The 143,606-nt window shown below is 40.8% G+C and overlaps 5 protein-coding genes across 6 annotated transcripts; 2 read left to right on the top strand and 3 right to left on the bottom strand.

Annotated features, from left to right (window-relative positions):
• Positions 1-36,319: 36,319 nt before the first annotated feature.
• On the bottom strand, positions 36,320-40,888 carry LOC118563452 (ovocleidin-17-like). Its single transcript, XM_036138367.1, has 4 exons — positions 40,722-40,888; positions 40,224-40,577; positions 38,056-38,156; positions 36,320-37,236 (listed from the first exon to the last, which is right to left on the bottom strand). The coding sequence occupies exons 1-4, from the start codon at positions 40,849-40,851 to the stop codon at positions 37,123-37,125; spliced, it is 699 nt and encodes a 232-aa protein (XP_035994260.1). The 5' UTR covers positions 40,852-40,888; the 3' UTR covers positions 36,320-37,122.
• Positions 40,889-57,403: 16,515 nt separating this feature from the next.
• Positions 57,404-78,745, bottom strand: clcn6 (chloride channel 6). The gene is made up of 23 exons (XM_036142877.1): positions 78,655-78,745; positions 78,029-78,088; positions 77,401-77,466; positions 77,163-77,228; positions 77,021-77,087; positions 76,823-76,929; positions 76,430-76,556; positions 73,732-73,799; positions 73,448-73,506; positions 73,218-73,350; positions 72,735-72,848; positions 71,532-71,698; positions 71,336-71,447; positions 69,556-69,685; positions 67,287-67,440; positions 65,786-65,942; positions 64,241-64,347; positions 63,692-63,878; positions 61,452-61,612; positions 58,491-58,647; positions 58,296-58,403; positions 58,072-58,197; positions 57,404-57,970 (listed from the first exon to the last, which is right to left on the bottom strand). Exons 1-23 carry the CDS (start codon positions 78,727-78,729, stop codon positions 57,890-57,892), a joined length of 2,589 nt encoding a protein of 862 aa, XP_035998770.1. The 5' UTR covers positions 78,730-78,745; the 3' UTR covers positions 57,404-57,889.
• A 3,110-nt stretch (positions 78,746-81,855) lies between these two features.
• Positions 81,856-109,377, bottom strand: LOC105923079. Its single transcript, XM_036151620.1, has 20 exons — positions 109,203-109,377; positions 108,502-108,592; positions 108,027-108,110; positions 103,719-103,751; positions 103,304-103,402; positions 100,296-100,431; positions 96,944-97,053; positions 96,821-96,865; positions 96,589-96,721; positions 96,389-96,492; positions 93,134-93,267; positions 89,751-89,829; positions 88,632-88,664; positions 88,228-88,326; positions 86,596-86,731; positions 83,207-83,316; positions 83,082-83,126; positions 82,847-82,979; positions 82,647-82,750; positions 81,856-82,148 (listed from the first exon to the last, which is right to left on the bottom strand). The coding sequence occupies exons 3-20, from the start codon at positions 108,055-108,057 to the stop codon at positions 82,123-82,125; spliced, it is 1,590 nt and encodes a 529-aa protein (XP_036007513.1). The 5' UTR covers positions 108,058-108,110; positions 108,502-108,592; positions 109,203-109,377; the 3' UTR covers positions 81,856-82,122.
• A 6,515-nt stretch (positions 109,378-115,892) lies between these two features.
• On the top strand, positions 115,893-132,203 carry LOC105923773 (galactose-specific lectin nattectin). 2 transcript variants are annotated; one of them, XM_036142854.1, is made up of 7 exons: positions 115,893-116,027; positions 116,243-116,299; positions 116,549-116,570; positions 117,010-117,104; positions 117,323-117,457; positions 129,492-129,603; positions 131,995-132,203. In XM_036142854.1, the coding sequence occupies exons 2-7, from the start codon at positions 116,243-116,245 to the stop codon at positions 132,066-132,068; spliced, it is 495 nt and encodes a 164-aa protein (XP_035998747.1). In that variant the 5' UTR covers positions 115,893-116,027; the 3' UTR covers positions 132,069-132,203. The 2 variants fall into 2 exon arrangements, with proteins under 2 accessions (XP_035998747.1, XP_012715168.2); XM_012859714.3 differs by lacking the exons at positions 129,492-129,603; positions 131,995-132,203 and adding exons at positions 117,899-118,010; positions 118,311-118,517 and having other exon boundaries at positions 115,908-116,027.
• LOC105923132 (galactose-specific lectin nattectin) lies at positions 125,247-127,301 on the top strand. Its single transcript, XM_036142870.1, has 5 exons — positions 125,247-125,642; positions 125,895-125,951; positions 126,192-126,213; positions 126,655-126,749; positions 126,961-127,301. Exons 2-5 carry the CDS (start codon positions 125,895-125,897, stop codon positions 127,105-127,107), a joined length of 321 nt encoding a protein of 106 aa, XP_035998763.1. The 5' UTR covers positions 125,247-125,642; the 3' UTR covers positions 127,108-127,301.
• Positions 132,204-143,606: the final 11,403 nt, after the last annotated feature.

Below are 143,606 nucleotides of genomic sequence, written 5' to 3'. Positions count from 1 at the left end.
GTAGGGGTGCTTGGTGGGTCTGACTCCAGGGTCTGTTGCCCCCATCTGGGAGGGGCTTGGGAGGCCTACGGGTGGCCTACAGTAGCCGCTTGCGGCGCTCTTGGGGAGCTGCGTGGTGACGGACGTGGGTCACTGACCTGGTAGCTGTGCTGTCGCTGGGTTGGTCCGGGGTGGGTCTGGGGGCCTGGGGTGCCTGGGGCGAGCCGCCCTCTGGCGGGGGCCCCGGCGGGGCCTCGGGGGTTCTGGTTCCGGGGGGGGGGGGGGGCCGCTTGGGGTCTGGGCCGGTGCGCACCCGGGTGTCTCCCCCTGCACGGGGCCTCTGGTGCGCTGAGGGCCTCGGGGCCTGTTGAGCTGGTAGGGGGGCATGGTCATTAACATCTCAGGGCTGATGCTCTTCCCCTTCATTGGATAGGCACTCTGCTGATGGGGGGAGGGGAAGGAGGGGGAGTAGTGACTAACCCAGCCTGGATGTCTACTGTTGTTTGTATGTTGAGTTGTTTGAATATCAGTGTTGGGGAGGGATCAAATCTACAGGGGGGTGGACGTTCTGGTGGGCTTGTGTCTGGCCCCCTGTCCCGGTCCTGGTCCGTTTATTCTCCCGGTGCGGGTTTCGCCTGCGGGGTGGGGTTTGCGATGGCTCGTGCAGGCTGGCTGGCCAGGGTCCCCCCTCTTATTTATTTATTTATTTATGGGGGGGGGTAAAGCCAGCAGGCTTGGTGGGTGGGCTGGGAGGGGGGGGTGGGTGGAGGTGTTGGTCCTGGTGGGTGGTTGGCTCGCGGGCCCTTAGGCCTCTCCCTGGCCCCCGGGCTATGGTGGTGCCGCTGGCGGGGCCCCATTCTCCGGGTGGAGCTTTCGGGGAGCGGGGGTGCCTATTGGAGTCAGTAGGGAAGCTGGCTCCCTGGGACTGCTGTAGGCTCCCTAGTCCTTTTCTCCCCATCCCAGGACTGCTCCCGCTGCCTGCTCCATCACGCTGCCACACATGTAGGACCTTGGGGAGGGGGGCGTTACTGGAGGTTGCCACTTTCTGATGACGTCCCTCTCCCCAATTTTATCATGCATCTTAGACACTTTCACTCCAAACATTTTTACAACGCACATTCATGTAGGCCAGTGCTTCTTAAATGGTGGGGCGCGCCCCCTAGGGGGGGCGCGGTGCAATACCTGGGGGGGCGCGTGTGACCCTGGGAAACAGGCTTTTTTTTTTTTTTTTTTTTTTTTTTTTGGCCGTACTAGTATAAAGTGTAATTGCGCATCCACTACAGTAGGGGCAGTGGCGCTCTCGTCACGTTTGCGACAGTGCAACATTTTACGACTTACAGGTTTGCCTTGGTTACCAGTGTTGAGTCAACAGAAAGCTCCGTCTGCGTTCTGTCTACAGCCTCCGTTATTCAACATAACAACCCCCAACATGAAAAAGTTTTTTAACAGGGATGAAAAGGAAAGCGGAGAGAGACAAAGATAATGAGACAAAAGAAAGTCACCCGAAAGCTAAGACGAGGAATTTTGACGAAGCGTATTTAGCGCTTGGCTTCACGGTGACTACAGTTGGAGAAGAGGAAAGACCGCTGTGTTTGGTGTCTAAAAATGCTCGCAGCGGACAGCATGAAGCCAAATAAATTAACGCGTCACCTAAATACGTTACACCCCAATCACGCCAATAAGCCGCTAGAGTTTTTTCAGCGAAAACGTGCTGAATATTGCCAACAGTCATCCCGCTTTGTGAAGGCTACTTCAGTAAACCACCGAGCGCTGTTAGCATCATATAAGGTGGCGTACCAAATTGCACAGTGCAAAAAGCCCCACACCATAGCAGAGGAGCTGATACTGCCTCCTCATTTTGATCAAAAAAAAGAAAGAAAAAATGAGCACAAATTGTTTAATTCATTTTGGTTTTGTAGGTTCAAGTGTTTTATATATTGTGCTCCTGAGTTAATGTTGCTGAACCGAATATATATTAGTTAATATTTTTATAGTTTATAGTATATAGTATATACTATATATTGTGTATATATATAGTATATAGTTTTTGTAGTTTATTAGTTATTATAATAATTAAATATTTATTGATCTGATTTAATTTTGCAATGGTGCAATTAGTTGGTCAAACATGTTTACAGTTTAAACAAGGATTTATTTATTTTTAATTTCTTAAAACACGATTTAATAAAGTTATTCTTTGTAAGTTTGACCATATGTCTTTCTTTTTTTCTTTAATGTTAATAAGGATAAAATGTTATGCAGGGATGGATAGTCACAGTGGGGAGTGGGGGGCGCGAACAGTTTTCTTCTTGCTAGGGGGGGCGTAACAGAAAATAATTGAGAAGCACTGATGTAGGCCAAGGTATGGGGGGGTGGGGGTGATGTCGTCTGGGGGGGGGCTTATGTTGTGTGAGCCTCGCTTCGGAAGGCTCCCTTCACCCCCTCTCGCATTTAGACATTGAGGGTTCTGGGCAGTTGCTTGGAGGGGGGCGCTGGCACCAGCTTTCTTCGGAGGGGGGGTGGGCTGTGCCGTGCACCCTCTTCAGCGCTCCCAGTTTTAAACACACTTGAGAACAACATGCAACAACAGAACATCTGAGCGGGCGTAGGGAGGATCGGGGTCTTTTGCACACCCCCGATCCCCGATTATGGCACGGAGTCTGGGGCCTGGAGGATAAGCGGGCCACCGGTGTTACTCGATTGTATCTGTTGCTTTATGTCTGTTGGTTGTGCTGTTCCTTTTACATCTCTCTTTTCAGGAGATGGACCCCACGGAGGACGTTTTATCATTCTCTCCCTTTTATCTCTTCTTTCTTTCACCTCTTCTCTTTCTTTTTTTTCTCTTCTTGTTCTTCCTTTACTCTACTACTTTCCCATTGTAGTGTCCATATAATTTGAAAGTTTCCCTGCAGGAATCACAATAAAACTATTTACATGCATGCTGATGGGGTGGGGCTGGGCTGCATGCTCGGCTCTGCTACCCATTTTTTTTTTTTTTACAAAATGCTTGCCTATTTTCTGTGAGAAAATGAACTGAGCTGTTTTAATGTCAGCTTGAAGGGTGATATCAGAACAGATGAGAGAAGGAGGGAGGGACAGTTGATCAGGTAACAGAGATAAATATATAAAGTGTCCATGTAAACATTTTTTTACTACACTCTTACTTAAGGCTGTATTTATTGAATGTGTTGTCATTTTTCCCAACCAAATCACAGTGCACCATGTAAATAAATACACCTGGAAAATCGAATAATTTTGGTATGCCATCAAAATACAGTCTACAAATACAAAATGTTTAGCTACTGTTACTGCATCTGGGTGCTTTGCTGGAAACAGTTCTATCCATTTAGAAAAGGCATCTATTATCACTAGACAATACTTTTTCCCTTCACTCTGATTTAATTCAATGAAGTCCATGTGAATTATTTGAAATAGGTAGCTGGGATATGGAAACTTGCCTCAGTTCACAGTGTGAACTGTTGAAAACGTATACTGACTGTCTTTGTAAATAGTGGCTCATTTTCTTTCATTAATTTGCAAGCCTCTGTGAGTGTCATGTTTTTGTCACGGTGAACCCGAACTCAGACCACACACACGGAGCACAGTTCAGTAATGTTTATTGCAAGGATGACAGGAAGGACTGAACTGCTGGAGGTTGCTGGGACGCTGCGGTTGCTGCGCCGTAGAAACGGGTACCCCCAGAGCAGGCTGAGAATCCTGGCACAGGGGAGACAGGATTAGTCCAACAGAGGAAGATGGACTTACTTGATGCTGGAGGGAGCGGGCAGATACGGAGGACTCGGGAGCCAAACGAGGAACAGAAGGTGACATCCAGGAAGACGTGGTAATAATCTCTTTCTGAACATCAGGTGATTGAAGGATGAGAGAAGACGAACCAGCGAGAAACTGAAGGTAGAGTGAGGCTTAAATAGAGAAACTAACAGGTGGAGTGGATTCTGTCTGATTGCAGACCTAACAGGTGTAACTGATTACTGGAGGGTAAGCAACGTGAGGGGAACTGAACTCAGACAACAAGAAACAAAACTCAACCCTGACATCACCCCCCCCTCAAGGCCGGTCACCGGACGGCCAAAAAACAAAACAACCCAAACAGGGTGGGCGGAGGGAGGCTCAGGATGGGGGGCTAGAATCAACACCAGCTTACCCAACCATCAAAACACAAACTAAGCCAACCAGGATGGGTGGAGGGCGGCTCAGGATAGAGGGCTAGGGTCAAACAAAACTCTACCCAACCAGGTAGAACAAAGAGAGATCACCGGGGATCTTTGGAAACTAGGGAACGCTTGGAAGACTAGAAGGCGTTAGAGAACGCTAACAAGTTGAAAAAATAAAAAATAAAAATAAAAAAAATAAACGCTAGCAGTCCAATAAACGCTAGCAGATGAGCAGAGAGTGTAGGCAAAGGCCTAGGACTAAACAGGCGTATTTAACACACCTGGGACTAGAGGGCGTCTTAACATGCCAAGGAACTGAGAAACACTCAAAACGCCAGGGAAAAAAGGTGGAACTAGGAGGCCTCTGGAGAACTAGAACCAACAGGGTATCTAGGGATGCCCAGAACAAAACGGAAACCACAAGGAACTAGAATAGAAACCAAGGAACCAGACAAGACTAGGGAACGCAGAAACCTATAGAACTTAGGGGGCTAAATCACGAGATTACAACTGGAGAACTAAGACAAGAACAAAAAACTAAGGCGGAGACTAGAGAACATTGAAACTAAAACGCTCTAGAAAATAACTAGAGAACACCGGGAACCACTCAGGAACTGGTTTCACACTAAGATAGCTCGGGAGCTAGTGAACACGAGAACTCAGGAACTAGAATAACTCAAAAACTAGGGGCTCAAGAACAACTTAGACACTAGGAGGCAACTCGAAAACTAGGGAGCTCCAAGATAACTAGAAGAACACACAAAGCTAAACTGACTTAAACAACTGAGCGCTGGGACCTCTGAGAGCGCTGGGACCTCTGAGAGCGCTGGGACCTCTGAGAGCGCAGGCGTCCTTTAAAGCGCAGGCGTCCTTTAACGCGCAGGCGTCCTTTAAAGCGCAGGCGTCCCTTTCCAGCTAACCAACCAGATGGAGTTGGTGGTGGACGGCCAGGACGTGGTAGGAGGCGGAGCAGCATCGCCCCATTGAAGCCTCGAGGAGGGCGGCCCCGACGAGGCAGAGTCTGGAGCGAGTGTCGCAGAGGGCGACCCCGACGGCGAAGCGGCAAGGTCTCAGGTGGCCGGCACTGGAGCTTCATCTGGGTCTTTCTGATGAGGAACTCCAGCGCAGAACTCTCAAATAACCTTGAAGCTGAGACGAGAGGTGGGTCTCCCTGGACCCCCTCTCGGGGCTTGAATGGAGGTGGATCCCCCTGGCTATTGAGTCCAGGAGACGTCTGGCTGCAGCGTTCAGGAGGCGGGTCCTCCTCGCCCCCCTCGCGGGACCTTGAAACTTGGGGAGGCGGGTCCTCCTCGCCCCCCTCGCGGGACCTTGAAACTTGGGGAGGCGGGTCCTCCTCGCCCCCCTCGCGGGACCTTGAAACTTGGGGAGGCGGGTCCTCCTCGCCCCCCTCGCGGGACCTTGAAACCTGGGGAGGCGGGTCCTCCTCGACCCCCTCGCGGGACCTTGAAACCTGGGGAGGCGGGTCCTCCTCGACCCCCTCGCGGGACCTTGAAACCTGGGGAGGCGGGTCCTCCTCGACCCCCTCGCGGGACCTTGAAACCTGGGGAGGCGGGTCCTCCTCGACCCCCTCGCGGGACCTTGAAACCTGGGGAGGCGGGTCCTCCTCGACCCCCTCGCGGGACCTTGAAACCTGGGGAGGCGGGTCCTCCTCGACCCCCTCGCGGGACCTTGAAACCTGGGGAGGCGGGTCCTCCTCGACCCCCTCGCGGGACCTTGAAACCTGGGGAGGCGGGTCCTCCTCGACCCCCTCGCGGGATTTGGAAACTTCAGCAAAGGCCGGCGGCGGCGGGACGTCAGCAAAGGCCGGCGGGACGTCAGCAAAGGCCGGCGGGACGTCAGCAAAGGCCGGCGGCGGCGGGACGTCAGCAAAGGCCGGCGAGACGTCAGCAAAGGCCGGCGGCGGCGAGACGTCAGCAAAGGCCGGCGGCGGCGAGACGTCAGCAAAGGCCGGCGGCGGCGACATGTCAGCAAAGGCCGGCGGCGACACGTCAGCAAAGGCCGGCGGCGGCGACACGTCAGCAAAGGCCGGCGGCGGCGACACGTCAGCAAAGGCCGGCGGCGGCGAGATGTGCGCACCCACGCAGACCTTGGCCGTGGCGTGCGCAGCAGGAGCAGAAGTCTCTGGTCCGGCCGGTAAAGGTAGGGGCGAACCCACGCAGACTTTGGCTGTAGCGTGTGCAGCAGAACCCTTTGCAGCAGCCGGTGAAGGGACATGCGCACCCACGCAGACCTTGGGTGTGGCGTGCACAGCAGGAGCCTCTGATCCAGCCGGTGTTGGTAAGAGCGCACCCACGCAAACTTTGGCCATGGCGTGCTTGGCAGAGGCAGGGGCATCTGATCCGGTCGGTAAGGGTACGGGCGCACCCACGCAGACTTTGGCTGTGGCGTGCGCGGCGGAACCCTTTGGAGCAGCCGGTGAAGGGACGTGCGCACCCACGCAGACCTTGGCCATGGCGTGCGCAGCAGGAGCCTCTGGTCCGGCTGGTAAGGGTACGGGCGCACCCACGCAGACTTTGGCTGTGGCGTGCACAGCAGAACCCTTTGGAGCAGCCGGTGAAGGGACGTGCGCACCCACGCAGACCTTGGCCATGGCGTGCGCAGCAGGAGCCTCTGGTCCGGCTGGTAAGGGTACGGGCGCACCCACGCAGACTTTGGCTGTGGCGTGCACGGCAGAACCCTTTGGAGCAGCCGGTGAAGGGACGTGCGCACCCACCCAGACCTTGGCCGTGGCGTGCGCAGCAGGAACCTTAGAGACAGGCTCTTCAATGTGCACCACACCCACGCAGGCTTGGGCCGTAACGTGCGGTGCACCAACCCCTGCAGGGACAGACCAGCTGGGGAACAAGTCATCCCTCTCCCCATAGAAGAAGTCCCATAACTGGGACTCCTCTATGTGTGGCACTCTGGTCTGTGGTGGCTCCTTGATACGGTGAGGGATTAATGGCGGAAGAACATCCCATCCATCAATTTCAACATAGCTAGTCGGGGGCCGCTGCAGGGGCCTGGGCACCATCCTGGGATCCTTGTGGTGCGCCCCTGCTTTCCCCGCAGACTGGTGGATGTGAGGCTGCTGCTTGTCGGGAGGAGGAGGTGCGGTCGAGCGCCTTGGAGCCGGTGTGGAGGTTGTTGGGCGGAGATGGACGGAAGCCAAGAGCAGCGGAGTAGGCGGTGGTGATTGACCCTCACGGGAGGAATGTGGGGCGTCAACCAGGTACGACGCTGCGTTTCTACGGCGTCCTCCACGCTTGTTCCGTGCCGGTGGCTGACCCTGGCGAGATGCATGCGAGGCGTCAGGCCAGATCGGCACGGTCTCCCTCTGACTCCAGAGCCGGTTACACCGCTCAATAATCTCCAGTCCCGTTAGCTGACCGGCTCCTGCACGATCGCTTCGTGTGGGTCTCGGGTTCACCTTTTGGCTGGTTCGTGCTGTCATGTTTTTGTCACGGTGAACCCAAACTCAGACCACACACACGGAGCACAGTTCAGTAATGTTTATTGCAAGGATGACAGGAAGGACTGAACTGCTGGAGGTTGCTGGGACGCTGCGGTTGCTGCGCCGTAGAAACGGGTACCCCCAGAGCAGGCTGAGAATCCTGGCACAGGGGAGACAGGATTAGTCCAACAGAGGAAGATGGACTTACTTGATGCTGGAGGGAGCGGGCAGATACGGAGGACTCGGGAGCCAAACGAGGAACAGAAGGTGACATCCAGGAAGACGTGGTAATAATCTCTTTCTGAACATCAGGTGATTGAAGGATGAGAGAAGACGAACCAGCGAGAAACTGAAGGTAGAGTGAGGCTTAAATAGAGAAACTAACAGGTGGAGTGGATTCTGTCTGATTGCAGACCTAACAGGTGTAACTGATTACTGGAGGGTAAGCAACGTGAGGGGAACTGAACTCAGACAACAAGAAACAAAACTCAACCCTGACAGTGAGGGCTACTAGTTCTGCATCTTGAGCAGAGTAGTCATTTCTTTATGAGCCATCTACGGAAAGAGTTTGTCCCTCGGTTAAGGGTTGATCTTTTAGATCTGGTCTGGATTTAGTCAACTGTTCAGCTACTTATTGACAGTCATGCTTGCTGCCGTCTTCCAGGAGCAGCATAAGTGTTGTAGTATCTATTCCTGATGTTTGAGTGCTCTGTCTTATCATCTGAGCTAAAGGCTCGATATAGAGGGCAAAGAGTACAGGGCTGAGGCAGCAGCCCTGCCTAGTTTCCCTCTCAAGCGTGAACCCCTCTGTAAGGGAACCATTGATTTTAGGTCTAGCCACAGGTTTATGATAAAGGGATTTGATACATTGAACTGATCTATCATTGAATCCAAATTTTTGTAATGCTGAATATAAAAATTCCTAGTTAACTCTATCAAATGCTTTTTCGGCTTCTAAATTTACTAAGGTTGTGGGTGATTTGTTTTTCTGGATCTTGTGTATAATGTGTATTGTCCTCCTTATATTGTTGAGTGTTTGTTTACCTTTAACAAACCCAGTCTGGTCTTCCTCTGTCAGATCTGCTATGAAAGTGAGGCGTCTGTTTGAAATTATAGAGGTGTAAATTTTGCACACAATATTTAAAATAGAAAATGGTCTGTGATTCTTGCAGAATTCCTTGTCCTTTTGTGGTTTAGGGAGCACTGTAATGACAGCTTCCTTCCAGGAGGGGGGAGTATGTTTGTTTTCCAAAATCCAATTGAATGTAGAGCGAAGCAGTATGGGTCACTGAGCTATATAATACACTGGAGTGCTGATTTTGCCGAAAAACTGAAGTCAGTGGCCGCCATCTTGCTACTCCCTACTCTCACAGAATCCTACAGGATTTGGTTGCAACAACAAGCAGTTTTCTGGCTGTGTGAAAACGTTTCTTAGATAATTCTACAGTCAGTGGATGTACTAACTCTATCAACTACTAGGAAATTAGGTTCTGAAATATTTCAAATGTTATTCATATCAAATATATATATATATATATATATATATATATATATATATATATATATATATATATATATATATATATATATATATATGTTTTTGTATATTGTTATTTATATATTTATAAATGAGATATATATATATATATATATATATATATATATATATATATATATATATATATATATATATATATGTATATGTTTTTGTATATTGTTATTTATATATTTAAATAAATACATGAATACACATGACTTTCTCAGTACTTGATAGTTTTAGAACATAACATAAAAGTATATGGCATTTGACATTTTAAAAGTTTTAAGTCCCCCCTGAACATGAGAAAATCCTCGTTTTTCGATGTTGTAGCGCTCATATTCCCTAGTTACTGGGGGAAAATAGGGAGTACCATTATGGCGTCTGGTGGCTTCAAAGTGACTCGTTCTAACAGTGGGCGATTAGCACTCCAGTGTATTATATAGCTCAGTGGTATGGGTAAGTTCTTTGATAAATTTCTCACACCAATATGAAGGGTACTTTATTAGATTTCAGTTTATTAATTGCTATTTTAATTTCATCTGTATAAATCCTCAATGTTATATATTATTTTGTTTTTGTGCCTATCAAGGGTAGATCTAATGGGTATAATGATTCTTTAATTTCTTCTTGGTTTGGGAGCATTGATTGAGTATATAAATCCTTATAGTAGTCTCGAAAAAATACTTTGAATTTCTTTTGGGTTGTATTTAATTTGATTTGTTTTCAGATCTTGTAATTTATGAACAGTTATTTCAGCATGTTGTTTTCAGATTTGTCAGGCTAACAGCCTGTTAGAAAAATATAAATGTGATCATTTTATTTTCATTAAGTTACAGGCATTTGGTCGTTTTCATTGGCTTGCAGGAATGTTCTGCTGTTTTAACTTCAAACAGGGTGGATTGTTCTGCTAGATAAGGAAATATCTGGCCTTGTCCAGCTGTGCGGTTGCAGGTGACTGATCACCATAGAGATAACGCTGTATCCCCCATCCTTGTCTGCCGAACCACATGTTGTAAATTTCTGACCCCTCCTTGTATTGACTCCTGACCCTTCTTTGAAAGACCGATAATAAAAAGCAGAAGACAGACATGTCCCAGTGGAGTTGAGATCAGACTTTCAGGGAGTATGATTCTTCGTCTGGCTCCTCTCTCCTTCTCTGCAGAAAAGTCTAACTTGTGTTGTGTTGGTTCTTTCTAGGACAATAAGGGGTTAATATTATAACTCTGTCACAGCCTTGTGGCTTTAGGGCCCGATTCATAGTGTTCATCTGTTGCCTTGTTGCTTGGTCAGCTTGGTTTTTTTCTTTCTTTTAGTTTAATTCCAATTGGAATTAAAGTACCTCATATTACAGCTTTTAATGCATCCCAAAGAATAGATGGGTTTGTCTCACTATTATCGTTTACTTCCAAATAATTCTAAACCTTAATCTGTTTGACCACTGTTTCAGTGTTTAAGATCCCAGCGTTCAACCTCCATATTGTATTCCTCTGTCTGCACTTAAGTTCAATTTTCAAAAATAATAGATAGTGTTACGATCTGAGACATCAACAACACTACATAGCAGTCTTGTTTTATGCTCCTATGCTCCTTCTGCATAACAAAATTGTCAGAGGTAATTTCTTGGACCTACGCCTTTCATTTGATGTTTATTTTGCCTGTTGAGCATAAAGTGTTTTGGCAATAGATGCAAAAATGTGACAAGTGGGTTGGCATGTAATTATTCATTTAGCCCTTGTTAGAGATTGCTTGGGGCTTGTAAAAGTGGATCATATGGCCTTGTATAACAGTTTTTTTCTGTTGAATTTAACCGTAACATTTGTCAAGAAAGTATAACACACAGGCATTAGTCATCTGTCAGGTGAGTGTATGTGAACACATTTGCTGGTGATTGTAAATGACTAATTAAAGTTACTGACTGAAAAACAATTTCAAAGCTGGAGTTCAAAGAAAAGAAGAATCATAAAGCCATTCTTTCACTCGCAGACACGCGTCATTTGGATTCAAATCCTTTTTTCACCTTTTTTGTTGAAGATGTGTATCCATATAGTTTGTTTTTAGAAGGATTCTTAGCTGAAACGTGTCTTAACTTCAAGCTTAGCAAAACACCTGATGTTTTTGATATAGAATAATCTGTCAGTTGTTTTCAAATGTGAAATGTTGATACCGTCATAAACAAGCTTAGTTGTTCAGGACCCTGTCCTGTCTGATCATTTTTTAATAACATTTGAGTTTAATCTAACTGAATTCTCCACCCCCAAAAGAGGGTTCCATTATAGTAGATTTTTATCGGATAATGCTGTATCAAAACTTAAAGAGTCTGTCCCCTTTTTAATATCCTCAGTATTGCAGAAATGCCCTGTAGATGGCAGCATTGCTGTTTCTTCCCATTCACAAATCGATACCTTTGCTAACAATGTGACTTCCTCATTGCGTTCTGCATTAGACAATGTAGCTCCCTTGAAAAAGAAGGTGATTATTCACAGGAAGCTGGCTCCTTGGTTTAATTCAGAGCTGCGTTCCTTGAAGCACAATGTTAGGAAATTGGAGAGAAAATGGCGCTCTACACACCAAGAGGAATCCTACTTAATCTGGAGGGACAGACTATTGTTGTATAACAAGACCCTCCGCAGAGTTAGAGCAGCATATTTTTCATCATTAATTGAAGAGAATAAAAATAATCCTAGATTTCTCTTTAGTACAGTTGCCAAACTTACCCAGAGCCACAGCTCTGTTGATCCATCCATTCCCTTAGCTCTTAGTAGTAATGATTTTATGGGATTCTTCATAAATAAAATTGATGCCATTAAAAATAAAATAATTGGCATCCTCCCAAACATGATTACCTCGTCCTCAGTAAGTGAGGCAGCATTGGAGGAATCTTTAGAATCTGTGCAGTGTTTGAACTGTTTAGAAGCAGTAGAGCTTTCTGAGCTATCTAAAATTTTAGCTTCATCTAAACCTTCTACCTGTATGTTAGACCCAATCCCAACCAAGTTGTTTAAGGACATATTCCCTTTGATCAGTGGCACTATTTTAGACATGATTAATCTATCCTTGGTAAATGGATATGTACCACAGGTTTTGAAAGTAGCTGTTATTAAACCTTTACTTAAGAAACCTTCTCTTGATCAAGATGAGTTAGTAAATTACAGACCTATATCTAATCTTCTTTTCTTATCTAAAATTCTTGAGAAAGTAGTTGCTAATCAACTTTGTGAACATTTACAAAGTAATGACCTACTTGAGGAGTTTCAGTCAGGCTTCAGAGCTCATCATAGCACTGAAACAGCTCTGGTGAAGGTCACTAATGATATTCTCATGGCCTCAGATAATGGACTTGTGTCTATACTTGTCCTGTTAGATCTCAGTGCTGCGTTTGATACAGTTGATCACAATATTCTCCTACAAAGACTTGAACATACTGTAGGGATTAAGGGGAAAGCATTAGGCTGGTTTAAATCTTATCTGTCAGACAGATTCCAATTTGTTCATGTTAATAATAAATCTTCCTCAAACTCTAGGGTCACCTGTGGAGTACCACAGGGTTCAGTCCTTGGACCAATTCTCTTTACTATATATATGCTTCCGATAGGCAAAATTATCAGACAGCATGGGATTAATTTCCACTGTTATGCTGATGATACTCAGCTATATTTATCCATAAATCCTGATGAATCCAATCAATTACTTCGACTGCAGTCATGTCTTGATGACATCAAAAGCTGGATGACTTTAAATTTCCTGCATCTAAATTCTGACAAGACCGAAGTTTTAATCTTTGGGCCAGAGTCCTCAAAAAATAAACTTCTTAACCAATCACTTAATCTGGGTGGCATTAATCTGGCCTCTGGTAATAAAGTAAAAAATCTTGGTGTTATTTTTGACCAAGACATGTCATTTAAATCCCATATTAAACAGGTTTCCAAAGTTTCCTTTTTTCACCTCCGGAATATCGCCAAAATTAGAAACATTCTGTCCAGGAGTGATGCTGAAAAACTGGTCCATGCATTTGTTACTTCAAGGCTGGACTATTGTAATTCTTTACTATCAGGAAGTCCACAAAATGCAGTTCAAAGCCTTCAGCTGATCCAAAATGCTGCAGCAAGAGTTCTGATGAAAATCAACAAGAGGGATCATATTTCTCCAATTTTAGCTTCCCTTCATTGGCTTCCTGTTAAATCAAGAATAGAATTTAAAATTCTTCTTCTAACGTATAAAGCCCTTAATAATCAAGCTCCATCATATATCAGAGCTCTGATTACCCCGTATGTTCCTAACAGAGCACTTCGCTCTCAGACCGCAGGTCTGCTGGTGGTTCCTAGAGTCTCTAAAAGTAGAATGGGAGGCAGATCCTTTAGCTATCAGGCTCCTCTCCTGTGGAACCAACTCCCAGTTTTGGTCCGTGAGGCAGACACCCTGTCTACTTTTAAGACTAGGCTTAAAACTTTTCTTTTTGACAAAAATTATAACTAGTGACTCATGTTACTCTCAGCTACCTTTATAGTTTTACTGCTATAGGCTTAGGTTACTGGAGTATATCAGGATCTAATTTTCTCACTATATTGAGTTCTACTGTTCTTCAATTATGCATTATGTGTTGTCATTTCTGCTTTAACTTTCTGTTCTCTCTCTTTTCTCTTCATAGTAGGTACACCTGGTCTGGCGTTCTGTTAACTGTGACATCATCCAGAGAAGACGGCTCACCCGCTACTACCATCTAATGTAGAACAGATTACTAGATCAATGTGTGCTTCTGTGCTTTTTTGTTTCTCTTGTTGTGTCTCTGCTCTGTCTTCTGTAACCCCAGTCGGTCGAGGCAGATGACCGTTCATACTGAGCCCGGTTCTGCCGGAGGTTTTTTTTTTCCCGTTAATGGGTGGTTTTTCTTCCCACTGTCGCTTCATGCTTGCTCAGTATGAGGGATTGCAGCAAAGCCATGTACAATGCAGATGACTCTTCCTGTGGCTCTACGGTTCCCCAGGAGTGAATGCTGCTTGTCGGGACTTTGATGCAATCAACTGGTTTCCTTATATAGGACATTTTTGACCAATCTGTATAATCTGACCCAATCTGTATAATATGATTGAACTTGACTTTGTAAAGTGCCTTGAGATGACATGTTTCATGATTTGGCGCTATATAAATAAAATTGAATTGAATTGAATTGAATAGTTGATGAGCTGAAAGGTTTCCCAAAATGCAAATACTCACCAGCTAAAAAACACCACCCATGAAGATAGTCATCATCCTTTTAAACCAATAAAGAAACATTTCTATGCTCCATCCACCATTTTTATGCAATCTGCCATTTTTTTGAGGATTCTTACATCATGCATGTCATCTGTTGTTGCCAGATCTGGATTTTGTTTCCAGCTAAATCTCTGAGTTTCCATTAAGTTTTTATACTCGTAAACAAAATGAAACCGATCCGTAGTTCTGTAGAAACAGTCCATCTTTATTTATATAGCACTATTACACATAACAGAAGGACCAAAGGGCTTCACAGTGAAATAACATAACAAAATGGTAAAAGCAATAAGCTATAAAACAAAATGTGACAGATAAAATAGATAAATCAATATAAGCAAAAACAATACAATAATACCTTAATCTTCCCGGAATTAAAAGCTATGGAAAACAATGAGTTTTTAAAAGTGATTTAAAATCCTCCAAGGCTCTGGCAGACTGGATTGTGTGAGAAACTGAATATGACGGAGAAGGCCTGGATGATCCCATTATAGATGGAGTTACAAAAGTCCAGTGGTAATAAAAGCATGTTGACCTTTTCAAGAGCCTTCTGAGGAAGACACAGAATAATTTTAATCTTCAACCTCAAAAGATCAAACTTAACAAATATAATAATGTCATTGTTATTTTTATTTAGACACTAAAAGTTCTGCTTCAGCCATGTTTCTATGTCTTTTAAGCATTTTTACACATTCTCAACAGACTACTGCTGGCCTTTAGAGGGAGATAAATCTGGATATCATCTGTGAAACAGTGAAATGAACATTTTGTATAAAAGATCATATTAATACCAACAGACACTAAAATTAAATCATTTATTGTGTTAAGTATTTATTGGAAAAGTGATGATTAACAGTTAATGACTATATCAGATAGAATTATTTTTACTATTTACAATTTTTATTATTTTCTATTTTACTATTTTACTATTATTTACTATGTTAGTAATGAAACTTATGTTCATTGCATTTCTCATGTATATACTCTTTACTACGAAGAAGTTTTAAGGTTTTGGTTATTCAGAAATTAAAGTGTATTTTATATGACTGATCTCTCACTACTTTAGTTTATTGTTCATTAGATTATTGTGTTAATCATATATTTGCTGGAATATATAGACCAGTGATTACCATTTTATATTACCACGTATGTGTATTGATTTACTCTCTCTCTCTTATCGTTGCAGAAGGCCTGCAGAAAGCAGAGAAATTTGTTGTCACGATAATAAGTGTTTTTCTAAATATGCCTGAAACTGTTATGAACTGTATTCAGCCATCTGGAATGCTTAAGTATACCTGTACTGTGTGGACTGCTTGGTATTATCTCGAAGGTCACAAAGTGTTTTGCTTATCCCTACCCCTTAGCTTGACAAATGTAACCAGGGTTCCCTAAATAAAAGAGAGGAGGCGACAGAGTGGCTTCAGATTGAATTTGGAGATCTGTATTAAGCATCTCTGTTCGCTCTCCTTGCAAGACTATTTGAAAACTAACCTCATTGTTGTCTCTCCTTCTTGTGTTGTTAATGAATGTTTTAGGTGTTTGAACCTGACAGTATAATTTATTAAACTTTTATTTAACCAGGAAAGTCACCTTTGAGATTAGCAATCTCTTTTTAAAGGGAGACCTGGCAAAATAAATAGAAAAAAATAAAACAGAAAACATTACATCTAAAATGCTGGTGAAGATTCTCAGTCATCCAGGTCACTGTCATTCAAAAAAAGTAAAAAACAAAACAAAAAAACTGGATTTTTTTCTGAATAGGAAGCGAAACATCTTCAAAAAGTCCAGTTTTTTTTTTTTTGTTTTTTTTTACTTTTTTGGAATTACATTTAAAACATCTTATGTAAAGACCATCCACAAATACCTTTTAAAACGTATTAAAACTGTAAAATGTTACGTCAAACAAAATTAGAAACACAAGGGGAGATGAGCGGCTGAGATCTCGCGAGAGCTGTGCGTAAGTATAATGGAGACGTTCATGTAATTCAAATCAAACAAGCTAAGGTAAGAACGAACCAATAACTAAAAATAATACAAAGTTAAAGCCCAAACATTTACAACTGTCTTATTTTCTACGAGGGAACAAACTGGACGAAGAGACCGTGACGAGCCTGGAGTGCTACCTGGACGAGTGTTTTGATAGCATCGTGATGGGGAAGGCCCAGAAGCCTACAGCTGCTAGCACACCGTCACTTAAGCGCACTCGTTCTAATTCCACCAGTGCTTCTTCTTCCACTTTGTCCCCAGACAGGAACTTCAGCGACATCTTGGAATCCATCGACAAGAAGCTTACCAGCCTTGATGCGCGTCTCGCCTTGGTAGAGGTTCTACACAAGGAGTTTCAGTCTCTAAGGGAGTCGGTGGAGTTTAGCCAAGCCCAGCTAACAGCTATGGCCGCCGAGAACGATGTACTGAGGGGGAAGGTTACGGAGCTGACCGAAGGGATTATCCAGCTTTCCGGCGAAAATAAGAAAATGAAGGAATCCATTCTGGACATACAGTCGCGAAGTATGAGAGATAATCTCGTCTTTGCAGGCATTCAGGAGCAGCAGGGAGAGATAGCAGAAGAAACGGTCCGGAACTTTCTCCAGCAAAAGCTAAAAATCCCGGCGGATCAGGTAAAAAACATCACTTTTCATCGAGTCCACCGGCTCGGAGGTAAGAAACCCGACAAAACCCGTCCTCGCCCGATCATAGCTAAATTTGAGCATTATAAACAAAAAGAATTCGTTAGAAGTTGCGGCAGGGAACTGAGAGGGACAGACTTTAGTGTTAATGATCAGTTTCCTAAGGAAATCCTAGATCGCAGGCGAGTGCTGTTCCCAATCAGGAAGAAATACATGATGGACGGCGTTAAAGCCACCATATCGGTTGACAGACTTTATATTAATGGACAGTTGTTCAGGGATCAGAAGATCACCCCTTGGCTTTATTAGTTACACCACAGGTGGACTTAAAGCATGTTTCAATGATTTAAAATAAATAAATAAAATAAATAAATAAATAAGACGCACAGATCGGTACACGGTGATAAATTAAATACACGCACAGCTAAAGAGTACGTTGGTATGGTTGGTGTTCACGGTTGGGTACAGAAGGCACGGGCTATGGTTTATCCCTTTACACACTCTCTTACTCTTTGCACTTTTTTATTTTTTTGTGTATTTCTATCTTATCTGTCTGCTTCTTTCCTGAACATCAGTCAATCGCAAGCACATCATATGATGCTACCTGGGTCTATGTATGACTATTTTATCAAGGGCATGCACCTTCTAACTTCTCACTCACATCTATGGCGAATGTAAAGTTTGTGACATGGAATGTGCATGGGGCTGGCACCAGAGAGAAAACAATGAAGATCATTAACCAGCTTACTAGATTAAAGGCAGATGTTGTATTATTGCAAGAAACCCACAAATCAGCTACAAATGCAAGTGAGCTTAATTCACCTGAGTTCCCTAATGTGTTTGCGGCCTGCTATAACTCTAGACAGAGAGGTGTAGCAATCTTAATCCACAAAAGCGTTAGTTTTAAAATATTAGATAAAACTATAGATCCTGAAGGTAGATACATAATAATTAAAATAGCTATCCATAACCAGAAGCTATGTATTGTCAGTATATATGGTCCAAATGTTGATGACCCCTCTTTTTTCCACCAATTCTTCCTTGCACTTTCAAAACACGGGGATTGTTCACTAATTATAGGAGGTGACTTCAACTTTGGTTTAAATAACGATATAGACAGGTTGAATAAAACAGGGACTCAGCGTAGTTGGCAGTCAGTAAATGTAGTCAAACAATACATGAGTGATTTTGGTCTTTGCGATGCATGGCGTTCTCTTCATCCTATTAGTAAAGAATACACTTTTTTCTCAAATGTTCACCATTCGTACTCTCGTCTGGACTACTTTCTTATAAGTAGCTCACTGCTGTCGGTCGTTTCAGAGACGGTAATTCATCCTATTGCTATCAGTGATCACGCTCCTGTTACTCTCACCTTGATTAATAAAAAAATAACCACACAAAACAAAAGCTGGAGATTTAATACATCACTGCTTAAAGATGAAGAATTTATAAAATTCATTAAAGAACAGTGGGCTTCATACTTAGAATACAATGATCAACCAGGTACATCGGCATCGATATTGTGGGAAGCTGGAAAAGCAGTGATGAGAGGTAAAATAATTTCTTTCTCATCTCATAAAAAGAAAAAAGAAAACAAAAAGATTCAGGAATTAGAAGAAAAACTTAAGTTACTAGATTTATCTCAAGAAGAAGGGAAGTTAGGTAAAATCCGTGAAGTAAAATTAGAACTAAACCACTATATTGAAAAGCAAAATAGATTTCTAATACAAAGGCTCCGAATAGAAAATTTTGAACATGGCAATAAGTCAGGAAGCTTTCTAGCTAATCAGCTTAAAATAAATAAGGAGAAAACTACTATATTTGCAGTTACAGATTCAACTGGTAATACAGTAAGTGAACCAGAGTGTATAAATAATACCTTCCGCGATTTCTACAAATCTTTATACACACAACAGATAAATCCATCAGAGAAGGATATTAAGCAATTTCTGGATAAAATTACACTTCCTAAATTATCAGATAACCAAAGAATGACACTGGATTCCCCGCTGACAACAGCTGAAACCCAGGAAGCTCTTAAAAGCATGCCTAATAAAAAGGCTCCAGATCCAGATGGATTCCCCACTGAGTTTTATAAAGAGTTCTGGAATATTCTAGCCCCAACGTTCCACAGAATGTTGCAGGAAATACAGGAAAAAGGTAGATTTCCAGCTAATATGAACTCTGCCACCATCAGCCTTCTGCTCAAGCCAGACAAAGATCCTGTGTTGCCCACTAGTTATCGTCCCATATCCTTAATTAATGTGGATATTAAGATAATCTGTAAAGCTTTAGCAAAAAGATTAGACAAAGTAACTCCTCTCATAATACATCCAGATCAAACTGGTTTCATCAGAGGAAGGCAGTCATCCACAAATACACGCCGATTACTTAATTTAATTGATTATTCCTACAGTAAAAACATTAAAACCAATATATTGTCTTTAGACGCAGAAAAAGCATTTGATAGAGTAAATTGGAAATTTTTATTCGCTACTCTTCATAAATTCGGTTTTGGCGATTTATTCATAAACTGGTTAAAAATTCTATACAATTCTCCAACAGCCTGTGTCAGGACAAATAATCAAATATCTTCCAGTTTTTGTCTACAGAGGGGCACCAGGCAAGGATGCCCTCTTTCTCCATCACTTTTTGCCATCTTTATAGAACCTCTAGCAGCAACAATCAGACAAACAAAAGCTGTAAAAGGTATAAAATGCATGAAAATAGAGCACAAGATTAGTCTGTACGCGGATGATGTATTACTTTATCTCCAGCATTCAAATAATTCTCTTTTACAAGTAATTAGAATACTAGAATCTTTCTCCAAAGTATCAGATTACTCGTTAAACTGGTCTAAATCTACGGTACTGTCAATTAATTGCTCTCTCGAAAACTCCCTAAATTTACAAATGCAATCAGGAAATATTAAATATTTAGGTATTACTGTGTCGAATAAATTAACAGATTTACTTAAACTTAACCATGCCCCACTTTTAAACAGGATAGAAGAGGACCTTGAAAGATGGAAATCGCTTTCAATCACACTTATGGGTAGGGTAGCTTCAATAAAAATGATGGTCCTACCTAGAATTAATTATTTATTTTCAATGGTCCCCAATAAACCATCATCTGACTGGTTTAAATCTCTAGACTCTGCCATTTCTAGATTTCTTTGGAAAGATAAACCCCCACGTATTAGCTTAAAGACAATACAGAAGACTAAAGACAGGGGAGGATTAGATCTGCCTAACTTCCATAACTATTACTTAGCAAATAGGCTACAATACATCTCTAAATGGATAAAAAATAGTCTTTTAGATGAGCCTTGGTTAGATATAGAACAGGAAATGTGCAATAATATCATGATTTCAGATCTGCCGTTTATAAGCTCAAATATAAAACGGCATACATGCTTCAAATATATCAACATTAGTTCTACTCTGACAGCATGGTGGGAGTTCCTCAAAATGACAAAGTCATCCCTTATCCCATGCAGTCGTACACCTATCTGGAATAACCCTGATATCCTACAAAATAATAAAATGATAAACTTTACATACTGGAAGAATAAAGGTATTAAATATCTGGAACATCTACTTGACGGAACCGAGTTCATCAATTTTGCAAAACTAAATATGCAATATGGCATTAGTAAAAATAAATTCTTGGAATATGAACAACTTAAATCTATAATTAAAAATAAATATAAGCATATTAATGGTGGTTTACAAGTCCCAACTAATATAATAGAGTTCTTAGATTTAACCCCCCCCAAACTACTGTCTAAATCATACAGGACACTGACTAAAATAGATGATTCGATATCTCTTCCTATAATGAAGTGGGAAAAAGATTTATCAGGCACCTTTGAACAAAATTTCTGGGCTCAGACATGTCTAAGAACTTTCAAATTGACTAGAAACACCAACTTACAACTAATACAATACAAAATCCTTCACAGAGTACATTACACAGGACAAAGATTATTCAAGATGGGTCTGGCACAATCTAATATCTGCCCACACTGCATAGGCAATCATCCTGATAATTACTTTCATGCGTTATGGTTATGCACACCAGTCCAGAGGTTCTGGACACAGATATGTAAGGACTTTTCAAGGTGCTTGAGCTGTAAGATTACACCATCCCCATCAGTTTGCCTGCTCGGTAATTTTGAGGAAAGTCCTCTGAAAAAAGAAATAGTTTACATGGTTTTTACTGCTTTATGCATCGCAAAGAAAACTATCCTCATGAATTGGAAAAGTAAACAAAATCTCAGTATCAATCAGTATAGAGATCTTTTGTTGGATCATATTAATCTAGAGACAGCATCTGCTTCCACATCTGATTGGTCTTTTTGGGCTCCTCTGATCAACACCATCACTTAGTGGAATAGGGGGCGGTGGGTTGCTTCCTGCAGGGCGCAGTGGCTGGATGGAGGGGTTCCTGGGGCCCTGGGGGCACTTGGAGTAGGGCGCCTGGTGGATCCGGCTCCGGGGTCTGTTGCCCCCATCTGGGAGGAGTTTGGGAGGCCTACGGGTGGCCTACAGCAGCCGCTTGCGGCGCTCTTTGGGAGCTGCGTGTTGACGGACGTGGGTTACTGACCTGGTAGCTGTGCTGCCGCTGGGTGGGTCTGGGGTGGGTCTGGGGGTCTGGGGTCCCTGGGGCGCGCCGCCCTCGGGCGCGGGCCCCGGCGGGGCCTCGGGGGTTCCGGTTCCGGGGGGTGTGGCGCTTTTGGTGTGGGCCGGCGCGCGCCCGGGTGTCCGCCCCTGCACGGGGCCTCTGGTGCGCTGGGGGGCCTCGGGGCCCGTTGGGCTGGTAGGGGGGCATGGTCATTAACACCTCTGGGCAGATGCTCTTCTCCTTTATTGGAAGGGCACTCTGCCAGTGGGGGGAGGGGGAAAGGAGGGGGAGTAGGGATCTACCCAGCCTGGATGTCTACTGTCGAATGTATGGTGAGTTGTTTGAACGTTAATGTTGGGGAGGGATTAAATCCACGGGTGGGGGGGGGGGGGGGTTGGGGGGGGTTGACGTTCTGGTGGGCTTGTGTCCGGCCCCCTGTCCCGGTCCTGGTCCGTGTCGTCTTCCGGTGCGGGTTTCACCTGGGGGGTGGGGTTGGGGTGGCTCGTGCGGGCCGGCTGGCCAGGGTCCCCCCCTATTATTATTATTATTATTATTATTATTATTATTATTATTATTATTATTATTATTTATTTATTTATGTATTTATTTATTTATTTAGTTTAAGTAGGCTTGGTGGGTGGGCTGGGGGGGGCTTAGGTGTTGGTCCTGGTGGGTGGTTGGCTGGCGGGCCCTGCGGCCTCTCCCTGGCCCCCGGGCTACGGTGGTGCCGCTGGCGAGGCCCCCTTCTCTAGGTGGGGCTTTCGGGAAGCGGGGGTGCCTATTGGAGTCAGTAGGGGAGCTGGCTCCCTGGGTTGGCTTCCCAGTCATTTGCTCCCCATCCCCGGACTCCTCCCTCTGCCTTCTCCATCACGCCGCCACACATGTAGGTCATGAGGGAGGGGGCGTTACTGGAGGTTGCCACTTTCTGGTGACGCCCCTCTCCCCAATTTTATTTTGCATCTTAGACACTTTCACTTCAAACATTTTTCACATCACACACTCATATAGGCCATGGTAGGGGGGGGGGTGGGGGGAAGACGTCTGGGAGGGGGCTTATGTTGTGTGGGCCTCACCTCGGACGGCTCCCTTCACCTCCTCTCCCACTTAGACATTGAGGGTTCTGGGCAGACACACGGAGGGGGTGCGCTGGCAACAGCTACCTTCCGAAAGGGGGGTGGGCTGTGCCGTGCATCCCCTTCGGCGCTCCCAGTTTTTAAACGCACTTGAGAACAACATGCAACAACACAACATTTGAGCAGGCGTAGGGAGGGTCGGGGTCTTCTGCACACCCCCGTTCTCCGATGGAGGCAAGGAGTCTGGGGCCTGGAGGAGGTGCGGGCCACTGTGTCCGGGGTCTTGGCGGGGGGCTGCGGTGTGCAGTCAGCGGCCTACCAGGTCTGGGGCTGATGCCTCCGCTCCCCCCAGGGGACGGGGGGCAGGGATGGCAAGGGTAAGGTGGGGGGAGGGAGTGGGTTTATTAGGTATTTAGGGGGAGGGGGGGGCTCTGGCCGGGTGGCTCGTGCGGGTCGTGTTGGCCCGCCCTCTTGGGGGGGCCCGGTCCGGGGGGCGTCTGGTCGGGGGCCGGGGGTCGGGCACAAGCAATCGTATAGTCGATTTGGGGTGACCCCCCCCCTTTTGGTCAGTGTTGGATGTGAGTGTTATGTGGGAATGTGTGTACAGCGTCTTTTTTTTTTTTCTGTGTGTGGCGAGTGGGGCACAAGGGAGGGATGGGGTGAATGAGTTTTTTTTTTTTTTCAGGTATGGGTGTGGTCCGCTCCCTCTCCCAAGAACATCTCAAGTCTCCGATAGGTGCGGAGCCCATCCCCCCACGTCCTGCCCTCCTCCACTTCGTTGGCGGGCGCCTTGGCCCCCTGGCGCATTAGTTGGCTTCGGGTTTGGGGCGGGTTCCCGGGCGTGCGCCGGCCCGCTCCTGGCGGCCTCTTCGCGGGGCCTGGCCCCCCGGGGGGCGGCCGGGGCCCTCGTCGCGGGGGCGGGGGCGCCCCTGGGGCCTCTGGCCCTCAGGGCCCATGGCCGGGACTACTTCAGCGGGGCTGGCTGCCGGCGGAGCCCACGGGCTCGTCTCCGCGGCTCTTGAGGGCGTCGGCATTGCGGTGGCTGGGGGATTTCCTCGGGGTCGTCTCTGCTCCTTTCTTGGGGGGGGGGGGGGTTGCAGATATCCTGTGTCGGCCCCTCCTGGGCGACCTGCTTTAGGGACCCCTTCGGGAGTCCGGGACTACGGGTCCCCTGACGCCTGCCTCTGTGCTCGGGGAAGGTGGGTCTTTGGTTCTCCACAATCACTATCAAGCTATTTCTGGATAATCTTCACCTAAACTAGTGCACTTTCACTTCTCCCACAGGTGCTGGGTCCCAGGTATTAAGTGTTCACTTATATACAGTAATCTTATAATTTATTTATTTATTTATTTATTTATTTATGTTGTGTCACTTTCTTTTTTCAAATATCACATTACACATGTCAGCTTACATAATAATATATATGATTTAGCAATGGCATCTAGGTGTTACTCGAGTGTATCTGTTGCTTTATGTCTGTTGGTTGTGCTGTTCTTTTTGTGTCTCTTTCCAGGTGACGGAGCAGACAGAGGACATTTTATCATTCTCTTCCTTTTATCTCCTCTTTCTTTCACCTCTACTCTTTTTTTTTCTTTTCTTTCACTTTTTGTTCTTCCTTTACTCTCCCATTGTCATGTCCATATAATTTGAAATTCTCCTTGCAGGAATTATAATAAAGCTATTTACAAGCATAAATCAAGTGGAGCACTATGGCGAAAGCTGTTTGCTCCACTTGTAAAAGCAAAATCTGTCGAGCTCCATCTGGCATTGAGATATCAATTCCTATTGCCATAGTGCTAGACAGGACACTGGGGAAAAAAAAGAAAAAAAAAAAAAAAAAAAGAAACACAATTTAAAAAAGTCCTCCCTGCGACTATCAATCTATCTTTAAAATCAAGATCAAGCTGTCAAGCTGCAAGACATTTTGCAGAGAGCTCCATGTTGTGGGTGTGCGGTAGGCAAAAGCCTTTTTCCCCAAGGAATCCTTTCAGTAACAGTTAGCAAGAGGTTACATGATGAAGCATGATGATGATGCACAGAAAAAAATTTCCATCTTGGTAGGTTTATGGCCCTGATCCGTCAGTTTGTGAAGGTGCATGTTTAGCTAATGCAAAACAAATAATTTGCATTTCTGACAAATGACTTCCTGCTTTCCTGGCAAGTCAAATGGATTCAAAACTGCTGGATTTACATAAGCAATGTCAGGTATTGTACAAGCCCAGGTCTGTTTTACCTAGAAGCATGACAAGATAAGAAAAATTGTACCAAATGATCAACACTTTAACAGCAAACACTTGAGTTGGACCTTTTATATCGTATTTAAAGGCCTGCTTGCTGTGCAGCAAAGGGGGAACGGGCTTTGCTGTCTCCCCCGCTTTGCAATGATTGTCCTCCAGGGTCAGATTAATTTGCTCTCCGTTGTTTTGTGTAATTTAACACTCAACATTTACAGTCAACGTTGAAACCCAGTTACATTGACTTGACTGATTTGACTTTGTTCTCTCAACTCTATTTTCCTTAAAAACATGTTTGTAACTGAATAAAAATATCAGTTCTTTGTTCCTATAATTGCAAACAAAGAACAAGTTTCAAAATTGGACATTTGACAAACATATCAATCAAGAAAAACATATTTGAGACAAACTGTAGTGTATAAAAAAGTTTAACCTAAATGTTTTACTTTTAGAGACTCTAGGAACCACCAGCAGACCTGCAGTCTGAGAGCGAAGTGCTCTGTTAGGAACATACGGGGTAATCAGAGCTCTGATATATGATGGAGCTTGATTATTAAGGACTTTATACCTTAGAAGAAGAATTTTAAATTCTATTCTTGATTTAACAGGAAGCCAGTGAAGGGACGTTAAAATAGGAGAAATATGATCCCGCTTGTTGATTTTCATCAGAACTCTTGCTGCAGCATTTTGGATCAGCTGAAGACTTTGAACTGCATTTTGTGGACTTCCTGATAGTAAAGAATTACAATAGTCCAGCCTTGAAGTAACAAATGCATGGACTAGTTTTTCAGCATCACTCCTGGACAGAATGTCTCTAATTTTGGCGATATTCCTGAGGTGAAAAAAGGAAACTCTGGAAACCTGTTTAATATGGGATTTAAATGACATGTCTTGGTCAAAAATAACACCAAGATTTTTCACTTTATTACCAGAGGTCCAGTTAATGCCATCCAGATTAAGTGATTAAGAAGTTTATTTTCTGAGGAACTCTGTTCCATGGAATAAAACTTCCGTCTTGTTAGAATTTAAAAGCAGGAGATTTAAAGTCATTGAGGTTTTGATGTCCACAAGACATGTGTAGTCAAAGTAATTGAATAGAGTTGTTGGGATTTATGGATAAATATAGCTGAGTGTCACGAGCATAACAGTGGAAATTAATACTATGCTGTCAGAAAATTTTTATCTCAACAGATTTCCTGCTATCTGCCTTTATCAGGATATAGATTTGGAAGTTGAAAAAAATTTCCATCCTGGTAGGTTTATGCCCTGATCCATCAGTTTGTGAAGGTGCATGTTTAGCTGATGCAAAACAAATAATTTGCATTTCTGACATATGACATCCTCTTTTCCTGGCAAGTCAAATGGATTCAAAACAGTTAGATTTACATTGGTAATGTCAGGTATTGTACAAGCCCAGCTCTGTTTTACCTAGAAGCATACTAAGATAAGAAAAATTGTACCAAATGATTAACACTTTCACAGCAAATGTCTGGTAGTTAAGCTTCAAGACCACTACACTATTGTGGACAGGTGTGAAGACCCTGCTGGTTAAAAGTCTGAGCTGTTGCAGGAAGGCAAACTGATTAAGAACACCTGAGTTAGACCATCATGCTGTTTATAAAGGCTTAGTTGCTGTGCAGCAAAGGGGGAATGGGCTTGTCTCCAGGGTCAGATTGATTTGCTCTTTGTTGCTTTTCTTAATTTAACACTCAACATTTACATTCAACGTTGTCACTCTGTCACTGGGCTTTGACGGATTAGACTTTCTTCACTCGACAGTTTTATTTTCTTTGAAGAAAATATTTGTAACTGTGTAAAAATATGAGTTCTTTGCCTTTTTGTCATAACCCATGGGATTGAGACAAAATGAGGGCTTTTCAGTTTAGAGTTTGTTTGTGATATTTTGCTGATTTGATATTTGAGTTTATTGTTTGAGACAATTATTTTGTCTATTTCAAATGTGGTCATTTAAATTCTTAGTAAACATGATAAACGTTTCTTCAGTGGCCTGTTTCTGTTAAACCTGTCGACCGAAGAGATGAAGTAAACTAAAGCTCAATGCCTGTTGCGATTCATGTGCAATTTGGAGTTTGTTGGAGCACCTCTGTGCCTTTTATGTAGAGAAATTTGTTCCTATAATTGCACACAAAGAACAAGTTTCAAAATAGGAACTTTGAAAAATTTCTCAATCATAAAGTTTTTGAGACAAATTTTAAAGTATATGCAAAAGTTGAACGTACATTTTTCTGGTTAGCTGTTGTTTTTAAGACCGAGTTTTACAAATTACATTATTTTCAAAGTGCTTCACATTCTCTGTTGTAACTGCAAAACATTATATTTATATGCTACTGTGAGGATGAGCTTTTTATGGAAAAGAGGCAAGGGCCCTTTAGTAAGCACCTCACTTACAGTTGGGTGACCGGGGCCTGGTGGAGTTGAAGCTGTCGCCCTTGGTTCCTGGGGGGCCTCTGATCCAGACTCTGCTCTGCTGCCCACTGGATAGATGAATAACGTCCCTGTGAGTGGCTCCCTGGTCTCTTTGTTGTGTGGGGCTGCTGCTTTCCATGGTCTTTTCTAATCCCTGGTAAGGACTGGAGGTGACACCTTACCATCCATCACTGAGCACAATTCATGTAAAACCTACATGACATGTTTTGCATCTTTACACACACGCTTACTGTATGTTCTCAAATTAAAGCAGCTGTGTTATATTGTACTTCGCTCCATCAGTGTTAGGGCTGGATAATTCAATAACGATATTGATATCGATCGATAGACGTATATCGATGATATTTTCTATCATCGATAGAAATAGAATAACAATTTTCCTTCCTTTTGCATTCTAACCAATCATGTCGGTCAGGGATTCCCAAAGTGTGGTGCACGCACCCTTGGGGGTGCGCCAGCTGCCACTAGGGGGTGGCAACTGGCGAGATGGAAAATGTGATGGCGGTCTGACTGTTTTTTTCCCCACTCCATAAAGATGTGTAAATAAATACTTCCTTTGTAAAGATTAAAATCAAAAACTGTAAATTTAATCAATAAATAAAAATGTATTGTAATGATCCGTATTAGACTTTATTGCTAAGTGCTGTTGCACACTTACTGTTTCTTTAAGTTAGATTGTTTCGGGTTTGTACCGAAAGATGTGTGGAGCTTTATTTTGAATTTCACAAAGAATGAGACTGAGGTACACAGGGGATTTATTATAATTATTATTGAATTAGAAAAAATATTAAGATCTAAATGCGGCTTAGAAATAAAATGGTAAAATCATATTTGGGTTTGTGGTGATTTAATCAATGTAAATATTCGTTTTAGATCCGCAGATCGATCGCATCAATAAGAAATCATAACACACTTGTCATCTGAACAAATCTATATAAAAACATATTGTGATAAAGCTGGTGATTTACACCCCTACCACACCAACTTTAGTTCTTTAAATTAAAAGAATTTAAAGTGTTAGCTGCCAAACTCTGGTTGTGTTGACAACATTACCCTCCGACATCTAAAAGGTAAGAATCCAGATGAATAAAGTGCCAAATGAAAACACTGAACATTAGATTTTGGTAAACAAAAAACAAAAAAACATTAATATAAGCTAATTATCACTTACTTACTTCATGATTTGGAATGGGAGTGAAGAGGTGACAAGGTTATCAGCCACAAAATATAATTTATTAACATGAACATAGAAGTGACATAACACTAAACAAATCCGCATTTCAATTGAATGTGCAAAAACAATCAAAATAAAGAAAAATAGTGGGAGATATTCCTGCTTCCTTTAAGAATCTCAATTATGCAGGAGTCAAATAATGTCTGAAAATACAAATAAATAAATCAAAACTCCATTTCTTGCTTTGTAGGTTGTTGCTGACTGTCAGTCCTGCTGCCTGATCTCTGTCCTGACACATGGCCTTCTCCTCGGGCTAACTCCTACAAGAATCAAGAAAAAAATTCTCTTTGACCACTCCTGTTTACAGCAAACATAATCAGTCATAGTCATATAAACTGACAAACAGGCAATAAACCAGGGTTACATTTATTTTTAGCATTCAGGAAAGTCACAGATAACAAATACTTATGTAATAAGGTGCTTATTAAACAATGATGATTTGAGGCTTTGTTCACAGCAATGTGCATTTAGATATTCTGACATGATAGTGTGCAGCAGGCAGTTACATTAACGTAATTGTAACTTATGAGGGGCTAGTAACAGTGGGGTGATTTAGAAGTGTTGGACTACAGTCTCCCATCAGGGAGTGATCACCTGGGTGGGTGGGATGTTTGGAGATGTGTCTGGGCCTTTTTTGACCCATTCTGCATAAATTAAGAGTCTAGATCCTGCAGACGGCATCCCATAATCCCCAGCGCTGTTCTCACCACCCGTGCTACTTTCATTCTCTCCTGTACCATGGAGCTCCCATGTCACACAGTTGTGCTGATCCATAAAATACTTTCTATGGTAGCAATGTAAAGTTCTTTAGCACCTTGTTGTGAAGTCCTTTTCAGTTTGCTGAGAAAAAAAGAGCCATTTCTGCTTCTTCTTCACCATGTGGGACGTGTTCGCAGTCCAAGAGAGGTTAGAGATGTGAATGCCCAGGAACCTAATGCTGTCCACCTGCTCTACCACCTCCCCTTGTATTTAGAGAGGAGCCTGTTCAGTCCTCCTGGACCTACTGTAGTCTATTATTACTTCCTTGGTCTGACTGGTGTTCCTGGAGCTCCACTGTGTGAGATTGCTGACCTCATCAGTGTAGTGGGACTCATTCATTGGTGGAGATCAGACCCATTACAGTGGTGTCATCCACAAACTTTACCACTGTTTTTATGGGGTGGACAGCAGTACAGTCCTGGGTGAAGAGAGTTGGGCTGAGGACACAGCCCTGTTGAGTTCCTGTGTTGAGGATCAGTGGAGCAGATGTTCCCTATCCTCACCACCTGGGGTCTGTTGGTTAGAAAGTCTCTGATCCAGGAGCAGAGACGTATGGACAGTCCATGTTGTGGAGCTTCAGAACCAGCATGTCTGGTAGCATGGTGTTGAATGCTGAGCTGAAGTTCGTGACCTAACATGGTGTTGGGCTGCTGGGGGTGAGTCAGAGCTGACCGCTAACGAGACAGCATCCTCTGGGGAGCGATTCTCCCTGTAGGAGAACTGCAGGCTGTCCAGGCCAGCAGGGATGGCATCATTGATGTACTTTAGGAGGATCCTCTGGAAGCCCTTCATGATGACAGGGGTGAGAGTGAATGGATGATAGTCATTGAGGAAGGTGAGGATTGGGACCGTGGAAAGCTCCAGGGAGAGGTTGAAGATGTCCAGAAAGACACCTGCTAGCTGGTCTGCACACAATTTAAGTGTCCAGGATGATACCATGTCTTGGCCTGCAGACTTGTTGGTGTTAACCTTCTTCAAGGACGAGGAGAATGTTCAGGTTTCCTGCTCCCTGGAGAGTCAAAGCTAAGAATCTGTTTAAGGTGTCAGGGAGAGCCGGGTCATTGCTGAGCCACTGGTCACTGCGCTTGTTGTCCTTCCAGACAGCTATATTTTACACAGCAAGTCGTAGCTTCTACTTACCTGTGCAGACTTAGCTTCATCATCCACTGCTTCTAGTTCCTGCCCTCCCTACTTCTGCTCTTTCAATTGTGACAATAAAGATTTAGTTAACAATGTGGAAACCCACAAAGAGTTCTTTTACACAGATTCTTTTACACAGATTTCTTTTACACAGAAATCAAAGAGGTTTGTGTTTATTCTTGCCATGAACCAACATATGTAACCCAAAGGTGACAATTGGATTCTTTTCAGCTTAACATGATATACTGCCATGTATTAATGAGTTGTGGAGGAGTGAGAATTACAACACAGGAGCTAGGTTTGATCACTTTGTGTCCTTGACTCCAATTCAACTGAGTACTGCTAAGCTGTGATAATAAGCACCAACAAAACACATATTTCTTAAATCAAAACATTCCATCATCTGGGTGTGAGTGGAGCAACCTAGTGGTCCGCTACATGCTCTTCAACCCCACCAACACTCAGTAGGGTCAATAATTAGTCCAGGGCACTGGATTTTAGCAAACAACCAGAACAGCTGAACTTCGATAATGTAGAACATGCCCAAAACATCCTGTGCCTTGGGCGAGGTAGAGAGCAAAAAGGAGGAGTGGAAAAGGGGTTGTGCTCCGATAGGTGAGGATCTCTGGTGGGAGGACAGTGGTCCATTAATACATATATGAATGGAGGTCTTCTTCTGGGAGGAGTCTGAGCCGTTATCACCTGATCATCCGCCAGGACATGCGCGCCTTTGAGCCTGTCCATACAGATTGTCTCTTTACAGGAGATCTGTGAAACCTTGTAATGGAGACAGAGAACCCACCACATCTATGTGCACATGGTCAAATCATTGACTTAGAATGGAAAACAGTTCCAAGGGTGCTTTAGTGTGCCTATAGACTTTGGCATGCTGCAGCTCATTCCCTAACTGTTTTTGTAGTCCAGTCCAAACAAACTTAAAACTGACCAGTTTCACGGAAACTGTGATACCGGGTAGTGAAAGGCAATGTAAAGAGTCAAAAACCCAGTGATGCCACAAAACAGGAACCGAAGGGCGGGGACAGCCAGTAGAAACATCACAGAGTAGAAGGGGACCACCTTACTACACCTGTCTTTCCTCCAACTGGAGGCCCGTGGACCCAGACTGTAGCGCGAGAATGTCTGAATCACTACGCTAGTCCACAGCCATAGAAGAAAAATCATTGCCAACAAATTGGGGAGATCAGTGCACATGACAGACACTCTGCTACCAATTTGGACTTGTCATCTACATGTTGAATGTCAGTTGTAAATTCAGAAATGGCAGCAAGTTGGTATTGTTGTCAGAGTCAGAAATTATGGACATTGCAAAGATAAGGGGCTTGTGTTCCTAATAAGCAGTAAATAAGTGGCCCAGCAAAAATCTGAACTGGGATGTAGCCAGATACAGAGCATGCAACTCTCTATCAACAACACAGAATTTAGCTCATTGTCCTGCAATGTACTGCTGCAAAAGGCAAGCAGTTGCCAAACCCCGAAGACACACTTCTCTACCACTGCCCCCGCTGCTATGTGAGTTACATCAGTTGTCAAAGCAATTTGTGCTGATGGGGATGAACCACCAAATGCCTGGAGGCAGAAGTTGTGATGCCCTAGGGAGGAAACAGGTTGTAAAAATTAACCATGTCCAAGAACTCCTGCAGGGACTTAACTGTGTGTGGCCACTAGTTGGGGGATGGGAGGAGCAGTGTGTGGTGTTATATCGTAGTGTGTGGTGTTGGAGTTGTTAGTGTTGGGTGGTTTTAATTTAATTTATCTTTCCTCCGTGGAGGGGGGGGGGGTGGATGGGGGATTTTTGGAGGGCTCCATGTCCAGCTCCTTGTCTCGGTCCTGGTTCATGGCGGCTCCCGATGCTGAGTCGATCTGGGGAACAGGGGTCTGCATTGTTCGAGCAGGCTGGGTGATGAGACTTTTTTACTCTTTGTCCCGGATGGTCTGGAGGGTGGGTGGGTGGTTTGGGGTGATGGTTTTGATCTTGGTTGGGTCTCGGACCTTACAGCCTAACTCTGGCCCAGTGGACTATGGTGGTGCAGCTAGTGGAGCCTCTCTCTCCGGGTAGGTTTTCGGAGAACTGAGTGCCTATTTTTAGTCAGTGGGGGGAGCTGGCTTCCAGTGAGAGTATTTGGCTCCCCTGTCATTCCTCCCCATCCCTAGACACCTCCCCCTGTCTGCTCCATCATGCTGCCACACATGTAGGACTTTGGGGGGTAGGGGCGTCGCTGACGAGAGGGGAGGATTTTCCAGCCCCGCTGGAACGTCCAAGGATTGGACGTCCATGACTCAAATTTTATTATACAACTTAGACACTTTCATTTATAACATTCTCACAATACACATATATGTAGGGCATTAATTGGGGGTGGGGGTAATACATTTGGGGAGTTATTGTGTAGGTTTCATCGGAAGGGATCATCGGGGCTCCTCTTCCCTCTATAAGAGACATTTCATCTCAGCGCTGCGTGTCCCGAGCCCGTAACATCATCAGGGACCCCTTACACCCCCACCATGGACTGTTCTCCCTGCTGCCGTTTGCATGAATTCCATTTGCATAATCAATTCTGTACATACAAATGGTTTTAAAAATACTCACCTATACACTGGGACTTCTCCTACATTGTTTACATTTATATTGTTTACTTTTAAATCGCTGCTCCACCTTATACTGTAATTTATGTCGCTGTATGCAACAAAATTTCGTTCTGTACGCACTCTGTGCATACAAAATGACAAATATAGTTGTCTAAGTCTAAGGTTTCACCCAGGGTGGCTTCCTCTACCTCCACTTGCATTTAGACAGTGAGGGTACTGGGTAGAGTCCTTGGGGGGGATGGGGGGCGTGGCGCGCTTGCACTTGCTACCTTCTAGAGGGGGAGTGGACTGTGCCAGGGAACCCCTTTTTGGTCCTCTCAGTTTTTTAAAAAAAACTCTAGCACAACATGCAATAACATTACATTTGAGCAGGCAGGTAGGCGTGGGGTCTTTTTCACACCCCTGTTCTCTAATTGCCACCCCGAGTCCGGGCCTTGGAGGAGGAGTGGGCCACCTGGTTGGGTCTTGAATGGGGGTGGACGCTGGGTGCTGGGGAAAGGCTGGGGCTCCCGCTTTTGCTCTTACCTGGAATATGAGGGGGGGCTCAGGTATGTAGGGTAGGGTGTGATGGAGGTAGAACCTCAGGGGTTGTGGGATGGATTCTGATTGATTTGCCTGGTCAGTTTATGTTGGCCCCATGTCAGGGTGAATGGGCCTGTGGGTCGTCTGGTGTGGTATCTGGGTGGGGCATTAGGACCCGAGTCAGGTTGTGGTGCCCCCCCCCCCCCCATCTTGATGTTGGGGATCACCTTTCAGGTCTGGAGGCTAGATTCCTCTCCGGGATGCCGCTCCCTGGTCGTGGGGATATAGGATGTGTGTGGTGAGTGTGAGTGTGTGTACTGCGGCCAGAGTCCGAAATTAACACTCACCAGACGCCAAATGCGAGGAAATTTTCCGTTTGGTAAGTGAATTTCAGAGGGCTAGCTGCCACAAATTTCATAAAAATAACAAAACCCATCTGGACTCACAGCTCTGTCCATCCAGAGCTCAGTCTAAACCTGCCTTCTGCGGAGGCGGTTCAGCTTCTTTCACACCTTGTTTCTGGGGAGAGCATCTCCCAGATTAAGCCTTCATTAAGAACCAGTCATGGCTGCACGCTGGATCAGAAAATAATTCTTCTAACCAGATGCAGTCTAAAATGTCAGTCTGTTTATAAGTTTTGTTTTTATTATTTTCTGCATTTTTTAACTACGTGTGCTGCGTTTCTGCTGCTCCTCCTTCCTCCCTTCCCTCGGACCCAGGTGCTTTTATCAGCGGCCAGCCTTCAAAACGTGAATCACTACGTTTAATGTCCTTCTACCCGTACAAAAATGTCCCAATTAAAATCATTAGGAGAGTAAGTAGCTGTGTTTCATGCTCTTTTGTTTTTAACAACACAGAACCAGTGGTGCTTCGGTGGGCGTGGTGCCTTGCGCTTTACTTCAGGTGTGCAAAATTACGTTACATGTAATTTAGGTGCACACTTTTAAGGGTCATTTTAAGGAACTTGTTGTCATGATGCAGCCTTCAGGCTGCATTCTGAAAATTTCTTGCTCCTTCCCCAGTGCAGCCCTGATTGGGAACACCTGTCAGGCTGCAATCAACCTTGGACTCATTCCACCTGCTCACACCACTATAAAGACTCACCTCAGTTTGTCCATGGTCACTGGTTCGTCTGCAGTCTCCTGAACAACATGCCTGTCCTGTTCCTGCTCATCTCCTTGTCCTGTTCCCGTCTGTTCCCGTCTGCCAGTTCCTGTACCCCTGCAGGCTCCGTCTGGTAAAATGACTCTGGCTTTCATCGTCCACTTCCTTCTGCTTCAATAAACTCAGGAAACCAGCTCTGTGTGTGTGTGTGCTGTGTTCTGGGTTCATCAAAGTCAAATCATGATTTTTTGTGGGAGTTATCACATGTTCGCAGGGGCACAAGGGTGGCAACGTCTAAATGTGACAGTGTACGCCATTTTCTGTTTGTCTGTTTTTCAGGTTGGGTTGGACTGCCCCCTCTCAGATCTCCATTAAGTGTGGATCCTATCCCTCCTTTCCTGTTTCCCTCCTTTGGCTGGCTCCTTGGCCTGCTGGTGTGTTGGTGGTCCTTGGTGTCCAGGGCTGGATTACCATGCAGTGGCCGGCTCGCTTTGTCAGGCCTGGGCCCCTGTGGCTATGTCGGGGGCCCCGCAAAAGGATGATGTGCCCCTGGGCCTCAGGATCCGCTACGGTGTACTTGGCAGACCGCAGGGCCCATAGGTTTGTCCCTGCGGCTCCCAGGGGCTTTGCTGTGGTGGCTTTTGGGGCCCATTTCTGCTCTTCCCTTAGATAAGGGAGAACACTTTCTCTGTGTTGGCCCCTCTTGGTTACCTTTGCTCTGAGGGTCCCTTCGGGCATCTGGGATAATCTGGGGGGCGGGTTTTTGGCTCCTCACAACCATTATTGAGCATTTTTCTTATGGAAAATCCTTACATGCACACCTGTGTTCTCACAAACACCTAAAGGTGCTTGGATTCGGGAGTGACCTCTATAGAGAAAATCCCTAATATTATTTTAAGCTGTCACTTTGTACGTTTCATATTAAATAATACTATATATTGTATATTCTTCATTGATGGTATCAAGGTGTTGGTTGTTTTTACCTGTAATACTTTATCGGCTGGTTTTGCTGTTCTTTTTATATCTCTCTTTGCAGGCGCAGAAACAGACTCAGAGGATGTTATATTGCTCTCTCCCTTTTTCTCTCCTCTTTTTCTTTCACCTTTTCTCCCTTTTAGCATTTTGTCTCAACTGTTTCTCTTCTTTTTTTCCTCTTCTACCTTCCCATTTCAGTGTCCATTGAAGATGAAATAGTTCCTGCATAAAATCTAATAAAGCTTCTTGCATATATAATTCAAGCAGAGCACTATGGCGAAACAGTGTGGCTTCACTTGTGAAAGTAAAATCTTTTGGGCTGTTTTTGGCATTAAGACAATAATTCTTATTGCCACATTTACAGACAGCACACAAAAAACTGACCTTGCTTCCCTCCTTTTTCTCCTCACAGATACAGAACACAGTCCCTCTCAAAGCAACTTGAGATACACACAGAGAAAGAGATGTTCTGTATTTTTGTATTATAAATCCCTCTGGAATAAAAGTCATACCAAACTATAAATTGTGTTTATTTATACGTTTATTTCATACAATTCAAAATTAAAATCTGACATTTAATCTGAAATGTATTTACTTACACAGCTGCATCCACGACCAGCTGAATAACACAACATACTGGGAGGTTGAACGGGGTAAATTAGCATAACAAGCCACCAACTCATACCAGGAAAGTTCTCGTCAGCACATTTCAGCACAACAGCCCGTCAACCTGAAAGTTGTCAAAACTACGCTGCAATTAGACCATGAGTATAGCAGTAAAAGAGTGTATTTTACAATGATGTCAAATTTCAGGAAATAAAGTAAAATTTGTAAAAAAGAATATGACCATGTGAATATTGACACTATGCAAAGTAGATTAAAGAGAAGACAGGCCTCAAAGTTTCTTTAGAATCACTAGACAGACAGCTGGGTGCTAAAAAAAGCTGTTAATTTGAATAACTTTGCATACCTCACAGCTTCACCTTCCCTCAGCAATGTGTGTTATGATTTCTGTGTGCATCCTAAACCTGTGTCTCAAACAACTCTATGGTGACAGTAAAGATTCTTTATTCTTGAGAAAGAAATCAAACAACAACTGAAAATTCAGGTACAAAGCAAAACACACTAGATCTACTTTGAGTAATATTTTCACTTCTGCTTGCTGGGATGCAACAGAAAAACCTTTGACATTTTTTTTGTCCACAATGTGTTGTTGTAAGTCAAAACGTGACTTAAGCTGCAATAAAAGAAAAACTATTTTTTACCCCTAAACCAAAACATTTTGCTGTTTCCTTGACATTACATTTAGCGTGTGTTTATATGACTTCAAAGAATCTAAAAATAACCGAAACAGCTTCTCATCAAAATGTCTTTGAGTCACTTTTGGTCCTCCTCCTTTTTCTCCTTGTAGAAGACGTTTCCATCCTGTTGTTTCTTCCAGCTCAGTTTGATTTCTGTATCCACGCCCTGCTCCTTCATCTTCTGTTTGAGCTGGAACACAAAATTTGCTGATGCTGAGTATAAAGCACAAACCACTGATTCTACTGGATTTGTTTAAAACCAGCTAGATGTGCCAGAAGATCTATAGGGGTGTCCCGATACCAGTTTTTCCAGACCGAGTACAAGTACGAGTACTCCAGTTTGAATCTTCCCGATTCCAAGTACTGATACTTTACTTAATAACTTGGTACTTATAGATCACAAAGGACTTAACAATATCATTGACCACCTAAAACGACTGAAAGGTCAGCAAAACAACCTTTTGGTGTATTAGTACCACTACCTGGTATAGAGTGGTGTCTAGCCTTTTAGTTGCAGCGTAGCCAAGCCCTGGAGAAAAACTGTTCAGAGTATCTAGTTGCTTTTACAAGTACGAGTACCTGATGTTAGTATCAGGCCCAATACCATTATCGGTATCGGGACACAGCTAATTTGAAGATTTCAACAAGCCACTTCTACGTCCGTCCAGATTCAAAAGGCAAGACAAGGTAAGGAATATTTATTTGTATAGCACATTTCAGTACAAAGACAATGCAAAGTGCTTTACACAATTAAAACATAATATATATATATACAAAGAATAAAAGCATGTTGGAATAAAATGTAGAAAAATTTAAACAAAATAAAATATGGGAAAATGGGAACTAAAAGCAAATATTAAAAACAGCTGGACTACAAACTACTACAAGATATTTCAGTTCAAATACTAAAAGTTTGGAATAATTAAGAAAACAGTCATCTAATCTACAAAGTCTAAACATTCTAGGTTTATTTAAATGAACATGGATGTGATTTCCTTATGTAATTTACCTCCTTCAGCAGGTTTTCCAGGACAGCAGGGTCATTCAGATCCAGATTTGAGTTTCCCACCAGCTTCACTTTCACCACTTGCTTTGTGGAAGGCACAGGGTCTTTAACACAAACATTCACAGCATTTTATTAGCCCCTCTTTCCCCCATATGGATATCAGTGTCACCTCCTTAAATTTTTACTTTCGGACTAGGCCTGCAGCGTATTAAGAAAATGTATAGTTATGTATTGTTTCAAAATATTTAGGCGTGCTTCTTAGCTCCTTCCATTACCCCAATATGCTGCTACCACAAACAACCCCAATAAGGAACTTTTATTCTAAAATGTAGGGGACAACTCACATTATTACATAATGACGGGCCCAAAATGCCTATAAAGACCACCTCTCCAATGCTCAGGTGCTCATAAAAGACCATCCACCTTTAAACGTATTTTTCTATTTCTAGCATAGTTTCAATTGTGTGATGAGCCTAAACAAAGAAATCCTTACCTGTTTCTTGATTTAACTTGTGTCTGCATGCAATAAAATCTTTTAATATGTTCTAGTGTTCTGGTTGCTCTTCAACATCACAACGCCCTCCTTATTCTTTGTGCTTTCGCAGTAAAATGAGTGAAATATTGTTCATTTGTAGACATAGACCACAGTAAATGTTCGTCCAACAGGACAGATAGATTTTTAGCATCCAAAATACACATGCAGAGCACTGTAATTATAATATATATTATCAAATATTGGATTTAAGCAGTCCTTTGTAACATTGTTTTTTAAATTGAGATCAGATTTTGATTACAATTTGATATATTATGCAGCTGTATTTCGAACTAATAGTAGGAAAGGGTTTCATGATCACTGCTGCAGAAGCAGGTTTAAGTAAAGGAAATTTTATTTTACTAAGAAAAGCTTATACATAGGTATTTTCACAGCACATTCAAAAGAATGAAAGGTTAGTGAAACTTTATCAGACTTTTAAAATTATGGTTATTTGGTAAAACCATATATATAATGGGGTGGATAAATGTGAAGAAGCTAAATTATACAAATATGTAGTTAAAACAAATAAATCATAAATAATTGAATACGTTCTAAATTAACTACCCCTGGACTTTCCTTTAGATTATGTTTTATTTCAGTTAAGAAATAGAAATAGACAAACATCTCTTAAAAAATTAAGAGAATGCAATCAATAGAAATATCTCCATTAGCATCACAGCATGACAACCCTTAAATACCATCCTGTGATGTTTTGGTTTCTGTTTTTATTTCTGTGTTTTGACTTTTTCCCTTGCTGTTTATTATCTGTAACAGTGGTACAGTAGTTGGGAGTTCTGTTTGATTCCCTGCTCTGACCATCTCAGTTGTTGTGTCCTTGGACAAGACACATCATCCTTTACTGTCTGCTGATGGTAGTCAGAGGGTCTGGTGACAGCCTCACTTCTGTCAGCCTGCCAATGTAGCGTATCACTATAAACGTGTGAGTGTGTCTGAATAAGTGAATGTAGGGTAAAGCACTTTGTGGCCGTCACACTTCATAAAACACTCTACAAGTTCAGGTCTTCTCCTCAAAGGTCTTGATTAGTTTCCCTCAGTTTCCCTGTTACCATTCTACCTTAGCTGCTTCATGTAATCCCCTGATTGACTTATATGTGTTCTACGTTATTCTCCACTCTTTAAGTACTTAGGCTCTCTTGTTGTCACTGTTCTTAGGTGGATATTCCTCCACACATTTTTTTAAATTAGATTCAAGTTAGTTGTCTGTCTAAGCATGTCCAGTACATTTAGAACACTTCCAGTCAGAGAAAATGCATTGTTAAAATAAAAAAAATATTTTCACCCCCCTACTTTAAATTCCCTGATCAACAGCCACACTGGCTCTTGAGGGAGCCACCATGCATATCCAAGCTCCTATCAAGACCTTGATGTGCTTCCACCACAACCATGAATCACCAAAACACCACTAATGGGTTGTTACAAGCATACTGAAAACATAATGGTGAGGCTGCAGTACCTCACAAGATCACCTTTCCAAGACTCTGTAAAGATAATCTACCTTCTAACAGATTTTAAGAATATTCTACCTGAGCTTGATGCATCCGGACTCTTAGTTTTAATTTTTTTTTTCTGTTATGATTTACATTTGTTTGCAAAATTATACATAATAATAACTTACCATGATGGCAGATGAACGGTTTCCTTGAATCACATGGCCAGGCTCCCCAGTTACCATTGTAATTGGAAGTAGAACTATAGCGATTATCAAATACTGTAGCTGTGCATTTCTCCCCCACTTCATCAGGTTCGCCTGATAACCAACGATTCCAAATATACATGTCTCCATCCGACCACTTCCAGGTATCTCTGTAAAGACCAATCCAACTGTAACCTGCAGGGATCAGTGCCCTTATCTTCTCGTTCTCTGACAGGTTTCTGGGAATGGCCAGGTCTGTAAGGTGCTCTCTGCAGTAACTCTGAGCCTCCTTCCAGTTCATTGGAATGTTGATGAAGACGAATGAAACATGCTGTCCTGAAAACAGTAAAAGAGAGATGGGACTATACTTGGAAGTAAGTGTTTATGCTCTGTGCATCTTTTATTTTTGTGTTTACTGATAGTTACACAAAAACTAAAAAGTAAATAGAAACAGAAATACAGAAGTAAACAAATACTTACCCGTCACATTGGAGCAGACCGGTTTATAGGAATAGCCACAATATTGCAGGAGCCACTTTCCAGAACTGGTCATCAAGACACATCCTGGCATCTTCTCGTTAGTGCCTGGATATCCAGAGTCCCAGTTCATGAAGTTTGACTCATCATATTGGTAAAAATCTTTATCTACCAATGACCAGTTCCAGCTGACTCCATTGTAGTACAAACCATTCCAGAACTGTTGAAAAGAGTTAACAGTTACTAGTGAACTAGTTTAATCATATTTAACCTCCTGCTGCTTTACATTATCACCTGCTCCCATAAAGACTTGTAAAGTCTGCATTTTAGTTTTTGTAGGACATATAACATAGCTGTCATCAAAACATGGCTGACTGTCACCTGACAGTTTCACTGTGAGTTTGTACATCTCTGTGAAAGCGTTATAAGCATGCATATCTAATAGTATGCTGATTTTTCAGACATTTAGAAAGCATTTAGGTTTATCAGATGTGTTTCTACATAACTGAGTGTTTGCTTGATTTTACCAGCTTTATGGTGGTTATGCTTTAAACCTTTTCTGGTTTAGGCAGAAAGTTTACAAGCATCATTTAAAAAATCAGCGTTCTCTGAGTGGCTTGCCTGTTGCTGTCTCAGTTTTGTCTGTTGTCTTTCTACGTCATTCATATTCTCCAGTCAGAGCACATTATCAAGTAAACAGTCTTCCCCCTCCCCTCCTGCATCAACTGATGCACAGGCTGTAAATTGCGCTAGCATGTCTGACTGCTCCACTTTAGAGGAGGAAGGCAGAGCCCCCTCCCTGCATCGGCTTGAAAGGGAGGCAGTCACACGAAGCTGGGGAGCATGAATATCCAATATTGAACCTCAAACTAACTTCACAACGGTTACTAAAAAGGGGAGCTGATATGTCTGAGGGTGGTCTAAAATGCATGAAATTTCCACTTACTCACTAAGGACGAGGGAATCACAGCAGAGTGGCTGCAGTGCATTTACGGGGACTTTACTGATACAGTTTCCTGTGCGGGAATTCATGGCTGGGCTTTCAAAACAAATAAGTAAACAAAACTACTGTACCAAGTTGGTACAGAAACTTACGTCCCAGGTTGCGACCACAACATATAAGTCGCATATATAAGTCACAGCGGACTATACGCATTTATTTAGACATTTATGTCACACAACCCAAGACTATAAACTGACATTTAATCTGGCATGATTTATTAAATTGCACAGCTACAACAACAACTGGCTGAATAACATGAAGCACATGAGGATGAATGGGGTAAATTAGTAACTCCAACCAGCAAGGTTTAACCCAGCGCATTAACACATAACCGTGCTATGACACGGATGTTTGAGAGCAACATAAAGCTCACGTACATCAAAGAAGTTATAACCCGCCTGGACAACAGACCTTTAAGCTAGCGCTAGCTGTTATTAGCTTCACAGACAGCCCAGTAACAGGGTTCTGTCACGGTCTGGAACCTTCAAGCTGCACCATGCAACTCTCCGCTGTGTGAATGCAGACTGAAACAGTGAAACAACATACAAACATGTGTTCAGACTTTGTTGTCAATAAGTTAATGTTTTAATTATTTGGTGCAGGAGCAGGATAGTTTTCACAAGCCTAGCTAGCCCTCTCCACCGTTGTTCTCTATCTCATTGTTCAGTTGATGACATCACAACGTGGTGGCTGGATTTTCCAGGACTGCGGAGCTATTTTAAACATCTAATATCTGCCTGACAATGAGCCTTTTTGACTTCTAACCGCACAAAACCCCACAGTTTGACTTGCTGTATTATTGTGTTGTAAACTGCATGAAGTTAAATGGTGTCATAAACTCTTTAAAGCATTCACCAAAAGTGACGCAATTGTGACGTCCCCACCCCGTGCACGGGCCCCTAAGCGCTGTCACGGCACAACATCGAGCACATCTGACTTTTTGTAACTTGTTGCAAACTGCGTCCGCAACTTTTATTCAAAATGGGGAATGCAAAAGAATGCAAAAGAGCACTTGCAGGTAAGTGGACATTCACACAAGCTGGGCAAGAAGAACCTTATTCAAATAAACAACCAAAAGGCCAGGGACAACTCTGGAGGAGCTGCAAAGATTGAAAAGGTGTAAGTGAAAAAGCAAACAATAAGAAATCCTAGTTTCAGTTTGCCCCAAGTCATCTGCATGGCACGGTTAGCATGTAGAGGCAGAGCTGGGGTAAGATGAGACCAAGATTTTTTTTTTTTTGCTGAATGCAAAACACTACATGTGGATGAACACTAACATGCACATTATGTTAATTCACTTTCTCAAAAGTGAAACACAGTGTTGGCAGAATCATGCTGTTGGAATGCCTTTTTTTCAGCAGTGATGGGGACGTGGGTCAGAGTTGATGGGAACATGGATGGAACTAAATTGATGTCAATCCTGGAAGAAAACCCATTAGAGGCTGCAGAAGACCTCAGACTGGGGTGGAGTTAAACCCTCCAGCAGGAGAACCACGGCAAACACACCACCAGAGGTAAAATAAGAAATAAAATGCATTGCCAAGGTTTGTAGAACACCTTATTTTAATGTGTTTTTCTACCAATCACCATTTAAAGGTTTTAGCTTTACCCAGGCTTCATTTTGCACTTAGCATGGAGGGTGAATAAATTCCAATTAGTTGTTAGGAGTTGCCAGTACTGCAGAAATCTGCAGATATGGAGACCATAGAGTCATTAACATTGCAAATGTGATACAAATAATTTTGAATGGCTGAGAAAAAGAGAGACAAATCTGATCCAAGGAAAGTAGGAATACACAAAATCACATTGCAGAGGGGTTGATATATTTAGATTTTATGACCATGGAATTGTAAGAAAATATTGCAAAAAGAGCATGCATCTACTCCTTTTTTACATTATAACTTCCCTGCAGTATCTGACAGTTATGTGTTGTTTTGCATTTTAGGCTGCACAAAGAAAGTTTAAATGGCGAAATTAAAAGCTCCCGGTTGTTCAAGAGGGTTAAAAGGAAGCTAAAGCTCTCTCTTTTTTCTTCATAGTAGGTACACCTGGTCTGACGTTCTGTTGACTGTGAAATCATCCAGGGAGGACAGATCACCGACTACTACCATCTAATGTAGAACAGATTACTAGATCAATGTGTGCTTCTGTGCTTTTTGTCTGTCTTGTTGTGTCTCTGCTCTGTCTTCTGTAACCCCCAGTCGGTCGAGGCAGATGACCGTTCATACTGAGCCTGGTTCTGCCGGAGGTTTTTCCTTCCCGCTAACGGGTGTTTTTTCTTTCCACTGTCGCTTCATGCTTGCTCAGTATGAGGGATTGCAGCAAAGCCATGTACAATGCAGATGACTCTTCCTGTGGCTCTACGGTTCCCCAGGAGTGAATGCTGCTTGTCGGGACTTTGATGCAATCAACTGGTTTTCTTATATAGGACATTTTTGACCAATCTGTATAATATGATTGAACTTAACTTTGTAAAGTGCCTTGAGATGACATGTTTCATGAATTGGCGCTATATAAATAAAACTGAATTGAATTGAATTGAATTAAAGCTACTTGACATCACCTGCCTAGCAGTTCACTGCTGCTACTTTCCTTCATGCTTCCTGTTATTTCTGCTCAGCCATCATCCCTCTGTCCGCTAAGGGTGGAGACTTAAAATGCATTGAGATTTTCAGATGTCTCTCTGATATAAATATATTGATATACATTATTAAGCTAAAAGATTTGCGCAATCTCTTCAAATACTTGCATTCAAATGTTTCACCACAGATATATAAACGCAAGCATTAAGGCGAGTAAACAGCTCCTAGGTTGGAGATTACATGTTGTTCACTTGTGAGATTCTGACATCACAAATGTTCTTCTGAAATAAAAAAAAACACCCTCCTAAATCATTTTTAATGCCTACCCAGAATAGTTAAAGTTGTTATAGCTACAAGGTAGGATATGTGAAAAAGCGAGCAACCCGATGCTTTCGGTGGTATAGTGTCTTGGTCTTGATTTGTTAAGCAAAATGCTGAGCAATAAAATAACACGTTTATGTAAAATAAATGTTGAAGTGTTCTGAATTATAGCAAAGAAATATCAAAAATATCAACAAGAAAGAAAGGAGGGTTAAACAATCCACAACATTTATAAGCATGATCTTATCTTCAATGAAACAGAAAGAAACAGTGACTTTACAGGTGTTGAAGAGCTGATGTTTCTCTGAATAGCCATATTGTTGAGGATGATGCTGACATCTGGGTCAACGGTAACCAGGTCTGTGTAGTGTTCTCTGCAGTACCTCTGAGCTTCAGTCCAGTTTTTTGGGTCATCAATGAAATGGTATTGTCGTTCAGAGAGAGAGGAGACGGTGCACAGAACTGCACGAACAGAGATGGGAACATCATTTGAAATGTCTTTCTGCAAAATTTTCCATTTCAGGAATAAAATCTATGAAACTATGTAAACCTGATTTAACATCATAAAGAAGAGAAAAACTGTACTTGTTCAATAATAGCTTTTTTGTCAAGCAAATGTTTAAATTTGAATTAAATCAAGAAATATGATATATTAAAAGATCTAAAATTAAAAACTAATGCACTTGCCTGATGCCGCAGTGATATACCAAAGAATGTTCTCCATTTCTTCACATTCACTGGTCTCTAATGACTGCAATAACCTGTGACTGCAGAAATCTGACTGCAGAAATCCAGCTTCTTGTTTTTAACCTCAAGATGCAAAACCTTAGACAAGGTATTTGCATTTTACACAGCAGGAAATTCTAAAAAGACATCCTAACTCTGCCACCTCCCAACTTTGTGACATGCATTTTCGATTTTAGTCTTTGGTTTTAAATTCTCATTGAACTTTAAAGTAATTCAATGTTGCAATATTTCAAAGCATTACAACTATTTTCATCTTATTTTTTCTTTCAAACCCTTATCAATGTGTTATGAACGTGAATCAGGCAAACCCAGTATTCAAACCAAATGGTATAAGGAAACACAGGATTTAATGAACATGCAGGGACAGGCAGGCTCAATGGTCAAAATGGCAGTCCAAAATCCGGTACACGGAAATCAGTCCAAAACAGGCAGAAGTACAGACCAGGATAAGGCAAACTCAGAAGATCTCAAGACAGGTCCAGGTCGGAAAAACAGGTAAGCAGTCATACAGGGCAGGAAGAATCAGGTTCAGGGATCAGGCTGGCTTAGAAGTCAAAAAGGAAATCAGGGTAAGATCTACAGGTCAGTCAAAAAGAGAATGCTGGACAAAACTCACTGAAGGCTTGTTAATGATCTGGCTGATTGGAGAGGTTTGTAGCAGGACTATATAGGGGAGTGGAGTGAGCAGGTGAACGGGAGTGAAGACTAATCACATGTGACAGGTGGAAATAATCAAAGGAAAGGTGGTAACTGAAATGAACTGAACTGATTTTTTAGTGACTGGAGGTTGACAAGTGAGCAGATCTGATTGGCTGGTAACTGGTGTTCGGGGAGTGACAGATAAACAGATTGAGTGAGCTGGCAGATTGCTGGGAGGAGACAGAACTGAACTGGAAACATAAATAAAATCAAACTACAATAAAATCTAACCTATTCCATAAACCAAAACTAATACAGAACCTAAACCTAAGACTAAACAAAACCCAAATCCTGACACAATGTTGACGTTGTTACCATACCATATTATCCACGCATTTAAACTATTACTTAAAGAATAGATTTCAATTCTGCTCCATATGAACATCTGCTAATTGCCTTATGAATAACTCATGATCACTTTGTGGCCATTATCTGTTTGAAATTCTTACTCTTAAGTTATTTTGTTTTCTATAATTAAATGTTGCTATAATTAGAAATAATAGCACTATTTTCATATTTAACCTGTACATATAAATGAATAGGATTTCCTTCAAGCTGTTATTGATGTTCCCACACCATGTAAATTAACAGTTTCAAATTCAGGCAAATGTTACTTTTTCCATAACATTTTATGTCCCCTGTTGTATCTCCTCCAGGTGATCACAAACATTGTTTCTTAATTAAGATAATACACAGTGTCAATGAGACACTGATAAATGTAGCTTTCCCAAGGAAAGAGATGAGATTTTTATTAGACTATTCAGTTTTATTACGAATCATGCAGACTCTCTCTCTCTCTCTCTCTCTCTCTCTCTCTCTCTCTCTCTCTCTCTCTCTCTCTCACACACACACACACACACACACACACATGTATTCTTTACAAAATAGACTAAGGTTAATGGTATTTCTTTAATATCAGATGAATAGAACATTTGTTGAATCGTTGAAACAGAAGGACGATATTACAAATTGTGTAACTTCACGGTCCAGTAGAATAACATTCTCAGTGTTTATGATTTTCTGTGCTTAATTAGAAATAAAACACAATGATCATTTATTCTACAATGCTCTTTCAAAGAAATGGTTATGCGACACACTGATCTATTGAATCTATCTATCTATTTTACAACCCGTGCATTAGTTATAAACAGACCTCAACTTTTATGGACAGTTAAGAGTGTGATCATGTTAATTTTCATGCCGAGTGCCTCAAGGGTCCATGCTTGGGCTCTTCCTCTTCTCTCTTTACCCTGTCCTTATGCAGTCAGTTATAGGAAACCAGTATATAACCTTGTTTTTAGACAGAAGAGTCAGACTTTTATGACACTAAAAAAGGAAAATAGTTGCTCAAAAACTAAACTTCTGAAAGGCTTTGCAGAAATCATGGATGTCACCAAAGTTTATGTTGTTTGGACCCATTGATGTCTCTAACATCAGTGTTGACCTAGGACCTTAAAGTCAGTATCTGACACTGACTGCTACAGACCTGAGTATAAAACTTGAGAATAATCTTAACTTTGATGCACAGTTAAAATCTGTGGTCCAGTCCAGATTTTTCAAACTGAGACAGCTGACTAAAGATTTTAATCTATGCTTTAAATACAACTCGCTTAGATCACTGCACTGCACTTTACTCTGGGCTTAACAAAACTCTTGTTGCTTGACTGTAGCTGGTCCAAAATGCTGCTGCTCTTCTTTTAACTGCTAGCAGAAAATGATACACATTTCTCCAGTTTTAGCAGCAATTCATTGGCTACTGCTTCACATTCGGATTGATTTTCAAATTATTTTATTTGTTTTGAAATACCTTCATAGCCTTGCCTTCCAGTACGTGTTAGACCTGGTTCATCTGCACGCTCCCTCCCATTGGTTCAGGTCTGCAGATCAGTTTTTATTAGTCATCCGAAAAACAAAGAGTGCAAAGAGGTAACCGCACTTCCTCTGTCGTTGCACAAAACTTTGGATTCAAGTAGTTTTACATATCAGGCAGAACGTTTCACTTTCTGTGTTTAATGTTCTCTTAAAACAGATTTTTTTTCCCAGTTTGAGATGTTAGCTTTTGAAGTTTTTGTTGTTTGTTTTTGTAGATCTGAATTTCATTTTACATTTTGCTGGGTGTTATTGGATTATTATCCTAACGTCACTGTGACCTGATGCCACTTCGGAAATGTGTACACTGGAGACACGAGAACTGCACATCAGCTCTACTATCGGCTGATTGTCCAGGCCAATGCTTGTGTATTTTACTGCGCAGGATGATGCATGTCCAGGATATGACTGTCTTTGTTTTGTCTCATGGCAAGGCTGCTGTCAGGTATTACTAAGATATGTCCCATTATCATTTTTATGCGTGAGAAATGCCATGTGAGGCATGTGTGCGTGTGAAGTCAGGGAAATGCATGTGTCACACAGTCATTGCATGAGAGTTGAGACCTCTGGTTATACAACTGTTGGAATTAATGTTTATACTTCATTAACCGATTTATCTTGTTATGATGTAGTAATGTAAGCTTCTGATATAATCATATTACTCACATGATAGCTTAATCATGTCTGTGCAAAGAAACAGAAGACACTCTGTTTCTTCCCATCCTGAAACAAGAAGACTCAGCTACAAGATTATGTGCTGACTGGACGTGATTGCTCAGCTGTGTATCTTTGTTGACAACTGAGGCTGTAACTATCTGTTCCCCCACCCTTCAGTACGGCCTCAGTACTGTAACTAGGTAAACGGCCCAAACTTAATAAAACCGAGGAGAACGCTGAGACCGGCAGAGTGGGTTGGAGATTGTAACTGTACGGTCTCTTCCTACTCTCCTCGCGAGCCAAACCAAACTAATTGACTTTTTGCCTTTCTTTCCCTGTGTTGTATGATGTTTTAGGTAATTAGACCTGACAACAACTTTATAAAAGTATGGAAAAAACATGAATCTCATGAGCGTAACAAATTCTAAATTCAACAGAAACTGTTTCTGGCTGTCTGAAACTCTTTTTTGAGAGGCACCTGGTTGTAGACCTCCACTGTTAGGCCTGGAAGTTAGAATGTTTGTGCATGGTTTCTTGTGTTTTTCGTAAATATAGGTGGCGCTGTGAAGGTAGCGTTAAGTCATTAATGGCGCAAATTACAGAATGTTACATATTGATTAGTGTTGTCGTTTTAAAGCTAAGTTAGGTGACTCCAAAGTTTACTTTGACCAATAGTTAGCATAAACACCTAATGATTCTTAACTTTTTAGTGAATAACATAAAGTAACTGGATTTGTTTATATGTAACAATATGAAATATTTTTGTAAAGTCTGCAGTCGTGCATTAGTTGGGCATAATCACAAAATTGTAAACATCTCTATGTCACATACATTTGCTGACTTCAGGTTTTCTATGTGTCAGGATGTATTTTCTTCATGTTTTAAATTTCTTAACCCATACGAACACACAATGGCACCACCAAATGCACTTTAGATGTCCCAGACTCTTCCCTATAAAGCTAAGTGTCTGACATATGTAATGTAAATTCAAATAAAAGGGAATTTTTGTGTAACCCAGCAGTAAAAACTGTCAGGTTTACTTATTGTCAAATAAGGAATGTTTACCACTAATTCCTTTACATGGTGCAACATAAGTGTACTTGTAGTTTTTATGCATCAAATCATGGTTACAGATGTTATGAGTTTTACAGATTTAGCATGATGCCCTATTAATATTTCATACAACTGGCACCACAAAAAGCCCGTGGAAATGATGTCCATGAAAATACCCCATATTGATCATTTTAATAACTATTATCTTTATTGCAACTGTCCTTTAGAAAACTTTCCCAGTCACTAAATCCTGGCACATGGATAGAGAAAACTGGATTACAAGTTCAGGTAAGAGTATAAAGTACGTCTAATACATGTATTCATATTAATAGTTGAATACTTTAATACTTTAAAATAACTACATAACTGACATTTCTGATATCTAGAGTTTTCCAGCATAACCATACGGGACCTACTGTGGCATCTTCATGTTGATGGTAGTAGACATCATTTGTTATAGATTAATTATTTGTGTAATTCTGTGTGCATTAAAGATATCTGTATTAAAATGTATATGTTTATTCTTAGAGTACCCTTTACACCACACTGGATGCTCCCTATGACATATCTGTTGAAAGTTGATTCATGCAATCAAAATAAACTTATTACAACAACAAAACATTTATTATGACACAGTGTGAGTTTTATTTTGTGTGTGTGTTCATTTTCCAGATAGACATGCCACTTTTGCGACTGGGTTGGCGTATCACCCTTATGAAAAATTTGACCTTGGAAGAGGAGACAGCAAAGATTCTGTTATTTGACTTGAAGTTGTTACAATAAATAATTCTGTTTGCAGCTTGTGTTTTAGATATTACAGCTGATCATTTTGCTTATCTATATTTTCAGGAAGAGGTGCAGCAAGCAGAGTGGACACTTGTGTGGACACTCCAGTGGAAGATGTGAGCTTTTTCACAGTATCCGTCAGTGTGAAAACTTTGGTGCAGATATCTTTCTTCCTGTCTTTTCTATAGGATGCAGTTGAAGATTGCATTCCATATTTATCCTATATTGTTAATGGAGAATTATTCTGAAGACACTAGGCCTCACGAGACTCAGACATAGGAGGCTTGGAGACATGATGGCTGGGTATGAGATCCACTGTTTGCTGATTGAAAGGTCAATGCTTGTGTGTTAATATGCAGAATACTGATAGGATAGACTGGGTCTGTTTTGTCTAACAGTCTGTCTAACTGTTAACTGTTTTGTCTTTTGTAATTTCCCTCTGGGATTATTAAAGTATGTCTGATTCTGATTCTGATAACTGCAGGGCTGCTGTTGGGTTTTAGGGAGAGCCAAAAGTGAGGAGGGGCAGAGAGGGCAGACGCAGACTGCAGCGGGACTGTGGGGTGCGATTACTTTCCAGCTATGTGATCTCGGCTCTGTTTCTCAATAAAAGTGCTGGAACTTCATCACCGCCGTCTCCTTATTCAGTAACTCTGGGAAGTCCGTTATTATTGTCTAGAATTCCATCCACACATATTCTTGCTGCTTGTTTTTCCTCTTCCTCTGTCATGTTTGGAATCACGTTGTACATAATACCCTAACAGTAATAAAGTAAATCATCACGGGTTAGGTGTCGATGGAGCTTTTGTATGTATAAAGCAGGGCTTAACGATAATTCAATAACAATGTATATTGATCGATAGACGTACATCGATCATAGAAAAAAAAGGTAAATAAAAAGTTCAATAGAACAACAGTTTTCCTTCCTGTTGCATTCTAGCCAATCATGTAGGTTAATATTACAGTCATTACATCCTCCCAACCAATCACAAGCGCAGACCCAGGAACATTCCATTACTAAGCTCCGTCCCATCAAAGAGTTCACCCAGCACATATTCTATTTTCTTTTATAAAAACTTTTAGATTTGGTTAAGAGTTGGTTGAATAAAGGGTTGAGTTTTAATTGTTTGTGTGTCCTGTATGTAAAAATCAGTCGCTACGCAACAGGATAAAATGTCCAGGGCTGCACTTAAACTATGTTTTGAATTTGTTGATAATTATCGATATCAATCAGTATGATTTTTATTTCATCTATATGCTTTTTTTTCTATATCGTCTTTAGCCTTTTTTGGTGAAGCACATTTGTTTGGCATAACTACAGCAGGCAAAGCACCATTCTATCTGCCATTAAACCGGACATGACATGGAGGCAAATGTATTGATTTATCTTTTTATTACCTAGTTGTTTAGAATTTCTCTCTATACTCCATTTTGTGTTATTCTGAAGCACCTTTGATATACATTTACCAAGCAAATAAGTGTCCCATAACATTGCTGAGCCTCAGTCTTACCAAACTAAGCAACTGAATATTACAGTATTGGCTCAACTGAGATAAAAAGCAGGTGAACCCATAGGAAAAAATTAGGGTTATTTTTTACCAGAAAAGGTTACAAAATATGAATACTGAGCTCATAAAGGAGGTCTAAGAATCTAAATTTAATGCCAGCAAACACAGGGAACTTAACAAACCAATTGACTCCTCAAACAGAACAAAACCAACCCAATAAAGAAATGACAGCCAATAATATAAATATAGCCTGATTAGACCATTAAAACACAATAAAGGTAACAAAATCCAATAAACCACTAACTACAAGGAAACTACAGTTAAGTGTGTTAATGAACTAAACACCATGATTTAAAAACAAAAACGTACTTCAACTGAAGGAAAAACTACAAATCCCCCTCTCCAGCAGGAGCTGGTGGTCCAGTTACCACCTCAATCTATTTAGCTGCTCTACCCACCAAAACTTGCAGGGGAAGTAATAAACTAATAAAAGAAACAAGATTTGATCAGAATCTCAGTGAAAATTTGTTTATGGAAATACATGAGTAAACTGAATATAGGTGCCTGCAAACTGAAGCCTCAGTGCCTCACTTATGTCTCAATGTGATTCTCTAGAGTCCCAAAGCCTTAAAAATGGGTTGCAACTATTTTGAGACGATATATTTCACATCTGTTTAACGGAACAATAAGTAATATATTTACTGCAAAATCAACCTAAATCATAATTGTTTATAAGGAAGTAACATCCCCTATAAACAAGCGATCCTCTCCATCAACAATATCTTAGTCAAGTTTATCTCCTTTATAAATTAGAGGTACGGAAATAGAACAAAATAAAATATCATAGACATATTCTGTGGATTTAAAATTCAGTGGGGCTGTCAGGCTGTGTGTATTTGTTCCAATTGGAAACATTAGGTGTCATATTTATTGCTCCTTTAAGCTTCATGGTTGTACATGTCTGGCAGATGAGCAAACCCTTTTTCACATGGGACCAGGTTGGCTACAATAGCTTTTTTCGCTTAATAAATTGAACACTTCTTTTTATAATCACTCAGGTAATTTTTAAATTAACATTTATTTTATGATTTGAAACATTTATGGGACAAAAAAGCAAAAACTAAAGAAATCTAAGGGGGGTAAATATTGTCTTTTACAGATCGACTTTGACATCATTTGTTCTAATAAAGTAATCCGACCATGTCTTACTCAAAGAAAAAAAAAAAAAACACAGACACTTCATGTGGTGGACAAAAAGGAGCTTTATTTGAGCAACAATGAAGGCACAAAACACATTTCTCATCCAGCTTTATTCCACAGAGACAAGTTTGTTTCCTTATTTTTTGTGCCAGTTATGTAGATTTGGGCAGAAACCAAACACCAAAGCAAACCAGTTGAAGTATTTTAATGTCATAAATTGCAAAATAACTACCTTTGCAGGACCAGGATCATAAATATGCTTTGAAAAACTCACAATGTTCACAAAATAGTATAACTAAATTCTTACAAGTTTAGGCAACAAAACTCAAAAATAATTCATATTAAAAATGCTTTAAAGACCAATATTTGAGGTACAGATAGAAATATGTGCCTTTAAGGCAAATAAGCCATCACTCGTAAATGTCATAAATTGATCTGATTAAAAATAAAAAATAAAACTTTATTGTCATTCTGGAATGAGAGTGAAATGTACCGGAATGAGATCAGAAAACCCAACATGAACACCAGAACTATAAAATCTGCAATCCTTTATATCCCTAAAACATAATGAGATTCTGGTTTTTACCACCTGAGACTCAAAGACATGATCCTCTTCGCTCCTCTAACACTGACCATGAAAGGAATTATACATTAAATTAGTGCAAAATGACGCCTACTGACCGACAGGCTGCTGAAGCGGTTTGTAACATTTCCGCAGCTTCGAATGAAGGAAACATGTTGGAAGAGTTACTGAGGTTCTGTTACGCTGCGGAACCTAACAAACCAGTCCAGTGTGCTTTTAGTGCATATTTCCCAGTCAGTCTCACAGTAAATTAAAACATAAAGACAAAAATGGAAAGTGCAACAGTGACAAGAATAACACAACATAAAACAGAATGAAAAAGGAATGGTCTGTTACGAACCGTCTGCAGGAGAGATTACACCCTGGTGGTTTGTTGGTGATACAAAGTTTACACCTTTCACAGTTTATGTCAGAATGAATTTTCTTCAGACATTAGTGCTGTCACCTCAGGCGATAAAAGCTGTGGTACAAATGTATGTTTTTAACAGTCTCTGCATAAGGACCTAAATACTAATGCCCATTAAAATTATTGTTGTTTGTCATTTCAGGCTGCAGATAAAAATCTGCAGCGTCAACAACAACGTGGCTCCTACCACCTTGTGGCCGAACTGAGACTCAACTATTATTTTGGGATACTTTTGGAAGTGAACTTTAACACAGGGTTTTGTTTTCCTGTTTATTCCTTGCCAAACTGGAGCATATACGCATCTGAAATCAGGACTTTAATCTAATTTAATAATAATAATAATAATTATAATAATTGAACTTTATTGATCTCACAATGGAGAAATTCACTTCTGCATTTAACCCATCCTCTTGGGGAGCAATGGGCTGGCACTGTGCGGCGCCCGGGGAGCAATCTTGGGTTAAGGGTCTTGCTTAGCGACCAAGAGTGAAAGTCTATAGGAGTTGAACTGAGAATCTCTGGGACCCAAGTGCAATGCTCTAACCACTAGGCCACCACACCCCATTAGGTGCAACGTAATGTAATTACGCATGTTAGGGTTAGGGTTATCTAACCGTAATATGCGTATTATGCATCTAGTGTAAATTTATTAACTGATTAAAAGGAAGGCTTCACAATTCCAATTTGAATCAACTTCGTAATACGTCCCTAAGATCGAACAACACCTCTTCCTTTTCTCAGAGACTTGGCATTAACTCGCATCCTGGCTGATTAAGATAAAAGCCTGATCGATCACTGAAGGATCTGATTTTATAAGACTAAGCACATTTCCACACGTAAGCTGAGCTGCAACCAGGACATCAACATGTCTGCAGATGTAATTTCATCTATCTCATGTTACAGAAACATCAGCAGACGAATGACATTATTTACACATGAAAAGGTTCGAGGCTTCTCTGGGTTGTAATTTTTGGACTTATTTCTCCTACAATATCTTTGTGCACTTAATTCTGTATCTTAGGAGGAGTGTTATGATGGAAGGAGAAATATGAAAGTTTGGATGGACAGAGCCGAGGGTCAGCGCACAGGCACTAAAGATTTTGACTGTGGGATCCAAATCTATCGCAGCATTAGCAGCCCCAACTTTATCACATGCAGAGCACTGCGTTAGTACGTGAATAAACATGTGACGTTGCTTCAGAAATGTTTCTATGCAACTGACTGCGGACATTTTAAACTGGTTAACACATCGGGATGAACCAGCTCTAAAAACAGAACCAAGAACAGGTGATATGCACCTTAGATGAAATGAAGTGTTTTAAAATCAGTCTTCAGTCTCTTTGGCGATACAACACTACATACAGCAAGAGCCTGAAACTTAAATACTGCCCTAAAAGTAATCCTCATCTATTATTAAAAAAAAAGGTGCTGCAATACACCAGTTACATTAAGTAGCTAAACAGCACAAAACCTTTTCAAATACATTAAAAATCTTATCTAATTGGAATTAAAATGAAAAATTCCAACTATGCTTCGGTTTTCTGGTTTATCAACTTAATAACTTAGAGATTATTTTTGTTGTGATAGCTTCTACATATTGATAAATTGTGTTAATAGCCCATTCCCAGTGAAAAAACAAGCACTGGAGAGGAAATTCACCCAGAGCAGATCCTATAATCTACTGATCTCTATGATCCCAAGTTATAATGCCTTTCTACCAAAAGCAAATCTTGTTTTTTGAATATTCCCTCATGTGATTGTTTAATCATTTTAAATCATGCCGGTAACAGATCTGCTGCTTGCATTCAGACTGCTAAGCTAATGTAGATACTAGTGTCTCAGACCACCTATGAAGGTTGACAGATGTGTTTGGGGCCGTCTGTATGCGACTAGGTAGCGCTGGATGAACGATGGCGTCAGGTGTGATTGTTCCACCGTTTTCAAGCTTTACATGGTTAAAAAGTTAGGTAGACCGTTATGTGAAACCATAGTTTCTTCTACTGACAAAGCTTGGACTGGTCTTAGCTGACTGGCAGATGTATGAAAGGTAAGTCAGTAAATAACTATCAGAACTCACCAATGAACAGGTAGTATTATTCATTAAAAAAAACAAGAAAGTAACAAACCATTGGACACCTAGAAGGATTGGTCTGATTTGGTCACAACCTTGGACTACACAACCAGTCAGAAGTTTGGACTCACCTCCACATTCAGTGGTTTGTCTTTACTTTAATACTACTAGTAGCCAGTTGGAAAACCATTTCAGATGATTAACCTCATGAAGCTCATCGAGAGAAGGCCAAGAGCGACCAAAGCAGGAATCAGAACACAGAGGGGCATTTAGAATACCTAAAATATACAAGATGTTTTGAGTAATTTCACAATTTTGTGACTGATGCATAATTCTCTCTAGTTTTGAGTCACAGTTTTGACGTTTTCACGATGTATCTGCAATGTATAAAGTCATAAAAATAAGGAAAGGCCATTGGGTGACAAAGGTGAGTCCAAACTTGCAACCAGTGGTGCATCTGCAGACCATCCATGTGTCTGGAAGAGATGACATTTGCAGTGAGATGATAGCCCACTTTACACTACCCTTGTTAAACCGATCCGTGCCGAGATCGGACCGAGCTTGGATCAGTTAACCATGACGAGCTTGGTTCTGACGACTGTTTGCACATAACGCTAGTACAGCTCCTCGCTTCCTATTGACAATCTACGGTACTACTGCTCTCTAAGATTGAAGGAGGGACTTAAGCAAATAAAAATGACGGCGCCCGTAACATTCAGGAAGTTATGTTTGGTTATAATTGTGACATTTCGTTGTTTGCGGAGAGTCATGCGAAGAAGGCAACCTTTGGTGAATTTACTTGACAGAGTCAGCTGTTGGGAAGTGGATAAGATAAATGAACGTCTAATCATGGCTTACAGACGCAGGAAACAATGACAGACACTGAGGTTCATCACACTGCTAAGCAGAATCATCTCTGGAAATCATATTACACAAAAAAAAACAACAACAAAAAAAAAAAAAAAAAAAAAAAAAAAAGGAAATCATGTGGCATGGTAGGGAAGCTAGTATTTTTATGAATGTCTGAAACCGCAAAATTAGTCAGCTGACTGTAAGGAGATGATGCTGTCTGCTCATGCGCTCTTTGTTATCAGAGGACAGAGCCACTGAAAAACCGGGACGAGACCTACTATCGAACTGGTCTAGATTTAGCGTGGTCCAGTTGTGTCTGGCACGGTTCAGTTAGGATTGTGATCCATTTACACTCGAAAGTTATCTCGGTTACCAAGCTTGGACCGTTCTCGGCACGGTTAACAAAGGGTAGTGTAAACGGGGTAGATGTGAGTCTTTTAACCCCTCCTGCCCTCTGGTGCCTGTCATAGACATGCAAGCTTTTTGCAAATCAAATTAGCTCGGCAGATCACCGTATACTGACAGGGTCATTTCACAACTCTGTCACAGATACTCTTCATTACGGTTTGTTTTCTGTGGTCAAGGCTAACAAAACAGCAAGCCTAAAATCAACTATTACCCAGAGTCAGACGAGAAAGCTCTTACTTTTTGGACTTTAACAGTGTGGAGGAACTCCCACCGATAAATCTGAGATCCTGCAGTCTGAGAGCAACTTCTCTGTGGTTGGGAGGTGTTTCCTGTCAGTTCCTGGGAATTCTTTAAAAAGGTTAGAGAGGAGCTAAAATTAAAAAGGCTTAAAGGTCAGGTGGAGCAAGGTGGTGTCACAACGTCGGGTCAAATGGTGATGTAGTGCTGTCGTAGTTTGGCCACCAGGAACTCGTGGGTTAAATTATGTCTTGTGATTATTCCAACAATCTGAAATAAACAGACCCAATAAAAGCGTATTTCTACGTCAACATAGTGACTAAATAGGTGCAACATTAACAAAGCACCAACTGTTTGTGGCCAGAACTTACTTCTCCAACAGCATTGACCACGGGAAGGTGTCGAAGGCCCATGGTCCTGAACAGGTTGAAGACCTGGGAGATCCGGGTGTTTGGTGAAACCGTGTACGGGCTTGTGTTCATGTAGGGCGTGACATCCTGGCAACACAGACATCAACCTTTTACCTTTCAGCTCTGTGTCAGGCGGAATTAAAATGAACAACTCTGCTGTTGTTCACCAGCGGAACGGATCGTACCACTATCATCCGGGGATTGAGCAGGGCGAGGTCCACTTCATGGATGTCCGGGTAACGTGGGTAATCTTCCGTCATTTCTGCAAAGGACAGCCGAGGCTGAGAGGCGCTCTGCATCAGATGGAGACTTCTGTTATTAGAAGTGATCGAAGGTGTTTTTTTTTTTTTTAAAGAAAAGCACGGAGACATCTGACTGACCGACTGGTTCTCGGAGTAGCAGACGCCCCGGATGAGCAGGTTGACCAGCTGGGAGCGCAGAATGAGGCCGTGGAAGGTGAGCGGTCGGAATCGCTCCTCCATGGTCCACTCCTCGCTGGGGGACTGGTCTGGGTACAGGTTTGGGTAGGGAGCGTGCCTGAACACGGACAGAAACAGAATCAGAGCTGCAAAAACGGAACTAAAAATGAGTAAAACCTTCTTAAAATGATGCATTTGTCCTTGATTTCAGCAGGTAAATAAGATTTTCTGTTCAAATGTTCGTTTTATTCCTCTTTGCTTTTGTTCATAAAACATTTCAGGACTGTTTGACCTAAACGTGAAGCGGAAATGTTAAACTGAACCACAGTCTTCATTTATGTCTTAATGGTTAAACAAATGACATCAAATAACAATTTTAGGTCTCCCAACCAAAGAAATTGAAGTTTTTCCTAGAGGTCTCCAGATTCCTCATCTGTCTCATTGCCTCCAACAGAAAAAAGTACTTTTTTTTTGTCTTTTTGAGCTTAGAAAAACATTTGTCCCTCATGTGTGAGAATGGTTCTAAAATACCGTCATGAGGAGCAAACTTTTCCTGCAATGAGCCACAGTTTCAAACTAAATTTTTTAAGATATTTGATCTTGGTCAGAAACTGTTTTGCTGTTTATCTCTCGGCTTTTGGACATTTGAGAATCCACAGCTTCTCTCCTCTCTGTTCTCTTTACACACATTTTAACAACACATTTGAATTGTTGGACTTTATAACTTCCTGCTGTGGGACTTTTGTTTCAAATCTGCAAGAAGCATTTCTCACAAATATTTAATTAAATTTAATTAAAAAGATATACAGGGTAAGTATTAGAATGAGCTGAGTTACTGGAGCCGAGGGTTTAAACAGCTACATTTTCAAACCTCATTAAACTGTACAGTTTTAAGTCCTCATAAACAAACAGCAGAGAAAGAGTTGTGAGTTTTCTCCAGCTGAACGCAGCGTAGAGCAACGCAGAGTTGCCCTTTCTCTACCTGTTGCCACTTATTGCTGATTGGCTGGCTGGAATAAAGCTGCTTTACTCTCCTCATGAGGAACTCAAATTCATCAGTTTGGAAATACCTACAGAATTTATTGTACCTGTAACACTCCAATGTTATTTTATTTCAGCACCACAGGAATTACTGTAGTGTTAAGTCATTCCATCATGTTTTGGTCTAAATTTCTGTGAAACTACTGAGATAAAGGGAAACTTTGGTATTTTTAACATCATGGAGCCCTTCAGGCAATTGATCTTCTGCTGGTTTGGAAAACAGCAGAAGTAGATAATTTCTGCTGCATGTTGGTTTTCTGCCCAAGAAAAGAACAAATTATTTTTACTAGAAGCAGCATTTCTAGTAACAAACAGGTTAGTTTGCATGTGTTTGTAAAACATTGCAACCTTTTGAATATCAGGCCCCCACTAATTACTAATGTGTGCAAAGCGGAGCTTCATAGATGCAAAGCAATTTGCATGTGTAAAATGAGCACAAAATCTGGTGCAAACTGTTTTAGGGTTAGAGAGCATCCATAACTGTTTTTGAGAGTAATTTTTCTTTTCTCCCTTAATGCTCTTTTCTGGGCGCCGAACAAAGCCCAGTTATGCTGTATTAATTATGGGACTAACTTGGTTTGCCATATTTTGGGTCAAGCAGCTGTTGTTAGAATTTGGAGGCGATAAATCCAGCTGTTTAGAGATGAACCGGCTATAAGTCTGACCGTACTGCTCCTTCCTGGAATAAATTCTATCAGAGGTCGGGGAAGAGCTGAGTGATGACAAAGTCAGCATTTCCAGGTTTTGTGTTTGATATTTATTTCCTTACACATTACTTTTTTATTTTTTACTTTTTTTAAATTACTTTGAGATCCTTAATATGAACTACAAATATTTGTCATTATTATTTTTTAAATAATAATAATAATAATAATAATAATAATAATAATAATAATAATAATAATAATAATAATAATAATAATAATAATAATAATAATAATAATATTATTATTACCCCAGACTCCATCACTTAGAACTTAATCTCTCACGCTGCCAGTAGCACATGCAATTTGCTCATTTAAATGGGGCAGACCCGATTGGTTTTTCATGGCCAAAAAGAGCCCAACAGATTTCACAAGTGGAGCCTTATTCACCATAGTGCTCTGCTTGATTTATATATGCAATAAGCTTTATTAGATTTTATACTGGGATTATTTAACGTTCAATGGACACAGAAACTGGAAGGTAGAAGAGGGGAAAAAAGAGAGAAACAGATCAGACAAAATGCTAAAAGCAATATAACATCCTCTGTCTGCTTCTACACCTGCAAAGAAAGATATAAAATATCAGCAGAACCAGCTGATAAAGTATTACAGGTTCAAACAACCAACATCTTGATACCATCACTGAAGAATATACAGGATTATTTAATATAACATGTAGAAAGTGACAGCTGAAGATAATAACAGGGGTTTTCTGGATAGTGAATCTGTAAGTACCTGGATCCACCTTGTGGGTGTTTGTGAGAGTGAACTTGTGTCTGTGAGGTTTATCCATGAGACAAATGCTCAATAGTGGTTGTGAGGAGCCAAAGACCCCCAGAGCACCGAGGCAGACGCTGAGGAACCAGAACCCCAGATGCCCGAAGGGACCCCCAGGGGAAATGGCCACTTATTGCACAGAAAAGTTTTTATTTAGACTCTTAGAATTAGGCCCTTTCGTGTTGATATTACAGCTGTAATATTTTATGGAAGTAAAGTATTTTTTTTCATATCAATTAAAACTAGAATCTGTTTCTGGATTAGTTTTCTTCCATTTGAAGTGTTTAAATCTTTAGGTCGATTTAAAACAGACACGTTGCTGTATCAGTGCAACCACCAGCTGTTTTCCACGGGCAAACCTTTAACCAGCATATAATCTCCAGCTGTCAGCCATTTCTACCTTCTCTCCAACATCTGCTGAAGCAGGTCCTCTCCCTCCTCGGCGGGTTCCACCGCCGCGTTCTGCTCGTCACAAACGTTCCTCAGCTCGCTCGAGGGGTACGACTTCATGGACTGGCAACGCCGCCGCTGCTCTGCTGCACGCGAAACAATGTTGGATTTCTACAAGAGAAATAAATGTTTCTGTTACTTTTCTGGACATGGAGACAGTTCACATCAACACAAAATCTCCAGTTAACGCTCCTGTGGTTTAAAAACAAAACTATGAACGCAGGCGCTGCGTTAGGCCTCGGCCTCTGGGGCTTTAGTCCATGATGTTATCTGAACAGCCGCAGAGATCACGAAAGAAGACATTAAAATATTAATTAAGCAACAAAATGACATCAGTTTAAATATTTTTTTTTAAAACAACCACATTTGCTTTTATTGTATTTCATGTAATCACTGCCTGCTCCACCATAAACCTGACAATGAGTCAAAAAAAGGTTCTGGACGGTCCAGGGCCGTCAGCCAGCCTCGTTCATTCAGGACCTCAGCAGTTAATGCGGAGGGTGGAACAACTAGTTTTAAAGTTTAGGTGATTTTTATTTTTTTCCCCCACAGATCCAGGTTGGTCTAGATCAGCCTGCAACCTTTACAGTCCAAAGAGCCATTTTGCCTTCAATCCACTTGAATTAAACTCGTTCAGAGCTGCAAAAGTTGCCTGGCCTTTTTGATAAAGATCTACTGTGGGAAATATGTTGTCATCGTTAAATAAAAACACCCTATTTTGTCTATTTTGAGGTTTTAAAAAAAGAGGATGGATGGGATATTGATATTTGTAGATAAAAAAAAATCATAGTTTCCAACATAATGAAAAAAATATTGATTTAAAATGAAATAACTGGCACTTTTAGCATCATTCTGTTGTTAAATCTGTTGTTAAAATAAAAGCAACTATTCTAAGAAGAAACTGCTAAAACCTGCATTTATTATCATTGTTACATTTAAATATGATAACAAAAAAATAATTTGTAGCCAAAGTTGTTAAGAGCCACTGTGGAAGGTCCAAAGAGCCACTTGCGTCTCCAGAGCCACAGGTAGCAGAGCCCTGTCTAGATAGCTTACTTCCACTAATAAATAAAATCATCATTTAAAAACAGCTTTTTATTTTAACTCAGTTTATCTTTAACCAGTATTAAAATGTGTTTGATGATCTGAAACAGTTAAATGTGCCAAAAAAGGAAGGAATATAACAGGTCAACTAATTTTTCACACCATTGCTCCAAAAAAAAAAAAAAAAAAAAAGTATAGAAGCCCATTTTTATATCAAGTCAGTTAAACTTCTGGAGTATTGATGTGGTCGGATCAGCAGTAGAGGAGGGTGTTAATCTGTGTCGGCTCTTCTGGAGTTGATGAAATGAATATTTCCCAAAAACAGGAATGGTTCTGTCGGTGGAGGCCACAAATATTTAATTCCCTCCTCTTTTTCTTGACTGTTTCTCAGTTTAGCATTTGACCAGGTACCATAGTGGTACCATGAGGCGATACCTGGACCATACCCAGGTTGCACAGGCAGTCCAACTCCACCAATAATTTTGTCCAAACCATAGAAACAGACTTCATGAGGGAAGCCTGAGGGTCCAGCATCTCCTACTAGTCCCTGTTCTCACCGCCCGGCACCATGGAGCTCACATTAACCAGAGGACACCAGAGCTGCCGCCCTGTTCTTCTCACGGATAAGAGCAGGCTCCCTCTGAGCTCATGGGGCAGACCTAAAAGGTTCTGGAGAAGCTGTGGTGAACGTTACTTCCTCTGTGACTTTAGACTAAGCCCTCTGTGAGGCGATCATTGTCATCACATGATGTGGCTCCTTTTGTTCCTGACACAGCCGGTCCCCATCAGGATGGAGATCCAGCAGGATCTGTTTCTCAATTGAGATCCGATGTCTTTTCAAGAGAGTTAATTTAATTTTATTTAAGTTTAATTGAGTTTGAACGTTTTTAAATGATGGACAAGTCAGGTAATATTATTGAATTATTAAATCTGGTGAAACAAATAAAAACCAAAATCTGTGAAGTGTAACTGTGGTGCTTCCCTCAACTTGTTTAGTCTTAAACCTGCGATAAAATACTAAAAATTAATCTGCTGTGTTTTAGTTGCCAAGATGAGAGAAACCTGCTCTGAGTGAGCTTTTAGGTCCTGATCGTTGCCGTGCTCCCTGGATGTGACTCAATGCCTGACGGAGGCAAAGCTGCGTACCTTGAAGCGAATGTTGTTGCTGATCAGGATGTTGCCCTTCATGAAGTCCCGCTCGTTCTGCCGGTTTTCCGTGACCACGGGAAAGGCGTGGTAGACGGTGGTCCGCAGGATGCTGACCAGAGACTGGACTCGAGTGTGGGGATAAACGTAGGTGAGGTTGGGCTCCATGATGTCGCTGGCTGTCAGCCTGGAGAGATGAAGCGAGGAGATAAAGACTAAACACCAACTGCTCAGGAAATTAAGACGGATACAGAAATACTGCTGCGTTGGTCATTTTCAGAATCAGGATCAGCTTCTTTGGCCCAAAAAAGGAACATGACTTCGGTGTCAAGCGCCCACAGCGTTCAGACATTGGGTACAATAACCCTGAACGGGTTATCTACTGATGTGTGTGTGAATCAGCAGAAATAGTTGGTTTCTTTTAAAAACATAAAGAAAATAGCTGGTTTTGTCTTATTTTGGAATTTTCTCAGTGGGGTGAACAACAAGATTTCTTTCTAGGAAGTTTTCCTAAAATGACAAATGGGGTCCACATCCATCCATCCATACTTGTCCATCTCCACCTCCGTCTCCCACTCCAGCAGAGGGACCCCTTTCAGTTGGATGTGGATGTCATAGATGCCTTTGTTGAAGAAGTCTCCGGTCCATTTAGCAACCTGAAGTTCAAACACAAATTTATCTCCGTTAGCAACAATCAAGTCTTTTTTTTTTATGCAACATATCCACTTAAGCAACAATCTATCCATCGTCTTCTGCTTATCCGAGAACTGGCTGAGGGGGCAACAGGTCCAGAAGAGAAACCCTGACCTCCCTCTTCCCAGCAGCATCCTCCAGCTCAATCTGGGGGAACCCACAGCGTTCCCAGGCCAGACGGGATATAAAGTCCCTCCAGTGAGCTCTGGGTCTTACAGGGGTCTCCACCTGGTGGGACTCACCTGGAAAGCCTTCAAGGTAAGGCACCCAGGGGGCATCCTGATCAGAAGACCAAGCCACCTGAACTGGTTCCTTTCGATGAGGAGAAGCAGAGGCTCTACTTGGAGCTCCCCCTGGATAACAGAGCTCCTCTCCCTCTCTCTTAGGCTGAGCCCCCCCACCCTCAGGAAAAAGCTCATTTCAGCCTCTTGTACCTTGTTCTCTGGGTCATGATCCAGCCCTCATGACTATAGGAGAGAGTTGGAACGTAGAGGGACCAGCAAATTGGGACCAAGACGGGCAATCTCACTTTTTTAGGTCGAGGACTTACAGCCACGGAGATGGGGGGCTTGAATCTGTTGTTTAAAAGGGACATGTGCTTTTTTAGTTCTTTCTTTTCACATTGAAATCCTTCAGTTGTGGTCTATATAAAGTTGAACTGCAATGCTTTGGTCTGATTTCCTGGCTATTGTTGCCTCACAGCCCGTCTTTTTACCCCGTTATGAGAGCAAGTCAGAGCAGCTTTGAAAACTAGTTCGTACTGATGCTTCAGTCACATGAAGCTTTTGCAGCCATATTGTTTTTAGAGAGAAGAGGCTTTCAACCCTTCCAAACAGCCATTTAGCGTCTTTGCAGTTGTCCTGTCATGAGCTTTAACCTGCAAACTGAGGCTGAGACAGACGTCTTGCATTTTACACTAATTTCTTTGCTCTGATTTTGGGGTGAACTTGCGAGGCAGTCCACTCATAGGATGATTGGCAGCTGTTTTAAATGTCTTCCACTTGTGACTAAGCTTTTTCTCTGTGGAACGATGAACTTCACAGACTTTGGAGAAGAATTTCTAAGACAACGCAGAACGATGGCTGCAATGGTTGCCTTTCTACGGTCATCACCGATGTCTTTCTGCCCTGTACGTGACATCTGCTGTAGCTCCTATGGAGGCTGCGTTTATGGACCAATCCACCATAAGAAACCTCTGAAATCGGATTTCCTCACAGCACCAAACTGTTCTTTCAAGTCTAAAACTCTCCATCTGTTGATAAACACATGCTTTATAATCTAATGGCTGATTGAAAACATTAAACATGAACTAGTTTACTATTGGTGTTAAAAGTCTACTGACTGAAAAATCACAGAAGCCGACAGCAGAAAACAGCTTGAAAAACCAAACAGCATCAGCACCATCAGCGTGATCATGATGGGCAGCCCGTATGTGATTTCGTTGGTGGATTCGATGAGGATGACGGTGAGACTGATGGTCATTCTGACCACCCCCCCGAGGAAGGCGGCGGCTCCGATGAGAGCAAAGGTCCCGGAGTAGATCTGCAGTCCCAGTTTCCTGAACGAGGACAAATGTAAGTTAGATGCCATACAGGACTGATACCTGTGCTGCCAACAGGAAAAAAGTCTTTTAAAACTAAAAACTGAGGCCAAATTCTCTAATTAAGTCATAATCCACATGTAGTCCAACTTTACTCTGGTCAGCTTTCCTGTATCGACAACAGACTATAAAAAGACGGCGATAGTTCCAGTTTCAATAAGGAAAGTTGTTTCCTACGTGGCCAGCAGGAGGACACTCCTGCTGGCCATGACATATATCAATCATATGTCAATCCTGACATATGTTGACATTTTTTAGGCCTGCATGATATTAGAAAATCCTGTGATGACAATCACAGTTGCAATCTATGTCAGATTTCTTCTTCCCTCCTCTTTGCCCTATCAGTGCTCCCTTCACTCTGTGACCTTTAGCCTCTTGATCAACGCCATTAGTGTCTGCTGCTGTTTAACTGAATAAACTTTCAATTCACTTATATTTATATAGCGCCACTTCATGAAACATGTCATCTCAAGGCACTTTACAAAGTCAAATTCAATCAGATTATACAGATTGGTCAAAAATGTCCTATATAAGGGAACCCAGTTTATTGCATCAAAGTCCCGGCAAGCTGCATTAAACATTACATTAAATTCATAACTCTTGAAAAAACAATATGAATATGTCACAATGACGTTGTGATGACGAGACATTGGTGATATAGTGTGAAACTCAGTAGAAAAGTGTCTTGACGTCATTTAAATTATCAACTGATAGACGTTTAAGTCTATTTGGGGTTTGTTTTGTGACAAAAAGGAGTGAAACTGAAGATAAAATTAACATTTTGTGTTTTCATTCAAAAAAGAATTACAGCATCTGCAACCTGCCCATAAAGAGAAGTTCAGGTACGCACAACCGCATTGCTCCTGTTTTATGTTGCCCTGGGTGTAATCGTTTTTAGGGATGTAGTTAATGATCATTTTGGCCGGTGGTCAATTTGGTTACTGTGACAAAATGTGAGCAACATGTTAGATTTCTTTGCTTTCAAAGTCATTCTCACAGATCTTTGTTTCTCCTGGATGCTGCAACCCGCTTTGCAAGGTTGCCATGAGAGAAAATAAAACCCACTTTACAAACAGAGCTACAGTTGCTTAAATTAAATTAGCTTCTGCAGATTTCTACAGGGAGTTGTTTAAAAATACATATTTTGCTTTCTTTAAGCATATGAAGAATGTTAAGGAATATTTTTGAAAATAAGCTAAAAACCTCCTTCACATAATTACTCTTAGCCTAAAATAATTTTTCGATGCAAAAGAAATTTCCTACAGAACATTAAAAAGTGAAAGAGACGTGTTTTTTTCTTACACTTTGAGGATGTTTGCCACCAGACGCCCGAACGCGGCCCCACACAGGAGAGACGGGACGAAGAGGCCGCTGGGGACAGAGACGCCATACGTCCAACAGGCCAACAGGAAGTAGAGCACGAAGAAGATGGACAGCGTCACCGGGCTGAAGGTACCTGTGAGGACGAAGCAGAGATGGACTATCTAATCCAGGGGGTCCAAAGTAGGGCCCAGGGGCCATTTAAGAATGATTTGGCCCATCCATGGCCCATGCAGATAAAGACTTTTTAGGGAAAAATTATTACAGACAAGTTAAAATCTTTTTCCAATTAAAAATGTGAGGTATGACACAAAGTAATTGTCTTTTAATAACCGCATTTTTTACATTCTCTTTAATTTCACAGAACATAGGGCCACATCTAACCAACGGCTGACCCATATCCCGTTCTTATTGCTGAGAATACCCACAAAGAATAGCCTCTTTTTTTTAAATCAAGCCCAGAACAATTTGTAAACTGAATGAGCAGCTTTTAATAAGGCAAACGTGCTAAAACCCTGTTCCAGTTCAAGAATCTTCATTAACCTCCTTGGGATAATTGATTGCACAACCAGTATTAAAACACAAAGACAGACATGTAAAATAACACCATTCGCACCAAAAATCACACTATATTATTTAAAAATCTTATACTAGTATTATTACTAGTGATATAACTGTTGCTGATAAATGTTTTGGTGTTAGTCCTTGATATATTAAAGAATTATTTTTGTTCTTTGACAATGTATTTTGGGAAAAACTGGTTAGTTTTAAACAAGAGCAACATATATGCTCTTGTCTGTTATGTTGCTCACATAAAACTAAGAACAACATGTGTTATTGTGCTATAACTTGTTTTAACTTGTGGTGGGAACCTATGACAATGTGTTGTGGGAAAGACTGATTCTGTGTTCCTTATTTTGCTTATATTTGTGCTATTATCTGAGTTTGCAATATTATTTTGCTTCACACACTGTTGAGATGCTGGGAACGGTTTTGTTTTGGAAACGGGACGAACAACTCAGATGGGAGGGAGAAGTGGCCACTCTCGCTCTCATCTGATACTTTGTTTATTGGTATAAAAAGGAGGGGACCGCCCTCAGTCGTTGAAGTCAGTCGTTGAAGTCAGCCATGTGTGTGTGGACGCCCGGCCGCGTGGATTGCTCTCTAACCGGACTGACCGACTTCCCAGTCCTGACCATGGTAAGAGATGGAACAACACGCCTGTTGTCTTAAAGCTTGCCAGACTTTAAGTGCTTGCTACTTTGTGTGTGCGAAGTGCTTGCTGTTTTGTGTTGCTGTGTCCTGTGGGGAATAATAAATGTGTGCCTAATATTCTATGGGGGTTTGAGTCCTTATTTGTATTTGCTGATCTCTCTCGATCCTGAAATAAACATTTCATTAAACAGTCCTGAATCTTGGATGCAACCTACATCCCTTTCCTAAAAAAAATCTGAATAATTTTCTTAATTTAAAAAAAAATAATAATAAATAAATAAATAAATAAAAATCAAGCTCATATTTTATGGAGCAGTTAATTTTTTTTTATTATAGATCATTTTTGTTTTTCTTTAAATTACCTTTTTTGGCCCTCAAGGACTTTTGACTTGACAATTTTGGCCCACTTAACAAAAAGTTTGGAGACCCCTGATCTATTCATTTCCTCTTTATTCAGCAAGATCAACTACATTTATGATAGTGGTCAAAACAAAATAAGATAAATTGCTGAATCTTTATGCAAACATAGTTAGATAGAAACTCCTTTACTGACTTTTAGTTGTTGAACTAAATTATTTAGTTTTATTGTATTGTTAAATTTGTTTTTAACTTGTGATCCGATTGGTTCAATGTTTACTGTGGTTTCATCATTTCTGCTGGTTTTTAGATCATTGCTAGTAGTCATTATCTTACCCTGATTTATCCTGTTTATTAATAATTAATAATTCATTAATGATTCTCATCTATTTTAAAGTATTTTTCTTTTAAGTATCTTTTAACCTGCAGACAGTAAATAATGTAGAAATGTAGAAAATCTACGTAAACAGCTCCTGGTGTCTGGAAATAGCAGGGAGTGCTACCAATTTAATGCTAAACAGATGTAAAGGTGATCAAATTAAATTGTGCAAAATTGTGTTTGCTAAATATGAAAACAACCATGTTTATTGTATCATTACTGTTTCTCTTTATCATTTATCAGTCATTAGTCCCAGAAGAAAGCCAATGATCCCAGCTGGTTCTGAGGGCCGGTGCTCACCGTCCTGGTGGAAGAGCTGGTGGATGGCAGCCTGCTGAGGGTTGAAGAACAACGTCGCCATGTCGTTGTAGGTTTTATTGGAGCAGAAAAACTGTCGGATGGTTGAGTTGATGTCCTCGCTGCCTGAAAGCTGCAAACAAAAACAACCTTTCAGTCTGCACACGTTACAGACTGAATTTATTTTACCCTTTCTTCTATGTGCAACAGCTTAAGCCCAGACTGGTGGGATGGAGACTTGGGGACCTAGTGGCTTTAGAGCAGAGCCTTGGGTCCATCATTTTCTGCCCCCCTCACAATTATTTGTTCGTTTCTGTTCCTCTGTCACTGAACATCCGAATACAATACTGTGAAATTACTGGTTTAAACTTCACAAAGAGTGGAGATTAAAGGGTAAAACTACTTTTAAAGGGCTCTTATATATACTTTGGAATAAGGCCATGGTTGCCGTTGTAATCCGATTTCGTTCCAAGAAGGTAACAGAAATTATATCCTGAAAGTAAAATATGTTAATGTAAAATATTTTTCTACAAGTTTAAGGACAATTTGTTTCTTTCCATCATGTGCAAAACAAAACAAACTGTACTTTGGAAACCTTACATTTGCAATTTATGTAGAGAATAAAACAGTTTTGGTCCCAATACTGACCCATAAGGGACACCAAAAGCAAAATCCAAGCATAATCTGATAATCATCCATTTTCACAAATTTTTGCCTGCTACTTTAACCCCTACAGATATAGCTTCAATAATTACATTGTTACTAATAAAATATTGTGGATAATTGTTTTCTTTGGATCCTTTTCTGTTAACATTATCTAATATATTCCATGTTTTTGATTTAACTTTTATTCTCACCTAATAATTTACTATAATATTCTTAGATTTGTTAGATTTATTTTCTGTCTCTGCAGTTCTATACTTTATGAGTTCTCTGTATAGTGGCAGTTTCTCACTATGCGTACTTCAGCGTTCTCATGTGATCATGACACGTCATCAGCCCCAGCACTGTTCCAATTGCCCCGCCCTCTTTACCCAGCATGCATCAGAGCAGACTTGTGCGTTCTTCAGACTGACCGCCTTCCCAGAATGCACTGCGGCCACAGCTTGATTCAGGACAACGCAAACAGAGTTTACAGTGGTAAGTTAAACATTCCCTTCTGTGCTGCTGTTGTTCTTCAAAAGTATGTTTTCAGATCATTTGAGGTGAGAATTTTTTAAGTCTAATTAAAATGTAATTTTAGATATTACAAATACTATTATTTTAAAAATGTTTTCAATAAAATATGGTTTAGTGTATAAATAGTTCTGTATGTTTAAAAAAAGGCTAAAGAACTTAAATTATAATTTATTTAACAGCATATTACCTCTCACATTCAACAATGAATACATTATTCCCTCCATTATTTTTTTTTATGATCAATTTAAGTAATAACTGATCATCATCTGAAGACTGCTAATAACTGGAGGTGAAATGCAGATCCAGACGAGCTGTACGTGTCACCAGTTCACGAGTAGCTTCTGTTCCACAGAGACACGTTCTGCGCGCTCCCGTTCTCCCCAAGTCTGTACTTCCTGTGTTCTTGCCAAGAACGGACTTGAGGAGAACGCGAGTCCCTACTCACGTTCTCGTGAATTGAGAAACGGCCAGCGTTTTCCTATTTCTGTAGGCATTCTGCAATCTTTTGTGATCCATTTCAAAATCCTGTCCATATGAAATTTTAAAAGTGAAACACTTTAATCGCTGCTTCAGCTGAATATGGCAGCGCTGAGATCACGCTTACCGTAGAGTTATGTGTTGTTGGGGAGGACAGGTCACGACATTCACCCAGCAGAACAGAGGCGGAGAAGATCACCATTGTTGTCACCATGGCAACCAGCAGGCTTTCCAGCACTCTGGGGATCAAAGGTCACGACCCCGTTTATTATAAAGGTCAAAGCCAAACCAGCTGCTGGGTGTGATTGACAGACTGGGGTCACCTGAAGAACCGGGCTTTGGGGTGAATGTGCCTCATTCGATACCTGGACAGACACTTGTTCATGCAGTTGAAGAGCGCCCCCAGCAGGCCACCCACCACACCCATCAGGACGAAGAAGCCCAGGTCCACGGCTGTCCACAGATGGCATTTCTTATCCCCATCTGCACACTGAGAGACAAAGACGGCCGAAGTTATTAAAGCGCTGTCAGAATCCCAGGAATAAAGGATATTTTGACTCATTCAGTTGGAAAAGGTTTACGTATAATGACCGCTGAATGAGCAGCTGGTGACCTAAAGCACGTCCATCTTTACAAATAACGATATAATAAATAGAGATTATGGCTATCATTTCTAAAAATAGGAAAAAATTTAAAAAAAAGTCAGTGGAAAAGTGGAAAAGACCAGGAAAGTAAAGACAAAAACTGAGATTGAAATAAGAAAGCTGAACTTTCATCATATATTTGTGATTAACCTTAGCAAAACTGGTGTCCTTTTTATATAAACATGAAGGATAACCAGCCTTTGATGTTGACAAGTACTCTATTTTTGCTTTTTAATGGAAAACCTGCAGCTTTTACATATTATTTAATGAATAAAATGTATCAAAATACAGAAATAGAGACTAATGTATAAACATACATACATAAAGACACAAAATTGTATAATGAGATGCATTTAAAAGATAATACCAAAAAGCTTTGGCTGGTACAGCCTTATTTTAAATTAGCATTAATTGCAAGTACCAAGATATCTGATGGTTTTAATACTAGATTTGGGAAAATGAAGTGTTGACATATGTTAAAGGAATTCCAGAGTTACTAAATAAGGAAAAAGTGAAGTGGTCAAGTTCCAGCACGTTATTGAGAAACAGAGCAGAGATTACATGGATGAAAGTTCCCCCCCGCCCACGGCTGCAGCCTGTCCGTCTGCTCTGTCATTCCCCATCTTCATTCTAGCGTCCCTTCTAATACCCAAAAGCAGCCTTTCAGTTAGACAAAACAGAGCCAGTCTATCCTACACAATCAGTTTTCTGCTTAGTAACACACATGCGTTGTTGACCTTGCAATCAGCAAACAGTGGATCTCATACACAGCCCCTGTGTCTGAGAGGTGGCCGGTCACAGTGACTGTAGGATAACATTCCTATAACAACATCCTGACACAGGATTTCTGTAAATAAAAACAACTTGTGGTGGACCTGTTACCTTGAACTCGCCAAAGTTAAGGAGTCCAGGCAGCTGGAAAGAGCCCCATTTATTAAAGTTGATCCCAGAGCGGAAGAAGTTTAGCGTGAATGTGGCCGACATCGAACAGAAGAGCTGAAAGCAAAACAAAAAACAAATCAGATTATCAAAGAACGCTGACGCCGTGGAGTAAGCGATAAAAACCAACCAAAATGTAGAAGCACACCAAGCTTGCAAAGGCAGAAAGGACTGGAGCTCACTGATCAGTTTTAAGCTTTTCTGTGCAAACTTCATAGAGACAGACGCTGGTCAACACTTTAGTCTCTATGACGTTTGCACAATAAAGCTGAAAACCCACCAGTGAGCGCCTGCCCTGTCTGAACTTCCAGGTTTGATGGTCTGCAGTTGTGCTGCAACTGTTGCAAAATGCTCTGAGTGCCTTAATTTTATTAAAATGTTCGAGTATTTTGCTCCTTGTTGCTGTTTTAGAAAAGGATAACGTACCACTTTCCACGTGAGGGCCTGGTTCCAGAACGAGGAGCCCTCCTCCAGGCTGAAAAGAGTGCCCCCTATTGGAGCACCAAAGGCAGCAGCAACTCCGGCAGCAGCGCCAGCAGAAACAAAGTCTCGCTTGTCCCTGGACAGCAGATTTAACAACACAATGGGAATCATTTCACAGCGCTCGACAAGTAAAAAGAAAACACGTTATAATGATAACTGTCACCAAGTCATACCTGTCACTGCGGAAAAAAGGAAAATCAAACTTTATCTTCTTGAAAGTGATGCTCTGGAACTGATAGAGGGCAGAAACAGCAAATTAGAACAGTTAAAAAATCATAAAACACTCAAATAGGTGAAGATGGGCCTGGAGCCTTTCTCCGGTGGACAAGAGGTGGGCCGCACCGTGGACAGGTCACCAGCCCATCACAGGGCAACACAGAGACAGAACCCATTTAACCCAACATGTGGGAGAACATCAATGAGTATCAACGCGGTTATTGATGCAGCACCAAAGTACCTGAGGAAGGCCGGCTCCCACTATGGCTCCACTGTGGATCATCGGACCTTCTTTCCCCACAAACAGACCTGAGAGAACAAACAGTCAGTGAGATGGGTCTCCCACCGACCCAGTGGGCCCAACTCATCATTCACACTTTAAACCTCAGTATCATTTTCTCTGACAAATTCACTGCTGAAAACAGTGGAATCATGAGATAAATGTAGAAATGCTCCATTGTTACAAGTATGAGGTTCTGCTTTTATGTTGCACTGATATCCAGAGTCTGATGTGATGTTCAGTTCATCATTACGAGCATCACAGGACCAGACCCACAGGAACGGTAAACCTGCTGGATGCTGTGTGTGATTGGGATATTTACTCTGGTTAATACCAGACTCTTGCTAGGCTGTTAAAAATAACATTATTAATGGCTTTATAATACAAGCTTTTCACATTGGAACCTTCCATAGAAAATTCAGACCAGTTAAAGGCCATGAATTGGTCAAAATAAAAGAAAGAAAGAAATACAAGCTTATTTTTTTCCCTCTTCTGTAAAGTATTGCACATAAAACTTTGATTAAACGGATTGGTGAAAGTTTTCAGTACAAAAGCAGAAATTCTAAACACCAACTTTAATCAGATATTCTGCTTCATGTAACCTATAACTGCAGAAGTCAGATAAATACAGTTAAATGCTGATAAGTAGACATGAAAGTAGTGACTTCTGGTCCAGGGCTCATATTTTCTACTATTTTTAAAAAATTCACTTTGAATAAGAATTAATGAAATTTGCTGCAGCAGCTTGACCTTCAAAATTGTCATTAATGAGGATCAAAGACAAAGAAAGACACAGACATCTCCAGGATTCTGCAGCGTCCCCCTGCATTAAGAAAATCTCTGTCTCTGTGTACCAAAAACACATTCTGTCAATCACTACTCATCATAACATTGAGTAACAACATTGCTATGCAAATTATTTTCTGATTTATCTACCATCAAAGCCAGTAGGGAGGAATCCACAATATGGTCTTTTTGAATGCATTCTGATATAACAAAGTAGCACAGCAAGAATTATTGGGTTTTAAATAAAAAAGAAAGGATTTTATTTGGCAACAAACTCCCATTGATTTCGGATTCCTGACTTTCATGGTGCAGTTTTTGGCCTGTCTGTCTCCCCATGAACTCTCCAGATCTTCCACCTCTCATGCAGCCCAGCTCTCACTCCACCTCCTCGTTAGTTCCACCTGCCGTTCCTAATTATCCTGGACTCAGTTCACCTGCCATCCTCCCTACTTAAGCTCCCTTCAGTCTGCTTTCCCCTGCCGGACTGTCGTCATACAAACCTCGTCCTGCTTCTTTCTTCCCACGCCTGCCTGCTGGAAACTTCAACTGCTGAGCTGGCAGCTGAACCAGCTCCCCTGAGCTCCAAGAACTCTCTCTGCCGTGTCGCTGCCTATTCTTGACCCCACAGCACCCACAGCTCTCTCTCCAGTCCTCCAGCTCCTCCCATCTATATCCTTCTGCTCCTGCTCAGTCCAGACTCTGGTTCACACTCTCTCCACAACTCCTCCTTGCTAAAATAAAACTCTTAAAGCTTAGCTCCGTGTGTGGCTGTATTTTGGGTTCATCAAAAGATTTGTGACACTGACTGCTAATTTCAGCGACTGTGTCAAAATCATAGGTCATTCTCGACAAAAATTTAAAATTTGACAAACAAATTTTATCCTCTCCTCTTCCATCACCAAGCAAGATCAAACCTTTTTTCATCTGCTGTGACCTGGAGAAGGCAGTTCATGCTTTCTTAGCTCCAGAACCGACTTCTGCAGCGTCCTTCAGTCAACCTTCAGTCGCCTCTAACAGAATCTCGCCTTTCAACTCGCATATTGTGCCCATTTTTGATTTTTCACTACATTGGCTTTGTGTGCATTTTAATAGATTTTGAGTTTTGGTTTCAAAGTACTTAAAGCCCCCCGCCCCCATAGTCAACATGTGCTCACTGTTCCACGGACAAAGTTCAAACAAGAGGGAGACGGAGCTTTTTCTGTGGCAGCACCCTGGAATCAGCTTCCATCAGATCTTCCATCTGTAACTGAACTTTGCGTTTTCAAAGCTTAATACTGGAAACCGTGGTGGCACTTCAGGTTCAATCTACTTTGTTTACCCTGCTTTTGTTTATGTCCCTGCGTGTTTTGTTGCTACATCTTGATCTTGTGAAGCATTTTCGTCACCATCATTGTGGATACAAATAAATGATTGACTATTGGCAGCACAGGATCAACCAGGTTTGTACAGATGAGTCTGAAACCTTCTGATATATCACAAATATCATATTTTAGTATCAATCAGGATTAACATTGTTTTTAGACAACACTAGTTCTCCAGGTATTCGTGTAGATAAAAACAGTAGTTCTGCCCAGATCACTGTAGCTTACTGACAGCAAATAGAGCACAGCAGTTTTTATGATAATAAAATCTATATTTCAATATCTCTAAGAAGCAGATGTAAATCATCACAGAGAGAAAACAATAAACCGTTTCCTCAATATTGTTTTTGCAGTTTGCTTCTTTCATAGAGCAGTACGAGCAACAAACCACTGCAGCTTAAACAACACAAAATAATGGTACCAACAGGAAATTTGACAATAAAGGACAAAGTCAAAACTAAATCTTAGAAAGTCTTTTCAAAGTCACGTCTGTCCAAAGCCTTTTTTTTTACCTCCAGCCACGCTGAACAGGACTCCTGTGGCCTTGCAGAGAAACGTTCGCAGTCGCACGATTCCTGGGATCTTCACTCCGTTCAGGTAACTTTTGATTTCTGGAATACCAGAACCTGCAGCCACCGGCTGGAAAGCAGAGGAGCGTCAATAACAACATGCTTTCACTACAACATACAAGTATGGGTTAGCATAATCGTTCAGTTTCACACTACTGTGTGCCGGCGTATTTCAATTTAAAGCCCAGCCACGCCCGATGAGGCGGTGAGAGTCACCACCTTCATTGTTGGTATGTTCCAATAAAGCAACATCATGGTGTAACGTTGCATCTTTAACAGCCTGATGGAGCTGCTCATGTGGAACGTCTCATGTTTAGAGCCAAACGACAGACATACCTCAATAAGGACGAGCACGCTGGCGATGAAGACGAACACCATGTTGAAAGTAAGGAGCTCCAGCAGCGACAAAGACAGACAGCCTTTGTCTGTGCACTTCTCTATAGCTGGAGGTCTTCAGATAAGGAACACTCCCGGTTTTATACGATGGAGTTTCCTGCTTCACATAACATTCTGTTGTGCAATGCTAAAGGATACAATCACCAACCACGGAGAATTTGATTTTAGTGAAGAGATGCACAAAGAAGTCCACAAACAGTCCGACCTGGGAGAGGCGAGATTTTCTGTCTCACTGCAACACGACGAGCGAAGAAATGCAGGATTTGTGACGTTGACCTACCAGACCGACTGTGACCCCGATCACAAACACCATCACCCACCGCACTGCTTCGAACTTCCTGGCTTTCTGTGAGCACATGTAAAACGCATTCAAAGGCTTTTCACATCAAACATCTTCAGGGAGACTTTAACGAACAGGAAACATGCTGTAAATTACTGAAAATCTTAATATTCAGATCTACGGTCTGTTCTGCAAGGACTCTAAAGTTTCGTTATACGTTTCAGCAAAGTTTCCTCACCTTGTTGTCCATTCCCTCCAGAACCTCCACGTACGGCTCGTTGATGCAGCGGTCATAATCCAAGCTCTGAGAAAGCCGAACACAGTCACACATTCACTGATTCCTCCGTTATTAATTCATTAAAGCTATGTGATAACATCCAGTCCTTTCTCTAGATTCTGCTTCCAGCTGAAACAACTTTCCTATAGATTTTGAAGTGGTTCTGACCGCTTCAAAATCTATTAAAAAAAAAAAAACTGTCAGCATGTTTCAAATTCCCCAAATGAGCGTGCACAAAGTTTCCAAGGCTGCAAACCTCACCAGCTGACAGAGATCCAAGAATGTTCCTGTAAAGCTTTTCACACTGTTTGCTATGTGCGTTGCACTCGGCTGCTGCAAAGGCTTTCATCAACCAGCAGTGAAAGCAACCTGGGCCATATTTTGGTGCCTTCCACAACCAAAGCGTCACTCCCACCCGGGTGCAAACCTCCAAATCCTGCAGAGTTTTGACTGCTCTGCTCGCTGGGAGCCCGCATGAAGATTTCGGTTTTCTAGGCTGCAGTTTTCCAGCAGCAATAAACGGCAAAATGTAAAGTACTGAGGTCCGACTTTTGCACAGAGCTTTAAGGTTTTTCCAGAGATTTCTCACCTCATAGTCTTTCCTGGGCAGAATCTCATCTTCCTCATCTCCGATCTCCCCGAGAATAGTCTGAGAGAAGAAATGAAAAAGCAAATGATACACAGACTGTAGAACAGTTCATAACTAATTTAAGCAGTTTAAAACAACACGTGCAGCTCTAAAACTAAATCATAATTCAGCCCAACAGCCTGACTGACTCCAATCAGCAATCTGTCAAATTTGGATCTAGGAGCTGAAGGACCTCCAGTTGCTACTTCTGCTATCAGAGGTCTTCAGGTGGATGGTCAGCAGGTGAAGACCTGGACTTCAGGGAGACAGCAAGTGTGCAGAAATATGCAAATGAAATCACAGCGGCTGTGAGGACAGGAGTTGCCGGTAAACAGAAGGAAATGAGTGTCTGGGCTGGAAGTAAATAAAAACAGCAGCCATCCTCTCTGAGGAGAAGCTACACTGGAACATTTAAAGCAATCAGCTGGTAAACTGATGTTGGCAGAAGATGCAATCCAACTGAGCAACAGCAGGGTGGAGCGAAACAGAAACAAGGCAGTGAGGAGATTCCTGCAGCAACTCTGAGGAACCGGATCCGATCCGAGAATGAACCGCCGAACCCCGCCTTCAGTCCCCGCTCTCCTCACCAGTTCCTCCGGCGTCCGCGTCTCTCCTTCTCTGCAGCAGCACTGGCAACAAAAACAGCCTCTGCAGCACGCCATCTTCGTTGTTGTGTCATGCTGCTTTCAGGGACTGTGGGAAAACAAAAACACACTATGTCAACCGAATTGGAAAGCTTACAAAAAGCTAGCAAAAGCCACCTCAGAATACCTATTAGAAATATGAAATAAATATGACTTAACTTACTTTAAATCAACAATATGAGTTTTTCCTAATTCAAAAGGAGCTATGAAATATTTCAGTTTATATTATAAAACCACATATTCCGAGAACTTTGAACGCAACGGATCTCCTCTCACGTGACATGTTTTTTGTTTACAAGCTTTATTGAAAAGATGTTTATTAACAAAAAGAAAGCGCCTGCAAAGTATGGCAAAAATAACAAAACGCTTATGTGCATAAAAAAAATAAGATATTTATGTACGTATACGGACACACACGCGCGCGCGCACACACACACACACACACACACACTCATACCCGTTTTTGCTATGCCGTGGGGATCCCTGAGACCCCCAAGGCCTAGTGGGGTCCACCATTTCTAAAAGGTTTAAATTTTTCATTTAAATTGCTACATTTTTAAAAACAATTTATCAAATAAATCCTGAGTTTAAATTGTAAAAACACTCATTTTGAAAATTTAACCTTTTATTTTGTTTTCTCCTGGAGACCAACTCATGTCTCGCATAGCACTTTAGCCAATGATAAATAACAGAACTCTTTAAAAAAAGGCTTTAATATGCCATGTTGAAAGAAAGCAATAATTTAATGTTTCAGTAACAGATTTGATTACAATGACCTGCCAGGTGGAAGGCAGACAAATATTTTCAATAAAAGTTGCTGCTTGACTTTTACTTTAGAATGCTGAGAACGTTTAACATTAACAGTCTTCGCATTTGAGTATTTATATAAACAGAGGTTTTTAACAGCATAGACCAACACGTGGCTGCTGCTGGGGCCTTCACACAAGCCTATAAAAGGTTATCCATCAGGCCAAAAAGAAAACTAGAACAGATTACTTGCCTTTGATTGAACTGTTCAGTTATAAGGAAAGCCGCACTCATCACTGGAGAAAATATCAAACAAACTGCACAAAATGTACAAAAAAGCTAAGCATATGTCTTCAGAAAACCTAGCTGCGCTAGGATCAAAGTAGAAACACAAGGAAACTTTACTTTTACAGTCTGTTAACAAAGAGTTTTTCTAAAATCTTGGAAAATGGTGGAAGTAGAGAAACAGGCCTATAGTTTATGAATTGTCTATCTTCAGTTTTGTACAATTGTGATTTTAGCATTTCTTTAATTTTATCTGGAAATTTATAATTTTAGAAAGTGACATTATAGATATGATGTCAGAGGATTAAAAATTGCATCACTAACTCTTTTAAGTCCGTGGCCAGAATCTGTAGGACGTCTTCTTATGAACTTTCGTATGAACTGTCAGGGGGGCAACTTTCTTGCACTTGGATAAGTTGCTACACATAGCAGTGATCTCAAAACACCAATGTTCCCACGTTTTCACTTGCACGTTAATAAGTTATAGCCGATAAAAAATCTAAACTGTGGCGTTCCGGTCCAAGAGGTCATGTGATTCGAGTTTTGCTGCTCAGCCAATCAGATCGCTGTATTGTCAGCTGTGCGAGTTCAACCAGTTAATCATGGTTGCGCCCGAAAGATGTTTGTATGCATCTGTTTCCAGATGAAGAAAACCCAATAATAGCATTTTCTGGAGCCAGTTGGCAGAGATATTGTTGGCAAGGAAAAAGAAATAGCCCAGTTCATCCATCCATTCATCCATTCATTTTCTAACGCGCTTATCCCTGCTGAGTTCGCGACGGGTGCCGGTGCCGATCTCCAGGTGTCAATGGGCGAGAGGCGGGGTACACCCTGGACAGGTCCCAGTCCATCGCAGGGCAGAAATAGCGCAGAGTTTTACCCAATTTATGGTGATATCACCAAGGGATTTCTTTGTCTGGAAACAGATGCATACAAATATCTTACGGGCGCAGCCATGATGAAGATTTTTTATCTGCTATAACTTATTAATGTGCAAGTGAAAACATGGGAACATTGGTGTTTTGAGATCACTACTATGTGTAGCAACTTATCCAAGTGCAAGAAAGTTGCCCCCTGACAGTTCATACGAAAAGTAATCGAACAGATTCTGGCCCAGGGCCTATTTGACTGTTTTCATATCAATGTCATCACAGTTAGTGTTGCTTTTATTTTTACATTTGTTTACAACAGCAATGATCTCTCTCTCTCTTCTACTGCTGTTAGAAACACTGAATCAGTATTTTTGTAGTAAGTGTCTCATTGCATCACTCTGTTATCCCAGAATCTGGGATTTTTCCACCAGCTTTGGGCTGACACTTGAAATTAAATACTTGCTGAATTTGTGAAACACTACAGACATATCATCAATAATTACATTGTTACTAATAAAATATTGTAAATTAATTTATTTAGATTATTTTCTATTATATTTTTTAAATAATGTTATAATTTCTCTAACAATCTCAGAGTCTTCTGCCTGCCTGATCCCTCTCACCAGCAGCTAAGGAACACCAATCCCTCTGGTTAGCTCACAGAACCTCCAAACCAGACTGGACCTTCTCCATCTGAGCCACAATCATTTGATTTGCACATGAATAATGGCTTTCCATTAATACATAAGACTTTTAAACATTTCCTATTCCTTGTGGGTGCTCCCTCATTTGGGTCAAAATATAATTATCCCTGACCGTGACTCAGAAGGGTTTCAAACAGTAAAACTAGACAGAGACTTTCATTTTGCAGGCTCCTCTCCTGTGAAACCACGCTCCGCTATAGTCCTCAAGACAGACACCCTTTCTACTTTTAAAATAGGATTAAATCTTTCCATTTTGACAAGGTTTATATGTAACTAAAGTTGATTATGTTTTGCTGAGCTGTCTCTACAGTAATGCTGCTGTAAGCTTAGACTGCTGCAGGACAAACTGACCACTTATTCTCACTTAGCTCACTTAATCTGGTTTGTTTCTTTCCCATAAAAATTACTTCTGTTTCCGGGCTTTTGTCTCCTTTTTGTTTTCCTTCAGAGAAAGGAAGTTGCTGATAAACATCAGAGAACAGCTCAAACATGAAATAACAGCCTGCAGTATTTTAACAGCATCACATGAAGCAGAGCAAGATGCTAAAGCAAGTTTAATAATGTGTCTTAAGAAAACTGCAGAACATCAAGATTTACAATTAATTGATGATATCAAACCAGTGACATCAGGTCTGTTTAAACTGTGGGTGAATATCGGAACACACTGCAGTCCTCTGTAGACAAGCAAAGTACGACAAGATCCAACAGCAGGAGTCCAACATCCAGATGTTACCATCGTTTGGATTTTATCTGCGTCTGATGTGTTTCGGATTATCTGTGAAGTTCTGCAATGTTTTCTCACATCAGTGGCCAAGTCCATATGTTGTGTCTGCAAACGAACGGGAAGAAAAAAGTCAAATTATGGTGTCTTTGGTGTGGCAAATTCTGCTTTTGAGTAAAATCCCACTGGGTGTTTGTGGCCCTTCCTAAAGACATGTTTCATAATTCTTTGAGATGCACCTAACATTGGCTATTTAAGAAGATGGAGACGTGTTATTTGGTATCTCAACCTAATAAAACTATATAAAAAAAGAGTTAATCTGGAGGACCACATTTGTACTATTCTTTGAAATTTATTCTGGAGCCACATTAAATTATCCAAAAGGTCGTAAATTATCCCACTTTGGACACCTTTGATACACCCACCTGATTGATCTGCACAAATGTGCAGAATAGCAGAGCTTAGCTTTACTACTCTGCAAAAATCAATAAAACTGTTAGAATTCCCTGTTTTAGTATTTTACATTCATCTTTTACAAAAGTCTGATGTCTTCTTCCCAAAAGAAACAGTAAGTAGAGAGTGAAAAAGATCTTTTGAGCCACTTACATTCACATGTGTGGGCCACCTCCAGGTACTTGTACGTGCCATAGCAGGGATCTCCAAACAAGGAGTTGACCACTTTGACGGAGCAGCTGGTTCTCCCATTGCAGCTGTTGATGCACATTAATGCAACACAAATTCAAACAAGCTGCAAAAATATCAGAATCAGTTGATGAGGATATTGAGAGCAGATGAACAGTCTGCACCTGGTAGCGACTTCCATCGAGGGTCTCAAGCAGTCAGCATTTTGGACCTGAGAAGAAGGACGCTGGAAAGAGCACGTGGTCGGGTCGGTTCGTCCATAATAAGCCCCAATTACAGATATGACTCGTCCCTCATCTGACAGTAAGAGCATGTGAGCAAAGTCAAGAGAAACATTTTATATTTGTCATGTAAATCAAACAAATATGCGAGAGAGAAAAAATAAATCTGCAATCTCACCACACTGAAGATTTGCCTCAGAGAATTCACAGGCCACAGTATGAACTGATGAGTTAACAAAAAAAATAACATATGAGATATTTAAGAGCAGCTACAATGAATTCAACTTTAAAGGTGCAACAGACCTGCAGGAAAGCATGAGTAGGTGGTGTCAACGTATTTGTAGATTCCATAACATGGATCAGATGTACGAAAGAGCTTGGCATTTACTTCACACACCTTCCTGCCATTGCATCTAAAAAAGAAAGGAAGCTTGTTTGAATGACTATTTCATATTCAGGAGCAACTAATGATCACAAGGAGCAGAACAAAACATTTATATCTTCTGCCTTTAAGTAAACTAAGTTTCTTCCATTTAACTGAGTTACGGCTCAGTTCTGCTCCTTGTGCCTTTAGCTAACCCTCCTAGTATGAATGTTCTCTCCAGAGTTGAATTCAGTGGTTTTGTTTGTAGCAGAAATGAATGGCGCTGCTTCCTGCTTTGCTCAGTTTTCAGTTATTGTATTTGTTTGGAAATAAGTCTGAATATCCATGCCGCACTAGTGACGGTGAGCACAGCCGTTTCTGTACGAAGGAATGACTCAGTGACCTGCTCCTTTCGTGGTGGAAATGGCTAACAAGTTGCCTTCAGTCGATGATTTGCTTTCAGTGGTTGAATTGTATCATTGACAGATAGGAATAAAAGAAATTTGGCCATTCCAAGGTAAAAAAAAAAAAAAGAAGAGGAAAACCTAGCTTCTAGTGCAGGGGGGTATAGACCCCAAATACCCACCCATGCAGCCTGAGCTGGGCTGAGCAGTATAATGATCCATTACAAAACCCCAGATCAGCAGAGAAATGCTTCCCAAGACTTAAAATCAGCTTTTTTACATGAGTCTCCAGACCTGAATAATATACAAAAAAAAGTGTGGATTGAGTGGAAGAGGAACCAGGAGAAATAGTCAAGAACAGTCTTTGTGGGCCTTAAACTTGTAAAACTTTACAGGAGACGACTAAAGAGCACAGCAGGGGTGGAAATAGTTGTGATCCCAATTATTGGACAAAAACCTATGTCCTAACATGCAATTATTCCCCAATTAATAAATCTATTCAAATTTAAGTTTGTAATTATAGTAATTTGTAGTAATTTGAAATGTTTAGTAAGAGGTTGTTCAGCTGCAATTGAGGACAAATTGATGATACGGTCTTTTGCAAATCTTAATCAAAGGTTGATTAGGTGAGGGACCAGACAAAGAACAGTGTAAAGACCTCTTATCATGAGGAAAAATAAATGGACACAATGTTTCCTTGCCCGGACGCGGGTCACTGGGGCCCCACTCCGGAGCCAGGCTTGGAGGTGGGGCACGCTGGCAAGTGCCTGGTGGCTGGTCAGGCACAGTCTGAAAAGGAAACATGGGTCCCCCTTCCAATGGGCTCACCACCTGTCTGAGGAGCCAAAGGGGTTGGGTGCATTGTGTGATGGGTGGCAGCCGAGGGCGGGGACCTTGGCGTTCTGATCCTCAGCTGAAGAAGCTGGCTCTTGGGACATGGAATGTCACCTCTCTGGTGGGGAAGGAGCCTGAGCTAGTGCGCGAGGTTGAGGGTTTCCGACTAGAGATAGTCGGACTTACCTCGACACATGGCTCTGGCCCTGGAACCAGTCTCCTTGAGAGGGGTTGGATATTCTTCCACTCTGGAGTTTCCCCTGGTGAGAGGCACTGTGCAGGAGTGGGCATATTTGTTGCCCCTCATCTTGGTGTTTGTACGTTGGGGTTTACCCCTGTGAACGAGAGGGTGGCCTCCCTCTGCATTCGTGTGGGGGGACGGGTTCTGACTGTTGTTTGTTCTTGTGCACCAAACAGCAGTTCAGATTACCCACCCTTTTTGGAGTCCTTTGAGGAAGTACTGGAGAGTGCCCCTCCTTGGGACTCCCTTGTTCCCCTGGATTGGCAGACTGGGGTGGTGGTCCCCCTATTTAACAAGGGGGACCGAAGGGTGTGTTCCAACTACAGAGGAATCACACTCTTAAGCCTCCCTGGTAAGGTCTATTCCGGGGTTCTAGAAAGGAGGGTCCGTCGGATAGTCGAATCTCAGATTCAGGAAGAGCAGTGTGGTTTTTGTCCTGGCCGTGGAACACTGGATCATCTATATACCCTCAGCAGGATTCTGGAGGGTGCGTGGGAATTTGCTCAACCGATCTACATGTGCTTTGTGGATTTGGAGAAGGCATTCGACTGTGTCCCTCGAGGGATCCTGTGGGGGGGTACTCCGGGAGTATGAAGTACCGGACCCTTTAATAAGGGCTGTCAGGTCTCTGTACGACCAGTGTCAGAGTCTGGTCCGCATTGCCGACAGTAAGTCGGAATTTTTTCCAGTGAGAGTTGGACTCTGCCAAGGTTGCCCTTTATCACAGATTCTGTTCATAACTTTTATGGACAGAATTTCTAGGTGCAGCCAAGGTGCTGAGGGGATCCGTTTTGGTGGCCTTAGGATCACGATTCTGCTATTTGCGGATGACGTGGTCCTACTGGCTTCATCAGGGCGTGATCTACAGCTCTCACTGGAGCGGTTTGCAGCCGAGTGCGAAGCGGCCGGGATGAAGATCATTGCCTCCAAACACGAGACTGTGGTCTTGAACCAGAAAAGGGCAGAGTGCCTTCTCCGGGGATAGGGTGAGGAGCTCACTCATCCGGAGAGGACTCAGAGTAGAGCCACTTTTCCATGTCCAGAGGAGCCAGTTGAGTTGGCTCGGGCATCTGGCTAGGAAGTCTCCTGGACGTCTCCCTGGTGAGGTGTTCCAGGCACGTCCCACCGGGAGGAGGCCCAGGGGAAGACCCAGGACACGCTGGAGGGACTATGTCTCCCGGCTGGCCTGGGAACGCCTTGGGATTCCTCCTGAGGAGCTGGCCCAAGTGGCTGGGGAGAGGGACGTCTGGGCCTCCCTACTGAAGCTGCTACCCCCGCGACCCGACCTCGGATAAGAGGAAGAAGATGGATGGACGGACGGACGGACGGACGGACGGACGGACGGACGGACGGACGGACGGATGGATATCAAAGGTGGTTGAAAATGAGTAGAGTACTAAATATTTGCAAGCATTCCAGTCATTTACAGTGACGTTTTTGTCGGTTTTTCATTTAAGTTAACCACAAAACACCTCAAGTGTACTGATCACTGCTTGTGAAAGTGTAACAATACAGAGATAAAAAACAGCAATCTTTAGAGTTAAAACACTGCTAATGGGGCACTACATGCAGCTCTAAATCATGCTGAAGAAAATAGATGATAGACAATTTGTTGAGCGCTGTTAATGTTCTGTCTATCAAAAAGTGATAAAATATGTTTCTAACACAAGCGTAATGGCTCTATAAAATGGTAGATTGCTCCTCTGTATGCTACAAGTTTTCAGACTGGGTTTGTTACTGAATAGAAATTCAACTAGTTTGCTGTTGCTTTTGTTTTGGTTTTAGAGGCGTGTAAATGAAATGAACTGACTCTGTTAACTGAAGCAGTTAACTATCTCTGTGATCATACATTGCTTTGAGGGTTTCCAGCGCTCCCTGCTGAGAGCAGGATGTGTTGCTTAGCTGGTTTTCCGGTCTTCCTTCACTGCAGGTCTCACGATTCAGACGTCCGTACAGAACCGACTCCACTATGATCACTCCGGTTTCTGTTACACAGAAAGTTAGAGGTGAGGAATTAGAGACACAGAATTAAATATGTGAGAAATGCAAGTGGACACTCATCATCAGGGTAGGAGACCTCTGTAAACTTGAATGAGTTGTTACACTTTTGACAAAATCAGCCATATTAGTGTGTTCAGCATTCACATTTTGACCAAATAATTGGTCTTACGATCAAAAAGAGTTTGTTCCCACAGTGCTGAGTGGTGGTTTTCAGTACTGTTGCCTCGCAGGGATAAAGTTCTGCGTTCTGTATGGGCTTTGATGCTCCTGCAGCATACTTCAGCATTATGTCACAGTCATAAAATCATGCAAGTTAGATAAACTCTAAATTATCCTTATGTTCATGCATGCATGGTTGTCATTCTCGTGATGAACCACTAATCTGTTCCTAGAATGCCCTGCCTATTTACTATTGGAGAAAAATGTCCCTGATCACAACCATGTATTGATTAGAAGATCTATACATGTCTTTGTTGTCCCTGTGCTTTGTTAGCACAAGATGCCACATAAGGTTATTTTTAATGCAGAAGTGTCTGCATTGCGTTCTGCATTTATTCTTCAACCAGTGTTGGAAATGGGGCTAGACAATATGTTGAGATTTTAAAAATATTGAAAAACTTTTTTTATATATATTTAAAAAGACATAAGTCGAGACTATATTGTTTATATCAAGATGGTATATTTTCCGATATAATTATACCTTTATGTATTCCAGTAGGTGATTTTTGAGGTGTTTCTCATATTTATCTACAGCTGTTTTTAAAAAGTTTATCTGTGAGACATTTGGGATAAGGCTTTGATTCAGAGATGCCTTTTGTAATTATGTAATTATGAAAAGAAAAAAACCTATAGACATAAATATCCTATATGTAATTTCCTGGTATATGTTTTTTAAGTTATTTCACTCTCCTGCCTTAGGTTCAGTCTTAGTTTTGGTTTGTGTGTTAGTGTGGGTTTTGAGGTTTCTTTTGCAGTTATTGTTTTAGGTTTGGTTTCTGATCTGTTCTTGTTTTGAGCCTCAGCACTGATGTCTGGTCTAATTACTTACTCTGCACACCTGCTGCAATCACCCTTCACCGGCTTCACCTACTTCCACCTCCATATTAACTGTTGAGACCAGACATTAGTGCCAGGTCGTCTTGTTGAGTCTCCTCCTGCAATATTCAGTTTATGTTTTGCTTTTGGATTTTTGACCCTCTTGTCTCCAGAAACCGGAGCCATCCTGTTCTGCCTGTCTGTTTTGACCTGCCCTGCTGGACTGTTTGTTTTTCTGCCGTCTTTTGGTTCGACTGTCTTTTTTGGCTTTTTTCCCCTGTTTTTGATTTTTGTTAAAGAACCTGATCTTAACCTCTGCTGGTCTGGCTGAATTCTGGGTCCCCTGCCTCTGATCGTTACAATATATTGGCATTGATCATAAAAATATGAAGATGTTATTTTTGGTCAACATCGCTCAGCCCTAGTTGGAAGTGATCCATGTTACCACAGCTCAGGCGCTGGACATTGTGTGAATCATCACAGGTGATCGCTCTCTTTGTGGAAAGGGCGTTGGGAGATGACAGAGTGTTGGCTCGGCATAATCCTGGAATCAGTCAAAACAGATTTATTAGTAGACAATGTTTACATAAATGATATGGTGTTACAAAGATGAAGGCTGCTGCCTATCAATATAATGACTTATAAAAACTATCAGATCTAATCAAACTGGCAAGATCAGAATGATAACAGGTCAGAAGGTTGTTGTGTGGAGGGACCTGGATCACAAAAAGGCTAATGTGTGGGACTGGGAGACAAACACTTGGAAAAAACAGGTCTGTCAGCTTCTTTATGGAGAAGCAAATTATACATCTACTCCTACTTTCTCATGTATAGAGAAGACTGACTTACCTGAACCCACGAGCAAACAGGTTGCTGCCACCACTGAAAAAAAAACAACAACAACATGAGGACGGTTCACTGACAACCCAGCCTCACTGAAAAACACTCAATAGCTACGCTGGTCCTCTGGGGGAAATATAGAATCGTCACAAAAAAAGAGGTGTCTAAAATCAAGATAAAAAAGTTAAATCTGTGGTAAAAGTGAAATTATCTGTCCATCCAGCAAGATAATTTCACTTGACAAGATTTTATGAGTTAAGATTAAAATAAACAGGCTTACAGAACATGGCTCTCATCGCAGGTCTTTATGTGTAAAACTCAACATATAACTAAAGCTCCTGCATTTATATGCATTTTGATTGCATTTCTGGCAAGAAGTGTGCTGAATATTTTCATAATCTTTGTTCAGGGAACGTGGACAATCTTTAATTTATTAGTTTCGCCAATGATTTCATTGTGTTCTCAGAAAAATGTGAGAATGTACATTTTCTACTGTTAAAGTGGTTTCCATGGACACTGCAAATTCTGTCACCAACATTTGCCAATATATAAAAAAAACAAAAATCAGGAAAACATCTAGTTATATGCCTTTTGATGACATTTTGACTGAAAAGTAGGCATAATAGTTTCCTAATTTTTGTTCAGGGAATGTAGTCTGACTTTGGGACTGTTCCAGTTGATTTTTCCATCTTGGAAATCAGAGTTTGCGATTTGCGACAGCAACTGGAACGCAGCATAAGCTCCCAGGTTTGCATTGATCAATTTTTATCGTCCTGCTTCATTTATTCATTGTCATAACATGAGTTTGTTGATGCATATTTTCTAATTATCTTTTATCATTTTTAATTATTTATTTGTTATTTGTTAGTTTCAGCATGTGTATGCTTTAAGTTTAATTTAACTCGTGTTTTAAGAAGTGTATATACTTTGTTAGATTATCAATAAATATACTTCTGGAAAAAAATATTTATCAGAGAGATCCCATTGTCAGCAAAGAAAGGAAGACCAAAAACAGATGTTTGCACAGTCACTGCGCTACTGTGAATAAAATGTTGAAGGTGTTAAGCAAAATATATGTTCAAATCCTGACAAGATATTTAGCCTAAAACCAATCATTTGGGTACTTACACGATGCAACGGTGAGCCTGGAGCAGAACATTGTCCCAGAAGGTGGATGTAAGTAAAGCGCAAACAGAACGTTGCCTTTTTATACTGTTGGGGGAAGAATTACCATGAAAAAAATGGGGGAAAGACAGAAATATTTTATCTGCTGGCTGCGCTAGTTGCGCTCACTGAATGAGGAAACCAAACACCCTAAAAAAATCTCAGCATGCCTTGAAGCCAAAACATATCACTCCAGGAAATTGCAAAAGAGCAAACAAGTTACCATGAGATTCTTCTGATTGATTAAGCTACAATGATTTTATTGAATAACCACAGAAATTCTTATATGTGATACAAAATGGAAAGCAATCAAGAAAGCAAATATAACTTCCAGTCCATCTTCATTTTATGCCAAACTGTTCTCTATCCCACTGTTTAAAACATCTTGAACACAGTTTTCATACATTTGTTGTTCAGCAGTTAAGAGATTAATGTATTTTATTTCCACGGTGTAGGCTACCTCCACAACCCTGGACAACTTCCTGATGTGAACGGAGGTGTGGGCTTCCTGCAGAACAAGTTATGATCTTATCTGCTCTCAGTTTGGTTCTCTGTAAGACAATGTCAAACACAATAGGTTCTTAAAGGTGAAATCCGGTTTGTTTTTATGCCCTCACTAATTGAAAGCTGTTTTATTACATGTTTCTTTTTAATATATATATATATATATATATATATATATATATATATATATATATATATATATATATATATATATAATATTTTTATCCCTTTTGATGATGAAAATCACTAAGTGCTTTATAACAGAAGATTTAAAAAAAATACACACGAAAAGCAGATTAAAAAACAAGGTTTTAAAATGGCCTTTGAAGGAAACCACTGAGTCTGCTGATCTCAGAGTCCCGGGATGGAAGTCCCAGAGTCTTGGAGCCACAGAAGAGAAAGCTCCATCTCCTTTAGTTATATGGGAGACAAACAGCATGTCTTAATCACAGAACCTCAGAACTCTAATGAGGATGTAAGGATTTAATAGTTCAGCAGTGTAGACTAGTATCTGTCCATGCGTTACTCTCCAAGTCCAAAATAAGGATCTTAAAATTCACTCTATAATAAACCGGGAGCCAATGAAGTTTTATAAGCCGTGGAGTAACATAACAAATTTTTTAAAACTTAGTCAAGAGCCTAGCTGCAGAATTTTGTACAAACTGCAACCATTCTAGGGAGGTTTTGTTTAGACATGAGTAGAGTGCATTGCACTTATCCAGACGTGAAGTAACAAAAGTATTATTTAAAATTCCCATCTCAGGATGAGAGACAATAGCACTACATTTAGCAATGTTTTGCCGATGTTAGATACAGCGACAAACCAGAGATTTGACTTGATTTTCAAATATAAAGCCTGAATCAACGATTAGCCCAAGGTTTCTAACAGAAGATTTAGCCATGGTGCCAAGAGTCCAAGGGATTTGTTTTATCTTCACAGTTTTTTCTGGTGCAAAGGTGATTACTTCAGTTTTTTCTTCATATAATTGAAGAAAACTCTCAGTCATCCAGCTTTTAATGCTGCTGCTAGATGTCCAGTTGGCAGGAAGAAGCCTTCATGGTGTTTACAAGCTTAGAAAGACAGGTTGCCCTTGATCCTCTCCTTGTTTATTAAAAGAAGCTAAAAGATAATTTGGCTACATGAGATGCAGCTGTAAATAGTTTTTTTTCACAGATAGTTATTTATCACAGTTTAACCTTTTATGAAATATTTGGACTATCAGCCATTGCTCACTTGTTGAAACATTTAATGCTTGGTTGCTCTAGTTATTATGTCTTTGTTAAATGTTAGGATTTTATACCAGTGAGCTTTTGGGATACCTGAATTTTCCTTAGGGGATCAATAATGTATCTATCTCTGTATCTAAGCTCAATATTTCTACAAGTAGGCTTTAAACAGCGATACTATCATTTACCCACAGTGTTGAATAAGATCTCTTTTTAACAGGGCAGATATTGTTCAAAACAGTATTAAAATGATCAGAGAAACTACATGACTAAAAGGAGCTAAGAAATAATTAAAATCTGCAGAAGAAGGTCAGCTCACAATAATTTATAAAGCAAGAGCTAACTTCACAGCAAGCAGAGGTCTGTGAAACAATTTGAGACAAATTAAAAATAATTCAGTGATGGTCTGAAATAAAAATGTTCAGAAAATCATGTTCAAATGTTTAAAGCTAAAGTAACTCAAGGTCCAAGGTGTGTCCTTCGGAGTGAGTATGTTCTGACACATGCTGAATAAAGTTAAGTGTCCATGACACCAATGAAGTTCTTAGCAAAGAAGGTCACCATGATCATCGACATGGATGCTAAAGTCCGCAACTATGAGCAGCCTGTGCACAAAAACCCACACCAGCATTCCCTTGTTAAATGTGAAGATTACTATCCCCTTTCAGCGGTCCTCCAGATCCTTTTTTCTTAGTAATAATAGTAATATCATCTTTATTGTCATTGAAACATGCATTACAATGAAATTTGCTCTCTGTATGCTCTCTGCGTGCAAGCGCGCTGCTCTAACCACTCGGCCACCACTCCCCGCATTCTTGAGACACGTCTTCTTTTATTAATGAAAGATTACAATTGAAATAAAATAACAACAATGAAGCGACAGTGGAGAGGAAAACTCCCCTTTAACAGGGAGGAGAACCTCCAGCAGAACCAGAACCAGGCTCAGTGTGAACGCTCATCTGCCTCCACCCACTGGGGCTTAGAGAAGACAGAGCAGAGACACAGAAAGCACAGAAGCTCACATTGACCCAGGAGTACTTTCTATGTTAGAGAAGACAGAGCAGAGACACAGAAAGCACAGAAGCTCACATTGACCCAGGATTACTTTCTATGTTAGAGAAGACAGAGCAGAGACACAGAAAGCTCAGAAGCTCACATTGACCCAGGAGTACTTTCTATGTTAGAGAAGACAGAGCAGAGACACAGAAAGCACAGAAGCTCACACTGACCCAGGAATAGGGCCAGTCCCAGTAACAGGCTTCTTCCTCATTTTGGGCTGATTCCAGTAAGCTGCAGGTTCCTTCCTCATTCACTTCCCGCTCGAGTCATCTATCTGTCATCTATCTTTTATCGGACAAGTACAGGCTTCTTCACAGCCTACACTGAACATGATCAGTCATGCTTCTCCTTTTCAGCCTGTCTAGCACATTTACTTTATTAAAAACAATCATACTTAAATTATTTCATTTAGTTTAATACATACGTGCTTAATAAATAGAAAAATATTTAATCAACCATACAATTCCAAAGCTTTTGTGTTGTCTGTTCCTCTTAATATATTTAACGTCCAAATTACTTATTAATTTGTGAACACCATGGAATATGGACAAGCTCACCACACCACAGCTCCCTCCTGGCCTCAAGCCGGCGCTGTCCAGTATCGTCCTCAAGTCTCCTGGGTTCCCCAGCGTTCTCAAGTCTCCCCCTGAGCCCTCTGGCGCTCCCAGGCTGCCTCCTGAGTTCTCCTGCGCTCACCCGTGGATCCCTGAGCTCTTCTGTGGCCGTCAACCCCTGGTCGGCCACCAGAACTCTTTCTTTTTGTTTGCACTCTGAACTACCACCTCAAGCCTCCCTTCGTTCGCCCTGGTTGGGTTGTGTTTTGTTGGACCAAAATCTGGGTCCAATTCATAACTCATTTTAAAAACAGAAATGCCTCCTGTCTGCTCCCATTTATGGCAGTCATCTGTTCTCTCCAGCTCTGGGGAGAAACAGCATTTAAGGAATGGTATAGAGCTGGGGTGGAGTCTGTTAAAAATCTGGTTAAAGATGGTGTACTTATGTCTGCTGCTCAGCTGGAAAAGTAATACGGAATCCCCTTAAAAACGAATTACTTCAGATACTTTCAGATTCGAGATTTTGTGAAAAGACATTCTCATCTCTTGAATCACCACAGAGTGGGTGGATAGATTGCTATCTGACTACTCAGGGGTCGGTTCATATGCTCTAAGTAAAAATATCCAGAGGGTGGCTACCCTATCCCTTGCCTACATGAAAAGGAAATGGGAGGTGGACATATCAAATAATGAAAAGAAGTGGGCAGTAGAACACATGTCACCTTAAAGGAGCAATAAATAAGATCTGTACTCCTAAATCATTCTCATTTGTCACCTGGGATAGAAGTAACATTCTCTATATGCAATCGGTCCTCTCTATCAACAATGTCTTAGTAAAGGTTTTCTCCTTTCAAACCTAGAGAAACGGTCGAGAACTAGTTTGGTTCAGAGTGTCAAGTTAACCTGGTTCCTGAGCCAATCACATAAGTTTTTCCAGAGTTCCTAAAACAAAGCGCTGCGTTTGGTATTTTATCTTGGCAAAAGAGCAGCAGCCTAAAAACATGGACGCCAGTTCGAGAAGAGGACCAGAAATGGAGCAGAATATGACATTATATATCTATCCTGAGGAAGTAAAGATTCTGTGGAGTTTTACAGCAACATGACTGTTGAGTAAATGGCGGGACTCCATGAAGGGCATTGTGTATGTGTGGTTCTGATTTTAACCACTAGGTGTCATTATTACTTATTGTTTATTTAAGATTTTAATTATTTCACAGTATCTACTGTGGGCATGGGTGTATCAAATGACAAAATGTTCATGTGATGCCTTCATACAACTGCACAGTAATCTCCATCGTCTGTAAAGAGTATGCTATCTGACTTATGACTCAAAAAGGAGACTGATTAGATGCTAAGGACTATTTACACACTTTAAGCTTCTTAGGAAGTGTTGGTCCAATCAACTGATTTCGGGGTGGGAAGGGGGAGGAGTAGAAACATCAACAAAAAAAATTATAAACGCCTTATTCACCATTAAAATAACAGACATATTGTGCATTATTTATGAGATTTTAGGATATCATAAAAAGCAATCACACATCTCAGCAAAAGGTTGCTGACTTAGAGATTTTTCCAAAGAAGCTGATGGACATCAGAGAACAGCTCAAACATGAAATAACAGCCTGCAATATTTTAACATCACCACATGAAACAGAGCAAGATGCTAAAGCAAGTTTAATAATGTGTCTTAAGAAACATCAAGTTTTACAATTAAATCATGATATCAAACCAGTGACATGATGATCTGTTTAAACTGTGGTCAAATATCTGAACACGCTGCAATCCTCTGTAGACAAGCTAAGTACGAGAACATCCTACAGCAGGAGTCCAACGTCCAGATGTTAACATCCTTTGGATTTTATCTGCGTCTGATGGGTTTCTGATTAACTTTGAAGTTCTGCAATGTTTTATCACATCTGTGGTCAAATCCATATGTTGTTTCTGCAAAAGAACAGGAAGAAAAAAGTCAGATTATTAATCAGAACATCAATGATAACACCAAAAGTAATAGATTTACAGACATCTGAGTTATAATTAACCACAAACATGGTTAATAACCTTATAGTAGATTTCACATCATACAAGACCCAGTGGTTCACACAGATCCATATTTACAACTGATCTGTAACAAACCTGTAAATAAATATAGAAATATTTCTTCCTTTCATTTTTATTGGCTAATTTAAGCATTCAAAAACGTTTGTTTCAGACATGGAGAACATGTCTGACCTCATCATGTTTCTTCTTTATACTCAGCGTAATGTAGTACACTTTTCAGGTGTACAGATCTGTGTGGTGGTTTGGTGGTGCAGTCTCACTTCCTCCAGCAGGGTGTGACCAGTAGATGACAGCTGCAGTTTTTTCCCCATCATCTTCAATCAGGTGGAGCATTTAAGGCAGCAGGAGTCGGAAGGAAGGCGTCAGACCATTAGCTCACCCAGAGCAATAACCTGACCAAACCCATGTTCCTGGTTTTCTCCTTGCCGTGTTGCTCCAGACTCATTCATGTCTATTTCCTTCTAGAAAGAATGAGCTGGATCATAGACACTAATCTGGCTTCTACTCTGTCTCTGCCTCCTTGAAAAAGCTCAAGCAATTGTTCCCGACCATGACCTAAAGAGCCTTCCTGTAACTCCTACTATCACCAGCTCCGGTACCATTGAAGACACTACTTGCGTTCTGCTTGTAGGTGCTGGAAAGGGCCTCAGACGTTGTTCTTGAAGAAAGAAAGGTGAGCAGTTTCTTAACCTTTCAAGCTAAATGTTTACAATTTGTTAGTGTAGAAAAGGTTCCAGAACCATTGCTGTTTTTTAAGACAAGCTTAATGAAAGGGTGTGGCCAAGTCTGCTTTGAGTAAAATCTCACTGGGTGTTTGTTGCCCTTCCTAAAGACATGTTTCATAATTATTTGTGTTGCACCTAACATTTTCCATTTAAGAAGATGGAGACGTGTTATTTGGTATCTCAACCTAATAAAACTATATAAAAAAAGAGTTAATCTGGAGGGCCAAGTTTGTACTATTCTTGAAATTTATTCTGGGGCCACACTAAATTATTCCAAGGGTCGTAAATGGTTTCTTGATCTGCAACAATGTGCAGAATAGCAGAGCTTAGCTTTACTACTCTGCAAAAATCTATCAATAAAACTGTTAGAATTCCCTGTTTTAGTATTTTACATTCATCTTTTACAAAAGTCTGATGTCTTCTTCCCAAAAGAAACAGTAAGTAGAGAGTGAAAAAGATCTTTTGAGCCACTCACATTCACATGTGTGGGCCACCTCCAGGTACTTGTACGTGCCATAGCAAGGATCTCCAAACAAGGAGTTGACCACTTTGACGGAGCAGCTGGTTCTCCCATTGCAGCTGTTGATGCACATTAATGCAACACAAATTCAAACAAGCTGCAAAAATATCAGAATCAGTAGATGGGGATATTGAGAGCAGATAAAAAGTCTGCACCTGGCAGCGACTTCCATCGAGGGTCTCACGCAGTTTACATTTCGGACCTGAGAAGAAGGACGCTGGAAAGAACACGTGGTCGGGTCGGTTCGTCCATAATAAGCCCCAATTACAGATATGACTCGTCCCTCATCTGACAGTAAGAGCATATGAGCAAAGTGAAGAGAAACATTTTATATTTGTCATGTAAATCAAACAAATATGCGAGGAAAAAATAAATCTGCAATCTCACCACACTGAAGATTTGCCTCAGAGAATTCACAGGCCACAGTATGAACTGATGAGTTAACAAAAAATAACATATGAGATATTTATGAGCAGCTACAATGAATTCAACTTTAAAGGTGCAACAGACCTGCAGGAAAGCATGAGTAGGTGGTGTCAACGTATTTGTAGGTTCCATAACATGGATCAGATGTACGAAAGAGTTTGACATTTACTTCACACACCTTCCTGCCATTACATCTAAAAAAGAAAGGAAGCTTGTTTGAATTACTTTGTTTCATATTCATCTCATCCAAAAACCTGCGTAACCTTCCTCAGTATTGATAATTTGGTTTAAAATTTGAAGATTCTGCCAGTAAAACTGAAAATAATTTCTTTAAGCAGAACCAGACCCGACTGCAGAAACAAATTAAAGGGGGCATTCCAATTTTTCCAGTGCTGAGAGAACATCTGGCAGGTTTTTAGAACAAATTATTGACAAAGTATATCAAAATAGTTGCCACTGTGTGACAGAAAACTAAAAATATCCACATTTAATAAAATACAATCTCCTTGAATTCATTTTACTAGCTCATCTTGAACAAGAGAAGGTTTCTTAAGTAAAGGTTTAATAACAGCTACTTTAAAAACCTGTGGTACATATCCATTTACTAAGGATAAATCAATCATGTCTAAAATAGTGCCACTGATCAAAGGGAATACCTCCTTAAACAACTTGGTTGGGATTGGGTCTAATATACAGGTAGAAGGTTTAGATGAAGCTAAAATTTTAGATAGCTCAGAAAGCTCTACTGCTTCTAAACAGTTCAAACACTGCGCAGGTTCTAAAGATTCCTCCAATGCTGCCTTACTTACTGAGGATGAGGTTATCATGTTTGGGAGGATGCCAATTATTTTATTTTTAATTGCATCAATTTTATTTATGAATAATCCCATAAAATAGTTACTACTAAGAGCTAAGGGAATGGATCGATCAACAGAGCTGCAGCTCTGGGTAAGTTTGGCAACTATACTAAAGAGAAATCTAGGATTATTTTTATTCTCTTCAATTAATGATGAAAAATATGCTGCTCTAACTCTGCGAAGGGTCTTGTTATACAACAATAGACTGTCCCTCCAGATTAAGTAGGATTCCTCTTGGTGTGTAGAGCGCCATTTTCTCTCCAATTTCCTAACATTGTGCTTCAAGGAACGCAGCTCTGAATTAAACCAGGGAGCCAGCTTCCTGTGAATAATCACCTTCTTTTTCAAGGGAGCTACATTGTCTAATGCAGAACGCAATGAGGAAGCCACACTGTTAGCAAAGGTATCAATTTGTGAATGGGAAAAAAACAGCATTGCTGCCATCTACAGGGCATTTCTGCAATACTGAGGATATTAAAAAGGGGACAGACTCTTTAAGTTTTGATACAGCATTATCCGATAAAGATCTACTATAATGGAACCCTCTTTTAGGGGTGGAGAACTCAGTTAGATTAAACTCAAATGTTATTAAAAAATTATCAGATATTACAGGGATGTGAGGAAATACTGTTAATTCTTCACAATCAATGCCATATGTCAGCAGAGGTCTAAAGTATGGAGCCGAGAGTGCGTTGGCTTATGCACATTTTGAGCAAAACCAATTGAATCTAGGATAGTTTTAAAGGCTACACTAAGGTTATCACATTCAGTGTCAACATGGATGTTAAAATCACCCACTATAATAACCTTATCAGTATTTAACACCAAATCAGATAAGAAATCTGACAACTGATCCAAAAACTGAGTGTAAGGGCCTGGTGGACGATACAAAACAACAAACAAAAGAGGTTTTATTGCTTTGCAGTTTGGATGAGGGAAAGCTGAGGGTTAAATGTTCAAAAGAACTGTAATTATTAATTGGCCTGGGACTAATTAATAAATCAGACTGAAAGATAGTTGCCACTCCTCCTCCTCTTCCCACAGATCTGGGAATGTGGAAATCTGAATAACTGGAGGGAGTTGACTCATTTATACTAACGTAGTCCTCTTGTAGCCAGGTTTCTGTGAGACAAAATCAATCAATCTGATTATCAGAAATCAATTCATTAACTAACAAAGTCTTTGGAGGGAGAGACCTTATATTTAATAGAGGTTTAAAGATAAAAAGCGAGAGAGCCTGGAGCAAAAACCGTTGTTCACACAGCAACAACAGGAAGTGACACAATACGCCTTACCACAAACAGGAATTGAATTGAATTTACTTTTGAAATGTGTAGTATGTGTTGTATCTGACAAAATCAATGAATAATGGCCTCTGGTCATTAAAGTGATCTTGTGTTATTTGGTTTATTTGGTTGCCTGATTGGACATTTTGTGGGGAGGCTGTATGCACAACGTTTTTTCTTTGCTTCAGTGCAGTGCATGTTTAATACTTCTACACTTTTAAAGTAAGTCCAAGAGACGCTGAGATTTGAGCTGTTTATTTATTTTAGTTGGGTTGAAATTAGGTTGTGTTCAGGCTGGAAACTATCAGTCAGATCTGGTAACTCTGAGTGTGTCCATTCAATTAACTCAAAAGTCAGGCATGAGCATGCGCACTGTGATAAACTTAAGCCACAGATGTCAGGCTGAACACTGACTGAAGTAAACAGTCATTCTAGGAGAAGTAACTACAGCAGTTCAGGAGCAAAAGGATCAGAACAAAGCAGAGTTCTCATCTGCCAAGTGACCAAAGTTTCTTCCATTTGGCTGATTTACGGCTCGGTTCTGCTCCTTGTGCCTCAAGCAAACACTTCGAGCATGAATGTTCACTCCAGTGTTAAATTCAGCGCTTACATTTGTAACAGAAATTAATGGTTTTGCTTCCTGCTTTGCTCGGTTTACATTTATTATAATCGGCCTTTTTTCATGATCATCTCAGTCTCCAGACCTGACTCCTATACAAAACCTGTGGAACGAATTGTGAAAGAAAAACTGGTTTCCTAACAGGCAATTGTTCCCCCAATGAGTAAATACATCCAAATGAAAGTTTGTAATTATAATATTTAAAAATATTTAGTGAGAGGTTATTCAGCTGCAACTGAGAAAATAATTTTGTTAAGGTATTTTGGAAATCTTTATTAAAGGTGGCTGTAAATTAGTAGAGTACTGGAGATTAGCAAGCACTCCAGTCATTTACAGTGATGTTTTTTTTTTTATCATTATTTATTTATCCTGATCGTTGCTTTTGAGAGTGTAACAATACAGAGATAAAAACCGGCAATCTTTGGAGTTAAAACACTGCTGATGGGGCACTACATGCAGCTCTAAAACATGTTGAAGAAAATAGACGATGTTTCTAACACAAGCACAATGGCTCTATAAAATGGTAGATTGCTCCTCTTTATGCCACACGTTTTCTGACTGGGTTTGTAACTGAATAGAAATTTGACCAGTTTGCTGTTTCTTTTCTTTTGACTCTTGGAGGCGTGTAAACTAACGCGATTAACTGAAGCAGTTAATTAACTCAGTGATCATACTTTGTTTTCAGGGTTTCCAGCGCTCCACGCTGAAAGCAGAATGTGTCTCTTAGCTGGTTTTGTGGTCTGCCTTCACTGCAGGTCTCACGATTCAGACGTCCGTACAGAACCGACTCCACTATGATCACTCCGGTTTCTGTTACACAGAAAATTAGAGGTGAGGAATTAGAAAACACAAAATGAAATAGGTAAAAAATTCAAGTCTCTAAGAAACATTTAACTCTATTATGTAGAAAAAAATAATTCAATCAAGATGTGTAAAATGATTATTTGCTTTTCTGATAAAGAAAATTAATTATTTTAAAAACTGGTTTACAAAACTCCTTTTCCTTGCTTACTGAGGCTTAAATCGGTTTCCCTGTTCAGTTTGAAACCAAACACTAAATCTTAATAGATGATAGGAGGATACTCACGCTTAAATAATCTGTAATTTATTGCTTTTAACAGGTTCTAACTTTGACTTCTGTTATGGTTTTCTTTAATTTGTGTAAACTTTTGCTAGTCTAATTATATATAGGCTGTGTTGAGTTCTTGAAGCGGTGTGCCTAAGCTTAGAAACACAGCATGTGGTTTGAGGCTCTTCACCTCTGGGACGTCACTCAGGTTGCTTTGTTGTAAGTCCAATGCTGTAACCTTGTGATTATTACTCTGCCGTAAGTTAAACTCTGAAGTTGAGTCACCCTTAGAGGGTGTTTATAGTGGGAAGCTTTATGGAGAAGTTAAAAGAACCGAGGGGAGTATCCATGATGTTAGAATGTTATGGTGGGTGTATTGCAGCGAAGAAATCCATCCATGCATCTTCATTCTGGACAGATGACCAGTCCGACCAACGGGCCGCATAAAGAGGAACAGGACAAGCATGAACACGCTGACCTGAGAGAAATCCACCTACTTTGGTCCTCAGGTCCCCTATCCTGCATGATTTAGATGTGCTTCTGCTCCAGCAATCTGCTTGAAATGATCGCATAAGCTCCTCAGCATGCCATCAAGTTCTACAGAAGTCTGGTAATGACCCATTTGTCTCACGTGTGACTGCAGGGAAACTTCTAAAACATGTAGGATTCTGGAGCCTCATTATCAGGGTTGGAGACCTCTGTAAATGTGAATCAGTTGTTTCATTTCTGACAAAATTTGGCATATTAGCTATGTTCACATTCACACTTTGACCGAAGAATTGGTCTAACATCAATAAACTAAAGAAAACGTTACTATAGAGCAATTCTTCTTCAGTTTTAAAGAGTTTGTTCCCAGGCTGCTCAGTGGTAGTTTTCAGTACTGTTGCCTCGCAGGAATAAAGTTCTGGGTTCTGTGTTGACTTTAATGCTCCTGCAGCATACTCCAGTAACCACCCACGATCATAAAATCATGCTTGTTAGATAAACTCTAAATTATCCTTATGTTCCTGCATGCATGGTTGTCATTCTCTATGATGAACTAGTAACCTGTTCCTAGAACGCCCTGCCTATTTACTATTGGAGAAAACCTGCCTGTGTTTTCACAGGTCTGCCTAAAAACTGGATCAGAACGCTACAGCTGATCCAGAACGCTGCTGCCCGCGTTCTCACTAAGACTAAGAAAGTAGAGAACATGGACCCGGTTCTGAAGTCCTCACTAAGACTAAGAACGTAGAGAACATGGACCCGGTTCTGAAGTCCTCACTAAGACTAAGAACGTAGAGAACATGGACCTGGTTCTGAAGTCCTCACTAAGAACGTAGAGAACATGGACCCGGTTCTGAAGTCCTCACTAAGACTAAGAACGTAGAGAACATGGACCCGGTTCTGAAGTCCTCACTAAGACTAAGAACATAGAGAACATGGACCCGATTCTGAAATCCTTCCACTAAGACTAAGAACGTAGAGAACATGGACCCGGTTCTGAAGTCCTCACTAAGACTAAGAACGTAGAGAACATGGACCCGGTTCTGAAGTCCTCACTAAGACTAAGAACGTAGAGAACATGGACCCGGTTCTGAAGTTCTTCCATGGCTCCCTGTATCTCAGAGAATAGACTTTAAAATCCTTCTGTTAGTCTATAAATCCCTGAATTAGCACCTAAATACATCACAGACTTTTTATCAGGGCATCAACCCTCCAGACCACTCAGGTCTTCTGGCTCCAGCCTGCTCTGCAGAACCAGAACCAGAACCAGACATGGAGAAGCAGCATTTAGTTCTTATGCTCCACTGATCTGGAACAAACTTCCAGAAAACTGTAAAAGTGCTGAAAGCCTGAGTTCCTTTAAATCAAGATTAAAAACACATTTGTTGAGGATTGCCTTTGACTGTTCTAGTTAAACTGTTTTACTGAAACATCATTAGTTGAACTTTGTAGACCAACTGTTTTTAATATTTGGTTTTATTTTCTATTTTCTCATGTTCTATTTTGTTTCTACATTTTATTCCAACATGCTTTTATTCTGTTTTATTTTCCTATATTTTAATAATGTAAAGCACTTTACATTGTCGTTGTACTGAAATGTGCTTTGTAAATAAATGTGCCTTGCCTTATCAGAACCATGTATATATTACACGATCTATACATGTCTTTGTTGTCCCTGTGCTGGGTTAGCTAAAGATCCCATATCAGGTTATTTTTAATGCATGTGTCTGCATTGCTTTTTGCATTTATTCTTGAATCAGTGTTGGAACTAGGGCTGGGCAATATATTGAGATTTTAAAAAATAATGAAAAAACTATTTAAAAAATGTAATATGAGACTATATTGTTTATATCAAGATGGTCTATGGGGTGTTATAATTATGCTTTTGTGTATTTCAGTAGCTTATTTTTCAGGTGTTTCTCATAGTTATTGGCAGCTGTTTGTTAAAAATGTGTCTGTGAGACATTTGAGATAAAGCTTTGATTCAGAGATGCCTTTTTATAATTACTATATGAAAAGAAAAAACCTATAGACATAAATATCATATATCAGCACTGAGCATAAAAATATGAAGATGTTATTTTTGGTCCATATCGCTCAGCCCTAGTTGGAAGTGATCCATGTTACCACAGCTCAGGTGGTGGACATTGTCTGGGTCCTCACAGGTGATCGCTCTCTTTGTGGAAAGGGCGTTGGCAGGTGAGAAGGTGTTGGCTCGGCATAATCCTGGAATCAGTCAAATAAGATTTATTAGTGGACAATATTTCAATAAATGATAAGGTGTTAAAAAGATTGAAGCTGCTGCCTATCAATATAAAGACTTACACCTATTTAAACTATCAGAAATGTAATCAAATTGACAAGATCAGAATGATAACAGATCAGAAGGTTGTTGTGTTGAAGGGACCTGGATCACAAAAAGGCTAATGTGTGGAACTGGGAGACAAACACTTGGAAAAAAAACGGGTCTGTTAGCTTCTTTGTGGAGAAGCAAATTATACATCTACTCCTACTTTCTGATGCATAGAGAAGACTGACTTACCTGAACCCACGAGCAAACAGGTTGCTGCCACCACTGAAAAAAACAACAACAACATGAGGACGATTCACTGGCAACCCAGCCTCACTGAAAAACACTCAATAGCCACGCTGGTCGTCTGGGGGAAATATAGCATCATCACAACAAAAAGAGGTGAAATTATCTGTCCACTGTGTGTGGTGAGTGGGGCACAAGGGAGGGATGGGGTGAATGAGTTTTCCTTTTTTTTTTTTTTTTTTCCCCAGGTATGGGTGTGGTCCGCTCCCTCTCCCAAGAACATCTCAAGTCTCCGCTAGGTGCGGAGCCCATCCCCCCCCACGTCCTGCCCTCCTCCACTTCGTTGGCGGGCGCCTTGGCCCCCTGGCGCATTGGTTGGCTTCGGGTTTGGGGCGGGTTCCCGGGCGTGCGCCGGCCCACTCCCGGCGGCCTCTTTGCGGGGCCTGGCCCCCCGGGGGGCGGCCGGGGCCCCCGTCCCCCGTCGCGGGGGTGGGGCGCCCCTGGGGCCTCTGGCCCTCAGGGCCCATGGCCGGGACCACTTCAGCGGGGCTAGCTGCCGGCGGAGCCCACGGGCTCGTCCCCGCGGCTCTTGGGGGCGTCGGCATTGCGGTGGCTGGGGGATTTCCTCGGGGTCGTCTCTGCTCCTTCCTTGGGGGGGGGGGGGGTTGCAGATATCCTGTGTCGGCCCCTCCTGGGCGACCTGCTTTAGGGGCCCCTTTTGGAGTCCGGGGTTACGGGTCCCCTGACGCCTGCCTCTGTGCTCGGGGAAGGTGGGTCTTCGGTTCTCCACAATCACTATCAAGCTATTTCTGGATAATCTTCACCTAAACTAGTGCACTTTCACATCTCCCACAGGTGCTGGGTCCCAGGTATTAAGTGTTCACTTATATACAGTAATCTTATAATTTATTTATTTATTTATTTATGTTCTTTCACCTTCTTTTTTTCAAATATCACATTACACATGTCAGCTTACATAATAATATTTATGATTTAGCAATGGCATCTAGGTGTTATTCGAGTGTATCTGTTGCTTTATGTCTGTTGGTTGTGCTGTTCTTTTTGTGTCTCTTTCCAGGTGATGGAGAAGACAAAGAAGGTTTTATCATTCTCTCCCTTTTATCTCCTCTTTCTTTCACCTCTACTCTTTTTTTTTTCTTTTCTTTCACTTTTTGTTCTTCCTTTACTCTCCCATTGTCATGTCCATATAATTTGAAATTCTCCATGCAGGAATCATAATAAAGCTATTTACAAGCATAAATCAAGTGGAGCACTATGGCGAAAGCCGTTCGCTCCACTTGTAAAAGCAAAATCTGTCGAGCTCTATCTGGCTTTGAGACATCAATTCCTATTGCCATATTGCTAGACAGGACACTGGGAGAAAGAAAAAAAAAAAAGAAAAAAAAAAAAAAAGAAATTATCTGTCCATCGGTCTGTTCTGTCTCTCTTCGAGGTCGGTCGTGTCTTTCTCTCCTCTCCAGCTTTAACCCCCCCACCACCACCCCTCTCCTGCTTCTGCTGCTATGTCTTGTCTTTCTGAGAACTTTCTTCATATCAACCAAACTCTGAAAAACATGGATCTGGTAAGCTGGTCTCTCAATACTATTGATAAAAATATTTCGATGGGTAGGCAACGAAAGGGGGACCCGTCCGGTCCTAATTTGACTCATTTTGTGGGATACACCCTAAATTCTTGGATGGAAAACGGTGTGTCTTTTGACTTTGTCATTCCTAGACGTTTGAAACGTTTGCATTTTTGGATTCAGGATACTTGGATCTCTACTTGTTGTTTTTTGTGGATTTTTGAAGTATCAGCAAATACAGCGGATGTCGGAGCCATTTGGCCTTGATCAGGCTGCCGGCTGCATGACGCGCTCACTGTGCTGTGAACGAACAAACCTGAAAGGTGAAGGAGAAGAGCCGAAAGCTGGCTGTGCTGGTACGCAGACTGGCTTTGGTGGTTGAACTCAAAGGGGAGATGGGATAAAATCTGGAAGTGAAGCGCGGAAAAGCCCAACAATTTGGAAAATTGGATTTACCATTTGGAGCCAGCAAAAGCTGACAGGAAAGGCAGTGCAGCTTGCCCCCATAACAAATAACATATTTGGATTCCCTCCCTATCGCTACTCCTGGATTATTATGGCGGAGAATGCTCAGAAACGCTCCCCGGCTACCCCCCACCCCCTCCCCCGCGGACACCTGTGGATGTTTTTCTTAACTGTTGGCCGGCTGATATCAAGGACAATGGCCTCTGGAGAGTGTTCACGGAGATATAAACACTTTCACCCAAACAGACACACATAACTGATGCTCATATAAAAGGATGAACTTATGTACATGCGACGGGTCTCAAATGTTTACCTCTCTGCTAAATGTGTCTCGTCTATTTGTGCTTTTTGTGCAAGAGTTTTTGATATCTCAATCTATATCCTGTTATAGGACAAAGTATGAGTTAAGGTTTTTCCCTCCCACCTTCCTTTTTTTTTGGGGCCTCTATCTTTTCACAGAGTAATGGCAGCGCCCTGTGGGCACCGTGCGGTGACCTTGGCAGCAAGGCCTCAGTAAATCGTCTCCCCCTGAAATGTTTGTGATGTTTGTTTGTTATGTTATGGCGATTGTACTGAAACAACAATTTCCCTCTGGGATTATTAAAGTATTTCTGATTCTGATTCATGCAGCAAGATGATTTCACTTGACAAGATTTTATGAGTTATGATCATAGTGTAGAGTAGAAAACTTAAAATAAAAATAACCCTTAAAACGAGATAAATTATCCAACACTTCTATAGCAAAATTTTTTTAATCTTGGTAAGAACCAAATAATTTGCAGTGTACATTTTATTTGGACTAATAATTTACATGGCTTACAACCTGGTCACTTGACTATGAAGTTTCTCGCAGTGAACAAAAGAACATGGCTCTCATCCCAGATACTTTATGTGTAAAACTTAACATGCAACTAAAGCTCCTGCATTTATATGCATTTTGATGACATTTCTGGTAAGAAGTATGCAGAATATTTACATAATCTTTGTTCAAAGAACATGGACAATCTTTCATTTATTGATTTCCCCAAGGATTGCAGTGTGTTCTCAGAAATATGTGAGAATGTTACATTTTGATAAAGTGGTTTCTATGGACGCTGCAATTTCTATGTGACTGACCTGTGACGATAATTTAATTTTAAAAAATTCAGGAAAACATCTACGGTTATGTTCCTTTTGACGACATTTCTTGTGAAAAGTAGCCATAATAGTTTCATAATTTTTGTTCAGGGAATTTGGTCTGACTTTAGGGACTGTTCCAGTTTATTCTTCCGTCCCGGAAATCAGAGATTCCAATTTGTGACAGCAACTGGAACGCAGCATAAGCTCCCAGGTTTGCACTGATCATTTCCGGTATCTTCTGTTCCATGTCCTGGTCTACCTGACACATCTGTAAGTTCTTATTGTTTCTTTTTAATAAAAAAAAAAAAAAAAAAAAACTTTCCACTACTGTTTCCACTTCTCTCAGTCTCTGTGGCTGGGTCCTACAAACACAACATGACTCTCAGGGATCAGTCTATGCCATCCTGCTGCATTTATTCATTGTCATAACATCGGTTTTATAGACAGTATGATGTATATTTTTTATTATCAAACTTTGTTTTGCAGCAGACCAAAAAAGTTGACAAAAAGAGTAGCAGATTGATTAGAAAATATGGTCTATATTAGACTTTGTAAAAACAAAGTAAGAAACAAATAACACCCCCCCCCCCCCCGCCCCCCAAAGAACATATTTTTTTTCACCTCCTTACAACTAAGTTTTGTTCCTGACATAAATTACCATCCCTAAAATACTTAAATAAAATGTTTCAAACTGGCACAGAAATAAAGAAATGCTTTATAATATGGGCTTTGAACTGGTGACAAATAACTGCTCATTTAAAAATTATCCATCAATTTCTATAAATATTTGCAACTTAGAAATGTCATCAGCTGTCATAAAAGTAATTTTACACATATCCACTCTGTCAGTTTTAGAAAAAACTAAAACTAAACTAAAAATTCTTATGGCAAAGGTATGATGTCTGAATTATATTATTTGCTGATGTTGTCTTCTTCCAAATCATGTTTCTAAGCTGAATGCTTGAAAAACGGATCTGCTGGAACTTACTCTCCAAACACAAACGGGCAGTGAACGCTTAATGAAGCTGCAGTTTAGCTGTCTTATGAGACTGCGCTACTGTGTATAAAATGTTGAAGGTGTTAGGCAAAGTATATTTCCAAATCCTGACAAGATATTTAGCTTAAAATCAATCATTTGGGTACTTACACGATGCAACGGTGAGCCTGGAGCAGAACATTGTCCCAGAAGGTGGATGTAAGTAAAGTGCAAACAGAACGTTGCCTTTTTATACTGTTGGGGGAAGATGAAAAAAATGGGTGAAAAGACGGAAATATTTTACCTGCTGGCTGCGCTAGTTGCACTCACTGATTAAGGAAACCAAACAGGCTCAAAGAATCTCAGCATGCCTTGAAGCCAAAAACATCATGTTAAATGTGCAAAAAGAGCAAAGAAGTTACCTTCAGATTCTTCTGATTAAAGAAGCGACAATCATTTTTAATAAATATCTATTGAAATTATCTAACCCTAACCCTAAGAATGCAAAGATACCTTACAATCCATCTTCATTTTATAACAAACTATCCCACAGTTTAAAACATCATGAACACACAGTTTTCATACATTTGTTGTTCAACATTTAGGAGATTAAACTCTTTTATCGTGTATCTCAGGTGGTGTCTACCTCCATGCGTCTGGAAAACTTCCTGATGTGAAAGGCGGAGTGGGCTTCTGGTAAAACAAGTTAGGATCTTATCTGCTCTCGGTTTGGATCTCTGTAAGAGAATGTCAAACACAATAGGTTCTTAAAGGTGAATTCCTTTTTGTTTGTTTTTTGCCCTCACTACTTGTTTTATTAAGTTATTTTTTTAGAAAGTAAGTAAAACTTACTTTCAAGATGAAAATCACAAACTGACTTACAACAGAAGATAAAAAATACATGAGAAAATTAAACAAAAGCAGATTAATAAACAAGGTTTTTAAATGGCCTTTGAAGGAAACCACTGAGTCTGCTGATATCAGAGTCCAACAGTCTTGGAGCCACAGAAGAGAAAGCTCTGTTTACTTTAGTTATATGGGAGACAATGTTCATGTCTTGATCACAGAACCTTAGAGCCCTAATGAGGATGTAGGGATTTAATAGTTCAGCAGTGTAGACTAGTATCTGAGTGTTGCTCTCCAAGTCAAAAATAAGGACCTTGAAATTCACTCTATAATAAACTGGGAGCCAATGAAGTTTCATAAGCAGTGGAGTCACATGTCAAAATTTTGAAAATCTAGTAAAGAGCCAAGCTGGATTTTATTTAAATAATAGATGTAGCCGGTGCAGGAAAGTACAGGAACTGGTACTGGCAGTTCTTAATAGGATCAGATACAGAAGTTCACCCCTGAAGCGGTTAGTCAGTGGAGTGGCAATCCTGAGACAGTCCAAGATCATGCCCAGGCTGACAGAGAAAGGCAGGGGCACCAGTGGGTCAATCCAACAGGCAGAGTCCGGAATCCAGTCCAAGGCAAACAGGGAGAAATCCAAAACCATGAACAGGGTCACTCACAGGTAGGCAGGCCAGGAACACTGGATGCTCTACTCACTCAAAGGTTTTCAAGAACCTGGCATGAGAACTGAGGAAGAGGAAGGCTTAAATAGCCTCACACACAGGTGAAACAAAAACAGTAATCAGACAGAAACAGGTGCATGCAATCAGGAGAACTTGCCAGAGAGCAGAAGGGCATGTCAGCAGCCAACAGCAGGAACAGAATCATAGCAATAGCTGTGAACATGACAATTGCTCATAAGTTTACTTGGTAAGACTCACTAGCCCTAGCCAACTACCCCGAAAGTGAACAAAGTTTGTAAGTTACAATCCCTTGAAACTTATGATTCTTCCTCAGTCCAATCATGGAGACCCCCAGGTCCATGTCACATTTTCCAGTCTTGTTACCATCTTAGGTGTGACTGGCATGGTGTTTTAGTTCAGTGAGCCGCAGACCAAATCTCATCCCCACACATGAGATGTGGGTCTGAGCAGCCACGTCTGGTCTCAATCTGCATGTAACTGCTCAGGAGACGCTCCCAGGGGCCTGCTTCATCATCCAAGTCATTAGGGCATTTGAGGTCTGAGTGTGTTGAAGGCCTCTTCTATGTGATGAAGAAAGTCCTCGACCAGCTCATCAAGACCCTGTACAACAGCTTTCAAAGCCATGTTCTCCATTCGGGTGGAAATCTTGTTTCTTCATCACATCACAGAGGGCGGTGACAGCCTCAAGAGCTTAAGCAGAAAGTGATGGGATCATAACTGGTGGAGTTTGTTGTTACTCTACCTCAGGGCCCTAGGCCGGTGCCGATGGTGTGTGACGGTGTCATTGGATCAAGGGATAGAGTTCAGGTCCAGATTTACCATTCTCAACCTGGAGGCTCATCTGCAATGCAACTTAGCCAGACTGGGGTGGTGTCCCACTCATACTAGGTTGGAGGTTGGAGCATTAAGTAATTTTTTTTTTCCCTTAATACCGAATTATTAATTATCCAGTTGGCCAGTAACAGTCCTGCTTCATAACGTTTCCACCATCCAGAGGCCTTGACTGCAGCCTTTCTCTTCCTATTTTCTGCTTCAACTTTCCAAACCCTCAAACACTTCATGTGCTTCTCATATATTTCTACTTACTTGGAATTTTTTTTTTACATTTTATTTTATTTATTTATTTTTTTCCCTTTTTGTTTTTTTACTCAAGCTGCTCTCCTAATTTGGTTATTTTGTCAATTTATTAACGCCTGCAGGACACCCTGGTACATGTTTCTTTAACATGTCCCTACAAATGGAACTGCCAGGAGGAAGGTCAAAACTCTTTCTGGATCTAGATCCCATTTTACAGTTAGTACGTCTCCCAACCGGCCTCCCTTCCTTAATTAGGTGTAGAAGTGTTAAGAAACCTTTAACTCCTGGCACTATTTGTGCCTTTACAACAAGAGGGGACTCAAACCCCATCTGTATTACTCCAGGGGACTTTAACCCCTGTCTGTCCATCTCCTTCTCTTGACAAGACCGTTTTGATATTTAATATATTATTGTTTTAGGAATCAATTGAAATAGTCCCTCACCCGGTTTATTTTGGGTTTTCCCTTCAATGGATTCAGGCGACCATCAGAACAGGAGGCATGTTGATTGCTCCCCCTTGTTTTCAATAACTTGGTGGGCTGAATGTGTGAGTCTTCAGACAGGCAAAGCCACCTGTCTCCCATCCTTCTGGTAGATCAGTGTGCCAAATCCTGTTTGTGACGCCAAATTGTCATGGAAAAATGTTTATCAAGAAGCAACATACTCTTTCAATACAGAGGCCGGTCTTTATTGAAGGCAAACAGCGTTCAAGATGCGCTCTTCCCCAAATACACAGATTGGAACCGATGTATGCGATGAACAAATAAAGAGCCTTATGTTACGTATAACAGCTCAGTCTTTAACCCCTCCTAAAGCCTGGGGAGGACACAGCTCTCCTCTCCCACTCTAAATTATCATCGTCCCCCACACTTTGACACACACACACAAACACACACACCCACGGATAATAAAGTTCTGAGAATGCTTTACGACCATGTAAGCACATACTGATAAACTGAACTCTGGTTAACCTTACATCTCTGCAAACACAGGTTATAGACTATACATGCCATTCTGTTAAAGATTGACAAATAGTTTTGCACAAGTGTTAAATTTAAAAGCAGACGAGAAAAATGTCCATTGCAGTTGAAAACAATGGTGTTTTATACTTCTTAGTGTAGTTGGGTGTAGCCACTGAGCTATATAATACACTGGAGTGCTGATTTTGCTGAAAAACTGAAGTCACTGGCCGCCATCTTGCTACTCCCTACTCTCACAGAATCCCACAGGATTTGGTTGCAACAACAAGCAGTTTTCTGGCTGAGTGAAAACGTTTCGCAGGTAATTCAATCTGAAAAACTCACAGAGAAAGAAATGGCAATTAGAAGGATTTTATTGATACAATATTTTAAGTCTTTGGCGCTCAGACCTCGGCAGGAACATTAATGCTGAATTATACTTTAATATGCATAAGTAGATGTATGAGAACAGGGATGTTCCCCCCAGGTCTGAAACTGGTGGTGGAGTGGAGATAGAAGAAGTTTGTTCAGTCCATATGGTGATCTGTTTAAGATAGATGTCCAACTTGATAAACACAGGTTGCATGAACTGTCCATGATGAGCAAGCTTGAAGCGACTGTGGAGAGGATAAACTCCCCTTTGGGAAGAAACCTCTGGCAGAACCGGGCCCAACATGGTGGTCTTCTGCCGGACCAATAACAGGCGATAGGGAGTGATGAAGACTGAAGGGATAGTGTACTAACACTATCAACTACTAGGAAATTAGGTGCTGAAATATTTTACATGTTATTCATATTAAATATATATATATATATGTATATATAAGTATGTGTATATGTATATATGTATATATATGTATACACATATGTAAATATATGTTTTTGTATATTGTTATTTATATATTTATAAATGTTAAACATATATATTTAAATGAATATAATACAAAATATTTCAGCACATGACTTTCTCAGTACTTGATAGTTTTAGTAAATAACATAAAACTATATGGCATTTGACATTTTAAAAGTCTTAAGCCCCCCCTGAACATGAGAAAATCCTCATTATTCGATGCTGTAGCGCACATATTCCCTAGTTACTGGGGGGAAACAGGGAGTACCAATATGGCGGTTGGTGGTTTCAAAGTGAGTTGTTAAAAAAGATGGTGATTAGTATTTTAGTGTATTATATAGCTCAGTGGGTGTAGCACGCTTGGCTAGGAGAAAAAGCTGCACAGAGCATAAATTTGCAGATGTTATGTCCGCACATCTGATTTCCACACTGAATGTATGTGCGTCAAGCATCTTCTCAATCAAAGACTGAAGATTGACACTAAAACAGGAAAGTAAACTAATAAATAGCAAAATACAGGAAAAAATTATCTCAAAACAAAACGATGAACCTGGGAGTGACAAAAACCCAACAGCATCATAAACCCATAATGATGTAAATGAAAAGTGCTAGTAACTAGACATATGTGTTATATACAAACATTATTTGACATTTAAATGCAGATGTGAAGCCTTCAATGCCTTGCTCCTGAATCAACATTTGGCTGTTACACATTTTTAGACTTCTGCAAAGAAGAAGTGCCAAAATAAAAATAAGTGCAAGATCTCTCATAAAAGGTAAATCTTGTAAGACTAGCAAGCCTGAAGCTATGGTGGCCCAGAAATGTCAAAGAATAGCAAAAGCTGCAGCACTTAAAGAAAATACCAGAACTCATAAACAAAAGAGAAAATACTGCAGCATTCCAAACAAATACCACACAGAAAATACCAGACAACAAGTCTCCCACTTCTCGACACAGAGCCGATATCTTTCAAAATACGGAGGGTTTTGAGGGTTTGTTGCATGAACACTAAGATAAAAAAGCTGCTGATTAATTTACAGAGATGTTTTGAAACAACCCAAAACCTGACATATGTAAACAGATCAGAACAAATCCACAATGTTTTTACAATGTAAAACATTGTCTTTTAGAATATAATCTACCTATACTTACTCTCAATAACTGGCCTATTTGGGGAGACTTCTTAAGTCTGACTTCTACAAAGGTTGCTATTTTTAAGGTTTTATCTGTTGTGTAAGCATTTCAATTTTCCATCCACGTTTATGTTTGTGTTTGGTGTGTGCTATCATTTATTACATTGTAAGGCCCGCATATATACTACATTGGCTATTGAGTATGCGAGTAGAGTGGAAGCTGACAACTTTAAACCTTTGCAGGTTATTGAACTTGGCCATCTCCTCGCTCTTCATCCCCATTCAGCCACAACAATGCGGGCTACCCAACTTTATGGACAATAACAGTCTGGATCTTCATGCTGCTACTTTTCTGTGTGTTCTTCAATACCCTGCGGCTTAACTCCTTTGGGTCAGATGCCTCCTGACTGAGTCTCCACCAACAACATAACACCTCCACCCAGATGCCTTCTTTTATCACACCAGAGATATATTCATCATGGATCTCGCAGAAACTTCCATTTCAACAACTCCAACACTGCCAAATCCATCTGGTCCACCATTTGTCGCCCTCTCAGGAAATCCTACTGGACTGTTGATCACAGCATGATGAGCAGTCCAGAAGATTCAGTTCAGAATATGTTCAGTTATGTCCAGTTCAAAGTGATGTCTAACTCGACATCACTCTAAACCTCAGTCTTCTAAACATCCGCTTGCTCTCGAGCAAGGTCATCTCATCCAAGACCTCCTCGTTGACCATGAGCTTGACTTTCTCTGTTTGATGGAAACTTGTGATAAATTTACAATAATTCACTTTGAAAAGTGGAAGGTGTTACCTGTTCTCGTCCTGACGGATTTCACCACCTCCGAAGCTGTAGCTTGTAATCTCCCCAAACCAGCTACTACCATTATCACTGTAGACTACCCCGCAGAGCCAAATAGGGACTTTTTAATTGAACTAGTTGATTTACTGAATTACCTTTTCTCTCTCTCACTTAATACACTTGTGGGGGATTTCAAGATACATCTGGACAACAATAACATTTCCCTCACCAGAGACTTGGAGGGAGCACAGGCCTGATGGAGATTGTAGCCAAGGATCTCCAGCGGGGCTGGAGGAGCAGCGGTCGACTGGAGTGCCAAGAAGGCTCTTGGGACTTGGAACAGATTTTTAATTGAATGATCTTCTGGATGATTTGGGTGAAGCCTGGTTTCATTCTTACCGTATCGGTCGCACTCAGTTTGTTCAACTTAAGTTCTTTAGTTCCCAATCTATCTCATCATAACCAGCCTGCACCAGGACTATGTACTGTTCATTATTCATATCTTTCTATCTGCAATATCTTCTGGAGATTCAACATCCATTTTCATTGTTATGTGGATGGCACCCAGCTCTTTCTTTCTTGTAAGCCAAGTTCTACTCTTCCACCTACCTCCTGCCTATTTGAAATAAAATCCTGGTGACCTCCCAGCTTCCTTAAACTGAACAGTGACAAACCTGAGATCCTCTGTGTAGGAAGACGCCTGTGCAAGTTTTCAGCTATTCGGGTTATTGCAACAGCAAACAGGCTTAAATCGTAGATAACCGGACTTTCACTAGTTTTTTCTGAAAACATTTCTACACCTATTCACAAGATTTTGTTAATTCTCGTGGCTCGCACCTGAGCAGTCATTAGTTGTAATGCTGTTGTTCTTCAGGACATGAAGGCTTGGCCTCCTGGGCGCATTCTAAGTCAGGTGCAAATTAATGACCCACCCATCACTGTCCTGAGTCATTAGAAGTTATTGCTTGGTGTGAGTGGAGTACTTGTTCCAGTACCAGGAAATGGTTAGAGCACTTGAAGAGACAGCATATGTAATCTTCTCCCCGAGCGGTAAACATGGGGAGTTTGAAGTGCAATCCTCCCCCTCTATTCTGTGATGACTTTTCTCTTTTGACCAAGATGGCTTCTTTCACCCCTCTTTCAAACTATTTGTTTGTCCTGTTCTAATTCAGGACATCATTGTCCAGTGGAACAAAAACAGCATCTTTAGAGAAGAGCAAAATTCATGTTTTCATCAAGTTGGGCAGATTGTCTGTGTCTTGACGCTGATAAGCAAACCCAGAAAATCACACTACCACCATGTCTGCTGTGTATAATGTTCTTTTTTTAGCTGGGGATTGCTGGCAGAATAACGGTCTGCATCAAGTCCAAGAACTCTTTGTTCAACAGACATTCTCAAAGCAAAATGTTTCAGATTATATAACACCTCACACCTTTATCCAGTAACTAAAATCCAACTTACTTCTGTACCTCAACGTTTTCATTCTAATCCGACCTGTTTTTTAGCCAGGGGTCTAAAGACATCTAAAGACAAGCGATTTCTCAACAGCACGAGAAGAAATGGCTTCAGGTGTGACCCTTCGTCTTGACACACCCCAGCTACACCCATTCCTAAGCCTACCTTCTGGTCAGACAGCTCAACAGGTCAGTGGGTTGTCACATAACACAGATTCTTTCCTCTGAGAGATGGTCAGGGAATATCTGCCTCACCTAAAAGCAAACATATATAAACCCTCGACTCTCTTGCTGAAGGAACACGGCTTCCAGTGAGTCCCTCTGCTGCTGCTGCTTTGATTCATCATTGCAACAAGGTAAGGTCTGACTCAACAAAACCAGAAAAAAAGGCCACTTAGAGAAGTCTAAATATGTAAAATATATTTCCATCAAGATCATATTTTTGGGAAAATGTGCCATTTGGTTCATTAGCTTTTATAAGGCATCTCAGGAAATCGTCTCCTAATGTTTTGGGTTAGATCTCAGAGCATTTGGAGGAAATATGAAATTAATGTTTCCTATTTTAACACAGATGACATCCGTCCTTCTTTTCACTTTGCTCCTTTGTGGATTTGGCCTTGAAGTAAACGTGAGTAAAGTCCTTCTGTTCTGTTTGCCGTTAAGGAAATATACAGTTAAAGATTTAGCTTTTAGTGTTCTTCTCAGAGAATCACTGAAAAAAATCAACCATGATCATTTCCTCTTTAACTTATTTGTATTCCAAGTTCTGATTTTAACAGTTACAGCACAATGAAGCTAACATTGAGGAAAAGGTACCTTTGGTTTATTTCGTTTCTATTCGTATTGATCTTAAATTACTCTTTTTTTGGATCCACAGGCAAGATGTCCTTCAAATTCAGGTTTGTGCTTTCCTCTTTTTGTGGTTTGACACTTTCAGAGTGGCGTTGCAGGTTTCAGGATAAAGAAACTCTTGACACTTTATGCTCTAATTGGTGATGATTGAGGAGGTTGAATATGTATATCAGTGGTTTGAGCTATTTTTGCATTTACAACATGGATGATGGTTCCCTGGATCTAGATGTTTGACTTTTTGTGGCCTCAGTGCCAGTCGGAATAAATCCAAGGTTGTTTTCTGGGAATCTCAGTCTAGTTGTGGGAACATATTCCTTGTGGATCCTTTAAAACTATTCAGTTTTCCTGATAACGTTTTCCTGATATGGTGCCACCCTTACTATGTTGTTTTGCTCCAACAGCTCTACGTCTTTAATCAGTGTTAACAAAGTGATTTTGATTCAACTGTTGTGTTTTAAAGCCTGTAAAAATTCCCCTTTTTTGCAGCGGATTTCTGTGCCAGCTGCCCTCCTGGGTTCACTTGGTACAGCGGCCGCTGCTACCTGTTTAGAGAGCAGGAAATGGAATGGGCTGAAGCTGAGGTAAGTAAACAGCTGTTTGTCCCAGAAATCCATGAGTGTAAAAAGTCACGACTTTAAGACTGAAACTACAGCTAAAAAGAAATTGGGGTCCCAGGAATTTGGCTCGTGTTCTTCAGATTAAAGGCGGGACACAACCTGGGACATCCGGGTGTTTGATGATTCACATTTTTCAATGGGGACAATGATTATGATCCTTTTCTTTATTATATTCCCTGCAGAAGGCCTGTAATGAATTCAATGGAAACCTGGCCTCCATCCACAGACAGGATGAGTACAACTTCATCAGCAAGCTGATCTACAAAGAGGCAGGATCATACAAGAGCACCTGGGTAGGAGGCTACGACGCAGTGAAGGTGAGGACTTAGAGAAACAAACATAAATCTGCCCATTTTCAACTGGCCTTGTTGATCAACTAAAAGTGAACACATTGTGAGGTTTAATGCTTAAACTGCACACCATGATTCTGAAGATTTTGATAGCATAGATAGTCCTCTGATCTCACCAAACTGACTCGTGAAAAGTTAACGATAAAGATTAGTCTAGGGTGGAGTTAGTGTTTCAAATGGAAATATAACTTTAACCTAAACAGCTGCTTCTCTCCAGGTCCCTTCAATATGTCCTTGTAGAACCTTAGGTTTAGTCGAAACAAAGTCTCTTCCCTAAAAGGACTTCCAAAGTATCACAATCGTATGACATTGCCAAATTGTTCTGATTAGAAAGAGACCTTAGAGGAACACGTCTGTAACATCTGGAGTGAAAGAAAGTAAACAGATTTTAAAATCCTACCTTTTCAGGAAGGTGTTTGGTTTTGGAGTGATGGGTCAAAGTTTGCCTTCAGCGGTTGGTCCAAAGGGGAGCCCAACAACAGTGGAGGAAACGAGCACTGCATGCAACTCAACTTGGGCGGTAAAAACGACGACTGATCCGCATTCAACTGTTCAAATTATGTTGCAATTTGTATATATATATATATATATATATATATATATATATATATATATATATATATATAAATATACTGCGATAGACGATTTACATAGACTAAAACTGTTTGAATTTACAGTGTTATCAGTTTGTGTTTAGTTTTTTTTTGCTATTTTTTATTTATTTATTTTTTTTTTTTTTATATATTTTTCCATTAATATTTACCAGGAGAAAAACTATTGGCTCTGTTGGATGACTTTGCTTTAAAACTTTTTTTTACAGGCAGAGAGTATGTCAACGATGCCATATGTAACACCAAACGGTCGTTTGTCTGTTCCAAAGACCCATAATGGTTCCCTGGGTTGGGTTTGAAAACTGACAGAATCTGCCTCCCAGCAGAATCACTAGCTTCAATGACGTCGCTTCTGGGAGATACTGTGATATATCAGCTGTCATGTCATGTTTGAAATAAACAAAAATGCATCTACAGACTTGGTTTTACTTCACCTACTTTATTTCTAAAACATGTGCATAAAATGGAAACTTTCCTGTAGCATCATTCATAGAGCATCAATGAATCAAAGGTCAAGGTAACACAAACAACACTGACAACACTGACAGAAGACAATGACATTGGGTTGGGTCCATCTTCTAGGATGGACGTTTTCCCCCTTACACTAGCTAGCGGATGCTGTACTTTAAAATCACATTGATAAACGCATTTCTTCTTACCAGGCTCTGGATGGGTATCATTCCTCTGCATTTCCGTTCCTAGACTTGTTCCTGACTCATCCTCAGTTTTTAAAAATGTATTTACTAATAAAATCCCTCAAGCCTTTCTCTTTTCTTTTCTGTGCACCTGTGATTCTTAGTTTGCAGCAGAACGAACTTTCAAACTTGCAGGCAGCTGTTATCCTAATGGTCAAACCATTTTATGTTGGGGTGGGGGGAGTTCTAAAGGTTCCTTATTTAAAGAAAACATATTACATATACCTAATGCAGAAATATATATATATAGCTACTCTAATATTAAATTTTTTTCACAAATATTTTCTGAAAAATTACTTCTGCCTGTATTTTGATGGTCAGAGTTTCAGTTTTGGGCACCCCTTCTGTCCTGCGCCTGGGACAATTGACAATTGACCCAGGCACATTCATTTATTAATGAATCCTGATGAATCCAATCAATTACTTCAACTACAGGCATGTCTAGATGGAATAACAACTTGGATGACCTTACATTTCCTGCTTTTAAATTATGAAAATTCTCGCTGGGAAATAACAATACACACTTCCCAAAGCAGTACCTGCATGTGTCAATTCTTATGTTAAAAAAGGAAAAAAGAGAGAGAGGTATATTTAATGTACATACCTTCCTTTTCTGTTTCTCTATGGGCGCATTATTTGTAGCATCATCACCAATATTTACTGACGCTGGATGCTCTGGAAAAGCCTTTTTACCTTCTCACTTCTTTCAAGAGAAGGCCAATTTGTGGGAGAAAAATTAACTTGAGAAAAATTTGAGATGAGACAAAGCTGTCTCTCACTTTTTTAGCCAGCAGGGGGACCTCTTTGTACAAAAATAAATTTGGGCATTCACATTTCCATTGAGCAAAATCCCCATCAACACAAGCCTCACAGTCTCCATTTAAATGGTTTCATTTACATGGATGTGTATGTGTATGTGGGGTGTTCTCGTCACATGTGACACCAGAACCTTTTCAGTGCTATGATGAGCTCTGAAGCCACTGAATAAACGGTGCTAACTTTCTAAGATGCAGGGAGGTTACACTGGCTCTGAAGATTGATCCTGATGGCACAGTCATGGGCATCCAAATCAGTGGGTCACTGAATACATAGTGCCCCTCCCAGGCGCAACAGCTCCCAGTAATCAGAACAGTCACAGGTGTAATCACTCAGATCTGATTATCAGTGAATCAGAGGGAGTGACATCATGGCACTGCAGCAACAGTCACAGGCAGGAACAGACAGGGATCATTACAGCTATGATTGTGGGTAATCTGGCAACTGTACTAAAGAGAAACCTAGGGTTATTTTTATTCTCCTCTATTAATGATGAAATATATGCTGCTATAACTCTGTTAAGAATGAAAATGTTTGATGTCAAATTTAAATATTAAAATTACTGCTTCTTCTGTCAGTTTTGGTTTGTCTCTTCATGAGAAAAACCTGGCACTACCAGATTTTATTATCTCACCAAACTACTGTGCATGATGGTGATGATGATTACGGTCGTGCAATTAATCAAACTTGTATTTCAAGTTTGATTAAGTGCAACAAAGTGGATTAATGCGGATGTGTGATTGATCCGAGTTATACCCATGTTTTCTACCATATACAGTCACATTTGCAATGAAAAAACACTAAGAGAGAGACTGTGTTGGGTGCTGCAACACGCCATCTGCGTGAGGAGGCTCTCTGGCCCTCAGCCAGCCATGTGTGGGACAGACCGAACCAGAGTTCATCTGAAACATTTGATTCTGAAGATGAAAATGCTTGAAGCAGAGCTTTGAATCTGTAAACAACAGAACAACTTTTCTCTAAATCAATCTACACTAAATACTTGACTTATCAATGAGTCATATCAAAACAGAGAGGAAGCGAGTCCTGGAACTTTTAGATGTGTCCCTGGTCCAAAACACCTGAACGAAATGGCTATATTACCTGATGAGTATGGACCCATGTGTTACAGAATCCTATTAATTAAGTGATTATTTTACTCAGCTGTGTTAAAGCAAAAACATAAAGAAGTTATAGGGCACCAAGGACTGGAGTCTTTATGTGGAGACCCCCACAATGAAATCTCACTTTTTGAGACATTTCAATCTGGGTTCTGTATAAACCACAGTACTGAATCAACTCTATTAAGAGTTGTGAACAACTTCAGGATGAATGAAAATGCTGGTCATTGTTCTATTCTTGTGATCATGGCATTGTATTAAATCATCTCCAACATTGTGTAGGTTTGACTGAGATTGCTCGGGATTGGTTCACAATCTATCTAAAGATAGATTTTAAAGAGGTTTTATCTAGATCAATCAATGTTTATATCAGTGCTCTATCAGATGTCCAGGAACAAAATTCTAGGCATCAAATCTGCAGCCAGAGAATCCAATCAATAGACTGGATGTGTTAGCAAGAAGAAAAATATGCCAGAGTCTTGCATTTATTGACAGCAGTAAAAGTCAATGCATCTGGAAGCACAGAAAACTGCTCTGCGATGTCTGATATAATCCCTCCCATCTGAAGACACAAAGTTAATTTGTGAACTTTGTGTCTTCAGATATTCTTTGCATTATTTGTTGCATCATCACCAATATTTACTGATATACCTGGGTGGATCTGAACCACCAAAGTTTAGGTTAACATCTGAAATGCTTTGGGGATCTCAGAGCTTCTAGTTTAAACAAAAAAAAATATTTGATTGAGGGTTTATCTTAATCTTTGTAAATGAATAAAGGAATTTATCAATGTTGGACAAGAAGTCTTTAGTTTTATATGTTGTTTGTTGATTAAAATACACCGGTTTCTTGGACACATTGACATAGTACATTTGTCTTGTATCCAGACACTGAAGTCTGATCAAAGATTGAGTCTTCAGCTGATGTAAAAGTGATAAACCAAACTTTAACCATGTTTAGTACTGTGCTACAACAGTGACGTTATTCCAACAGTGACTGAGAATAACTGTTCATGTTTTGACATGGATTCAATTCTTCTTCCGGTCTGTTTCACAACTTCATTCCACAAGCAGAATTAAATTATAAGTTTAGATTGTTTTCTGGAATTTGGTCCAATTATTTATGTGTGAATCATACCTGGGGTCCGTTCTTCGTACGTCGCTAACTCAGTTAGCAGGATTTCATTGTTGACGATTTGGCATGATCTTGGATCGTTTGGTTCATCGAAAGACTTCCTGGACTTGTTGTCATAGCAACATGTGCGCCAGCTTAAGCCTGCTCCAGAGCAGGCTTATTTCATGTAAACAAGATTAGATCACGGCTGTATAAGCGGAGGAGATAGGGAAGTCTGTCGTAGCCATGTCCATTTTTACGACAGCAACCTGTTGCGGAAGGTGGAAGAATAATTTGCAGAGTTTTTCGAATTAATCGCGTATTGCGCAATAGACAGGATCCTTTAGCGCAGCGCGACAGTGTAGAGAGATTTTCTTGGTGGCTGTTATAAACAGACAAACACATCATTTAACAGTGGCTGTTAAAGAGGAAAAAGTGGTGTTGGAGCCATAAATCTAAAATATTTAAGTTATTTGTATTATGGTTTGCTTTTTATTTTTATCCTATTCCGTAAGAAGATTTGTTCGGGCTATTTTATTGTGAAGTTTAGTTTTACTTTGAAAGGCTTGCTTCCTGTCGAGTCGTACATTGTATTAGAAAAAACTATGGATGGATTATCTAGACACGGAGCAATACAGTTTTACCGTGTAAACTGTGTATGACTTGAAAAAGAAGATTTTCATTTTTTATGGATAAAGATTTTTTTTTGTTAAAATTCCCAATTTGCACGTGTCCTTTACTTCCCGTGTCTAAGGAATGACACCGAAATTTGGATCTCTTGACATAACAAGTGCCTTTTTAAAATAAAGTATAATAATTAAAGGCTACCATTTTGTAGAATATTCTTGTATTTCACTTTTACTTGTCCCCATGTTCTAGTGGGTCCCGTGGAGGCTCTGATATAAAAGAACAAAGTAAATATGAGATTATTAAAATGCAAAAATTCATACTGTAGAAAGTGATAGAAACATCTACCATGGACAGTATTTACACATTAATTTGTTTGCTACTTTTTGCCAGCCCTCTCTCCTGGCTTTAGCAGACTTTGAGGTGTTCCTTGTTGTTTTAATTAATGACTCAAATTCGGTATAACCTTCCATTAAAAGCTCTTGTTCTGTTTGGGAGGAAAAACTGTGGGCGTTCTTTGGCCATGCTGAACAGCCAATAGCAGCGTTGCTGATCAATGTTTCTACTATCGATACATTTCCCCTTTTAAACAAACGCATGAACGCGGAGTTGTCTCAGATAACTCAATCCAGCCATACTAATCGTAAACAACAGGTGTGTTCGAAGAACCCAATTAGCCGGATCATGATTAGCCGGATGAAATCATCTTGGATGTCTCATTTGATCTTGGATGTTTTAAGCAACGTACGAAGAACGGACCCCTGGTGAAACTGAACTAGATCAGATTTGAATGTTTTTCAGCTATAGCTCTGGATCATCATTATTAGCCTCTTTTACAAATAGATAATGAATGTTACAGGTTGACCAGATTTCTCTAACGAAGACGTCTCTGATTTTGCTAAGCGGATGGGCGCAGAGTCTCGAACGCGTTGCTGGTTTGTTTAGCCTGATCTGCAATGCCGACGGGGCGGGTAACGCTCAACTCTTCTACTACGTCTGAACAGCGGCAGGACCGGGTAAATACCTCTTCCTGCATTCAACTTTTTTACTCCATCATGATACACTGAAATCGGGGACAGCTTTTGCCAGGAACAGGTCATCCAAAATGATGACTCGGGGACGTCTGGTCAATGCTTGCTTCCTCGCTGCGAGCCGCCATTGTTGTCTGAATCCAAACAGATGCTTCTCTGTTGCGTCACATCTACGAAAATCCTGCCCTGCGATCCTGATTGGCTCATCCATTTTATGTCGTACTGAAATCCCTCCCAATGGCAGCGAGTCCAGCTGCATGTGTGGAGCTGTGTGGAGCTCGGCAGATCTACATCCATATGGATCGAGTCAGGCTATGTTTTTATGACCGTTGGCTCAAAGTTGATTGAATGAGTTTATCTGATGTCCACAAAGAGAAGAGCCACAGCAAAGCCACTGCTGCAAGGTGATGGTGGAATAAAGAGGAGGCGAATCGTTGCTGCGGTTGCCAGAGCTATCTGAGGCTTTGAGTAGATGTCCTCACTAAGACTAAGAACGTAGAGAACATGGACCCGGTTCTGAAGTCCTCACTAAGACTAAGAACGTAGAGAACATGGACCCGGTTCTGAAGTCCTCACCAAGACTAAGAACGTAGAGAACATGGACCCAGTTCTGAAGTCCTCACTAAGACTAAGAACGTAGAGAACATTGACCCGGTTCTGAAGTCCTCACTAAGACTAAGAAGGTAGAGAACATGGACCCGGTTCTGAAGTCCTCACTAAGACTAAGAACGTAGAGAACATGGACCCGGTTCTGAAGTCCTCACCAAGACTAAGAATGTAGAGAACATGGATACGGTTCTGAAGTCCTTCCTCTAAGACTAAGAACGTAGAGAGCATGGATACGGTTCTGAAGTCCTCACTAAGACTAAGAACGTAGAGAACATGGACCCGGTTCTGAAGTCCTTCCACTAAGACTAAGAACGTAGAGAACATGGACCCGGTTCTAAAGTCCTCACTAAGACTAAGAACGTAGAGAACATGGACCCGGTTCTGAAGTCCTCACTAAGACTAAGAACGTAGAGAACATGGACCCGGTTCTGAAGTCCTCACTAAGACTAAGAACGTAGAGAACATGGACCCGGTTCTGAAGTCCTTCCATGGCTCCCTGGATCTCAGAGAATAGACTTTAAAATCCTTCTGTTAGTCTATAAATCCCTGAATGGCTTAGCTCCTAAATACATCACAGACTTGTTATCAATCAATCAATCAATCAATCAATCAATCAATCAATTTTATTAGTCAACTGCAATTTGCATTACAATCGAAATTTCAGTTCCAGTACAACCGTCCATCACACATTTTGGGGGAACGATTGACTGAGGCCTTGCGTTACTGCCCCAGACCCCGCTTTACACGGGGTCCCTAGGCGCTGCCTTATCAGGGCATCAACCCTCCAGACCACTCAGGTCTTCTGGCTCCAGCCTGCTCTGCAGAACCAGAACCAGAACCAGACATGGAGAAGCAGCATTTAGTTCCTATGCTTCACTGATCTGGAACAAACTCCCAGAAAACTGGAAAAGTGCTGAAAGCCTGAGTTCCTTTAAATCAAGATTGTTTAGGATTGCCTTTGACTGTTGAACTAATTGAACTGTATTACTGAAATATAATTAGTTTACGTTGTATTCCAACTGTTTTTACTTGTTTGCTTTTAATTTTTAATTTCCCATGTTCAATTTTGTTTCTGCATTTTATTCCAACTTGCTTTTATTCTGTTTTATTTTCCTATATTTTATGAATGTAAAGCACTTTGCATTGTCTCTCTACTGAAATGTGCTATATAATTAAATGTGCCTTTGCCTTCCTGTACACACAATCTGAAAACCTTTTGGAGCTCCGGACCATCAAGGCCAGAAGACACCGAGCCAGACAAGCAGTCTCTCCCTGATGTTTATTTCATGTTCAGATTTGTTTTATCATATCTTTTTGTCTCTGTTCAGGCCAAACTGTCCCTCCGAGGTTCGCCTCAGCCTAACACTACAAGAAAACATAAACTGATTGTGCAACAGGTGACGTGCTTAATGTAGCCGTTCGATATCTTGAAGCCCGTCAAACGTATATAAACCATTTTCTCTCTTGCTGAAGGAACACGGCTTCCAGGGAGTCCCTCTGCTGCTGCTGCTTTGATTCATCATTGCAACAAGGTAAGGTCTGACTCAACAAAACCAGAAAAAAATGGACATTTATAAACAAATACATTAGAAACATATTCTTGCATAGTAAAATTAAAATTATTTTTCTAATTTTTGGAGGACTCTAAACACGTTAAAACTATTTCCATCGTGATCATCTTTTTGCTTTTGTAAGACATCTCAGAAAATCGTCTCCTAATGTTTTGGGTTACATCTCAGAGTATTGGAGGAAAGATTAAATGAATGTTTCCTATTTTAACACAGATGACATCCGTCCTTCTTTTCTCTTTGCTCCTGTGTGGATTTGGCCTTGAAGTAAACGTGAGTAAAGTCCTTCTCTTCTGTTTGCTGTTCAGGAAATATACAGTTAAAGATTTAGCTTTTAGTGTTTTCTCAGAGAATCACTGAAAAAAATCAACCATGATCATTTCCTCTTTATTTGTATTCCAATTTCTGATTGTACTGGTTATAGGGCAAAAAAACTAATATTGAGGAAGATGTACCATTTGGTTTATTTCTTTTATCTGTGTATTAATTTTTCCTGACTTTTTTTATCCACAGGCTCAAGATCCTATAAATTCAGGTTTGTACTTTTCTTTTTTTTGTGGTTGGGAGCTTCCAGTGTGACGTTTCAGGTTTTAGGATAAAGAAACTCTTGACACTTTATGCTCTACCTGGTGATGATTGAGGAGGTTAAATATGTGTATTATTGTTTTGAGCTATATTTGCATTTACAACATGGATGATGGTTCCCTGGATCCAGATGTTTGACTTTTTTGTGGCCTCAACAGCAGTTGAATTAAATCCACGTTTGTTCACTGGAGATCTCAGTCTAGTTGTGGGGAGATGTTACTTGATGGATCCTTTAATATTATTCACTTTTCCTGATAAAGGTTTCCTGATTTGGTTCAGCCCTGATTATGTTGTTTTGCACCTAAAGCTCTACACCTTTAGTCAGTGTTGGCAAGTGATATTTACACAGCTGTTGTGTTTCAAAGTTTGTAAAGTTTCCCCTTTTTTGCAGATGTTTTCTGTGGCACCCGCCCCCCTGGGTTCACTTTGTACAAGGGCCGCTGTTACAGGATTATAAGGCAAGAAAGGGATTGGGCTGAAGCTGAGGTAAGTAAGTAAGTCCCAGAAATCCATGAGTGTAAAAAGTCACGACTTTAAGACTGAAACTACAGCTGAAAAGAAATGTGGTCCCAGGAATTTGGCTCGTGTTCTTCAGATTAAAGGCGGGACACAATCTGGGACATCAGGGCATTTGATGATTCACATTTGTCAATGGGGAATATGATTACAATCCTTTTCTTCATTGTATTCACTGCAGAAAATCTGTAATCAATTAAATGGAAATCTGGCCTCCATCCAGACTCAGGAGGACTACAACTTCATCAGAGATTTGATCTTGGAAAAGACAGGATCATACACGAGCACCTGGGTAGGAGGCTACAACGCAGTGAAGGTGAGGACTTAGAGAAACAACCATAAATCTGCCCATGTTCCACTGGCCTTGATGATCAACTGAAAGTGAACACATTGTGAGGCTGGGTAAGGTTCCACCTCTGGTCCACCTCTGGAGACCTGAGGTGACCATGATAATAAAGGACCATAGTGACGTAACAAGGATTCTTCCCTGTAAGATGAGAAAGGTGCTGTTCAGCAGAATTTGCTTCAGGTTGATATGTTAGGAGTAGCTCACCTTTCTTCATACTGGATACATCAGATGCATTCAGATGTCAAGCAGGAGGGTCGCAGCTCAGAGATCAGGCAGATATTATGGAGCTCAGAGGAGATGCTCAACACATTTAATGCTTAAACTGCACGCCATGATTCTGAAGGTTTGATAGCATAGATAGTCCTCTGATCTCACCAAGATGACTTGTGTGATGTTGACGACAAAGATTAGTCAAGGGTGGACTTTAACCTAAAACGCTGCTTTTCTCCAGGTCCCTTCAATATATCTATGTAGAACCTCATCCTCAAAGGACTTCCAAAGTATCACAGTCGTATGACATTGCTAAGTTGTTCTGCGGAGAAAGAGACCTTAGAGCAGGGGTCACTAATTAAAAATCCGAATAAAGAAAATCAACAACCAGTAAAGGTACGGACACATTTTTTATTACAATCCGTTACTTTAAACAGTATTTAACACTGAAATGAAAAGTTTATTCGTCCACCTTATACATTGACTTTTTTAAACAAAAAAATAACATAAAAATAGAATGTTTTTCTATTTTAAAATCCAAAGTGCTTTTTGAAATAGAGAACCACAATCTTTCACAGTTTGGTATATAGACAATTTCTTGACATTCACATCTTTTGTAAAACAGCAGAACTCTTTTTTAAAAAAAATGTATGGCTTAATGAGAGAAGTGAGCTTTAGGCTGCCCTGCAAGGATTTCAAACCTGGGTTTGATTGGCAACAAAGCCAACCTCAAGCACATATCAAGGTGCTCATTCGTTCTGCGCCTTTAAATCAGCTATTTTCTCCGTATGTATGAGCAAGCGGATATGTTTGGGAACGCTCCGGAGGGCTTTGCCATATTAACAAGTGAAGTTAGCACAGGGGTTGAAGCAAAAATAATATTTGACTGAAAAAAATTTCTCGCCAGCCCATATACTCTCGGGGCCGTGGACATCATGCCGCATTAGTTGGCTTAGGTGCTTAGTGTGCAAAGTCAACTAAATCTGGTACTTTTAAAATATCCATTGAAAATTTCTGTATCTCTGCCACCTTTCAGCTTTAGAGCCTTTGCGTCATCCTGGACAGCCTCTCCATCACTTTCCACATCCACATCATCATCTGGGTTACTTTCATCTCTGCAGCATCAAGTTCTTCCTTCACACTGTTAACAAACTGGTCCACAGTCCGCTTTACAATCCCAGCTCCCTTTTCCTCTCTGTCCTCCGGAAAACCTCCATAAACTGCAGCTGATTCAGAGGACAGCAGCTTCATCATTACATCTACTTCACATCTGTGCATTAACTCCACTGGCTCCCTGTCAGGGGCGGTTCTAGACAGGGGCCAACGGGGGCCTGTGCCCCTGTAGAACTGGTCCTGGCCCCTGTACTAAAAACATGATATTAAATTTCTTAGGATGATAAATGCTGACAAAGATACCGTGACTGACTGGTCATTTGGAACAGTTGTATTTTTTTTTTACCTTTATGTTTTTACTCAATAATAAAATAACAAAATAATTAAAAAGCCCAGTGACTGGAGACCTGTCCAGGATGAACCCTGTGTCCGCGATCCACTTTAACTTCATAAAAGCTCTCTGAGAATCGCCTTTCTCTGGCCTCACCCAGTTAGAACCTGTTCTCCAGTCCATGTTGTAGCTGCAGTTTATTTGTTTTCTCTTTTTAATGTAGTTTTCTTAACAATTCTGTAAGCATCAAAATTCCTTGTCATTTTATTTAGTGTCCTGGAGCGCAGCTGCTCATCAGGTGAACACTGCTGCATACCGACAACCGATGCAGCTCTGCCTTCTTTCCTTCAGAACAGCGCAGGGTTTTTTGTTTTGTTTTGTTTTGTTTTTTACTTTTTCCGAATCAAACCCAGTCAAATGCCAACTTTTCTTCTTCAAAGTCTAGACGGGACTTTTTGCGCTCAATTTCCAAATGACGGAAATCTGTCACAGCGACTTTAAGAACTTTAACCCCTGACTTAGACACTGTCATTGGACAACATGCAGTAATAAATAAATGTTTTAAATCAGGTTGGGTCTGGATTAGCCAGCAGGTGGGTCAGGATCCGGACCCTGGTCCGCTAATCCGTGACCTCTGCCTTAGAGGAACACGTCTGTAGCATCCGTAGTGAAAGAAAGTAAACTGACTTTTAAAAATGTCCTTTTCCAGGTAGGTTTGTGGTTTTGGAGCGATGGGTCACGGTTTGACTTCAGCAATTGGTCCCCAGGAGAGCCCAACAACCAGGGAGGAAACGAGAAATGCATGCAAATCAACTTGGGAGGTAAAAAGGACGACTGATCCGCATTCAGCTGATCAAATTTGTTATGTTGCAAACCCGTCTGGTCAGAGGTTGTAGTTTCTGTTTTTCTCTAGCAACTCATGACCAGCAGTGCAGCATTCAGAAATGTTTTCTTAATGCAAAAGCACTTGATATAAAAATGTATACAAAATACTTTATAGTAGGCCGTGGGCCAGAATCTGTACGGTGACTTTTCGTATGAACTGTCAGGGGGCAACTTTCTTGCACCGGGATAAGTTGCTACACATAGCAGTGATCTCAAAACACCAATGTTCCCACGTTTTCACTTGCACATTAAGAAGTTATAGCCGATAAAAAATCTAAACTGTGGCGCTCCAGTCCAATAAGTCACGTGATTCGATTTTTGCTGCTCAGCCAATCCGATCGCTGTATTGTCAGCTGAGCGAGTTTACCACGTCATCATGGCTGCGCCCGTAAGATGGTTGTTTCTGTTGTGTCTGTTTCCAGACGAAGAAAGCCCAATAATAGCATTTTGTGGCGCCACCTGGCAGAGATCTTGATGGCAAGAAAAAAATAAATAGCCCAGACCATCCATCCATTCATCCATCCATCCATCCATTTTCTAACACGCTTATCCCTGCGTTCGCGAGGTGCCGGTGTCTATCTCCAGCTGTCAATGGGCGAGAGGCGTTGTATAAACTGGACAGGTCACCAGTCCATCGCAGGGCAGAAATAGTCCAGACTTTTGCCCAATTTACTGTGATATCACCAAGACCTGCTGCGCTAGGATAGCACAGGTGTCGTTGTGCCAAACGACTTATCCCCGCCAGAATTTGTATTCCCTGCGCCAAGAGCGCATTCAGCTGGAAGAATGAATCTAGTCAACTCCGCCTCATTTCCAACCTATTAGGCGTGGAAATGAGGATGTTTTACTTTTCTTAACGAAATATAGCAATGGTGTCGTTACATTATCGTTCATCCATCCATCCAGTATAATACGTTATGAGAAAGAAAACGGTCATTTCCAGATGTGTCACGAAAATATTAGCTTTATGTTATTAGATTGTCGAATGTCTGTCTGCTGAAACCAAAATCCACCTTCCTAAGTCCATCACAGCTGTCTGCTGGTTCTCTTTTTTTCTTTTTTGGTAGCTAAACCCGCATGAATAGATTATATAAAGCGGATTTCACGTGTGATCAAATGAACACTGAATAAAGGCACAGCCAAAATTATCAGATTTAATAAGATTTTAATTCAACCAAGAACCTTATCGAGATATTAACCGTATTAAGAAAACGAGATATGTCTCTTTTAAAAATAGAACAACGTATTAGGAGTTTAAAAAAAATAAATTTCATTTTACTAGAATGTGATGTTTAAAATATTTAGACTTCACAAAGCTGGAGGTTAAAACTTTTATTGATTTCAAAAATACAATACAAAATTCTACAAATTCCGAAGGGGATAACTCGTTTGGCACAACGAGTTTATACAACGCGTCTCACCCATTGACAGCTGGAGCTCGGCACCAGCACCTCGCAAACCCAGCGGGGATAAGCGTGTTAGAAAATGGATGGATGGATGGATGGATGGATGGATGGATGGTCTGGGCTATTTATTTTTTTCTTGCCATCAAGATCTCTGCCAGCTGGCGCCAGAAAATGCTATTATTGGGCTTTCTTCATCTGGAAACAAATGCATACAAACATCTTACGAGCGCAGCCATGATGAACTGATGAACGCGCACAGCTGACAATACAGCGATCTGATTGGCTGAGCAGCAAAAATCGAATCACGTGACCTCTTGGACCGGAGCGCCACAGTTTAGATTTTTTATCGGCTATAACTTATTAATGTGCAAGCGAAAACGTGGGAACATTGGTGTTTTGAGATCACTGCTATGTGTAGCAACTTATCCTGGTGGAAGAAAGTTGCCCCCTGACAGTTCATACGAAACTTCTTAAGGAAGCGTCCTACAGATTCTGGCCCACGGCCTATAGGATATTATTTTAGGATCATTTCAAATGCAATGGACAAAGAGAACCGGAAGGGGAAAAATGGAGAGAGATGAGGCAAAAGATTAAAAACCAGAGAAGGAGATAAGAAATAGACAAGGATCAATCAAATACAAGATATCCTCCTAGGATTCTGCTTCTATACCTGAGTGAGAGAGAACAGAACAAACAGGGACAAGCAACCAAAACATTTAACACCACTAGTAACTAATCACTAATTAATTATCTGGGTTCAAAGACCTGTAGGTGTATGTGTGAGCGAACTTGTGTATGTGAGGTTTCTCCATTAAAATATATTTTAGAAACGATAAAACTGCTTCAATTTACATTAGTTTTTGTTTAGGAGAAAAAGATTCACTCTGTTAAGTAACGTAACTTTTAAACTGTTATTTGCAGGCAGAGAATATGTCAACGATGCCAACTGTGACATCAAACTGCAATATGTCTGTTCCAAAGCTCAAATTTCGTGAGTTTGAGTCGGTTTGATACCTCTGACAGAATCTGCCTCCCAGCAGAACCTCAAGCCTCGATGACGTCACTTCTGAGATATACTGTGATATATCAGCTGTCATGTCATGTTTTAAATAAACAAAACTGCATCTACAGACTTGTTTTTTCTTCACTTACTTTATTTTTTTAATAGGTCCATAAAATGGAAAATTTCCTGTAGTTATATTTATAGAGAATGAATGAATCAAAGGTCAAGGTAACTTTATTTGTATCTGAGGGTAGATTTGGTTGCAGATAGAAACAGTTGGCTGCATACATACACTACACACAAACAACTCTGAAAACATTGACAGAAGACAATGACATAACAGCTATGATTGTGGGTAATTTGGTAACTGTACTTTTGAGAAACCTAGGTTTATTTTTATTCTCCTCTAATAATGATGAAAATATGCTGCTCTAACTGTTAAGAATGAAAATATTTGATGTCAAATTTCAATATTAAAATTACTGCTTCTTATTCTGTCACTTTTGGTTTGTCTGCAGTAATGAGCAGAGGATCCGGCAGGGAAGAGCAGACTGAGGGAAGCTTAAGTAAGAGTGTTGGCAGGTGTGCTGAGTCTGGGTTTTATTGGGGATAACAGGTTTAGCTGATCAGTGGAGCATGGAATCTGGAGTCTATGGAAGGAGGAAGGTTCCAAAAATGTCCATAGTAGTAATAGTAATATTATCTTTATTGTCATTAAAACATACATTGAAACATACATTACAACAAAATTTGTTCTCTGCTTTTAACCCATCACCTTTGGTGCAGCAGGCAAAGCTGCACTATGACAGGCACTACCAGATTTTATCATCTCACCAAACTACTGTTCTTTAATATCTATCTCAAAGCATGATGGTGATGATGATTAGGGCCGTGTAATTAATCAAACTTGTTTTTCAAGTTTGATTAATTGTAACAATGTGGATGTGTGATTGATCCGAGTTATACCCGTGTTTTCTACCATATACAGTCACATTTACAATGAAAAAACACTGAGAGAGACTGTGTTGGGTGCTGCAACACGCCATCTGTGTGAGGAGGCTCTCTGGCCCTCAGCCAGCCATGTGTGGGACAGACCGAACCAGAGTTCATCTGAAACATTTGATTCTGAAGATGAAATCAGAATCAGAAATACTTTAATAATCCTAGAGGGAAATTGTTGTTTCAGTACAATCGCCATAACATAAACAAACAAACATCACAAACATTTCAGGGGGAGACGATTTACTGAGACCTTGCTGCTAAGGAACCGCCTTAAACGGTGCCCACATGGTGCTGCCACATGGTGCTGCCATGTGGGCACCGTTTAAGGCGCCGTGAAAACACTTGAAGCAGAGCTTTAAACTTGTATGCAACAGAAAAACCTTCCTCTAAATCAATCTACACTAAATACTTGAGTTATCAATGAGTCATATCAAAACAAAGGAAGCAAGCTGACTGTGGGAGGCCACAGGAAAAGATCAGGTTCTCTCAGGTTGTTCATTTAAACATTTTTGATTTATTTTGTCCAACCATTGAAGAAATTTAGCCTCAAAATAATTAATTATTTTAATAATTATAGACCAGTTTCCAAAACAACATTTTTAATCAATGCTGATTAATCATTGTTGTATGTTGACACCTCCTGGTCACCAGAGCCTTTAACCCAAGGCTCTTCAACTCCCACCCTTTAGGTCCATGGTCCTGGAACTTTTAGATGTGTCCCTGGTCCAAAACACCTGAACCAAATAGCTGCTTTACCTCCTGAGTATGGACCCATGTTCTACAGAATCCTATTAATGAACTGATTGTTTTACTCAGTTGTGTTAAAGCAAAAACACATAAAGAAGTTATAAGGCACTAAGGACTGGAGTCTTTATGTGGAGACCGCCACATGAATGAAATCTCACTTTTTGAAACATTTTAGTCTGGGTTCTGTAAAAACCCAAGTACTGAAACAACTCTTTCATGCTTTAATGACCGTTGGCTCAAAGTTGACTGAATGAGTTTATCTGATGTCCACAAACAGCAGAGCCACAGCAAAGCTACTGCTGCAAAGTGATGGTGGAATAAAGAGGAGGCGAATCGTTGCTGCGGTTGCCAGAGCTCGTAACTTTCTGAGGCTGTGAGTAGATGACGTTATCTGCATGACCAGAGGGGGCGCTGTTGGATAAGGTGATGTCGTTTAACAGATGCACTTCAGAGTACTTTTCTCCATCATCTTCACCCTGGAAGAAAACAAGGAGAAAACTTTTATAATTACTTTCCAAGCAGAATTTTAAAAGGATCAATTACCTAATTACACAGTATAAGAGTTCAGCCTCATAAATTATTTCTAGTTGTAAGTTTGTCAACATTCCGTGCATTGGGGGGAAAATGCTCTAAAGAATATTTCATGACACTTTACAGAAACAGAACAGAAAACAAAACACTTAAGACTCAAAGTTCCCCTACTGTGTGTGATAGTGGAACTATATGTGTGAAGCTTGCCCCTGTATTTTAAGGTAAGGCTGATTGGAAACAACTGAAAGAAGTCCAAACTCTGCCCCATCAGTGAGCAGATTATTAACATTAACATCAATATTGCTGTCCTGTTAGAGTCCCACTTACTGTATCCTGAGGAAAGTCAGCGAGGTTGTATATAGCTGTACTTTCAGCTCCGTCTGGGTGGCAGGATTTAGCGTAAACTGTAGATATTTCCCCAGTAGATGGTTTGTTCTCTCTGTCCTCCTCTCTGATCTCCTCGTACACGATATTTGCCTGCAGACGGAGGAATTAATGTTGTATCAGGCATCAGTTTTTACAAACCGACCGGTTCATGCTTTGCAGACACCTGATGCAGATGTTTTTAAACTGACTCAGACTCACCATTGGAGTGTCAGCATGGTCTGTTTCCACTGGAGGAGCTGAAAAATCATAAGAAGAGGAATTTTCTGATTTAAAGCAACATTTTAATAAATTAGCTGAAAACTAAATTATATTTTCTGGTTCAGTATTATAGGCATCAGATTTTTTAGAGTCAGTTATTTAATTTTTTTAGTTATTGGTTGGGTCCTTTTTCAGGGTCTGGTATGTGTTACAGTCCATCAGTAGATGGCTTATTTTTTCATGGAAATCAGTTGTGTTAAGTACCACTGTGCATCTGCTTTTGTCTGCTGGCAAAATTGTGATGTTACAGTCTTTGCTGATGAATGTAAAGGTCATATTTTCCTGTGGTGTGATGTCTGATTCAGTGGCATCATAAGTTCTGCTATTGGAAGTTCACTCATATTTTGCTGGGATTTTTTTTTTTTACCCCTGAAGTTTTGTGTGACCACAATGATTGATTCAATATGTAAATGGTAAATGTCTTGTACTTGTACAGCGCTTTATCAAGTCTGTTGACCCCAAAGCGTTTCACACTACAGTCATTCACACCCTGACGGTGGTGAGCTATGTTAGTCGCCACAGCTGCCCTGGGCCAGACTGACAGAGGCGAGGCTGCCATACATCAGCGCCACCGGACCCTCTGACCACCGCCAGCAGGCAATGCGGGAGAAGTGCCTTGCCCAAGGGTACAATGGCTGAGACGGTCTGAGCGGAGGATCGAAGGACAACTTCCATAACTTTTGAGCTACCATCACCCCAAATTTAGATAATGGTTGAATTAACATTGAGTATCAGTTTTAGTTGAAAACCATAACCAATGTTGATTCAACATGTAAGTAACCAACCACTTTATGTATACTTTAAGTGTCAGGCCTCAACATGGATTCAATAATTCTGCCAAACCATGTTTGCACATTGATTCACTTATGTTTCTGGGATATCTCTTTTTTTGTGTGACCAGAATGATCCACATATAACCCTTCATTTATTTAATATATTTTCTTTTTTCTACAACATTGAAGATATACTCAAGCCTCTTATTTATAGTTGTTGACATTATTTAGATTTTTATCATCTGGACATTAACAATCACCACAACAAAAGTCATATTTATGGTCTGTTGATAAATTTTCTATAAAAGCTGAAATTTTGGTTAAAAAGGCGAGTCAGATGGCTTTAGTTTCAGGGAGTGATCCGTCACTTTCTGCAAGTGATAGAAACAAAGCAGATTGTATCTTATAACTCACATTTCTGTCGACAGAAGCTCTTCCTCCTGAAGAAAATTAGCAGAGATGCTGCCAACATGAAGATCAGAACGGCAAGAATCAGACCCACATACAGCAGCAGATCTGCAGGGATGTTAACAGCTGAGTTTTACTCTGAGAAACTGGTTCATTCACAGCCTGTGGGTTCACATTGTACATTATATATATATATATATATATATATATATATATATATATATATATATATATATATGCATATTTACACATTTGCACATATGCTTCATGCTGCTGAACTGATGAAGCCACAAATCGACTCTGTACCACACGTAAATAGCACACTGTCTATTTCCCCTGCATTGTCTACATTGTTACATTATTTTACATTTCAATTGTTTACATAAATCGCTGCTGCATCTTTATCCTGAAAAATAGTGCAATCTACTGTGATTTCTAGAGTGATTTATGAAATGATAAAAAAAAATATTTTCATTATTAATCAGTTTTAACACAAAGCTCTAAAATTATATTTTTAGTGAAACATGGGACATGTATATGTAGTTATAAACTAATAAGGCAACAGGAATCTACCTGAAATTGAAGTAAACAAAGCAGCAATTTTATTTTGCTACCAATTAAAACCATTTTATTTCTCCTCCCTCTGCTAAGATTCCTGCTCTCTGTTTAGTTAGACTAAACCACAGCAATAGTTGCTGTGTCAAAGCAATTGGTTGCTTTGACATAGCAGTCAACTAAAAACCCACATTTTTCAAAACAGTTAACGCAGAGGTCTAAACAGTGGCACCAATGGTCAAAATTAAACATTTTGTTTGCAAAAGGTTCCAACTCTGCCAAAACATTTAACATATGATCCAAAAGCACATTTTGCCCTCAAAAAACACAACTTGCACACAAATGTTTGAGCCCTTCCAATCATTCATTACACAAGGGGCAACAAAATACAAAACACAACACTCAATGTGAATCAGTGCAACATTGCTGGTTCATTATAGCCAAAGACTGTAAGCAGCTTACATGTCAGTGTCATTTGTAAACAAATTTGCCTTTTTGCAAAAAAAATGGATCCAGAAGCAAATATGTTGTGATGCAAATTTTATTGATTCTTCATTCTTTTTTTTCCAGATAAACAAATGAAATATTCCAAAAAATGAAAGATTCCAACAGAAAATACTAGGGCTGTTTGTTCCTTCTAGTCCATTCTGTCCTGACGAATAGGCCACATGGCCTCATCTACGTCACATTCAATATTTTCCCTTGCACCTAGGGAAAAATCTTCCATCCATGCCTGATCCATCCTTGACATGCCTCTGCATCTACATCTTGTGCAGTCATTGCATTGAGCAAGGGCATCTGCTCATAGGGGCGGTGATCATATACTTTCCATCTCCATGCACTGAATAATTCCTCTATAGGAATAGATAGAGATGTATATACTGTATAGCAGCAATACCTGCTACCCCGTCGAAAAACTCTTACCATGGATGCAACCATGTTTCTATTGAGAAAAGTTTGGACTCTTTGTCCTGCACCTCTAAGTGAAAGGCCATGATTTACCACATGATCAATCATAGATGCCCAAATTTCATCTGTAACTTCAGCCCTTCCAGCTACACCGCCACCTCACACATGGATTCCTCTTCCTCATAATCTTCTTCCCCTGACTCATCTACCTCTTACTTTGACTCTCATCTGCCTTACGTTGACCATTCATGCTTGCAAAGAACAACGCACAACATGGCACCTTTTACGCAAAGCTTGCAAACTGATTGCAAATTGAAAAATTGTGTAAAGAGGTGTCAATCATGTGCTTCAGTGATTTCATTCTGAGCAAGAAGTTTCTAAGAGCTTGGAACATATAGTTTCTGTTTTGCTACCACAGCTAAAGCAATGGAGTTTGGACTGCATGAAGGACATCTGTGTTAACTGTTTTGCAAAATGGTGGGGAAAATGAGTCAAACCAATGAAAATGGGTTAACTCATTTGCAAGAGATGTATTTTGCTCTGCAGAGATGGTGATGCTGAAAACTAAGAGGTTGCCAGTCTCTTCAAACAGGTCAAAGCAACCAATAAAAACTGTAAACAAATGAAATATTCCAAAAAATTAAAGATTCCAACAGAAAATACTAGGGCTGTTTGTTCCTTCTAGTCCATTCTGTCCTGACGAATAGGCCACACGGCCTCATCTACGTCACATTCAATATTTTCCCTTGTGATACACCTAAGGAAAAATCTTCTTGCATGCCTGATCCATCCTTGACATGCATCTGCATCTAGATCATGGGCAGCAGCAGACATTGCATTGAGCGAGGGCATCTGCTCATAGGGGCGGTGATCATATACCTTTCATCTCCATGCACTGAAGAATTCCTCTATAGGAATAGATAGAGATGTATAAACTGTATAGCAGCAATACCTGCTGTCCCGTCGAAAAACTCTTACCATGGATGCAACCGTGTTTCTATTGAGAAAACTTTGGACTCTTTGTCCCGCCCCTCTAAGTGAAAGGCCATGATTTACCACATGATCAATCATAGTTGCCCAAATTTCATCTGTAACTTCAGCCCTTCCAGCTACACCGCCACCTCATACACGGACTCCTCTTCCTCATAATCTTCTTCCCCTGACCCATCTACCTCTTATTCTGACTCTCATCTGCCTTAGACCATTCATGCTTGCAAAGAACAACACACAACATGGCACCTTTTACGTAAAGCCTGCAAACTGATTGCAAATTGAAAAATTGTGTAAAGAGGTGTCAAACAGGTGCCTCAGTGATTTCATTCTGATCAAGAAGTTTCTAAGAGCTTGGAACATATGGTTTCTGTTTTGCTACCGCAGATAAAGCAATGGAGTTTGGACTGTATGAATGACATCTGCGTTACAGTTTTTCTCAAATGCTAAAACACAAAAGCCAATCCTCTAAACCAAATGACCAGTTGTCTAAACACATTTACTAAATCTAGCCATCATTTTCCAATATCATAAACACATTTCACATGAAGACACAATTCACAAAACACAATCCTCCATTCACATAAATCTTAACACATTATTCCTTGCTAAAACACAAATTGCAAAAGAACTCTGCTCATATCCTCAAATGAAAGCTCGTGTGATGCAAAATGCTTGCCACAGTCAGCAATATTTGAACAAAATGAACACACCTGGCGTCATTCATTACACACAACGACTCAAAATTGAAAACACCTGTTGCTAATGCAGTGACCACATGTATAAAAGCAAGTTCAGAGTGCACAGTTTGCTGAAGATTCCAAACAAACACAATGGATGAAGGCAGAGTCAGGGGAAGAGGTAATCGCGTCAGAGAAGGGAGAGGAGCAGGCCAGGGAGGAAGAGAAGCAGGCCAACAAGGGAGAGAAGGTCCAGGAGGGATAGCAAGACAACCTCGTACCATCATTACGGATGAGATGTGAGCAACAGTCATTGACCATGTCATTGTCCATGGCATGACAATGGCTAAAGCAGGACTAAGAGTCCGTCCAAACCTGAGTAGGTTCATCGTGGCCATCATTATCAGGGCATTCAGACAACACAACAGGTATTGTACTCTATTGCTTTCTTTGTCACAATACAATTTTACAAGCCTGTGAAAGTAGTCTATTACAGTAGTTTCAAATCAGTTGTTACTGTATTGTAAAACATGTCAATTGACGACACGTTTCTTTCTTTAGAGTTGAAAGAATGCCACATAGAGGTGGGCGGGTTGCCATATTTACAGCGGCACAAGAAACCCCCATTCTGGATATGGTTCGTGAGAACAACCTCATCAGACTCCGGGAGATCAGAGACAAAGTCATTGACGATAATGTGAACTTTGAGGGCATTGATGATGTCAGCTTGGCCACAATAGAACGAGTTCTCCGGCGCCAAAAGATGCGGATGAAACAAGTCTATAGGGTTCCCTTTGAGCGAAACTCTGCACGACACAGAGACCTACGTTACGAGTATGTGCAAGTAAGTATACATCCATGTTCACAGTACAGTTAGTAAACATACTGTGTTGCTCAGTGGCCAACATTACTTCTGGACAATACAGTAATATGCTACCTGATTGACTGTTGTTGTGAACACCTGTGCACTTTCACATTTTCACAGAGGATATTACAGTTGGACGCGATGGCCAGACCCTCATGAGTACCTCTTCAAGGATGAGGCTGGCTTCAACCTGCACAAACGAAGGCAAAGAGGCCGTAACATCATTGGCCAAAGAGCCATCACTGAGGTTCCTGGCCAACGGGGGGGGGGGGGGGGGGGTAATATTACTCTTTGTGCGGCTATGGGTTTGGAGGGGCTTGTCCATCGGCAGGCTGTCCTTGGGTCTTACAACACCCAACGTCTCCTAACCTTCCTAGAGGAGCTAAAAGATATCCTCCTGGACCACCAACAACACCATCCTGGGCCCGAACATCCCATTCATGTGATCATTTGGGACAATGTACGCTTCCACACAACAAACCAAATCAGTGAGTGGTTCACCACCAATAGTAACCACTTTTTAAACGTCTGTCTGCCACCCTACTCCCCTTTCCTGAACCCTATAGAGGAGTTCTTCTCATCGTGGAGATGGAAGGTTTATGACAGACAACCATACACTAGAGAAAACCTCCTAAGGGCAATGGAGCTGCTGTGTGTTGACATCCCAGTGGAGAACTTCCAAGGATGGATCCGCCATTCCAGGGCGTTTTTTCCCACGGTGCCTGGCAAGAGACAATATAGCCTGTGATGTGGATGAGGTGATGCAGCTCAGCGACATGATGCCGCACAGTGATTGTGGTGTAAATACTGTAAAATAAATAAAAAAAATTCACACCCTGGTCATGTTTTCAAGAGTACTGTTGTGTGCAATAGATTCTGCTTTTGCAGTGAGTTGTGTTACAGTAGTGTACAGAATTTACTATAGATTTATACCCTTCATATGAAACTCACAAATCTAAATGCCCAATCCTCTGCAGAACTCTAAGAAGATCCAGAATTGTAAAGTTTCTAAAAATATGCATTGACAGTAAAGAAACAAAGAACCTTCTCACAAATTGAGCATTGTGTTTTCAATTGTTTTGCTGTAGTGTGTAATGATGTGTATAGTGTTTACATTTTTGAAAGCTTCGAGCTGCTCTTTGGGTGTGAAAGTTTTAGTTTTGAAGGAAGAAGGTGTGGTTGTGTTTATGTAGCTTTAGAAAAGGGTGTTGTGTTTAGACATTGGAGAACATGGACGAAACGTTTGTGAAATGTGTTTTAGCATTTGAGAAAAACTGTAACTGTTTTGCAAAACTGTGGGGAAAATGAGTCAAACCAATGAAAATGGGTTAACTCATTTGCAAGAGGTGTCTTTTGCTCTGCAGAGATGGTGATGCTGAAAACTGAGAGGTTGCCAGTTTCTTCAAACAGGTCAAAGCAACCAATAAAAACTGTAAAAACTGTAATCCAAAAAATGAAAGATTCCAACAGAAAATACTAGAGCTGTTTGTTCCTTCTGGTCCATTCTGTCCTGACGAATAGGTCACATGGCCTCATCTACGTCACATTCAATATTTTCCCTTGTGATGCACCTAGGGAAAAATCTTCTTGCATGCCTGATCCATCCTTGACATGCCTCTACATCTATATCTTGTGCAGCAGCAGACATTGCATTGAGCAAGGGCATCTGCTCATATATGTATCAGTGATCATATATGTTCCATCTCCATGCACTGAAGAATTCCTCTATAGGAATATATATATCTGTATATACTGTATGTCAGCAGTACCTGCTCTCCCACTGAAAAACTCTTACAATGGATGCAACCGTGTTTCTATTGAGAAAGGTTGGACTCTTTGTCCCTCACCTCTAAGTCAAAGGCCATGATTTACCACATGATCAGTCATAGTTGCCCAAATTTCATCTGTAACTTCAGCCCTTCCAGCTCCACCTCACACATGGATTCCTCTTCCTCATAATCTTCTTCCCCTGACCCATCTACCTCTTACTCTGACTCTCATCTGCCTTAGAACATTCATGCTTGCAAAGAACAACACACAACATGGCACCTTTTACATAAAGCCTGCAAACTGATTGCAAATTGAAAAGTTGTGTAAAGAAGTGTCAATCAGGTGCCTCAGTGATTTCATTCTGATCAAGAAGTTTCTAAGAGCTTGGAACAAATGGTTTCTGTTTTACTACCACAGCTAAAGCAATGGAGTGTGGACTGCATGAATGACATCTGCGTTAACTGTTTTGCAAAAGAGCAGGAAAAATGAGTCAAACCAATGAAAATGGGTTAACTCATTTGCAAGAAGTGTCTTTTGCTCTGCTGAGACTGTGATGCTGAAAACTGAGAGGCTGCCAGTTTCTTCAAACCGGTCAAAGCAATCAATAAAAACTGTATTTACATTAACTTGGATTAACTCGGCTACTTTTCATGTTCTGCTTCTGAGTTACAGAACCCTTCGTATTAAACCCAGTAAAAATAATCCAGAACCATCATAGTAACATGTTGATGTTACAGTTTTTATTGGTTGCTTTGACACAGCAGTCAACTAAAAACCCACATTTTTCAAAACAGTTAACGCAGAGGTCTAAACAGTGGCACCAATGGTCAAAATTAAACATTTTGTTTGCAAAAGGCTCCAACTCTGCCAAAACATTTAACATATGATCCAAAAGCACATTTTGCCCTCAAACAACACAACTTGCACACAAATGTTTGAGCCCTTCCAATCATTCGTTACACAAGGGGCAACAAAATACAAAACACAACACTCAATGTGAATCAGTGGAGCATTGCTGGTTCATTGTAGCCAAAGACTGTACACAGCTTACATGGCAGTGTTATTTGTAGTCAAATTTTCCTTTTTGCAAAAAAAATGTATCCAGAAGCAAATATGTTGTGATGCAAATTTTATTGATTCTTCATTCTTTTTTTCCAGATAAACAAATGAAATATTCCAAAAAATTACAGATTCCAACAGAAAATACTAGGGCTGTTTGTTCCTTCTAGTCCATTCTGTCCTGACGAATAGGCCACATGGCCTCATCTACGTCCCATTCAATATTTTCCCTTGCACCTAGGGAAAAATCTTCTTGCATGCCTGATCCTTCCTTGACATGCCTCTGCATCTATATCATGGGCAGCAGCAGACATTGCATTGAGCAAGGGCATCTGCTCATAGGGACAGTGATCATATACCTTCCATCTCCATGCACTGAAGAATTCCTCTATAGGAATAGATAGAGATTTATCTGAATATACTGTATAGCAGCAATACCTGTTCTCCCGTCGAAAAACTCTTACCATGGATGCAACCTTGTTTCTATTGAAAGAAGTTTGGACTCTTTGTCCCGCCCCTCTAAGTGAAAGGCCATGATTTACAACATCATCAATCATAGTTGCCCAAATTTCATCCGTAACTTCAGCCCTTCCAGC

This window comes from Fundulus heteroclitus, chromosome 1 (genome assembly GCF_011125445.2).
Source record: "Fundulus heteroclitus isolate FHET01 chromosome 1, MU-UCD_Fhet_4.1, whole genome shotgun sequence".
In the NCBI taxonomy this organism is placed as follows: domain Eukaryota; kingdom Metazoa; phylum Chordata; class Actinopteri; order Cyprinodontiformes; family Fundulidae; genus Fundulus; species Fundulus heteroclitus.
The sequence above is the reverse complement of the archived record's forward strand: the minus strand, read 5'-3'. Positions and strand labels throughout refer to the sequence as shown.

What these genes read in the sequence shown, in the direction of transcription:
- LOC105923132 (XM_036142870.1), top strand. Translation starts at nt 125,895, where the DNA reads ATGACATCCGTCCTTCTTTTCTCTTTGCTCCTGTGTGGATTTGGCCTT. An exon ending in GATTTGGCCTTGAAGTAAAC is followed by an intron (nt 125,952 to 126,191) that starts GTGAGTAAAGTC and finishes TTTTATCCACAG; the next exon opens with GCTCAAGATCCTATAAATTC. An exon ending in GGGATTGGGCTGAAGCTGAG is followed by an intron (nt 126,750 to 126,960) that starts GTAAGTAAGTAA and finishes TATTCACTGCAG; the next exon opens with AAAATCTGTAATCAATTAAA.
- LOC105923773 (XM_036142854.1), top strand. Translation starts at nt 116,243, where the DNA reads ATGACATCCGTCCTTCTTTTCACTTTGCTCCTTTGTGGATTTGGCCTT. An exon ending in GATTTGGCCTTGAAGTAAAC is followed by an intron (nt 116,300 to 116,548) that starts GTGAGTAAAGTC and finishes TTGGATCCACAG; the next exon opens with GCAAGATGTCCTTCAAATTC. An exon ending in TGGAATGGGCTGAAGCTGAG is followed by an intron (nt 117,105 to 117,322) that starts GTAAGTAAACAG and finishes TATTCCCTGCAG; the next exon opens with AAGGCCTGTAATGAATTCAA.
- LOC105923079 (XM_036151620.1), bottom strand. Translation starts at nt 108,057, where the DNA reads ATGTTCTGCTCCAGGCTCACCGTTGCATCGT. An exon ending in CAGGCTCACCGTTGCATCGT is followed by an intron (nt 103,752 to 108,026) that starts GTAAGTACCCAA and finishes TGTTTTTTTCAG; the next exon opens with TGGTGGCAGCAACCTGTTTG. An exon ending in TGTCCAGCGCCTGAGCTGTG is followed by an intron (nt 86,732 to 88,227) that starts GTAACATGGATC and finishes TCTGTGTAACAG; the next exon opens with AAACCGGAGTGATCATAGTG.
- clcn6 (XM_036142877.1), bottom strand. Translation starts at nt 78,729, where the DNA reads ATGGCGTGCTGCAGAGGCTGTTTTTGTTGCCAGTGCTGCTGCAGAGAA. An exon ending in CCTTTTTTCCGCAGTGACAG is followed by an intron (nt 73,351 to 73,447) that starts GTATGACTTGGT and finishes TCTGCTGTCCAG; the next exon opens with GGACAAGCGAGACTTTGTTT. An exon ending in GCTACTCCGAGAACCAGTCG is followed by an intron (nt 58,404 to 58,490) that starts GTCAGTCAGATG and finishes CATCTGATGCAG; the next exon opens with AGCGCCTCTCAGCCTCGGCT.
- LOC118563452 (XM_036138367.1), bottom strand. Translation starts at nt 40,851, where the DNA reads ATGAACTGGGACTCTGGATATCCAGGCACTAACGAGAAGATGCCAGGA. An exon ending in ACCGTTCATCTGCCATCATG is followed by an intron (nt 38,157 to 40,223) that starts GTAAGTTATTAT and finishes TTTGTGTTAAAG; the next exon opens with ACCCTGTGCCTTCCACAAAG. An exon ending in TGGAAAACCTGCTGAAGGAG is followed by an intron (nt 37,237 to 38,055) that starts GTAAATTACATA and finishes TTTGTGTTCCAG; the next exon opens with CTCAAACAGAAGATGAAGGA.